The sequence below is a fragment of the Lithobates pipiens genome, unplaced genomic scaffold (genome assembly GCF_037356315.1).
Source record: "Lithobates pipiens isolate NorthernLeopardFrog02 unplaced genomic scaffold, aLitPip1_a1.2 Scaffold_8, whole genome shotgun sequence".
Lineage (NCBI taxonomy): Eukaryota > Metazoa > Chordata > Amphibia > Anura > Ranidae > Lithobates > Lithobates pipiens.
The window spans coordinates 450,127,673-450,271,851 of record NW_027507903.1 but is presented as its reverse complement, the minus strand read 5'-3'; the positions used below and the strand labels follow the sequence as shown (position 1 = coordinate 450,271,851).

Genomic DNA, 144,179 nt, shown 5'->3' with positions numbered 1-144,179 from the left:
GAGTCTCTCCCCTTTTCTGTCCCTGCACCGTGCTGATCTACTCACTGTCTCTCCTTGCTCCTGCTGCCTCTCCGGAAAGCCTCCTCCAACTTCTTCTGTGGTAGAATCCTTCCAGGCCAGCCACCTGAGCCCCTACCGACCCGAGGTAGCGCACCTCCCCGGCAGGGGTCCTCATAAGGCCACTGATAGACTCCCTCAGCACTGCATCTCCATCTTCCACCCGACTCCCCTGCTGGTATGACTCATGTCTATTTAAGGGCTCCTGTCAGGTACTCACCAAAGCCGAAGTGCTGAGAGCGGCTTCCCTTGCAGCTGGGTGCACAGTACCCCTGAAGGTGGAACAGTGGGTACAGGGCACGGAGAGGCACGGGTTGCCAGCAGGTGACTTGTATGCAGCAGGTCTTCTGAAGGAAGAGATGCCCGTGCAGAAGATCTTGGAACTGGTAGAAGTAAACGCCTGCCAGGGGTTCCAACACCTGGAGTGAAGGCCAAGGGTCAAACACAGGTACAGTCCGAGAGACAGAGGATATTCCGGAGACAGGCCGATGGTCAAACACAGGTACAGTCCGTGAGATAAAGGATATTCCAGAGGCAGGCCGAGGGTCAAGCACAGGTATCAGTCCGTGAGCCAGCAAGGCTAAGTGCAGAAAGTCCATTTAAACAAGCCAGGGGTCAGATCAGGAGAGAATCAGAGTGGTCTTCAAACAAGCCGGGTCACAACAGGAAGTGGTCAACAGGAACAGGAAACAGGCAACAGGAACCAGGAACACAGGTGAGCTGAGGAGACAAACCAGCAAATACACAGAGCACATTGATGCCTTTTATAGGACTGTCAGGCCAATCAGGTAAGGTCCATAGCCGTGTGCATAGGTTTGCACATGCGTGTACGACATTGTATCGTATGCGTCGTTGTGCAGCTCTTCCCCACAGGCGTACAGGGAAGTGCCGATGTTGAAGTCTGGTGATTCTCTGACAGTGCCCCCCCCCCCAAGGGGCAGCCTCCGGATGCCCAATCTGGCTGGTAGCTTGGGGTGTCTCCGGTAGAAATCCCGTATCAGGCGAGGAGCGTGGATGTTACTGGAGGGTTCCCAAGAACTGTCTTCAGGGGGATACCCTTTCCATTTTACTAGGTATTGGGTCTTTCTTCCCCTTCTTCGACAGTCCATTATGGCTTCCACCTCGAATTCTTCCTCACCTTCGACTTTGACGGGTGGAGGTGGTGCCACTTGTCTTCCGGTGAAGGAGCTTGGAATCACTGGTTTTAATAGGGATGCATGGAACACCGGGTGAATTTTGTATGAACTAGGTAGCGCCAGTTCAAAAGCTACTGGGTTTACCACCCTTTTGATTTCAAAGGGGCCAATGAACTTGGGACCGAGCTTCCGAGACGGGTATGGCAATCTCAGGTTGGCAGAAGATAACCAAACCTTATCCCCGATCTTGAAACTTGGGCAACTCCTTCTTCCTCTATTATAGTACACCTCATAGTCTCTTTGAGCCTTCTTCATGGCCTCCTGAATCTGTAGGAAATTGTCCTGAATTGACTTTACCCGTTCTTGGACTGCAGGAGCGGAGACTTCAGGGACGGAATCTGGCAAGAAAGAAGGGTGGTAGCCATAGTTCGCACAAAATGGAGTTTGGTTGGTAGCGGAATGTACAGAGTTATTATAGGCAAATTCCGCGCAGGGCAGGAGAGAAGACCAATCGTCTTGGGAGCAGGAGCAAAAGCAACGGAGGTATTTTGATTCGTCCTTTCTGTTTGCCCGTTGCTTTGCGGATGGTATGCGGAAGATAGAGAGGTCTTGATCTCCAGTGCCTTGCAGAGATTCTTCCAAAATTTGGAGGTGAACTGAATTCCCCTATCAGACACGATATTGGAGGGGACACCATGTAGCCTCACAACTTCCTTGATGAAAATATTTGCTGTAGCCGCAGCAGAGGGAGTGCCACACATGGGTAGGAAGTGTGCCATCTTCGAGAGGCGATCTACTACTACTAGGATCGTGGTAAACTTGTCTGAAGATGGCAGATCCACAATAAAATCCATAGAGATCTCTCTCCAGGGACGTTCGGGAACAGGTAAGGATCTCAAAAGTCCCCATGCTTTGGTGTTAGCCCCCTTATTTCGTTGGCAGGTAATACAAGACTGGACATAGTCCCTGCAATCCTTCCTCTAACCCGGCCACCAGAAAGAACGATAGATCAGATCAGCAGTCTTCTGAACCCCAAAATGTCCTGCCATCTTATGATCGTGAAAGGTCTGCAAAATCCGGAGCCTTACAGAGGGAGGAATGAATATCTTGTTGTGTGCCCATAGTAAACCATGTTTCTTTTCTAGGGAGGATGCTGTGGTTTCGGAAATTTGACCGGTGGCTTGTTTAACCACTTTCAGACCGGACCATTTTGCTGGTAAATGACCAGAGGTCTTTTTACACTTTGGCACTGCGCTGCTTTAACTGGTAATTGCGCGGTCATGCAATGTTGTACCCAAACAAAATTTGCGTCCTTTTCTTCCCACAAATAGAGCTTTCTTTTGATGGTATTTGATTGCCTCTGCGATTTTTATTTTTTGCGATATAAACGTAAAAAGACCGCAAATTTTGAAAAAAAATGATATTTTCTACTTTTTGTTATTAGAAAAATCCAATAAACTCAATTTTAGTCATACATTTAGGCCAAAATGTATTCAGCCACATGTCTTTGGTAAAAAAAAAGTCAATAATTGTATATTTATTGGTTTGCGCAAAAGTTGTCACATCTACAAACTAAGGTACGTTTTCTGGAATTTACGCAGCTTTTAGTTTACGACTGCCTATCTCATTTCTTGAGGTGCTAAAATGGCAGGGCAGTACAAAACCCCCCCAAATGACCCCATTTTGGAAAGTAGACCCCCTAAGGAAATTGATAAGAGGCATGTTGAGCCCATTGAATATTTTATTTTTTTGCCTCAAGCGATTGAATAATGACAAAAAAAAAATTTTTTTTTTTTTTTACACAAAGTTGTCACTAAATGATATATTGCTCACACATGCTATGGGCGTATGTGAAATGACACCCCAAAATAAATTCTGCTGCTTCTCCTGAGTATGGGGATACCACATATGTGGGACTTTTTGGGAGCCTAGCCGCGTACGGGGCCCCGAAAACCAAGCACCGCCTTCAGGCTTTCTAAGGGCGTAAATTTTTGAGTTCACGTCTCACTACCTATTACAGTTTTGAAGGCCATAAAATGCCAAGATGGCACAAAACCCCCACAAATGACCCCATTTTAGAAAGTAGACACCCCAAGCTATTTGCTGAGAGGCATGTTGAGTCCATGGAATATTTTATATTTTGCCACAAGTTGCGGGAAAATTACAAACTTTTTTTTTTTTTTTTTTTTTTTTTCACAAAGTTGTCACTAAATGATATATTGCTCACGCATGCCATGGGCATATGTGAAATGACACCCCAAAATAAATTCTGCTGCTTCTCCTGAGTATGGGGATACCACATATGTGGGACTTTTTGGGAGCCTAGCCGCGTACGGGGCCCCGAAAACCAAGCACCGCCTTCAGGCTTTCTAAGGGCGTAAATTTTTGAGTTCACGTCTCACTACCTATTACAGTTTTGAAGGCCATAAAATGCCAAGATGGCACAAAACCCCCACAAATGACCCCATTTTAGAAAGTAGACACCCCAAGCTATTTGCTGAGAGGCATGTTGAGTCCATGGAATATTTTATATTTTGCCACAAGTTGCGGGAAAATTACAAACTTTTTTTTTTTTTTTTCACAAAGTTGTCACTAAATGATATATTGCTCACGCATGCCATGGGCATATGTGAAATGACACCCCAAAATAAATTCTGCTGCTTCTCCTGAGTATGGGGATACCACATATGTGGGACTTTTTGGGAGCCTAGCCGCGTACGGGGCCCCGAAAACCAAGCACCGCCTTCAGGCTTTCTAAGGGCGTTACAGTTTGAAGGCCATAAAATGCCAAGATGGCACAAACCCCCCCCAAATGACCCCATTTTGGAAAGTAGACACCCCTAAATTTAGGGGTACACTAGTGAGACTAGGTAATAAATGGCGGGTTCCCTGAAACTATAAAAAAATAACTAACCAACCAGCGTCACCTGTAACAGTTATATGGTGATCACTGGTGAAAGGGTTAACTAGGGGGCAATTAGGGGGCTTTATGCGGTAGTATATGGGGGTCCCTGGCGCTATAAAAAGCTGCAGCGAACCTAAATACCTACCTGCCTAACTAGCGTCACCTGTGACACTAATACAGCGATCAGAAAAACGATCGCTTATTAGGCTGGGTTCACACTGGAGCGATGCGGGAACGCCACGAATGCGCGGCGGGTTCCCGCATCGCATGCCTCCCGGCGGCAGTTCACACTGCCCTATGCGAACTGCTCGGAGTGTCAGTGAAATGTTACTGACACCCCCAGATCAGTTCGCATATCGCAGTGCGATCTGCAAACTCGGATCGCATGGTGTGAACACCCATGCGATCCGATTCTGCTGCGGGCCAAAAAAAGGGTCCCGTGCAAATTTGCGGCGGGTGCGGCGGGTGCGGCGAATGGCTGAACTCGAATCGCACAGAGATCGGATGTGATTTGCACTGCAGTGCGGTGCGAATCACATCCGTTCTCATAAACCGCTGCAATGTGAACCCAGCCTTAGTGACACTGGCGACGGGGGGTGATCACGGGGTTAAACCTTTATTGGGGGGGTTAGGGGGGTACCTTAGAACTAAAGGGGGCTAACCCTAACTGCCCTAACAGTTATTAGTCACAAATGACACCCGCCGGGTGATCAGGGGGTTAAACCTTTATTAGGTAATAAATGGCGGGTGCCCTGAAACTATAAAAAAATAACTAACCAACCAGCGTCACCTGTAACAGTTATATGGTGATCACTGGTGAAAGGGTTAACTAGGGGGCAATCAGGGGGCTTTATGCGGTAGTATATGGGGGTCCCTGGCGCTATAAAAAGCTGCGGCGAACCTAAATACCTACCTGCCTAACTAGCGTCACCTGTGACACTAATACGGCGATCAGAAAAATGATCGCTTATTAGGCTGGGTTCACACTGGAGCGATGCGGAAACGCCGCGAATCCGCGGCGGGTTCCCGCATCGCATGCCTCCCGGCGGCAGTTCACACTGCCCTATGCGAACTGCTGGGAGTGTCAGTGAAATGTTACTGACACCCACAGATCAGTTCGCATATCGCAGTGCGATCTGCAAACTCGGATCGCATGGTGTGAACACCCATGCGATCCGATTCTGCTGCGGGCCAAAAAAAGGGTCCCGTGCGAATTTGCGGCGGGTGCGGCGGGTGTGGCGGGTGCGGCGAATGGCTGAACTCGAATCGCACAGAGATCGGATGTGATTTGCACTGCAGTGCGGTGCGAATCACATTCGTTCTCATAAACCGCTGCAATGTGAACCCAGCCTTAGTGACACTGGCGACGGGGGGTGATCACGGGGTTAAATCTTTATTGGGGGGGTTAGGGGGGTACATTAGAACTAAAGGGGGCTAACTCTAACTGCCCTAACAGTTATTACAGTCACAAATGACACCAATGCAAAAAAAAAAAAAAAAAAAAAAAAAATGACATTGGTGTCACTGTGACTGGGGGGCAGGGGTAATTGGGGGGGGTGATCGGGGGGTAAAGGGGGGGTGTGAGTGTGCCTGGCATGTTCTACTGTGTGTGTAGAGTGTTGGTGCAACTTACTGATCCGCTCTCCTCCGTGTCGGAACGAAAAATACCGACACGGAGGAGAGAATACATCACTTCCTCTCCTGTGTTTACATTACAGGAGAGGAAGTGATGTCACCGGGGATTTCTATTCGTCGGGAGCGATCGCGAGGGGGTGGCCATGAATGAATGGCCGTCCCCTCGTCCGGGATCGCTCCCGAACGAATACCGACCGCCGCAGGCACCGGGCGGGGGCCCGATCGGGCCCCCGACCCGCGGGAGGCAAGGGACGTACATGTATGTCCTTATGCCTGCCCGTGCCATTGCACCGACGTACATCGGCGTGCGGCGGTCGGCAACTGGTTAATGGCTGATTCCAGGTCTGGCTGAATGATTTGGAGGAAGTTGTGTGGAGACAGAATAGTTGCAGGTTCAGATGGCTCTTCTGCTTCTAGAAACATTCGGGAGAGTGCGTCCGCTTTTCCATTTTTGGAACCGGGGCGGTAGGTGATGTGGAAATTAAACCTGGAGAAAAAGAGGGCCCAGCGTGCTTGTCGGGGTCTGAGGCGTTTGGCAGCTCTAAGGTACTCCAGGTTCCTGTGGTCTGTGAAGATCATGATGGGTTGAGACGCACCCTCCAATAGATACCTCCACTCTTCCAGGGCGAATTTTATAGCAAGAAGTTCTCGGTCCCCGACATCGTAATTCCTCTCTGGAGGACTGAGTTTCCGGGAGGCGAAGGCGACTGGGTGAAGGAGAGCCTTCGGGCCACTCCTTTGGGAAAGAATCGCCCCTGCTGCGGATTCGGAGGCGTCTACCTCCAATACATAAGAAAGATTTGGGTCGGGATGCTGGAGGATAGGTGCTGATGTGAAAAGTCTCTTTAGTTCATCAAAAGCTTCCTGAGCTTGCTGAGACCACTGGAATTTAACTTGCTGACGGGTTAGTTAAGTAATAGGGGAAATGATCGTGGAGAATCCCTGAATAAACCTGCGATAAAAGTTGGCGAAGCCAACAAATCGCTGAACAGATCTCTTGTCTGTGGGTGCTGGCCATTCTTGAATAGCTTTGACCTTTTGTGGGTCCATTGATATTCCCCCTGTGGTGATGATGAACCCGAGGAATTGGATAGTGTCTCTTTCAAACTCACATTTCTCTCCTTTTAGGTAGAGCCCGTGCTCTCTGAGGATGAGGAGGACCTTCCTGACGTGTGTTCGGTGTGTTTCTAGTGAGTTGGAGAAAATCAAAATATCGTCAAGATACACAATTACAAAGTTGTCTAGATACTCACGGAATATATCGTTGACGAGGTGCTGGAATGTGGCCGGGGCATTGCAGAGCCCGAAGGGCATCACTAGGTATTCAAAGTGTCCGAATCTAGACCTGAAAGCCGTTTTCCACTCATCTCCATCGCGGATTCGGACTAAATTATATGCTCCCCGCAGGTCTAGTTTAGTGAATACCTTAGCAGTTCTTAGGCGTTGGAAGAGTTCAGGGATGAGGGGAAGCGGATACCGATTCTTAATAGAAATTTTATTAAGTTCCCTGTAGTCCACACAGGGCCTGAGTGAACCATCCTTTTTCTCAACAAAAAAGATGCCTGCGCCAGCTGGAGAAGAGGATGGTCGGATAAATCCTTTTTCTAGGTTTTCATCAATGTAAGAGCGCAGAGTTTCCAATTCGGTTTCCGATAATGGGAAGATCCGCCCGATTGGTATTTCGGAACCGGGTAGCAGATCAATCGGGCAGTCATAGGGCCGATGGGGCGGCAGAGTATCGGCTTTCTTTTTGTCAAAAATGTCCAAAAAGTCATGATAAGCTGAGGGGACATGCGGGAGATTATCAGGACTAGTCTGTATTGTCAAGCAAGAGGTGGACTTGTGGGAGGTTGGCAGGAGACAGTGCTGTGAACAGTAGGGAGAAGAAAAGCGTACTTCCTTCTTATTCCATTTAATCAGTGGGTCGTGGGCTTGTAACCAAGGAAACCCGAGGATGATCGGAAACATCGGAGAATGGATAATGTCGAAGCAAAGAAATTTGCAATGGCCAGAATCAGTGGATGTCAAGATTGGTACCGTTTCTTGGGTCACGGGACCAGAGCAGGGTAGGGAGCCGTCAGCCAGGTGGATTTGAAGATGTTGTTTCTTAGTGCAGAGAGGGATGTGCAGTTTCCGAGCTAAAGTTAAGTCCATGAAACAACTGCAGGCTCCTGAGTCAATGATGGCTCCCAGCCGAACCTCCTCTTCCGCCACCTGTAATGAAATCGGGAGGACAAGATGAGATTGGGTGAAACCTGAAATTTGAGAATTCACCGCAGCATGAGGTCGGCGCTTACTGGGCCTTACAGGACAGCTGCGCAGGAAATGACCCGATTCACCACAGTACAGACAAAGTTTGGCTTGACGCTGACGAAGTCTCTCATCAGGGGTGAGTGCAGCCCGGACTAGGCCCAGCTGCATGGGTTCACTGTCAGCAGAGGAGGAAGGGACTGGAGCAGGCAAAGGCAAGGGGGGTACCCAGGGTAGCATCCACGTGCGTTTAGATGATTGAAAGCGCTCAGAGCGACGCTCTCGTAAACGTCGGTCAAGCTTGGTAGCCAACTGGACCAGGTCTTCTAAAGATGCAGGGGCATCTACCCGGGCCAGTTCGTCCTTTAGGGTCTCAGAGAGGCCTAGGCGAAATTGATATTTAAGGGCAGCCTCGTTCCAGTCAGTGTCCCCAGAGCATTTGCGAAACTCTACAATATAGTCCTCTACTGGTCTTTTTCCCTGGGTTAGGGAGTGCAGGATGGCTTCGGCCGTAGCGGTGCGTTGAGGGTCATCATACAATTGTGACATGGCTACAAAAAAGGTCTCTACGGAATCGAGAAGGGAGCTCTTCTGCTCCAGGAGGTTATGGGCCCAGGACTGTGGTTCATCGGAAAGCAGGGAGATGATGAACCCCACCTTCACTGATTCAGAGTGGAAAGTCCGGGGCTGCAGGGCCAGGTACAGGAGGCATGCGTTTTTGAACGCTCTAAACTTCTTTCGGTTGCCCGAAAAACGCTCAGGAGTAGGGACCCTGGGTTCCGGAAGGGTCATGACTACTGCAGGTGTAGCACTGCCTTGAATCTGCGAAGCGGAAGAGCTGCTGGCTGTAGAAGGTGAAGGATCCGATGGATTGGGAGAGATCGCCAGGTGCTGTAGCCGGCCTTCAATCTGAAAGTAGCCATCTTGGAGTCGCTGCACTGCCTGAGTGAGGGCTGCAACCTGCTGGCAGAGAGCCTCAAGAGGTGAGCCAGCTCTGTCGGCTTCTGACATGGCTGGTTTGTACTGTCAGGTACTCACCAAAGCCGAAGTGCTGAGAGCGGCTTCCCTTGCAGCTGGGTGCACAGTACCCCTGAAGGTGGAACAGTGGGTACAGGGCACAGAGAGGCACGGGTTGCCAGCAGGTGACTTGTATGCAGCAGGTCTTCTGAAGGAAGAGATGCCCGTGCAGAAGATCTTGGAACTGGTAGAAGTAAACGCCTGCCAGGGGTTCCAACACCTGGAGTGAAGGCCAAGGGTCAAACACAGGTACAGTCCGAGAGACAGAGGATATTCCGGAGACAGGCAGATGGTCAAACACAGGTACAGTCCGTGAGATAAAGGATATTCCAGAGGCAGGCCGAGGGTCAAGCACAGGTATCAGTCCGTGAGCCAGCAAGGCTAAGTGCAGAAAGTCAGTTTAAACAAGCCAGGGGTCAGATCAGGAGAGAATCAGAGTGGTCTTCAAACAAGCCGGGTCACAACAGGAAGTGGTCAACAGGAACAGGAAACAGGAACACAGGTGAGCTGAGGAGACAAACCAGCAAATACACAGAGCACATTGATGCCTTTTATAGGACTGTCAGGCCAATCAGGTAAGGTCCATAGCCGTGTGCATAGGTTTGCACATGCGTGTACGACATTGTATCGTACGACGCATATGCATGCGTCGTTGTGCAGCTCTTCCCCGCAGGCGTACAGGGAAGTGCCGACGTTGAAGTCTGGTGATTCTCTGACAGCTCCTTAGTTCCGTGCTAGACCCACTTCCTAAGGAATGGCTAAGGGCCCCTAAATATGCAAGAGAACTCTCCTAGCTTCCGTCCACTCATTTCCAGAACATTGTCCAATATTCCAAAACCAGAGGGAGGCACCAGAGATTTGCCTGGATGAGTTATCCAGCCCAGAACTCAGAGCCCTGGCCCAGATTCCATTGCTCAGGCGTAGCCCTGAGCCAGACTATAATTTATCTGCACTACTCACTGTCTCTCCTTGCTCCTGCTGCCTCTCCGGAACGCCTCCTCCAACTTCTTCTGTGGTAGAATCCTTCCAGGCCAGCCACCTGAGCCCCTACCGACCCGAGGTAGCGCACCTCCCCGGCAGGGGTCCTCATAAGGCCACTGATAGACTCCCTCAGCACTGCATCTCCATCTTCCACCCGACTCCCCTGCTGGTATGACTCATGTCTATTTAAGGGCTCCTTAGTTCCGTGCTAGACCCACTTCCTAAGGAATGGCTAAGGGCCCCTAAATATGCAAGAGAACTCTCCTAGCTTCCGTCCACTCATTTCCAGAACATTGTCCAATATTCCAAAACCAGAGGGAGGCACCAGAGATTTGCCTGGATGAGTTATCCAGCCCAGAACTCAGAGCCCTGGCCCAGATTCCATTGCTCAGGCGTAGCCCTGAGCCAGACTATAATTTATCTGCACTACCACTAGTAGCACACTAGAGGGTGCTACACTTTTTTATTTTTTTTTACTTTTATCTATTTCTCTTCTTTTACCTGACCTTTCTTATTCAAATTATGTTTTACTTTGTAACACGCTCATTGTAGAGATGGATATAATGTCTGCGTAACTGCTGGCTCACAGGGTGAAGTCTTTGAACACCTATAGTATTTTTGTCCTTGTTATGCCTTTATGGCTGATTTTCTCTCTGTGTGTACTTATTGCTAGTTTATTAACCTTTGGACACTGTTATGAATTTAATCCGCCTGCACAGTATGTTTATTTACTGTATTTTGTAGAATGTTCCATGTTATTTAAAAATGTAATAAAGAATTAATTATAAAAAAAAAAGTATGCTTCAGCACATACTGCCACAATGTACACGTGTTAATGGGCCCTTAGCCATCACCCATAACCCAGTAAAACAATCCCACAGTCTAATTAAAATATTTTACAACATTCTTAATATAGAAAAACATTTCTGCCCAGCTAGTCAGCCAATCGCATTATACTCCAAATGCATAGAAATACTGTATATTGCATATAACATGACTTCTATGCTTCTTATGTAAAGTCAATCGCTAAAATATTTCATGCAAGCTTTAACATGTTAATGTAATTTCAAAAATAGTTTTTAATCTTGTTTTAAATCTACAGCTTTCATTAAAATATAAGTGGTGATCCTGCCATGAATGCCCCTTGTGCTTTCTTTGGTGAAGTGACAACTTGTGCACCAGTGGTGTCCCCCCAGGCACATGTGCCCTTTGTGAAGACTACAGTATATGTGGCCGTCCCAACACATAAGTTCAGGTATTGTCCAGTCTTATCATTATCAGGAAGCCGGTCCAGAGCAGTGATTTTGTAGCTGATGCTGCAGGGAGTAAAGATAATGGGGAAAAAAAAGTGAAACAGGTAAATGTTTTTAATGCACAATGTCATAAACTTAGGGTTTTTATCTACTATAAACTACAGAAACACTTTAAATGCAAAGCATACATGGCTGCCCTAAATGCACCTTTATCTGATAGTCCCATTTCACTATCTTTTATGTGCACAGTTTATTGTGCTGTTGTTTAACACGCATAAATTAATAATCACAGCTGAAGGATGACTAGCTTGTTATCTCACTGTATAAATGAATTGGTGAAACTGAGTACAGTACGTTATCATTGGCAGATAGCTGATCTTGCAGAGAACATACTTTGTTATCTCCTATTGTACAGTGCATGTGAAATATTAGCTGACCTTGTTTTACAGCGATTTAGAAAATATTTTCCATGTATCCACGTTGGACTTTTCTCAAGGACACTGATCACTGTTGGCTCATACCTCTGACTCCCTTGCTAACATTTCAGTTTTTAACTCTGAGTGCCATTAAAAACATTGTAATAGTTAAAGCAATATTACTGTATGTATTTGGTTTAGTTTTAAACTGCAAGTCTGTTAAAAAATAAAATGATATGCATTGAATATCTGCAATACATGCACTTTTTCCTATGGTTTGTGTCTTTAACCCCTTCTCGCTGCCAGGAGTAGGCCCTTTATTTTTTCCTAATGCTGCAGGTTTTCTGGTCATGTAATCACTGTGATTGGATGTTGCAGTGGTCACATGATTGCGAGCCCATCCTACTGGCTCCCGATCATAAACAGTGACTGTGAACTATCAGTGACGGCGCAGTCACAGGGTGTGGGGTGCCCAATTGAGTACACTCCCACCACAGAACAGAGATGCCTGTTCTGTCAAAAACTGTCCGGCCATCGGATAGTGTCCGCCCCCATACTGCGTAGGTGCAGCGATTGCGCAGTACGGAGGAGAAGGAGACTCCAAAAGTGTCAGAAGAAGAACGCCACCTGCACACTGAGTCCAGGTGCAAGCCCCACCATCCAAGTGGACATACGCTAGCACATAGTAACACGGCTCCTCGCAGGCTCGCTTCGCTCGCCGTTCTTCAGCCACTGTATCGCTTGGATGGTGGGGCTTAAACCTGGACTCACAGCGCAGGCGCCGTTCATCTTCGGAGACCTTTGGCATCTCCTTGTCCTCCGTACTGCGCAAGCGCTGTACAGGGCGGACACTATCCGAAGGGGGACAGTATTCGACACATCACCGGCTCTATGCATATATGTGTCAGCACAGCGTTTAAGCATTCCTAGTGACAACTGAGACTAATAATGATGTCTGGCTGCCGAGTATAATATGGACCTAGGACTGAAGGTTTTATCCTATTCAAAGCTCTACAAAGCCTCCAAGCTCAAGGACCTAGAGCTGAACTTATCAAGATTTTCAAAAAACAAAACAAAAAAAAAACATGTCTGTTACATAACAGACAAAAATACTGGTGCCCCTCAACATGTGTAGGTTAGAAACTTAGGATGAATGAACAGTGCATTTCAGGTACTTAAAGGTGGAGAGGTAAATAAGTCATCCTCCTCACCTTTCCCCCCAGTCCCCAATGTACTCTCTGTGGGTGATGAGCTGTCAGAAAGGCTCCCTGATTTTCTGCCAGCTCCATCTCCTTTATGTTCAAAAATGGATTAACGTACACATAAACCTCTATAGGGAGAAACTCTGCCATCTTAGCCATTCACATTCTCCTGGCCTGAGGGCCATCTCCAATAATAAAGGAATGTCCACATGAGCAGCCTTTTAACAATTTTACTGTTGTAGCAACATATTACGGATCTTTACAGCACACTGTTTAGCTCCATAACTGCATGTGTAGTAATACAGTTCACCACAGGGTAGAAATACATGAGCACACAGAATGTCCGACCAACTCTCCCAGACTTCTCAATGTAGGTCCTCCACAAGTGGGTTCTCTTCCATAGTCTATTCAGGCCTACTCCAAAGGGTTCTCTTTCTCAGGCTGCATTACTTCTCTGCCCAAGAATCCTCCCACATCAGATTATATAGAGTTACAGTACTCCACCCACAAGTTCTACCCAAAGGAGGAACCTCACTAAAAGGGGTACTAACACCCCTGCTTACAGTGTAATAGACCAAGGATTTGAAATCCCACTCTTCTTCCCTGTCTTTCTCATGGGGCTCCTGGGATGGATCAGAGCAATTCTGATTGGTAAGTGACAGCACAGAGAATTGCTCTGATCCATCCTAGGAATCCCTGTGGAAATAAGAGACAGAAAAGCTGGGGATTTCATATCCCCAGACCGCTACACTGGTTGCATGGCAATGACAGCTCATCACCCATGGACGTATTGAGGGATCGACCACTTAGTTTGTCAGTCAGGGATGCATGGAGGCAGGATGATTTTAGGGAGTAAGGTACGAGGCAAAACTAGAACAGGATAGTCCAGCACCCAAGGCAAGGACCCCCTCTCCCACAGCTTAGGCAAGACATAGAATGATGTACCTCCCCATATCCATTCTCTGCCCCCTTGTTCTAGCTGTCCATGGTAGGCACGGAGTGTTTACTGCACATGCACACGTGACCAATGGCATTCTGAATAACAGCTAGAAGGTGGTTATGGATGTGTGATGTGTTTTTCAAGATGGCTGTGGGAGGCTGGGGTGGAGAGTGGGCTTGTTGGAGCATGGTATGACAGCAGTAACTGTGGGAGCTGACATGAATCTGTGGCCCTTGGTGTCTTTAAAGCAGAACTCTGGAAAAAAATGTTTTTCCATGTTCTTCTTGCTGATCTCCTACCTTCACCAACTATGCTATCCATGTTCTCCTGAGCTCTGTAGTTCCTCTGTAGTTACCTGCTGATCAGCCCCTGGTCTATGCTGCCCATGGAGGAGGTGTCCTCCTTCTCCTCTCTCCTCCTCTGCTTCCTGCCAGTCACCGCCACTACTCCACCCCCCGCCACTGCCGCTTGCCATCTTTGTGCAGAGCTGAATCGTTATCAGAAATCATCCGGATGACAGATCGGGGATCTTGGGCTGTGACAGGTATTGTATGTGAAATACCAATCGCAGTAACGTCCCGCCGACCACATTGTGATTGACAGCGCACTGTTCCAATGCCGGCGGGAGGCGGGACATTACAGCGATCAGTATTTCACATAGCACATTGAACAGCACAAAACAATGTCATATCAGAAGTAAAGACACAGAATAAAATAAAAGACATTAATCATACTGTGAGAGTGTGATACCCCACCAGAGTGATAATGCAGAATTCTCAACCTGGCAGGTTGAGGAGCTCCAGGGGATTTGCGTATTTGAGAGGAAACTGGCTTTTCAGTTTCCTCATTTCTTAGAAAAGTCCACTTTGGGACCTGGAGCCTGGGTATTTCTTATGAATACTAATACTAATTGGTCAGGTGTGTGCTGGGCTTTTAGTAACAACCTGACCATGGTTCTGAGCTCCACCCCGGTAGACAGGAAGTCTGGCCCAGGAGGGCTCCACGTGGGAGCCAGTACAGCAACAAACTGCTAGCTGTGTGCACCAAGTTGGTCGGTGAACAGACAAGGGCATGGAGCGTAAAGCCAGAGCAGTAGTGCTGCAAGTGAGAGCCAAAAGGGCTGAATGTCGTTTATGTTGAAGGAGAAGGAATGCTGAAAATTCTTGCGAGGGAAACCTGTGTTTGAACTTTCTTTTAATAAAAAATGGGCAAAGAAAGCCCTTAAAAGAAGAAACAGTGGCATTAAAGTCATTAAAGTTCTACACTTGGAGTGAACCCCTTACAATACCTAATACCCCTATTGCTTCACGTATCCCTGGCCATAGGACATATGAAGCTTGACATAACTTCTCGAGGATAAGATCGGATACAGCCGGGGAATAAATTGCTAAACAGGATGAATCTATGGAACCTGCCTAGATCATTTTCCAATTTTCCAATTTTCCAGTACCAGAAAATTTAGAGTGAAAAGTGGAGGAGAAGGGGGGATGGGAGAAATGGTAAGGACAGGGATAAGGGGACTGGGAGGAAATGAAGGGGAGATGGAGGGATGAACTCACACAACGCAGATGTAACATATGAATCACATAGTCAGTACCACTGGATTACATATGCCACCCACAGGTGTGTCAAAATAAATTTACTCTATGGTGTCGCTTACAAAGAGGGCCTGTCCCTCATCATGTACCATAATGTTCATGTTTTGGAGTAGCGCTCATGTTGGTGACGTGCCGAGAGACCAATGGTCGGAGGCTGTGTAGATTTCCACTGGAGGGGAATGCATGCTTTGGTAGCATCAAGAAGATAGCGAATGGCCAATTTTTATTTTTTTATTTTTTTGTTGATTTTCCCTGGAATATTGGAGGCGTGAAGAAGAAAGCTGGGTCATCAGAGATTGGACGCTCTGTAAACTTCTGGGCAATGAGGCAAACTTCTTTCCACAATTGTTCAAGTTGGGGCAATTCTAAAAGATATGGAGAAGTGTTCCCTGTTCCTCCTGGCATCTCCAATAACGATCTGAGGTCGAGGAAAAAACTCTTTGCAAACTTGCAGGTGTGTTGTACCAACTGGTTAGAATTTTAAAATTTGTTTCTTGTATTCCTGTGCAGATGGAGGATTTGTATGTAAATCCTAAAGCATATGTTGTTTGTAATGCAAGCTGAATGTGCGGCTTAGGTCTTGTTGCCATCTACTGAAGCACTGTGGTTGATGAATCTTTGTGGGTATAATCAACAGTTGGTAAATGGTCGATAGTGCAGCATAGTGCCCTCATCCAAACAATATTCCTCCAAAGTGGTAAGAGGTTGACAAAAATTGAAAAGTGACTAAATTGAAGAGCACTCAAAAAGTATAGCAGTAAGTGTAAAGGCTTACCTAGGTTGGAGTCCATGATGCAGAGATGGATGCTCACCCTTGCAAATACACGCAGCCCACAGTAACGGGGTAATAAGCTACCTGGGCTGTGAATCTGTGCGCGGGGGCTTGACAGGAATTTGTCAAAGGATAGTCGAGGTAAAGCCGTAGTCAGGGATTACAGAAGTCAGAATAAACAATAAGCAGAGCCAGGGTCAGAAGCCGGAGTCAGTCTTGGAAAGCTGTAATTAGAACACAGGAACACAGGCATACTGGAACACAGGAATACTGGAACCTTTGGCAAAACAGGAAACAATGAACTGACAAAGCCCTCAGAGTGACAGGTACAGGAACTTCAAGCGGGGACACAGGCACCGGAACTACAATTGGGGACACAGGCACAAGAACTTCAAGTGGGGACACAGGCACCGGAACTTCAGGTGGGAACACTGGCACTGGAACTTCAGGTGGGGACACCGGCACGGAACTTCAAGCTGAAAAGCAGGCAGAGATTCAGGGGTAGCTGGAAAGATCCTAATAGTACCCACTTGAAGTACCTTTGACTGAGGTGGGCAGAGAGTTGGGCAGAGAGAGATAATGTGCCCTCTTTCTCTACAGTAGAAACAAAGACCATAATCTCTCCTCCGCTCTCTTTGACCTTTAGATAGCTTGGACCAGATGGCCCCTGATCTCCATTGGTTCCACATCTTCCAGGGTAGATGTGTGTATATCCTCAGGAGTGTCTAGTCTTTGTGGGGTTAGAGCTTCATAGCTTGGCACATACTGGGATGGCTTGGAGTCGGAACTGTATAGGGTATTCCTGTCCCTGGAAAAACCCGTAGGCCACCTGAACGGAGAGCAGACTTGGGAACCCTGGTTTTCTTAGAAAAAGGAATGTGAGAGTTCAGAGCAAACATGAATGCTTCCCAGCTGTCCAAGACTGAACTCCTTCCCTGTAAAAGCTGATGAGCCCATGTTTTGATTTGCGCAGTAAGCAGGTTGATGGAAGCGTGAATCTTTATATAGCTGGTGGCATAGATCCTAGGCTTAAGGTAAAACAACAGCTTACAATCCAACTTCAAGTCCAAGAAAGATGCACGGCTACTGTTAAACCTCTTTGGCATCACCACAAATGGCTCAGCATATGATGGTTCCGGGGATGGGTGTACTGTACCTTTAAATAACTGAACTTCTTGCAGCAGCTCTGAAATGGTCTGGCCCAGGCTGGAGACTTGTAGAGCAAGGGATGTGAGCATCTTGTACATCTCTGCGGACTCCATGTTGGTCAGATCATTATGTAAGGGCTTACCTAGGTTGGAGTCCATGATGCAGAGATTTATGCTCACCCTTGCAAATACACACAGCTCACGGTAACGGGGTAATAAACTGCCCAGGCTGTGAATCTGTGCACGGGGGGCTTGACAGGAATTTGCCAAAGCATAGTCAAGGTAAAGCCGTAGTCAGGGATTCCAGAAGTCAGAATAAATGATAAGCAGAGCCAGGGTCAGAAGCGGGAGTCAGTCTTGGAACGCTGTAACTAGAACACAGGAACACAGGAATACTGGAACACAGGAATACTGAAACCCTTGGAACCCCTGTTAAAGGGGGCTTCCAGATTCTGATAAGCCCCCCGCCCGCAGACCCCCACAACCACCGGCCAGGGTTGTGGAGATGAGGCCCTTGTCCCCATCAACTTGGGGACATGGTGCTTTGAGGGGTCACAGACCCCCAAAGCATCCTCCCAATGTTGAGGGCATGTGGCCTGGTACGGTTCAGGAGGGGGGGTGCTCTCTTGTCCCCCCTCTTTTCCTGTGTTCTGGCAGGTTGGGTGCTCGGATAAAGGGTCTGGCATGGATTTTTAGGGGGAACTCCATGCCATTTTTTTTTTAAATTTGGCGTGGAGTTCCCATTAAAATCCATACCAGACCTGAAGGGCCTGGTAATTCAATTTGGGGGCAACCCCACGCTTTTTTTTTATCAATGACTGTTCTCTGTATTATGGGGAGCTGACAATTCATTATAGCCGCGAGTGCTTTTGAATGACTTTTTTTCCTGCAGAAATGACACTTTGTGCAGGGACAGTTCTAAGCATGGGAAACATGCGCCCCTTTACAGGCATACTATAGACACCCCTCAGGTACGAAATTTAAAGGAATATTATACTTTTATTGTTTCACTTTAAGCATTATTAAAATCACTGCTCCCGAAAAAACTGCCCTTTTTAAACCTTTTTTTTGCATTGACACATGTCCCCTGGGGCAGGACCCAGGTCCCCAAACACTTTTTATGATAATAACTTGCATATAAGCCTTTAAAATTAGCACTTTAGATTTCTCACATAGACTTTTACAGGGTGTTCCGCGGCTTTTTGAATTTGCCACGAACACCCGAAATTGTTCGCTGCTCGGCGAACAGGCGAACAAGTGAACAGGCAATGTTCAAGTCGAACATGAGTTTGACTTGAACTCGAAGCTCATCCCTACCCAAGACCTTTGTGAATAATTTAACATCGATATTGAGTAAGGATATTGGTCTATAACTCCCACAAGATGTGGGATCTTTGCCCTCTTTAGGGATCACTGAGATGTGGGCTTGGGTTTGACCATAAATTGACCAAGAGAGAGCAGTAGGGTCTTGTAATATTGTATGGTAAGACCATCCAGACCTGGTGCTTTCCCTGGTTTAGTTGCCCCTAAGGCTCCTTGAAGTTCAGCAAGCGTGATGGGGTCTTCCATCGCCTCACCAACGGCGGTAGGTAATTGAGGCATGTGGGAGGGGGTCCTGCTTCATAAACTATACAGGGATTCGTAGAATCCCTTAAATTTGTGTGTGATGTGTTTGGGTAGAGTGATCTTTTGTACGGTCAGTGATATGATGGGCGGTATATTGGTCATCATTTCTGTTCCCTAAGGGACCTGGCCAGCATTTTACCACATTTATTTCCAGATTCGTAGGAGATTTTCTGACATATCTGCATTGCTGCCTTAGCCTTGAACTGTAACAAATCCATAATCTGTTTATGTAGTGTTAGAAGTTCCTTCTCTAAAGAAGGTGACGGAGTATGTTTGTGACGAGACTCTAATGCCTGCAAGTCGTGGAAAAGAGAAGTCAACTGTATGGTACGTTGTTTTTTGATTTTCGACCCATGTTTAATAAGCACTCCATGGCAGTGGCGTAACTAGAACCTTCAGGGCCCCGATGCAAGAAACCATGAAGGGCCCCCCTGACCCCAGCCAGGGCCCTTCCCTCTGAGGCTGGCGGTGGAACTCCAGGGCGTGGCCACAGGTATGACCTTTGTGAGCCCTGTAGTTCCACCACTGGCATCAGTAGTTTTTTATTAATTTTTTTTTTTAAATCTGGCTGGGGAGAACAGACATCGGACTGAGTGGCAATGCATGGAGCAGGAGAGGGGTACTCTGAGGAGCCGGCCAAGGACACAGGTCATGCGGGGAATGCAGAACTAAAGAGCAGCCAGTGCCATAGTCGAGCCTGGAGCTCTGCTAGCCACCCTCCACCTTCAGCCACCCGTGTGCATGGTGCACTGGTACCCCTAGCTGCCTATGCTGCTGCCGGCCATATGTAGAGGGGGCTGCATGGGCCCCCTGCAGCACAGGGCCCGGTTGCGGTCGCGACTGCTGCACCCCCTATAGTTACGCCCCTGCTCCATGGATAACCGTTTTGTGCACTTCCCATATATTACTGGGGGGGGGGGGAGATAAAACTCTAGTTTTCCAGTGACATTGGTCAGCACCTCCTTATCTCCAACTCCTAGTTTTGGATATAAGGGCGTCTACAAGTGCGTAGGACAAAAGCACCGTGGCATGGTTTGACAAAGTAATGGAACCTATAGAGGAATCTCGAACTGCATGCAATTGATTGTAAGGGATTAGATAATAGTCTATTCGTGAGTATAATTTGTGAGGCAGAGAGTAGAAAGTATAGTCTTTCTCAGCGGGATGTAAAAGGCACAAAACATCCACCAATTCGGCCTTGTGCAAGGATTGTGCGATACGTTTGCGGGAGCCAGGAGAAACCGAGGAAAACCTAAAGGAGATTCCCTCAGAGGGGATCAAGGGGACGTTAAAGTCTCCACCTAGAATCAGGTGACTATCCGTAAACTCGAGGAGTTAGAAACAAAAAACATCCTTCAGGATCAGTCACAGTATCTAGACACATCCATGGCACGTTACTTGATATAAGAACAGACACACCCCGTGACATAGCTGTCAAATTGGTAGAATGATATGCCATCGGGAAGAACCTGTTCTTGAGTATGGGCAATTTGTCATCACTGAAATGGGTCTCTTGCACAAAAGTGAGATTCGTTTTATGACTATGTAAGTCCTGTAAGAGCATTCGTCTTTTTTCAGGGAAATTAAGTCCTTTAGCGTTAAGCGAGAGCACTCTGATAGCCTCCATAATCAGGGAATGGGTAGAAAAAGGAGATGGAAAAGACCAGAAAGAAAAAGTAGTAGGAATAAGATAGAAAAGAGCAGAGACACAATAGGTAGGTATCAGAAAGTAGGGAAGCACAGCGTGAGGTTGCCATCTCTCTTTCTTTCATCTCAGAAGGTTGCAGTTATGTTCAGGTCTGTGTCTATTATCATATTATCAACTGTCATCATAGAGAGGTTGGAGGAGGGAATGGAGAGGAGCATAGAATAGATCATGCAATTTCTGATCAACTCAGTTTGGGTTTCATTCAGCAACACAATGTGATGGATGATGATGCAATAGGTATACAATGTAGTACTTAAACTTGTTTTTAAGTGTAATTCATATACTGTAAATTAATTAATACGTCTTTATAACATGCTGTATGGATCTGCTGCTCTCTGTTAGCTGCTTATATAACAGTGTTATGTATAATTATGTATTAGCACTTCCTGTCTCTGGGGGGGAATGGCTCAAAAAAAACAGAAGGAGGAAGTAGAGAGAGGGGAGCTGACACCACATGTTCACACACAGGAGCTGCATTACAGCAATATTGTATATTATCCAGACCAGAAGCAGAGACTATTAGGTAATTGTTCCTGTGTTTTGGCTGTTTAACTGTAGCTGCCCATAACATCTTGATCTGAATCCTAGTGAGAGACAAGTCTGTGTCCTATTGTTGTTATCTCTTATGCACAATGCCAGATAGCTAGGTCTGTGCTACTGTATGTATGTGGCCACCTTCCAGTATATTAGTAGTTGAACCTGTTTATTGCAATAGAGTTTATATGCAGCTCCTGTTATTTTAGTTATATTCAGCTCCTGTTATTTTAGTTAACTGTGTCTCTTCTGGTCTGGGATTCTATAGCTAGTTTTAGCTTACGGCTCGGTAACCTGCATAGCAAGAGCCAGGTTAGGCATCTGAAAGCCAATTCTGTTTTTTAGAGGTCCATTGCATGTCAGATTAGAAACTACTAGGGAGGGACTAAAGCACAGAATAGATAGGCTGACTAAATTCCAGTGCCACACCACAGTTTCTGTTCCAGGCTGGTTAGACAACAGCTGGAGGATCTCTCTATCACTGCTGATCTTGTCTTCAGGTCTCCGACACAAAAGATGACTGCCGTATAGTGATCATCCTCAGGGGCCCCTGCAACTTTTCTGCAACATTCATCTGGAGGTATCTTTATTAATACCTATATATACTCGGGTATATATTCACAATTCCACCAGGAATCTTGAGGGGTCCCTTGCTGATAATACCTGTTTCTGCATTGGATGCATGCATGTAGTATTAATCTCTTCTTATATAAAGCTCATATTATTTCCATACTGGTGTGCATCTATAGTATATACTTATGGTTAACCACTTGCCGCCCGCCATATAGCAAAATGACGGTGGTTTCAATACTCTGACCAGACGTCATATGACGTGATCAGGATATTAAGCCACTGCGCGCCCCCGGTGGCGCGCATCGTGGCGATCGTTGTTGCGGGGTGTCAGTCTGACACCCCGCAACTATGATCTCTGTAAAGAGTCTCAGACGGAGACTTTTTACCATGTGATCAGCCGTGTCCAATCACGGCTGAGCACAGTGTAAATAGGAAGAGCCGTTGATTGGCTTTTCCTCACTCACCTCTGTCAGACGCGAGTAGAGGAGAGCCAATCGGCTGCTACTCTGATGGGGGGGTTTGTGCTGATCGATTACCGAGGATGCCCACACTTTACCACCAGGGATGCCACTAGACCACCAGGGATGCCCAGCACCGGGTATGCCACTCTAGACCACCAGGGATGCCAGTCAGTGCCCACAATGGATGCCAATCAGTGCCCACAATGGGCATCACTGATTGACATGCATTATTGTTTGGCACTGATTGGCGTCCATCAGTACAATATAATACAATACAATGCCACCTATCAGTGCCCATCCGTGCCACCTATCAGTGCCCATCCATGTCGCCTATCAGTGCCAATCCATGCCGTCTATCAGTGCCCATCCATGCTCATCCGTGCCACCTATCCATGCCCATCTGTGCCACCTATCCATGCCCATCCATGCCACCTATCCATGCCAGTTATCAGTGCTAGTTTGTGCCACCTATCAGTGCCCATCCGTGTCGCCTATCAGTGCCACCTATCAGTGCCCATCAGTGCTGCCTATTAGTGCCACATATCAGTGCCCATCAATGCCACCTCATCAGTGCCATTTAATTAGTACCACCTCATCGGTGCCCATCAGTGCCAGTCAGTGCAGCCCCATCAGTGTCCATCAGTGAAGAAGAAAACGTACTTATTTACAAAGTTTTGAAACTGAAAGAAAAATAAAACATTTTTTTTTTCAAAATTTTCGGTCTTTTTTTATTTGTTTCGCAAAAAATAAAAACCGTAGAGGTGATTAAATACCAACAAAAGAAAGCTCTATTTGTGGGAAAAAAATGATAAAAATTTAATTTGGGTACAGTGTAGCATGACCGTGCAATTGTCATTCAAAGTGCGACAGCGCTGAAAGCTCAAAATTGGTCTAGGCAGGAAGGTGTTTAAGTGCCTGGTATTGAAGTGGTTAAAGTTATATCCTGGTTGCAATAATTCCTATGCACCCAATTACTTTTGTAGTGCCGACTCCTGAAGAGCATGCTCTATGTGTTTTTTCTATTTAACCACTTCCCGACCAGCGACCGACGATGTACGTCGACAGAATGGCACGGGCAGGCATATTGGCGTACAGGTACGTCCAATATTCAATGCCGCCCTGCCATCGGGAGCGCGCCGCCGCCGCGCTCCCGCGCTGGTCGGGACCCCCGTGAGTCCGGTCGCATCCCCGCGATCGTCTCACGGAGCGGCCGAATGGAGGAAATGCCGAGTAAACAGCATTTCTCCATTCTGCCTAGCAACTAGTGACGCTGATCTCTGCTCCATGTGATTGGAGCAGAGATCAGTGTTCACTAAATGAAAGCCCAACCCCCCCACAGTTAGTAACACACCCCTAGGAACACTTAACCCCTACACTGCCACCCACTTGTTAACCCCTTCACTGCCAGTGTCATTTACACAGGAATCACTGCATTTATATAGCAGTGATTACTGTATAAATGACAATGGTCCCAAAAATGTGTCAAAAATGTCCGATGGGTCCCCCACAGTGTCGCAGTCACAATAAAAATCGCTGATCGCCGCCATTACTAGTAAAAAAAAATAGTTAAAAATTATTAATAAAAATGCTATAAAACTATCCCTATTTTGTAAAACGCTATAACTTTTGCGCAAACCAATCAATAATCGCTCATTGCGATTTTTTTACCAAAAATATGTAGAAGAATACGTATTGGCCTAAACTGAGGGAAAAAAATGTTTTTTTATATATTTTTGGGGGATATTTATTATAACAAAAAGTAAAAAATAATGTGTTTTTTTCAAAATTGTCGCTCTATTTTTGTTTATAGCGCAAAAAATAAAAACCGCAGGGGTGATCAAATACCACCAAAAGAAAGCTCTATTTGTGGGAAAAAAAGGACGTCAATTTTGTTTGGGAGCCACGTCGCATGACCGCGCAATTGTCAGTTAAAGCGACGCAGTGCCGAATCGCAAAAAGTGGTCTAGTCTTTGACCAGCAAATTGGTCCGGTCTGAAAGTGGTTAATATTCCTAAAATCACGGTTGGGTTTTAGGGTTAATTATGCCAAATTGTGATTTCAGTACCAGTCTAGCTGGATTGCACTGGGTTCACCTTGACCACAGGCGTCATTGTCACCACTGGCAAGTGTGAGAAAGCAGTCTTGCTAGGCATATTGAGTGTCATTCTTTCTTGGAACCAACCCAGTGGGTGTGTCATCCTGCTGTGCATTCTGGGAATAGGGTATTTAAGGTACTGACATGACGTGCTTCTGGATTCCGGTCCAGAAGATCTTTCTGTCTGTTTGGTCCTGGTCCTCCTGACCAGCCCCCATGGCCCTCATAGCCTGGGGTGCGGATCCATCCAACTTCGAGTCTCTGGGCTGGCTAGCCCGAGGTAAAGTAACTGAGAGAAGGATTCAAAGGTGGTCTGATGCCGTCTCATCTGTGGAGAGGCCCAGCAACTGGAGAAGCACCCAGGGGAGGACTCTTCAGGAGAAGGCCATGCATAAGGCTGGCTTCTCAGAAGGAGCCTGGAGGCTCAGTTGAAGGACACTAAGTGGATCTACACTCATATGGTATCACCGGACCAGCTGCGAGATACTGGTACTGTATGAGAGCTCTCTAAATTTACCTACGTCTCTCAGTTACATTCAAGTCTGTGGCAGAGACTTTGTTCAAGTGTTCTACATTCAAGTCTGTGGCAGAGACTTTGCTTTATCTAAACACTCTATCGGCTGATAGGCCTAGTGAGAGCAGGTCTATCCGGTAGCTGTGAGAATCCAGTTACGATACGGTAATTCTCTTGATTTCTATAGTGAGAGACTTCCTATCTTTTCTAGTTCCAAAAGTACCTGAACTTCCAACCTAACCCTCTACTCTTCATTGAGAGATTGTTTTTGTCTACCTTTTCAAATAAATATCCCAAAAAGTGGATCCAGTGTCAGTTTCTACAATCCTTTGCGCCATCTACCTCGGGAAACCCCTAGACGCGCACAAGGTCAAGAAGGTAACGGTAAGCCCAACAAAACCAGCAGCTCCTTCGGGAGTTAGTGCTACACTTTGATTAGATTACTGGTAATTTCCTAGGAAGAGAATCCCCTCTGGTCATAGAGGCACTATCCTGGGTGAAGGCACTGCCAACATCATTATCAAACCCACTCTTCCACTTAGAGAAGGTTATGGTTCTCTTATTTTCCTATAGGTTTATTACAATTTCCTGTTTGTATCCCTCATCTCCAAAAGAGGGCTACAAGTCTATAAACCCCTGTACAGTAGACTGGAAGAGGAAGGGTGAGCGCTCTGTTGCACGGCCCTTGTGCTGAAAGGGAACATACGAACAGGTAGAGAGAGAAAAGTGAGCATAGAGATGCTACTGCTCCTTTATCTATTTACAGGTTGAGGGCAGGGAGATGACCATAGTACTTTGCTTAAAGTAGTTGTAAACCTCAGACATTAAATATGAACAAAGTATATCCCTCTATAGTGTTTACTTTTTGAATTTTATGTTTGTGTTTATGTTTATTATTATATACTTTTTTTTATTATACCAATTATCTAAATCTCAAATACAGCAGTTCTATACAATCTATAGCGTATGTATTTTGTACAATGTTCCTCTAAATTTCACGTTTCTCAATGGAAGCTGCCTCATATGTCATGTGAAGGGAAGGCCCCCTGTAAAGGCCATTTTTTTTAAATCTTTTTGTGTCGTTTGTACAGCAATAAACAAACAAAAAAAACTGTAAACCTTTTTCAACAAAATTGAAATCTGAATGGAAGTAACATTTCTGTGATTCTGCTGCTGATAAGGTTTCATCACTAACACAGTCAGTCACCTGTGTGACAGATTGCAGTTCAAGCTTGCTTTCTCACCAGGAGGACCATATGAATGGAGTTTTGATGTCCTTCCTGTGTTTGTGTGAGTTTCCTCCAGGCCCCATCAGAACTTCTGACACTATTCTGTGCATACCAAGGTTATGAAACAAATAATTCTATCAGGGTTACAGTAGTGTGTTAAGTCAGGTACTCGGTATTAGATTTTCATGTGGGCTCCAATGTCAGGTTGTTTTGTTCTTTCACACAAAGCAACTAATTCCTAAGTTACACATCTAACTTTCTGACCTTTTCCCTACATTTCTTGTGTTCTAGGGGTTTCTTACAATGTTTGAAAGGATTTTATGATGTGAATTTGGCAGCTGGAACTACCAATGCCCTAGCAAGGCATTGCACAAAAGACTGAAAGGTTCTAGTTATATGCCCACGCAGAAATAGTTTCATGGCTCAATAAAGGGCGGCACTCATACACTCATATTGACAAGCATTTGTGCAATTCTTAGCTTCATTAAAGAGGAAGTAAACCCTGGTGGATTTTATTTCCTCTTTATTTCCCTGCAAAGGTAAAGCATAATGGGCTACTATGCATCACATAGTAGCCCATTATGTGTCACTTACCTGAAACCAAAGCCGCGATGTCACCGTTGTCCCCACTAGCAGGGAGCGTCCATCTTCGCCCATCTTCCTTCCGGGGCCGCAAACTCCGGCTCTGTGACTGGCCGGAGTCGTGTGACGTCACTCCAGTGCATGCGTGCGGGAGACGCCAGTCACAGCATGACCCCTATTAGAAACGACACGATGTGCCCTTTCTAAAGTACGCATATACATAGTCATCGGTGCTCGGGTTTTTCGTAAATATCTCCTAAACCATGGAGGTTTAGGAGATATTTCAAGCACCTACAGCTAAGTCTTAATATAGGCTTACCTCTAGGTAAAAGTGGTTGTACAGGGTGTACAACCACTTTAAAACCTGTTCTAAAAAACAAAAATATATTATTTATAGTTGTAATAATCCCAATGCGTGCTACAGTTGTACAAAGATTGTTCAATCAGGTTGTAATGTTTATGATGAACATTATTAGTTACTAATAATGTTGTCAAGTGGGCTGGTTCTCTGCTGGAAAAATGAAACTACTGTTGAAATTGTTTATCAATCTTCACAGTCTACATTGTCATTAAAGTGGGGTACCCCCTAAAAAAAAAAAAAATTAAAAGTCAGCAGCTACAAATACTGCAGCTGCTGACTTATAATAATCGGACACTTACCTGTCCCAGGGTCCAGCGATGCGGGGGAACGAAGCTCCCCCTCGTTCCCCGCTCCGCTTGCGGCGCCGTCATGCATACTGTGGGCACAGTGCGCCCACTGTGCATGCGCGAGCCGCGCAGGGCACCGTGATACGCCGTACAGTCACCTGGGACACGTGACAGGTCCCAGGTGAATGTGCGGTGCGAGGGGAAGTGATGTCACCAGCCTGGGCAAGGAAGAAGGCAGACTACGAGGGACCCCCTAGCAACAGGTATTTAGAGGTGAGTAAAAAAAAAAATTTTTTTGCCAATTGTTATTTTTTTTTTTTTTTAAGAATTTTAAGCAACTTTTTATTTTTTGGTGGCATCACCACTTTAAGGGCCGGTTCACACAGCGATGCGCGGCGAGGCGTCTCCGACTTGCCTCGCCGCGACCTGCACGGACCTCAGCGGCGACTTGCAGAGGACTTCTGCATAGAAGTCAATGCAAGTCGCCCCCGAAGTCGCCCCGAAGTAGTACAGGAACCTTTTTTCTGAGTCGGAGCGACTCGAGTCGCTCCTCTCAGAACGGTTCCATAGCACTGAATGGGGGCGACTTGCGGGAGCGAGGCGAGGCGAGCCGTGTCGCCTCGCCTCGCGTCGCAGTGTGAACCGGCCCTAAGGACTGTGGCAGCTTTGAACCTTTGACTAAAAATGTTTTTCTGTCAACAAAGTCACCAGAACAGAATCTCCATTAGGTAAACATGGGTAACATACAGGTACCTCCTGTATTATACAGGCACCACTCTGGATGAATGAGCACAGGGGACAGATTTGGACAACAGCTTTGTCAGTCTGGGTGGAATTCAGTGTTAGAAATAGTAGAAGAATTAAATGCAGTAGCAAATTGAAGCTGAACTCCAGCCAATACGTTACAGCAAACAGTTTTTTTCTCCTTTTTGGATAAAGGTTTTACATAAAGACATAAAAGCTGTTCATTTTAAGTGTTAAAGTGACTGTCTCATCCTTGTAACTGCAGACTTACTGGTTGGATCACCCGATGAAAATAGAAGAAAGGCTAAAAAAGAAAACAAATGCAGCTATTACATCTAAGAATTAGTTCAGGGTTTGACAAATTTGCTTTGAATCCTGGAGCCAGCTAACCACTTCAGCTCTGGAAGGTTTTACCCCCTTCCTGACCAGGCCATTTTTTGCGATACGGCACTGCGTTTAACCACTTCCCATGGTTCTGTTATCCTGACGGGGCGTCATATGACATCCAGCAGGATAACATGCAGGGGCATGCAGTTCAGCGACCGCTGGTGCGACATGTCAGTGTGACACACCGCATCTCCGATCGTGGTAAGGAGCCTCTGATAGAGGCTTCTTACCACATGATCAGCTGTGACCATCAACTCTCCCTGTCGGGGGGGGGGGGGGGGGAGGGGGGTTGTGCTGATAATCAGCACATTGATTATCAGCACAGCCCATCAGCTGTCAATCAGTGCCCAACAGCTGCCAGTCAGTGCCCCCTCAATAAAGTCTCTCAGTGCCAATCAGAGCACAGCACAGTGCCAATCAGAGCCCACCACAGTGCCTATCACAGCAGTAACACCTGTCAGTACCTCATCAGTGCTGCCCATCAGTGACAGTGACATCTATTAGTGTCCATCAGTGCCATCTGTCAGTGCCAATCAGTACCGCCGGTTAGTGCCCATAAGTGCCATCTGTCAGTGCCAATCAGTGCCGCCTGTCAATGCCCATCAGTGCTGCCTGTCAGTGCCCATCAGTGCTGCATATCAGTGCCGCCTATCGGTGCCCATCAGTGCTGCATATTAGTGCTGCCTATCAGTGCCCATCAATTCTATATATCAGTGCCCATCAGTGCCGCCTCATCAGTGTCCGTCAGTGAAGGAGAAAACAAAATTTTATGACAGAAACTAAGAAAACCTTTGGTCTTTTTTAGTTTGTTTAGCAAAAAAATAAAAACCTCAGAGGTGATTAAATCTCACCAAAAGAAAGCTCTATTTGTGGGAAGAAAATTATAAAAATTGAGTTTGGGTACAGTGTTGCATGACCACACGATTGTCATTCAAAGTGTGACAGCGCTGAAAGCTGAAAATTGTCCTGGGCAGGAAGGGGGCGAAAGTACCTGGTATTGAAGTGGTTAACTGACAATTGTGAGGTCATGCGATGCTATACCCAAATAAAATATAATTTTTTTTCCCAAAAACAGAGTTTTTTTGGATGGTATTTGATCACCTCTGCGGTTTTAATTTTTTGCACTATAAACATAAAAAGACCAACCATTTTGATTAAAAAAATGTTTTACTTTCTGCTATAAAACATACCCAATAAAATAAAAAATATATAAAATCTAAATTTAGGCCAATATGTAGTCTGGTACATATTTTTGGGAAAAAAAATCCCAAGTGTATATTGATTGGTTTGTGCAAAAGTTATAGCGTCTATAAACTATGATATAGTTTTGATATGATATTTTTATGAACTTAAATTTTTTATTGTTTTTACTAGTAATAATAAATCAGCGATTTTTTTTTTAGCGGGACTGTGACATTGTGTTGGACAAATCTCACACCAATTGACACTTTTTGGGACCAGTGACACCAATACAGTGATCAGTGCTAAAAAACAATGCACTGTCATTGTATAAATGACACTGGCAGGGAAGGGGTTAACACTGGGGGCGATCAAGGGATCAAGTGTGCTCCTAGGTTATGCTTTTTAACTGTGGGGGGAGGGGATGCACTGGATGAAAAGAGAGATGTTTACGTAGGCAGACCGCCGCTCTGCCTTTCCTCCGAGCGACCAGCGGTTCCTGGTCGACATCTCTGCTGCCTGATCCGCTGATTGGCTCCTACTGTGTCCAGTCACAGTGGGAGGGGTGCTCCGGCAGCCGGTGCGTGCGCCCCAGATTGCGTGCACAAAATCACGTACAAGTACATGATGTTGCGCAACCAGGCTGTCCTGCCCAGTATATATGTGGTGGATGGTCCGGAAGCGGCCAAAAAAGTTAGTTCAATGACAAAAATAACAGATCTTAAATTTACACATAAAGATGACTGGAACCAAACATCATGGGCATTTAACTTGTACTGGCCATACACTATACGAAAAATCGTCTGAACCCATTTTCAGAAAAACGAACATTCGGCCCTGAGAACAAACGATAGTGCCATCATGTAATGACCGATAAATCATTCAGTGGACATAAATGAATCAGTTTTTTGTTAGGTTTTTTTTTTTACGTATACCTAGTGCAAACAGTTCAGATTGGAAGCACATTAACCTTTCAATTTATCATTCGTTCAGCAGAAAATTCCCAAACTTGTCCTTCGTTTTTTCGGCTCAAAAACATCCCAACGATTTTCGAGTTTGTTCCCATTAACTGGCCAAAAAACAAATGAACTGGCTGAGTGACCGAATTTCGGTCGATTTTTTGTATAATGTATGGCCAGCATTATCCAGATAATGAATATATTCTGATGTAAAACACCAGATGTTTTATGCAATGTGTCAGTTTTTATTCAGAGTCAATTTTCTATTCAGAGTATAAAATGGCAGAATAAAATGAAAACTATAATTTACTTATACTTACCCTGCCGGTTATTAGGCGGGCAATTTTAAGTAATTTATGGCTTTTATTTTATTTAATAAGACAGACAGCTGTCTCATTCAGTTACAATGCTACTGAATGACAGCTTTCTCACTAGGTAATTTTAAGGGATGCATGTCCCTTTTAAAACTCTCAAAGTGTAAAGATTACTTGATGTTGTTGGAACTCAAATTTTAAATGTATGTGTGTGTGTCATAGTCATGTGTAACATTCTATGTGAGCTAAACTCTGCTCATCTCCCTGCTTGTCTCCAGCACCGCGCACTAAACGAGAGGTGAACCACGATGCCCACGTATTGGCTAATTCCAAAGCAAAGGGGCGTGTGGGGAAAACTATTCCACACAGCAACAGATCTGAGGGGGGATCTAAAGGGGAAGGGGCAGAATACAGGGAGGTGCCGGAGTTTCAGCAGATCCCGTGTCTGATCAGATAGTGTCCCCCATCACATAGTGTCCGCCCTGTACTGCGCTTGCTCAGTATGGGGGACAAGCAGAAGCCGAACATCTCCGAAGATAAACTCTGCCTGCGCAGTGAGTCCAGGTTCAAGCCCCACCATCCAAGTGGACATAGAGTTAGAATATGAAATAGCAGAGCGAAGCGAGGTTGTGCCCGAAGCGTGGCGAGCGAAGCGAGCCCCCGAAGGGCCCTGTTACTATGAGCAACCCTATGTCCACTTGGATGGTGGGGCTTCAACCTGGACTCAGTGTGCAGGTGCCGCTTATCTTCGGAGATTTTCACTGCCTGCGCAGTATGGCCCGGATACTATTCGATAGGCGGACACTTTGTGTCAGAACACCGGCGACCCATTAGATTTAGTAACGTGACGTATCTGTCGTCGCCATCTTGCTACACCCCACACTCCTCCATAGTAAGGATACAGAAGGCGGCAAGTGGACATCTTGTTACACCCACCGGAGTCTTGCATTTTACACACATTTTTAATAGTAAACAGAGCTTATACAGTGAAATTCAGTATTTTGAAATCCGTCTGACTGTTTTGATGTTGAATTTTCAAAGCAGTGATGTTCTGTCAAATTACCAAACCTGTGAAATCAGCAGGCTTGCCGCTGCTTTTAGAATTCAACATCTAAATTGTCAGATGGATTTAAAAATACTGGATTTCACTATATAAAGCTCAGTTTACTGTTAAAAATAACTGAAATGCAAGACAACGGTGGGCGTAACAAGATGTCCGCTTGCCGCCTTCTTGCTGTATCCTTACTGGGGATGAGTGTGGAGCAACATGGCGGCGACGGAAAGTCACTTCCATTACAAAATCTGACGGATCACCTAATCTGACAAAACACCGGTATCTGAACAAAAAAAAACTTTTTTTTGTTTTTAGATGTTAAATCTAAATCAGCTGCTTGGTGCCCGGAACTGCATATCTGGGGCATGTGGCAATAGGAATTTCTCATGCCTGGTACAACAGTGAATGGGCTGACAAAAGCCCAGGCGCCAGAATGCAATTTCTAGTCGCAAATGTGACCTGGGATTAGTTGAGCCCTGGGTTAGCTGCAATATAATGTTTTCTTTTGGGTTTAATACAGCTTTAAGGTATAACTTCACTTTTGCTGAAAGAAATCCCTACCCAGGTCAGTTGTGGACAAGAATTGTAGCAAACTTGTTACTCTACTTCCTTATACCTCCCAACTCTAGAACTTAAAAAAAAGTGCAGCCTTTAGTTGCTAGTTACTAGTGATGGGCTCTGCATCTGGCTCCACCCTCAGGACAGTAAATATATTATAAAAGAAAAGGTTAAGGACTCCCCAATCATTCTCTATAATACAGAATACAGAGGGAGGGTGCGTATACTGCCATGGATATACACCAGGAAAGGAAAATTACAGTAAGCATGAAACAATTTTATGTTTTCCTGGTGCATCCATTCTACTCTATAGTGCCTCATTAATGTGTGCTGCGAGGACTGTATTGGTGCTTTGCAGATTGTATCCACCGAAACATTTGCCCTTGCGGCCCATGATGATGCGACTGCTCTGGTTAAGTGTGCCCTGACCAAGGAGGGAGGGTCCAGTCCTTTGGACCTGTACACTTTCTGGATTAATCTTACTATTGTTCTGGCTGAGGCTTTCTTGCCCTTGTTATTGCCTCCTGGAAGTACAAATAGGTTTATAGATTTTCTGAAAGAGGCTGTGAGGTTGAGATAACACTTGAGAACATAAGCAATATCTAACTCATGTAGAGAGCTCAAGGTAGAATCTGGGAAAAGCAGTAAAGCCCAAGGATCATCCAGGGAAGCAGGAGTAGATATTTTAGGAACAAAAACGTGTATTGTATGTAACTCCACCCTGTCTGGGTAGAAGACGATATGCTCTTCTTCTGCTTCTAGGGCTTGTAACAGAGATCCATACATCAGCGCTGCCAAATCTTAGAGAACGATTGTTGTCTAGCACTGACTTGGAACTCCCGGGATGGCCCGAGTCAAAAAGACTTATGCCGCGTACACACGACCAGACTTAGGTCCGACAGACTTTCGACGGAGTTCTGACGGAGTTCTGACAGAGTTCTGATGGCCTTTCCGAATGAACGGACTTGGCCACACACAATCACACCAAAGTCCGACGGATTCAAACGTGATGACGTACGACTGGACTAGAATAAGGAAGTTCATAGCCAGTAGCCAATAGCTGCCCTCGCATCGGTTTTTGTCCGTCGGACTAGCACACACACGAGCGGATTTCTCAGTAGGAACTGGGTCCGGTGGAGTTCTGTCGGAAAAATTTGAAACGTTCCATTTCTAAAGTCTGTCAAACTTTTGCAAATCAGAAGTCCGCTGCAGCCCACACACGATCGAATAGTCTGCCGGAATTGTTCCGTCGGACCTTTGATGTTGAAAAGTCTGCTCGTGTGTACGCGGCATAAGAGGCATCCTGAGGGTTAGGGATGAGCCTTTTTTGACTTCAGGAAGGTTGCCTGCGTGCTCCTCCAATCTATTTTTGGATCCTTATCCTGTCTGAACTGTCTAAAGCCTCTGCTTCCTAATGGTTAGGTTTTAGACATAAAGTTTCTTGATCTCCTCATTCTTCTGTTGTGTGGTAGAAGCCCTGTCTTCCCGCATGTCACTTGTAATATGGCTTTCTCAAGCTTTTCACCAAAGAGAGCTTTTCCCTCAAAAGGGATTCTAAACCAATTTTGCTTGGATGCAGCGTCAGCTGCCCAAGGCTTTGGCCAAAGTGCACTTTTTGCCATGACGGTATGGAGCATAGCTCTGGCCAAGCATCTTATGATGTTGATAGATGCCTCCCCGACTAAATCTGCGGAAAGCTTGAACTCTTCTAGCGCCTTCACTATGTCCTCCATGGGAACCTCTTGTTGGATTGCCACCTCCAGATTGTCTGTCCACACCCTGATGGCATTGGACACTGATGTAAGAGCATTCGCTGGCCTACATGCTCCCCCTGCCATCTGTTTTTTCAGATCGGTATCAAGGTGTCTATCCAGTGGATCCTTGAAAGAGGTAGAATCGTCCATGAGTAAAGTTACATTTTTAGCCAGGCATACTAACACTGCGTTTACAACAGGCAGGTGATCAATTAACCCTGAATTCTCTTCCGGCAAGGGGTACAATTTATTAAGACGGTTGAAAGCGAATCTCTTTTCTGTCTTCTTTCACTCTTCTTCAATGAGCCACTTAACCTCATCCATGCTTTTCTTAAAAACGGGAAGTACGTCCTGGCCTTTTTAGGTGGTTCCTCTGTCTCCTCCCAGCCAATAACCTGTTTAAAGCCAGCACGTGGGCTGTACCAAGGCAAAACTCATCAGAGGAATCCTCTGAGAGATCCTGATCCACTGGCGCTTTTTAGGATCGTTCCATTGTACGTGGAGTAGATTCACCCGTAGCTGGCCCTTGAAGCATAGACTCCCCCTCTTTTTTATTATGCTGGGAAAGCTACTGGGAGGGTAGAGAGGCCATTAATTGGGAAAATAAATTCTTGATAACCTTTTTTAGCAGATCGGACACCTGTTGGCCTTTCGCCTCCCTGTCTTGCGGCATTACCTCTAAAAAAAATTTTGCAAGACAAATTGTTAGCCATCGGGGTTGTTCTGCATGCCCAGCACTTAGTGGATCCCTCTTGGCTTGCGGCATTGGATGAGCGATGGGTTTTTGAGGACCTATGATCACTACTTGAACGTAGTCTAGACGAACGACCATGATGGTCCAGGCTGATTCATCTTGTCTTACGCCTGGAAGTCTCCTTGGATGTTCCTGGGTGTACAGATACTCCTCTTCCTCTTCTCCTTACTGGGGGATGGCGTTTTGCCATTACTCAAGATGGCCACCATAGCCTCGTCCAGTATCGCGCACATGAGGAGAAGCCTTGCCTAGTCCTAGCCACCTGCCACATGCTGCAATATCCGTGGAATGCCAGCACATGCGTGGTGCGGCCAAAATGGATGCTGCCTACAAGAGCCGATGTCAGGCGCGTGCCAGCTCCTAAGGATACACAAGTCAGCTATCCTGGAGAAGAGAGAGAGAGAAGGTAACCCCAGCCTCCTAACTGACCCCAGGGAAGTATTATCCCCAGACCTCACCCTATCAGCGCTTTTAGCGGCCCAGGACTGAGGACTGCATCTGGGAGAGACTGAACCCAGATGGAAACTGCATGAAGCAGAGGTAAGGACTACGCAATTATGCCACTGAGGTCCTTAACCTTTTCTTTTGTAATATTCATTGTCCTGAGGGCGAAGCCTATCTATCACAAGTATGCTGCCATGGATGCACCAGGAAAAAGTTTTGCCTATAGTCCTACTTTAAGTAGGGGTACAAAACAAAAGGAGTGCAGGGGTCAGGGATGTGTAGCGCGCAGTGTAGGGATCAGGAGTGTGCAAAATTCCCCAGCCAGCAATACTATCCCCAATTTACCCTTTCAGCAAAAGTCAACACTCCCCCATCCAAAAAATCCAGCACTAATCTGCAGGCTCTCCTCAATTTCCCCTCCCAACAGAAATCCTTCACCCACAAATCCTTCCTTCTCCCAACACAAATCCTGTCCCACAAATCTTCCCTCCCAGTAAAAAATCCCACCCCCCTAAATCCCCCTACCTAGTATAAATCCTCCCTCCAATGCCCCCTCCCAGCAAAACCTGCCCTAGTACAAATGCTTCCACTGCCAAATCCTCTCTTTCAGCGTAAATTCTCCCTCCCAGCACAAATTTCAGCACAAACTCCCACCCCAGATTATCTTGCCCTTCTAGCACATCTCTGTGATGCCCCCAATCCCCCCTTCCAACACAAATCCTCTTTGCTTTTCTCCACAAATCCTCTGTGCCCCCCTTTCCCCCCCAGTCAATCATTCCTCGATATAAGAGATAGGAGATATAAATATCCTGCACCAGTGGTCTGTGAAGGAAAAAGGCCAGTGTGAGTTGTTGCTATACACCATATGTGATATCCAACCCCAGTGGAGCACTAGCTCCAGACTCTCACACAGAACTACAGACCAAGTACATGTTTCAGTGTGACTCTTCTCAGCAAAGTCTTCTCAGATTTAATTTATGGAAATGCTTTCTGTACAAGTGGTTGGCCGAATTTGGCATTTTGAGGGTCACCAGGTCTTACTGCCCTTTGATCGATACAGGCTCTTTTAAAAAGCCCCACCTAGTGTATAAAGCCACTTGAAGAACTCTTCCCATCTCAGGATAGTACCCTGTTGACACTGCCCTCTTTCCCCTGCATGGGGTCACCACAGTCCCTATTCACTGGAATCTCATCTGTAAGTAGCCTTCTCACAATGACCCTCTCACCCTTAGCATTCAGTGACAACAAGTCACTGTGTCTGACATGGCTGCCTACCTGCTGCACAGCCACTAAGGATAATCAATGATTGAACTGCATCTACAAAATTACATCATGTAGACAGAGTTTGAAAGGCAACTCCTGTTGCTCACAGGACCCGCACTTTCCCTCACATTGGAGGGCAGCCAAGGGAGCTGACATGTTCCCTCGGCGTGTCTTCCGGGTATCCGAGTGGCCGGAGCTGCGATATCGTCACTCCCGCACATGCGCACGGGAGATTTCTTTCCAGCAGGGTCTGGCGTCTGCTTGACTTTCAGCCAAGAATCCCCTGTGCGCATGCGCCACTGCAGTCAGTGGCGCATTGCGAGGGGAATATCTCCTAAACCGTAAAGGTTTAGGAGATTTTTTTTTACCTACAGGTAAGCCTTATTATAGGCTTACCTGTAGGTAAAAGTTGTAAAATAGACTATACAACCACTTTAAGATATGAAGATAAATAAAAGAATGCGGTGCACTTACAGTATTTGACACCCAGGACTAGGCTATAAGACAAAATTATTTACAGTAATAATAATGAAATGAAACAACTAATAATAGACAGAAAAGAGAGGCCCTCAAATTGTTAGTCAGTAGAGAAATACCCCATTACATTAATGGCCAGTAGAAAAGTGCCCCCTTACATTGGGGATTAGTGAAATGCTCCCCAACATTGATAGTCAGTGCTATAGACCCCTATATTTGGTTGTCATTTCGAGAAGGGCCCCGTTACACTCGTGGTCAGTGGAAAAAGGGCCAGTTACAATGGTGGTCAGTGGGAAAAGGGTCCATTACACTGTTGGTCATGTCTTTCTACATCAGTGTTCAGTGGAAGGAAAGCCTCCTCCCCCCTCCCTTACAGATATTTTAAAAAGATCACTGATATCAATAGTTACTTATTTGTGAGTCAGACATTTTTCATAGCTCAAGGAACCTCTAGCAACTTCTGGAGGTGCCCTAGTTGAAGAAAACTGGATCAGACCATTGGGAAAACGAGATAGCCAATCACATGTGCAGGAAGAGCCATATATATATATATATATATATATATATATATATATATATATATATATATATATATATATATATATATATATATATACCAACTATGTATAAAATTCCCACATACATAGAAGTTATGTTTGAATTTTTTCCCCATTTTTATAAAATCACAGCCAACTGAAGAGTATATTAGAAAGGTTGTTTTTTTTGATAACATCAAGTTACAAAAAAGAAAAAGATAGTAATTTATATTGTGCTATTTCACATTTTTAAATAAAAGTAGAGTTACTCTTTAAGATAATTTTATTTAGTGGCACTCCTTATCTTCAAAAGAAGAGATTTTATACTTTGTTCTGAATGTTGATCTCTGCAGAGAAAAGCCTCTTCTGGATATGTCAGATACTGTATCTATGTCCACCTGTCATACGCTGTGGTTCGAACCACAGGCCACTACGTTAGTACTGTGTTCTGCAGTGTCAGAGGACAGAGGCATCCAATGCACTTGTGTGTGTCAGCTTTCAAGATTCTGATAGCGGCCTCGCTCTCCAAGTGAGCAAAGATTCCTCAAACAAGTAAGACAGGTGAGTGTGAAGTTTTTACTTTTTCAGAGTATTTTTGTTTTTAATTTGTATAATGCCAGAGTTGCTTTAAGATAGAAGAGGAACAATGGGAAATATGATTCACAAAATGATTCTAGATCAAAAGAGAAAAAAAAATTCCCAGAGCTTTTTTCTGTATTAAGAAATATCTTGAGTCTGCCCAGCTGAACATAATATAACACAGAGTAAAACTCTGAGCTATTTGGTTTCTTTGGTAACAAAAATATTTCTGAGTAAATCCGCTGAGCTTGTCAGCAAAATCTATCAGTTTTAATTCCTCCTCTCCAAGAGTCAATAAACCTTTTCTCTGCTTCAGAGCTAACTTTAGAAAAGGTAAATCTGAATCTAGTAATGTACCTGCAACCCAGCATCGATGAGGACCTGTCATTTAGCATGGGATCATCTCTAAATCACACTTCAGCCTGATAGAAAAAATGAGTTACAGTGAATAGAAACTACAAGCTTATCATCTATGCGTAAACAGTTATGGCTAGTGCTGTTGCATAAAATTCGCTGTGACCAATCACAGACATTCACGTTTATATATTGCACCTAATTCCCTGTACACACAGGCAGAATTTCCGTCTGAAAAATCTTGGATGGTTTTTCCGACGGAATTCCGCTAAAGCTTGGCTTGCATACACACGGTCACACAAAAGTTCGCTGAACTTTCAACCACCAAGAACGCGGTGACGTACAACATTACGACGAGCCGATAAAATTAAGTTCAGTGCTTCCAAGCATGCATCAAATTGTTTCTGAGCATGCGTAAGAATTTTGCGCGTCGGAATTGGTACAGACAATCGGAACTTATTCCGACCGAAAAATTGAGAACATGCTCTCAATCTTTTGCTGGCGGGAATTCGGCCAGCAAAAGTCCGACGGAGCATACACACGGTCACATTTTCCGACCAAAAACTCTCATCAGTCTTTTGCTGGCTGAATTTCTGATCGTGTGTACGGGGCTTAAGAGATTTTTTTGAAAAGCATAGTGTAGACACTTATTGGCAAGGAGATGATTCACCTTTTTAATATAATCATGAACATTTACCCTAATAGTTATACATATTTGAGAAGGCTAGTATTAAAGAGGAGTTACACCCAAAACTAGAACTTACGCTTTAAGGTATCCTGACCCCCTGACATGCCACATGTGGCATATCATTTTTTTGGGAGGGGAGTGGGTACCTAGTTTTGACAGGTACCCAGCTCCCACTTCCGCTGTGCTGTGTAGGCAACTCCTCCTCTCCCCTCTCTCCCTGCAATCTTCTGGAAAACGTCACAGGTCCCAGGATATTGCTCGTGCATGCTTAGTGCGCAACCCGGCTGTGCCCACACTTGCAATGCCAGTGCTGTAGACAGGCGGAGGAGAGAACGGAGGCTTTGGGTGGCCGTATCGCTGGACTGTGGGACAGGTGAGTGTGTGTTTTATTAAAAGTCAGCAGGTACACTTTTTGTAGCCACTGACTTTTAATAAACATGGGTCCAGCTGGAACTCTGCTTTAAGTACTATATCACTATAATAAATAGAAAACGCATTTTATTACATGTTAGGTGTAGGTTTAAAGTGAACCATTACCACTTTCGTAAAGCCTGAATGACCATTCAGGTTACATCCATATAAGTTTTATATAATTTTCTGACACCTTGCATTCAGAATGAGCAGGGCTTGCCCCTGGATAGGATTACAGTCTCTGGACAGTCATCCTGTACTGAGCTGTCAAAAGACTGAAGTGAGTATGGATCACAAAAGTAAAAACTTTATCATATTAATAAAGATATGTGAATTGAGCGAGTTGGTACTGTGGCATGCACATTAAAAGAAAAAGGCAGCTATATTTTTTCAGTCTGCCCATAATAGCTGAGTCAAGAGCACCAGGTTATTAGCAAGCATAGGATTCTGCATAAAGAGCAGGGCCGGATTAAGAACATCATGGGCCTGGTGCTGAGGATTATGGTGGGGCTTTTTATTAAAAATGCAAACAATTTTTTGTTATAACAAATTAAATTAAATAGAGAGAGAGAGGATGAGAGAGGGGTGAGGGGTAAGGTTGCCACAACATAATTCTAATCTAGGACACACATTAATTACACAGGTTCTGTGGCTGCCCTAGTGAGGGGTAAGGGAGGGAGGATGAGAGATAGAGGGATTAGAGAGAGAGAGAGAGAGAGGATGCGAATGAGCATGTGTGGAAGTGACAGAAACACAGCCCGGCCAAGGCAAGTGACCGAAGGCACAGAACCCGGATGGAAGACAGAGCAAAAATGTAACAAAAGTGTGGCCATTTTTGTGTGTAAGAGGCATGGGGAGGAGTATGGATGGTATAAAACTGGGAAGTATGTGCAGGTGAGGCAGAGGGATGTGGAGGGTATAACAGTGGGCACTGTGTACAGGAGAGGAGTGTAAAGGGTATGCCAGTGGGCAGTATGTACAGGAGAGGAGTGTGGAGGGTATGATGGGGGCAGTATGTACAGGAGAGGAGTGCGGAGGGCTTGATAGGGGCAGTATGTATAGAAGAGGAGTGTGGAAGGTATTATGAGGGTGGTATGTACATGAGAGGAGTGTAGAGGGTATGGCAGTTGGCAGTGTGTACAGGAGAGGAGTGTGGAGGGTATCACAGTGGGCAGAATGTACAGAAGAGGAATGTGGAGGGTATGACGGTGGGCAGTATGTACAGGAGAGGAGTGTGGAGGGTATGACCGTGGGCAGTATGTACAGGAGAGGAGTGTGGAGGGTATGACAGTGAGCAGTATGTACAGGAGAGGAGTGTGGAGAGTATGACAGTGAGCAGTATGTACAGAAGAGGAGTGTGGAGGGTATGACAGTGGGCACGATGTATAGGAGAAGAGTGTGAATGGTATGACAGTGGGCACTGTGTACAGGTGAGGAAGATGTAGGAATCTGGGAAGGAAAAATGTAAAGGTTTGTGGAAGAATATTTAGGGACTGCATAGTGGTTAAGCAGGTCATACACAAATTTAAATTAAGCCAATTAAGCAGAGACCAGCTTTAGTCAACCTATGTATGGGCTAGCTGGTTGTACACAAGTCAATCTATTAATCGACTTGAGTACAACCAGCCTGTCAGGTTTTCCCCAAAACAGTCAGTGCTGTCAGCTATAGTTAGCAACACTGATCATTGTATTCTGTGGATAGGGAAGGCTCCCCACTGGCAGAACACAATAACGCTGCAGGATGTATTTCCCTATCCACAGATCAGCAGGTGAGAAGGTGTGTGGAAACAGGCTGGAGAGAAAGGTCTATCAGCAGGCATCAATCAGCGGGTGGGGGGAGTAACTGGGAGTGATATCTTTTGGAGTAGGGTCTGTCATCTGCAGGTTGGGAAATGGTCACCTGTGATATAAGTTGAAGGGAGGCGGCTAACATGGAAAGTGGCTGGGGAGTGACCTGGTTGGTGTGCGAGTGTGAAATGGATGATGTGTTTCAAGTTTCTTTCACATATGCAGTAATGCTTACTGCCCTCTGAAAAGTCATATGTGGTGTATTGCTTTTCAACGAGTGGTATAGCAGCAGCTGACAGGAGTTCATGAAGTGCTACGGCCACCTCCTTTTTATTACATTGCTGAATGGCAGTTTTACATTGTTGGACTATGCTGCTACTGTAAGCGGGTTTGACTGGTTGTGCAGCCTGTCAAACTCTGTAGGCTCCAAGCTGTCCATTGAGCTCAGTGCCTCCTACAAGAAGCGAGGAGAGGCTCTGTGAGCTCATCCTCTCAGTCTGCTGCAAACAGACTACGCTAGCTTGTATTTAAAGTGGCCGCTCCGTATGTAGCTTCTGACAGGCTGCGCAAGGCGCCCCGTATCTCCAGGACCATAGGTGATAGGAGCCCAGTAGTGGGGTAGACCTTCAGCTATCTACCCCCTAAATTTGGGTTCTATGTGACCCCTGGTCACCAAGCCATGACCCTTTTTTTTTAAATGGGCCTGTCTTAAGGTAAGGGGCCTGGAGCTGCAGCTCCAATAGCCCCTATGTTAATCCGACCCTGATAAAGAGGCATTAGCTTGGTATGCGGATTTTCATGCAACATTTTTATGTTTGCCTGGGGGGAATATTTGTTTATTGTTTGGCATTATGGGCATGCTTAAGGAGACCCTATCACCTTTCTAATCAGGAAAAAGCAACAAGATCTGTTTAATGTGCACCCCCTGATCACCTTCTACTTATCTTCATAGTGCTCCCCTGTGGCTCTTTCCTCTGATGTTGCAAAATATCTGGTGTCAGTTGGTGCCTAATCCTAAAGGGAGCAGTGATATCACCCCTAGTGACTGGCCACTAGGCTTCAGCACTATATCATGGGAGGGATTTCATATGTTCCCCCATATCTGACAGTGGGGGAGAACTTTAAACATGGATATATGGTGCTGGGGGTGGGCTTTTAACAGACCTTGTCACTTTACTCTGAATGGGCAAGATGACAGGGTCTCTTTACAGTTGCCTGTGTCTGGAACCAATTACCTTAAAATCAGAGAACTGGCACAAGCATTGTGCACATGACTGGTCCACTGTTTACTTCTCCTTAAGATGTAAAATAATCGCACGGACAACAAAATTATTTTTTGGTTGGCTTGATACTTTTATTACTTAGGTATCGGCCACAGCTTGCCAACTGTAAATTAACCATCAAACCAGTAAACATATAGCCAACACCAGATCCCTTTAGCAGTGCTGAGTTGCAAATCTCAAGCCATCCAGGTTAGGCTCAGGGGCTTACTAAGGGCTTCCTGCTCCCCATTCAACTGACTCCATCAGCCACCTGCCACCTCAGCCCGCAAAAGGGATAACTGCCAGCTGTGACAATAAAATTGGTTTGCAGCAAACAGAAATTACGTAAACCAATAGTAAACATTGCAACCAGGATTTAACTAAATCTGTATAGAACATTAGATGGTAAATAAAGGAATAATGTACTTTGTAGGCATGTACAGTATAAAAAATATATATAACAATTTTAATCACATAAAATGCATACATATACAACAAAAAAACAACACAAAATATATAGGTGTTAAAACAATATGTGACACAGTGGTTTTATCCTAGAGGTAACACTTGGTTAATGCTTCCCGTGTGGCAATATTGAAAAAATGTCCACACTGAGATGTAGTGTCCCTCTTGGTAGTTTCCACAGTCCTCATAGAATAAAAAGAATTGCTCGCTCATGTTTTGCAACCGAAAATGGTGCTTCTTCAGGAGTCCATCATTACTTTTTTTTTAGCATCTATAGATTACATAGGATGTCGCACACTTATATTTAGGTGTCTGATTGCCACCTGAGGGCAATGCAATCAATCCAATCTCACAGTATAGAAGATTAACACAACAGACACAACACAAAGCCCAAGTCAATTTTTTATTTTATTTTTATTATTGATTTTATTTAGTTCCCCTTTGTTGTTATGTTTTACAAAAATAAAAAATAAAAAAAAATACAGCAAAAAAGGGAGGGAGGGTGGGGACTTGTTCCCTCGTGAGAATTGTACAGACTGAGGGATCATTAATTCACGTGATGCAGAAGTCTCCTCCTTTTTATTTTTTCACACCAATAACCTGCTACCAAGTTTATACCACCCCTTGGCTATTGCTTAACCCTTTTTACGCCAATGTGCTGATCCGAAGCAACTGTCTGTAGTCATGATGCCTACTGTGTTTATAACACAGGGCATTGCTTAAACATAGCTCCCAACTGCTCCTGATTTCAAAGGGCTGTCCCTGACTTTTGAACAAAGTATCTCTGGCCCTCCTTCCTCTTCATTTGTACCTCATTCTGGTATGATCTATACAGTTGTATATAAAATGCACTTTTTATTTTTCAAGAAGTGTTTCCCAGTGCTAAACCTTTCATCCAATTTCTAAATTGCTGCATTTGTAAATTTCAAAAGAATGGCTACGTCATTTTTGTTAATAGGTTTCCTTAGTTCCCATCTCAAAAAGTTGTGAAGTATGTTTAATGCCACGTTCACACGATCAGACTATCCGGCGGACCGCCGGACAATCCTCCCGTGTGTGGGCTCCGGCGGACTTTTTTTCCCCAAGTAGTTTTGACTCAAAAATTACTCAAAGACTGTGAGTCCGGCGGACAATCCGCAGTGCTGCCAACCTATCATATTGATATTTATTGACACGACACCCAAAATTTACTAACATAGCTACTTTTTTACTGGCATTTCCAAAAGTAAAATAATTTCGGTTTTAAGTGCAAATTTCAGTATTTGTGCTACACAAAAGTACAATATGCAATTAGCAATATGACTTAAGGTAGATAATAAGGCAAAAAACATATTTCTTATTTTATTTTCGATATAGTAAGTAAGTAGCTCAGGGACAGGACTCAGGAGGGTAAGAAATTAGATTGGATCAGGCGCACACATGAAACTGACTCTCACAGTGACAATGACAGCAGTGTGCAGCGGCACAGACCACTGATACGACACAACCCCTCCTGAGTCACAGTGACAGTCTTTCTCCAAGCTAGATGGCCCCTCCAGTCCACCCCAGTCCAAACAGCGCTCAGTCCCGCTCATGGCCTGCCTTGCTCCTGACCTGAACACGAGTCTCTGGCTGCTCTGCTTGGCTCCCTTGCACTATGAGATCACACAATATGCTCAGGCACCACCTCTGCCAGAGTCGCGCGAATACACTGTAGCAGGCACTCGGAAGGTCTCGGCCGGCACCAGAACGAGCCATATTTTTTACTGGCAACCTTTTCCTTTTACTGGCATTTACTGACAGGAGAAAATTGCCTGTTTTTTACTGGCTGCCAGTAAAAATACTGACGGTTGGCAACACTGACAATCGGGCCGTCTGTGTGCTAGTCGAGAGAGAGCGTCGAGTTAACAATTCAAGGGAGAAGAAGAGAAGGCGGCGGCGACGACGACAGCGGCGGCGACAGAAGACTGGGCCACCGCTAGTAAAATAGCTGGAAGAAGGAGCGGAGGCCCGGCAAGAAGAACCAAAGAGGGGGACAAGACCCCCGAAGTCGGAAGAAGAGGCAGCGGCGACAGAAGACCGGGCCACCGCTTGTAAAAGAACTAAAGGAAAAAAGCGGAGGCCCGGCAAGAAGAACCGAAGAGGGGGACAAGACCCCCGAAGAGGGGGACAAGACCCCTGAAGTCAGAAGAAGACCCCCGGGCGGCGTCCGCTAGTAAAAGAGCTAGCAGAAGATAGCAGAGGAGTCCGGCGAGAAGACCCCCCCAAGACGGAAGAAGACCCCCGGAGCTGTGCAATAAATTATTTTAAACCCTTGTGTGGTGTTTTTTTTTGACATTTTTTTCACCAGGTAAATGGGTAGGGGTACATTGTACCCCATACTCATTCACATAGGGTGGGGGGCTGGTATCTGGGGGCCCCTTATTAAAGGGGGCTCCCGGATTCTGATAAGCCCCCCGCCCGCAACCACGACAACCAACGGCCAGGGTTGTCGGGAAGAGGCCCTTGTCCTCATCAACATGGGGACAGGGTGCTTTGGGGAGGGGGGCCGCAGGGCCCCCCTTCCCCAAAGCACCCCCCCCCATGTTGAGGGCAAGTGGCCTGTTACGGCTCAGGAGGGGGGAAGCTTGCTTGTCCACACCCCCTTTCCTGACCGGCCGGGTTGCGTGCTCCGATAAGGGTCTTATATGGACCTTGGGGGGGACCCCCATGCCGTTTTTCCGGCGTAGGGCTTCCCCTTTAAGTCCATACCAGGTGACGGGGACAGCGACGTGTCAATCTCGCCGCCGAAGGTGTGCGGGGAAAGTCCGGCAGAAAAGTCTGGTTGTGTGTGGGCAGGTCCGCTCATTAGGAAAGTCCGGTGGACCTCCGCTTCAAAGTCCGGCGGTTTGTCCACCGGGCTAAGTCCGCCGGACAGTCGGATCGTGTGTACGTGGCATAAGTGTCAGAAAAGTATTACAATTTCTTATCTCTATACTAGTTTTGGGTCAGTGGTTCAGGAAGTATGGGAGCCATTAAATCAACATGAGAGGCATCTCCTCTCATAAGAAGAGGTCGTCAATGGCAGCCCACATGACTACATGAGAGTTTTACTTTAAAGTGGATTTGAGGCGTTGGATGGGGGGTTGGTTGGTTCAGGGCCGGATTAACATAGGGGCTATTGGAGCTGCAGCTCCAGGCCCCTTTCTCAAGATAGGCCCATTTGCCCCCAAAAAAAAAAAGGTTGACTTCGAGGATTGTAGCTCGGCGATCAGGAGTCACAGAGACCCCTGATAGCACACAAAAGGACAAGGAAAAAGCAAGGACACTGCAGGAACAGGTCATTCACTGAAAACTGCAATGTAGCATGGGAGGAGCAATGCTTTCTGGGTAATGTCATCAAAGCCACAGAAACTGCTCTAAACGTATCGAAACAGATGTAAATGGGTAAATTAACAGATGTTAACGGAATGGAAGACGGATGAAGCAACGGATAAGAACTGATACATTTTTAATATGGCTAAACTGACGGTGCCCATGTGAATGAGGCCTTAGTCATACCAAATGGCTATATGATGTTTAAGCCCACTTACGTCCATGGTTCAGAGAAGTAGGATCTTCCATTCTATGGGCATGCGTAGGACCCACTGATAATCGGGTACTTTGAGGCTGGGTTGACACATGTGCGGTGCGAATTCCAGCTCTGTTTTCTCTGCGATGAGAAAAAACAGCTGTTCAGTGGTTCCTCTCCTTTGTAGCAGCGGATCAGTGAGCAGGGAGAGGGGGGAGAGGGCGAGGTGTAGTGAGGAGAAGGAGTGAATTTGTGTTCAGAACGGAATGCATCTGCGTATCAGATGCGTTCCTATAGAAGATAATGTGCTTATAATTCGCACCGTAATGCCCAGAAAACGCACACGTTTTGTTGAGCAATGCACAGTGTGAATGCAACGCACATATGTGAACCAGATGCATTCAAATTAATGTATTTTAAAATGTTCTGCAAATTGGATGCGGTGTAAGCCACATCTAATTCGCATAGGTGTGAACGGGGTGTTATAGCCATATGGTGTGACTAAATCCCCATATTTTTTGAAAATGTTCAGTTTGTTTTAAATAGCCTTGCAGGAGTTAAATGTAATTTTTGCATGTGTGCGCTGTAATATTTTGTTCCGTTTGTATGATTTTATGGCTGCACCATCTTTGATGCATCTTTTTGGGTGTGCCCCCCAAATCTTTGTTTGTCCATTCAGACATGGAGCCGCAGCCTGGCCCTGCCCTTTCTCTCCTCCTTGGCTCACTGACTGGGGCTCAGGTAAGTATTAGGAGGGCTGGGGGGAGCTGCTGCACACAGAAGTTTTTTTTTTATCTTAATGCATAGAATGCATTAAGATAAAAATCCTTATGCCTTTAGAACCAGTTTAAAGTGGCATTAAAGGCTTAGATTTTTTTTTTTTTTTTTTAAATAACAAACATGTTATATTTACCTGCTCTGGGCAGTGCTTTTGCACAGAGCAGCTCATATCCTCCTCTTCTCGGGTCCCTCGCTGGTGCTCCTGGCTCCTCCCCCTTGACCAATGCCTCCAATAGCAAGCCACTTGCTATGGGGGCACTGGTGCAAGCTCCCTCCATAAGTCATTTAGAGCTGTCACTCGTGCCCCGCCCTCACTCTCTCCTAATTGGCTCACTGGCTGTGATTGACAGCAGTGGGAGCCAATGGCGCCCACTGCTCTCTCAGCCAATGAGAGGAAGTCCCAGGACATGAGAGGAGGCTCAGGTAAGTATTAGGGGGATGTGGGGGAAGCAGTGTTGGAAAAGCAACAGTAATCTGCTTACATACTGTGTATATGCATTATAGCTTTCTATTCCAGCAGGTGGCGCTGTAGTATTATAGTTTATAGTGCATGTATTCTCTGATATAACAGGATGTATTGTCTATCTCTGCACTGTATACTTGTTTGTGTTTATGTTCCTGTTTCCTGTTCCATGCTGTAAGACATGTTCTGATATTCCTTCATGAAAGTAAAGTATTCTCTGCATACAACAATCTTCCAGAGCATGATCCAATAACCTGCTAATAAGCAGCACATAGAATTCATGAAGGTAAAAAACTTTCAGCCTTTACAACCACTTTAATTTGTACCCCTCCAAAGATAACAGGTCTACGCTCCCAATTGCTGATACTGGATTCTTCTCCACGGCTTCTTCTTTCAGCTCCTTTTTCCAGCTATTGATGATGTAACTCTCACGCATGCGCACTAGAGTCACATTATCCCAGCACTTTACTACAAGCAGTGTATGCAGAAAAACTGCTAGGAGAAAGGAAAGGAGATTTGTGGCAGAAGAGATGTGCATAGTCCATTAAAAAAAAAAAAAAGTCTGAGCTATTTGTTTTTAGATTTCAGTTCCACTTTAAATTTTGTAAACCAATACAGTATTGTTGGTGCTTGTTGAGTTAAGAAGGCTCTTCCCCTTTAAGAGGTGTTGCAGGGTTTCGTTCCAGCTCTGTGCTCTATGGCCCAGCATCAGAAGCAGGCGTGGACTGACACAAGAAATGGGAAGCAGTGTAAAGATATAACAATAAAGATCTGCACATAGGCTGAACTGGCTGTCCCAGAGAAAACTGAGCTTCCAGGAAGACAAGAGGGAAGAAGCAGGGGTAAGGAATACAAACGTATGCTATGGAAATCAAAATCTGTCACTTTCATAGGCTAGAAAAGTCCTTGGATTAAGGCTTAATTCCTTTATTGTCAGAAGGCTCCACACTTCTTATTAAGGCAGCGTTACATTCAAGCATTGTGGTGTAACTAGAACATGTACGTAGCCTGTATTGTGTTTTACAGGCTTTCAATGGGCTTGTATTCGAAAATTAATTTACCTATTTATTTATTTTAACAATCCAGCTGCATCCCACAAAGAAACGATGACTGAGAGTCTGAAAACATACAGCACTTGTTAGGCACAATGAGATTCTTTGCTTACTGTGTAGCCAGCTGAACAGACACCATTGCTACCAATGCCTCCGTGTTGGTGATGCGAAATCCTGCAGAGGTTACATTTTCCAAACCTCGACTACACATCACAGCTGGAGTTTGTAAACATAGGCCTTCTTTAAAGGGTCTTCCATCCTAAACTGATATTTTTGAATCCGGATCAATCACCCCCCCCCCCTGTTGTCTTGTACATCAAGAAGTCAAACCTCAAGTCTCTGCAAAGGCGTTTCCATGCACACCAATTGGCCTTGACTGCTAAAAAGGATCCTACACAACAAGCTTAATTGACCCTTTTTTTTGCAACAAGCAAAATCTTTTTTATAGATTTTATAAATCTTTGAAAGTGACTTTCAACCAGTATTCACTGGTGGTGTATGACTCATTTAAAACACATGCATTAGGAAAATGAACCTGCATTGCTAGTTAAAGGTCAGAGGCAGGGGGTGTTCCAAGTGTGCATACCTTAAACACTGCGTATAGTGCCAATTTTCCCCCTGTGTTGTACCCCCCTACAGTACTGCTGACTTCCTTCCTCTCCTCTCCTTCTGGCTACTGAAGGGGATGTTTCAGAATGGAGAGTGGGGGAAGGTTCGTGTAGTGTGTGTGTGTGTGTGTTTACTGACCCCTTCCTTCTCTAAATAAACACAGTGAACACACTCACTCACTGTGTTCACTCATAACTGAAGCATAGTAAACTGTGTTTATGATGCTTCAGTTTGTGAATGAACAGGAAGATGCTCAGCGCAGAGCACTTCCTCTTCATTCACTGTCCACTGCAGCTTAGGCTGCAGAGAAAGGCATGTTTGTTTGGAGCTTTGGGGTGCACACCCTAATGTAATAGGCTGCTCATAACTATGCCCCTAAGTAGAATGTAGCAGTAGGGTTGAGACTTATTTAGCTGCAGCAAGAGAATTGAGACTACAGCATTCTGGTGGTGGGTGACTGAGAATGAACAAAAAAGAAATCTCACCGGGGGCTGTCCCCCTCCTGTCCAATGCATCCGGACCCTTTCAGGATGCATGGATTCCAATGGGGGATGGTGTTTTTTTTGAAGCACCTGATTAGAGCCAGAGGCTCTAATAGGCTCTAATAGGCTTCAAAATAGGGTTGGCTTGGGGCACAGAGAATGCGCTCCGAGCCCACCCAGGTGTGTTTAATAGCGAATGAACATTCGCTATTGTAACACTGATCTCCCCCCCCCCCCAGCCTATCAGGAAGTGAGTAGTGAGACCCATCACCTGCTTGGCTTAAAGGACAGGCAATCCTATTGGACAGCAGAAACAAGGAGGAGAGGACACAGGAGCCGCTGCTCCATGCCCGCCACGTAGATGGGGTAAGTGCCGGACTGACTGGCAGACAGCGTGGGGGGGGGGGGGGCATTGAGGTGGCGGAGGGTTTCTATATAGTGAGTGTTTCAGGTCACTATAGCTTAATTAAACTTCTGGGGCAGACTGGCCCTTTAAAGAGAATCTCTGAGTGAAAAACCTGTGTGAAAAGCCTTTGATGGATGCTATTGCTGACTAACGCACAAGCTGCGTGCTGTTCAAGGGAAGTCGGTGATGGAGAGGTGCTTTTCTACCCTGGAACTATTATGCAGATTGGGAGCCGGACATTAATGGCCTCCACAAAAAATGTTTTTCTTGGTAGCAGATTCACTGTTACTATTAATTTGACAGTAATATAGACAAATGCAATGAGTAGTTGCATGTAAAACATCCAAATTGTGTGTACTGAGTATATGTAAGGGTTTACAACCACTTTAAAGTCACATTAAACAAATATCTTTATTTCCCAAGTATAATCCTTACACATCTACTACCTAATGGCCCTGTAAACTATTTTTCCTAAAAATCGTACTTGCATCTTACTATGTTTATCAGCCTCCTTTTTAAGATCCTCCATGAGCTCCTGAATCTCTCCTTTGCCCTGTTGGCTTCCATTGTTTGGAATAAGTGCATATAGGTTCATTTCCACTGCTCTATACACTCCATAGTCCATAGTACATTGTGGGAGCTATAAAAAAAATACATTAGGACATTTGGAAGCGGTTGAGAGCAATGAAATATACAGTATATTTGAATAGATTTCCTTTAAAACCAGAGTTTAGTGTCACGTTAAGACTCCCGTTGAGTTTCCCTAAGACATAACAGGAAGTAAGAGGAAATGTATCCAAAGTGAAGGAAATCCTCTCCTAAACAGTTGTAACTGGAACAGCTGTCACCTTTGGAATATTCACCCTTACCTCATATCCCATGTTCCTGTGACAACTCAAAATTTTGGATTTTTACTCACTTTCTCTCCTGGTGTCAATGGTGACCAGGACAAATAGAGAGGTTAAATTGCCCCAGTGGGGGGGCGACAATAAAAATAAAACGGGGGCTGAACTCTATACAAAACCAGAAAGAAAGTTTTTTTGCTCTAGATCAGCCATTCTCAACTAGGGTTCTGTGGAACCCTGGGGTTCCTCTAGAGGTTGCTAGGGGTTCCTTGAGCTGTGGCTGATGAACCACCTATTTGATGATGCCTACGGAGTTCAAGGTTCAGTGCCACTTGGCAAAGCCAGCAGCATGACACCAAATATGTTTTTAGCTGTCTTTAACCACTTAAGGACCGCCGCATGGCAATGTACGTCAACAGAATGGCATGTACAGGCACAAGCACGTACATGTACATGCTTGCCTTCCAGCGGGTGGGGGGTCCGAACCCCCCTCCCCCCCCCGCTGGATGCAGCTGTCCTCCTTCAGGAGCGATCCGGGATGAGGGGATGGCCGTTGGTTTCTGGCCATCCCCTCTCGATCGCTCCTGGCGAATGAGAAGCTTCCCCCGCTGTGTATAGTAAACACAGGCAGGGAGGAAGTGATGTCATTCTCCTCGGGGGCCATCTTTTTGACCGGACTGTGAGGAGAAGAGAGAAAGTAAGTGTGCACCAACACTACACTGACATGTAGGTACACATAGGCACACAAACCCCCCCCAGTCACAGTGTCACTGATTGCAGTGATCATTTATTTTCTGATCACTGCATTTAGTGTCAGTTGTAAAAGTAAAAACTGTCAGGGCAGTTAGTGTTAGGTCCAGGGTAGCCCCCTACCACCCCCCAATAAAGTTTTAACCCCCTGATTGCCCCTAGAGTTAACCCTTTCACCCCCTTTTGCCAATGTCACTAAGCGATCGTTTTTCTGATTGCTGCATTAGTGTCACTGGTGCCGCTAAGTAGCTAGTTATTTTTTTAGGATCACCGCCAGGTTTTTATAACGCTAGGTACCCCCATATACTACCCAATAATGGTTTTAACTCCCCGATTGCCCCTAGTTAACCCTTTCACCAGCGATCACTGTATAAGTGCCGCTGGTTAGCCAGTTAGTTATTTAGGTTCCCTGTCAGGTTTTTATATAGCGCCAGGGACCCCCATATACTATCTAATAAAGATTTTAATCCCCTGATTGCCCCTAGTTAACCCTTTCACCATTTATTACCCAATAAAGGTTTAACCCCCTGATCACCCGGCGGGTGATATCAATTAGGTTTTAGGGTCAGGGTCTGCGTCGCCCCAGGCAGTGCTAGGTTAGTGCCAGTACCGCTAACACCCACGCGCAAAGCATACACCTCCCGTAGTGGTATAGAATCTGAACAGATCAATATCTGATCTGATCAGATCTATACTAGCGTCCCCAGCAGTTTAGGGTTCCAAAAAAATGCATTGTTAGCGGGATCAGCCCAGATACCTGCTAGCACCTGCGTTTTGCCCCTCTGCCCAGCCCACCCAAGTGCAGTATCGATCGATCACTGTCACTTACAAAACACTAAACACATAACTACAGCGATCGCAGAGTCGGGTCTGATCCCTGCGATCGCTAACGTTTTTTTTTTTGGTAGCTTTTTATATTTAAATCCTGAAGGCGGTACTTGGATTTCGGGGTCCCGTATGTGGCTAGACTCCCAAAAAGTCCCCCACATGTGGTATCTCCGTACTCGGGAGAAGCAGCAGAATTTATTTTGGGGTGCAATTTTACTTATGCCCATAGCATGTGTGAGCAATATATAATTTAGTGACAACGTTGTGCAAAAAAAAAAAAAAAAATTGTAATATTAGTGCAACTTGTGGCAAAATATAAAATATTTCATGGACTCAACATGCCTCTCGGTAAATAGTTTGGGGTGTCTACTTTCCAAAATGGGGTCATTTGGGGGAGTTTTGTACTATTTTGGCATTTTATGGCCTTCGAAACTGTGATAGGTATTGAGGAGTGAAATCAAAAATTTGCACCCTTATGCCGCGTACACACGATCAAACAATCCGGTGGAAAAGTCCGGCAAACTCAAGTCCGCCAAACAATCCCCCCGTGTGTAGCCTCCGGCATACTTTTTTGACCCGAAAGTACGGCGGACTTAGAATGCCGTGTTGCACACCAATCTGCCCGCCGTACTCGCATTTCGGCGGACAATCCAGCCGTGTGTATGCCAGTCCGCCGTACTTTTGAAATGAGCGAACTTTTCCCGCCCGGAGAAAAGTCCGCTCATTTCGAGCGGGTCTCCAGGTAGGCGGGGCCCGCGAAGGAGGCGTCGCTGGCCCCGCCGCCTGGTATGGACTTAAAGGGGAACCCCAATGCCGAAAAAAATCGGCGTGGGGGTCCTCCCCAAGTCCACAACAGACCCTTGTCCAAGCACGCTACCCGGCCGGCCAGGAAAGGGGGGCGAGCGCCCCCCCCTCCTGAGCTGTACCAGGCCGCGTGCCCTCAACATGGGGGGGTGCCTTGGGAAAGGGGGGCCGCGCGGCCCCCCCCCACCCCAAAGCACCTTGTCCCCATGTTGATGAGGACAAGGGCCTCTTCCCGACAACCCTGGCCGTTGGTTGTCGGGGTCTGCGGGCGGGGTGCTTATCGGAATCCGGGAGCCCCCTTTAATAAGGGGGCCCCCGGATACCGGCCCCCCACCCTATGTGAATGTGTATGGGGTACAATGTACCCCTACCCATTCACCTGTAAAATAAAAGTACAAAAAAAACACAACACACGAGATAAAATACTTTATTGCACAGCTCCGGGGGTCTTCTGTCTTCGGGGGTCTTCTCGCCGGACTCCTCCGCTATCTTCTTGTAGCTCTTTTGCTAGCGGAGGAGTCCGGCTTTCTTCCTCGCCGTCGGCCTCTTCTCCCGACTTCGGGGGTCTTCTTCTTCTCCTTCTCCTTCTCCTTCTCCCTCCTCCTCCTCCTTCCTCCTTCCTCCTTCCTCCTCCTCCTCCTCCTCCTCCGGGGGCAAAAGAGCTACAAGAAGATAGCGGAGGAGTCCGGCGAGAAGACCCCCGAAGACGGAACACCCCCGGAGCTGTGCAATAAAGTATTTTATCTCGTGTGTTGTGTTTATTTTTTTTTTTTGTACTTTTATTTTACAGGTGAATGGGTAGGGGTACATTGTACCCCATACTCATTCACATAGGGTGGGGGGCCGGTATCCGGGGGCCCCCTTATTAAAGGGGGCTCCCAGATTCCGATAAGCCCCCCGCCCGCAGACCCCGACAACCAACGGCCAGGGTTGTCGGGAAGAGGCCCTTGTCCTCATCAACATGGGGACAAGGTGCTTTGGGGTGGGGGGGGCCGCGTGGCCCCCCCTTCCCCAAGGCACCCCCCATGTTGAGGGCATGCGGCCTGCCCCCCTTTCCTGGCCGGCCGGGTAGCGTGCTCGGACAAGGGTCTGTTGTGGACTTGGGGGGGACCCCCACGCCGTTTTTTTTCGGCGTTGGGGTTCCCCTTTAAGTCCATACCAGGCGGCGGGGCCAGCGACGTCTCCTTCGCGGGCCCCGCCTACCTGGAGATGCGCTCGAAATGAGCGGACTTTCCTCCGCGTGTGTGAGCGAGTCCGTTCATTTCAAAAGTACGGCGGACTTAGTACGCCGTATTAGTCCGCTGAAAAAGTGCCGTGTGTGGGCAAGTAGCCCGTTCGGAAATTCCGACGGACAGTCTGGCGGACGTCCGCCAGACTAAGTACGTCGGACAGACGGCTATGTGTGTACGCGGCTTTAGAAATACTGAAGGCAGTGATTGGTTTTCGGGGTGCCGTACGCGGCTAGACTCCCAAAAAGTCCCACATATGTGGTATCCCCGTACTCAGGAGAAGCAGCAGAATATATTTTAGGGTGCAATTCCACATATAACTATGGCATGTGTGAGCAATATATCATTTAGTGACAACTTTTTGTAAACTTCTTTTTTTTTTTTTTTTTTTTTTGTGTCATTATTCAATCACTTGGGACAAAAAATAAAAAATAAAATATTCAATGGGCTCAACATGCCCCTCAGCAATTTCCTTGGGGTGTCTACTTTCCAAAATGGGGTCATTTGGGGGGGGGGGGGGTTTGTACTGCCCTGCCATTTTAGCACCTCAAGAAATGAGATGGGCAGTCATAAATTAAAAGCTGTGTAAATTCCAGAAAATGTACTCTAGTTTGTAGATGCTATAACTTTTGTGCAAGCCAATAAATATACGCTTATTGACATATTATTTTTTTTTTTTTTTTTTTTTTTTTACTAAAGACATGTGGCTGAATAAATTTTGCCCTAAATGTATGACTGACTAAAATTGAGTTTATTCGATTTTTCTTATAACAAAAAGTAGAAAATATCTTTTTTTTTTTTTTTTTTTTTTTTTTTTTATTGCAAAAAGTAAAAATCGCAGAGGCAATCAAATACCATCAAAAGAAAGCTCTATTTGTGGGAAGAAAAGGACGCAAATTTCGTTTGGATACAACATTGCGCAATTACCAGTTAAAGCAGTGCAGTGCGAAATTGTAAAAAGACCTCTGGTCCTTAGGCTGACAATTGGTCCGGGGGTGAAGTGGTTAAGGGTGGCATTCTAAACACCACTTTAACATTTATAGTTCCTATTGACCACTAATATAACGAGCATTGCTCCTATTAAGTCCTGATGATTTGGCTTTAGTAAGGGTTCCTCGAGATATGAAAATTATTTTTGGGGTTCCTCTAGGGTTAAAAGGTTGAGAGCCTGCATTAGTAAAGTTACACCAGTGCTGTTATAATACATCAAACGGGAAAACTTATAAAATATTTTGTTGTCAAGTTCACCCAAAATATTCTGTGCGTGTATATTTAGGCTGTCTGCCTAGGAAGATTCAATGATGAGTATGCTGATGACTGTTTATAACATACCTGTTGGTTGTTAGCGCTGCACAAATATTTATTGGGGAATGAATGTAGTTATGCTAATACTCACATGAGAGCCTTTACAGCATATAAGGCAGTGTTTTTCAGCTGCAATCTACAGTGCATTTTTTTTTTTTTTTTTTGTACAGTGTAGCATGACCGCGCAATTGTCATTCAAAGTGCGACAGCGCTGAAAGCTCAAAATTGGTCTAGGCAGAAAGGTGTTTAAGTGCCCAGTATTGAAGTAGTTAAGCTCAAGCTTGTCTTGCATACACACGATCACACCAAATTCCGACCGTCAAGAACGCGGTGATGTACAACATGTACGACGGGACTAGAAAATGGAAGTTTAATAGCCAGTAGCCAATAGCTTTCGTCTCGTACTTGCTTCAGAGCATGCGTAGTTTTTGGTCCGTCGGAACAGCATACAGATGAGCGGTTTTCCCGATCGGAATTGGTTCCGTTGGAAATATTTAGAACATGTTCCACTTCTAGGTCTGTCAGAATTCTCGACGTAAAAAGCCCAATGGGGCATACACAAGATCAGAATATATGATGAAAAGCTCCTGTCTGACTTTTTCTGTCGGACATTCTGCTCGTGTCTACGCGCACGCCATTACGGTTTGTATTCCTCTTAGGGGGATTTCCCCTCACATCATGATCCCTATTGGGACAAGAAGAGAGTGGAAATGAAATCGTGAAAGCTTAAAAACCTTGCACCAAAATTTAATTCTTATAAATAGCACCCACCTAGGAACAGAAGAGGGGAAGGGATCACTGCTCCAGGTGGATATATGAAAAAAAGACTCTTCAGAATTGGAACACCAGGTGCAGGCTAACCATTTAGCAAATGAGGTAAGGAAAAGTTCTGGACAGCCGTACTCTAGAATATAGCCTTTATTGTAAAATATCAAAAATACAAGCAACAGCAAAAAATGGGACAAATGAACTGACGCATTTCACACTTAACAGTGCTTATTCATAGCTGATGAAGGCTACATTCTGGTGTGCGGCTGTCCAGAACCTTTCCTTTCCTCATGGGCCACCCACCTACTTTGTAAAATCGCCATAGTACAACTTTTAAAAAAAAAGTGGGGAAAATATGTTAAAGACATGCACTGCCGAAAAATTTGTAACTTCAGATGCATTCGTATTCATTACGTTTCATTCATTTCGATGTGGCATTCGTTATTTCGGATAATCTGTACGTTCGGATAAATTCGTATTCGTTGCGTTCACTAACAGTAAATTTCAAAGGAACTTCCAATACCTATAATTTATAACTATTATTATTCATTATTCTTAAAAAAAAAAAAAACTATAATAATGGTTAATAATGTAATTTAGAATAGAAAATCCGAAAAACTAAATTATATTTATTTTTTTCTTTCGAATCTTCAGGTTTTCGTTCCTATTTTCTGATTTTCGTATTTCCGTTCTTCTTTTCTGATTTTCGGATATTTATTCTTATTTTTGGATTTCCATCAAATAGTCTTTCGTTCATTGTGATGCTTCTGAATGAACAAATATGCAAAATTTTGACAAAACATGAATTCCAAACCAAATGAATTGCACATGTCTATATTTATCTAACAATTGGCTTGTGCCTGCAATGCAGTATGACATCACAGTCCTTCCAGTGGGATCCTGGAAATGCTAAGGATTCCATTAATGAGAAGTACCTGCACTGTGCTGGAGAGCCTCCTATGAAATTTGGGATCCAATATATTACTGAAACAAACGTGATGTCACCCTCGCTTGAGCGCAAGACAGGTGTAAATAAAGAAACCCCCGCCAGCAAAAGGAAAAAAAAAACTAAGTAAACAGCTTGTTCTTGACCCTGCAGTAACCAGTCATTCCTCTCTCTGTTGATTGCCAATGATAAAAACAAAGTTGAAAACTAGCATTGCAGAGATTTCTTAATCAGCCTATTTTTAAAAAAATCGTATTTGTTTAGCAATAGCTACAGACTGTCACTTCTAATCTGCTATTACTAAAGTGGTTTACCTATCAGTTCTAAATTGTAATAGAAAAGTGAATACATAGATGTTAACTGGATTTATTTTTTCCAAGAATATTTGTTTCTCTTCATCAGTAATGGCAGAGCCGGATTATTCACATTGCACATTCACAAGTTTAGGGCGCAATGGATGCATAATCCTGCAATAAACCAGGGGGGCAGTACACTAGGTCAAAGGTATGCACCTGCCTTTTACTTCACAAGGGAGAATGTACTTGTTGGCAGTTGGTCTCTTGATGGGGGTCACGTCAGTATAGACCAATGGTCTCCAAACTGCTACCCGGTGGCCGGATGCGGCCCTTACAGCACTATTCCTCCCACTAACATTAACAATGATGCATTATTCCTCCCACTGACACCAATGATGGGACACTATTCCTCCCACTGACACCAATGATGGGACACTATTCCTTCCACTGACACCAATGATGGGACACTATTCCTCCCACCGACGCCAATGATGGGACACTATTCCTGTCATGGAGGAGTCACTGAAATAGCAGCTCAAACAATATATTTTTTTTTTAAACAGGACAACTAAGAATAAACGGGTAAGCAAGAGATCCACCTGTAAGCTGGAAATATTATAATGCGAAGGTTCATATTTACCTGACTAAAAAATTAAAAAACTTTAACATTTTTGTCTGAATAAAGACATGTATACAAAACTCTGAACCTGTGTAATCTGTAGGTTCTTAGGTCTTGATGTCTGTGGAGATGTTACATGAAAGTCCCACTCTCTCTGTTAGGGGCTTTACCTTTTACTCATTTTTTTTTATATTGTGGAGAATACAGCATATAGCAGGAGGAGTGATAACTCCCTAATGTAGACAAGAAGAAAAGCAGAACGATTTTATAAAGATCTGCCCACTGATATGTAAAAGTCTTACTGAATTATCTCTTTTGAGTAAACTAGTCCTTTAAAGAGAATCGGTCATATCTATGCCTGCCTGTGAAGACACATGACTGGTGCTTCATGTAAACTTGCAAATCCCGATCTGCCTTCCTTTTAATAGGGGGCATGTAAAGTCCCAACTGCATGTATGCAAATTAGGCCATCTTCCAGAAAAGTGTCAATGCGCTTTTTCCAGGATGCTGGAGCTAAATGCATTCATCTCCATCACTAGTAATGTAACTGCAGTAAAAGGCTATAATAACTGTGGTGGGTACCATGCAGGCTAATAATTATTAAAAGCCAGCAAAGAACCTCTCATAAAATGCTATCTATCTCTACTTACTGCATGCAGAGAGGCCAAGGATGCCGGTGTTCTATCGAGAAATGCCCCCATCGAAAAATGCCTCCGATGGGTATGCGCATGCACAGCAACCAACATCACTGCAGCTGATATGTTGATCAGCTGGTGTGACATCAACACATCGCATACGCAGATTGTCAGAGGCAGTATTCGATGATCTAAGCACAGAGGGAGAATTGCATTTTCAGATTCTGCCTCGCTATTGCGGGGCGGGTTGTGGGTGTGTGTTTTAACCCGCGTTACACACACACACAGCCAAAACACGGCATTTATCACATGCAACAGACAGAAAACACGCCCTTAAAGCGGTAGTAAACCCACACATTTTTTTAAATTTTTTTTAAACCTGCAAAGCAAAAGGCATAATGAGCTAGTATGCACCGCATACTAGCTCATTATGAAATACTTACCTTAGAACGAGGCCCCGACATCTGGCCCGCTCCATGTCAGCTCCCTCGGCGTTTCTTCCGGGTATCGCGGCTCCGGCGCTGTGAGTGGCCGGAGCCGCGATATCGTCACTCCCGCGCATGCGCGCGGGAGATTTCAGTCCGGCCGCTCGGCTGCTGCCGGATTTCGACGGCGAGAAACCCCTTGTGCGCATGCGCCGCTGCAGTCAGCGGCGCATATCGAGGGGAATATCTCCTGTACGGTTTAGGAGTTATTTTTTTTTTTTTTACCTACAGGTAAGCCTTATTATAGGCTTTCCTGTAGGTAAAAGTTAAAAATGTGGGTATACAACCACTTTAAATACAGGCAAAACCTACCCTGCAACAGTGAGGCAGAATCGTCAGATACTGCGTCCGACGTGTTGACGTCAAGCCAGCTGATCAACATATCAGCTGGAGTGACGTTTGTTACTGCGCATGCGCAGACACATCAGAGGCATTTTTAGACGGGGGCATTTCACTGGTGTTCTAGCAAGAAATGCCCTCCATCGAAAAATGCTTCAGATGGGTCTGCGCATGCACAGTATGCAACATCACTCCAGCTGATATGTTGATCAGCTGGCTTGACGTCAACACGTAGGAAGCAGTATCTGACGATCTGCTAAGCACCGAGAGATTATGAAATTGTCAGATTCTGCCTCACTGTTGCGCGGCGGGTTTTGGCTGTGTCTAAGGGCTGGTTATAACACACATACAAAACCCGCCCTTCAACACACCCATAACCCGTTCCGCAATAGCGAGGCGGAATCTGACAATTACATTCTCCCTCGCCGCATAGCTCATCGGATACTGCTTCCGATCTGCACATGCGCTGTATTGACGCCACACCAGCTGATAAGCATATCAGCTGGAGTGATGTTGCGTACTGCTCATGTGCTGACCTATTGGAGGCATTTTTCAATGGAGGGAATTTCTCGATAGAACACTGGTGCATTACAGGAGTAGTGCAAATTTGATGTGAGCAGCTCAGCAGTACTCTTTGTTTAAAGTTTTTCAATGCCAACCAGGGGAGGACTGGGCAGGAGGGTAGGGTGCATTTGTCCACTGAGCCAGTATAAATAGGACACTTAGGGTTGGTGATCCTGCGTTAAGATAATTAATCATTCAGACATCAAGTGGAGCAGGACCCCCAGTCAGTGATAGATACCAGTTTCCTGTTCAGACCTGTAAGCCTGGCATCTGGAGAGGGAAATTTTACAGCAAAGTTTTCTTTGAGTTGTCATCTAATTGAATGCCGAGGGCTGCTATGGAAACTTCTGCATTTGTAAATGTATGTCACAATAAGCCATGTCTATTAAAGCAGCTGTAAACCTTAACTGGGTGATAGTTAGCATTGCTAAAGCATTGTGTATCATAAAGGGCTAGGATCAACCTAAAGGACACACACACCTTTCATCATGATCACTAATCACTGCTGAACGATGGTAAACTAGCCCATATTAAATGAACAGTTGGTTATAATTTCTCCCCAGGCCAAAACTTCCCAAGTCCCTGCTGGACTGACCTATGACTCTTGTAAGGAAGGGAAGAGTGGCTTTAGACAAAAACTACAATGATCCTTCACACCCTGCAGCTCAGATTCCCCCTGCTGATATTTCACCAAAGCCTTCCTAAAAAACAATAATAAATAATAAAATAAAATTGTACAAAAATAAAATAAAAAAACTCTGCCCTACTGATATGTCCACGGCTCTACTGACACTATCCACTGCTCTACTAACTCGTCCAAGTTTTAATACATTCTAAAATGTTTTTTTTACATTTATTTATAAGCGTGTGTGTGTGTGTGTGTGTGTGTGTGTGATAATAAAAAAATAAATAAAAGAATTATATGTTTGTAGAGGGGGTTAATTGAAGAAGGCAGGTACTTCCCTTTCAGACCTGCTTATGGTCAGGTGTGCTGAAAGTGTCAGTGTGGAGTTGTTGAGTAGGAGAGACAGTAGCACGCTGTGTGGAAACGTCCATTGCTGGATGGTGTACCTGCTGGGTGAGCTTAAACCACAAAAAGACTGTAGCTCTATTTGGAGCCATGAACTGTTACCTCTAAGCCTGTTGGCTGATGAACTGTGAGCTGTACCTGTGTGATAAGCCAAGTCTGTCTGGTCTTATGTTTTGTTTTGCTGAATAAAAGCCAATTTTATTTTACTGGACCAGGGGCGTACCTAGCGCATTCGGCACCCGGGGCGACTCCTATATCTGGCACCCCCCCTCACTTTAAAATGTAAAAACACTGCACTGTGTTCCCTGCATACCTCTGCATCCCCCAATATCTCTTTGTCACTACTTTGTACCCCCCTCTCCACAACTGGACTCCTTTACATTGCACAGCCCCACGCAGCTCTGGATCCCTTTACATTACACACCTCTGGACCCCTTTACATTACAAAACTGGTGAACCTCTAGACCCCTTTACGTTACACAACCCCCTGTACCTCTAGACCTCTTTACATTGCATAACCCCCTGAACCTCAGGGCCCCTTTACTTTACACAGCATCCTGCACCTCTGGACCCCTTTACATTACATAGCACCCTGCACCTCAGGACACCTTTACATTACAAAACCCTCTGCACCTTTGGACCCCTTTCAATTACACAGCACCCTGCACCTCTGGACCCATTTACATTACACAACCCCCTGAACCTCAGGGCCCCTTTACATTACATAGCACCCTGCACCTCAGGGCCCCTTTACATTAAAAAACCCTCTGCACCTCTGGACCCCTTTACATTACACAACCCCCTGCACCTCTGGACCCCTTTACATTGCACAGCACTGTGCACCTCAGGACACCTTTACATTACACAACCCCCTGAAGCCTTTAGGTTCACACTGGTGTCTTGGAGTTTGTCGCAGTGCTGGGCTATATGCAGTTTTTCTGCATTAGGGATGAGCTTCGAGTTCGAGTCGAACTCATGTTCTACTCGAACATTGCCTGTTCGCCTGTTCAGCGAACAGTGAACAATTTGGGCTGTTCGCAGCAAATTCGAAAAGCCGGAACACCCTATACAAGTCTATGGGAGAAATCTAAAGTGCTCATTTTAAAGGGTAATATGCAGATTACTGTCCTAAAAAGTGTTTGGGGACCCGGGTCCTGCCCCAGGGGACATGGATCAATGCAAAAAAAAGTTTTAAAAACGGCCGTTTTTTCAGGAGCAGTGATTTTAATAATGATTAAAGTGAAACAATAAAAGTGTAATATTCCTTTAAATTTCGTAGCTGGGGGGTATCTATAGTATGCCTGTGAAGGGGCGCATGTTTCTGGTGCTTAGAACTGTCGCTGCACAAAGTGTCATTTGTGCAGGAAAAAAAGTCCTTTAAAATCACTTGCGGCTAAATTGTCGGGTCTCCGTAATACAGAGAACACTCAATGAGTGTTCTCTGTATTAGCCGACAATTCATTCATTCATTGATTAAAAAAAAAAAAAAAAAAAAAAGCGTGGGGGTCCCCCCAAATATCCATACCAGACCCTTCAGGTCTGATATGGATATTAAGGGGAACCCCGCATCAAATTTAAAAAAAAAATTGACGTGGGGGTCCCCCTAAAAATCCATATCAGACCCTTTATCCGAGCACGCAACCTGGCAGGCCGCAGGAAAAGAGGGGGGGACGAGAGAGCAGCCCCCCCTCCCTCCTGAACCGTACCAGGCCACATACCCTCAACATTGGGAGGATGCTTTGGGGGTCTGTGACCCCTCAAAGCACCTTGTCCCCATGTTGATAAGGACAAGGGCCCTTATCCTCACAACCCTGGCCGTTGGTTGTGAGGGTCTGCGGGCGGGGGGCTTATCAGAATCTGGAAGCCCCCTTTAACAAGGGGACCCCCAGATCCCGCCCCCCCCTGTTTGAAATGGTAAGGGGGTACAAAAGTACCCCTACCATTTCACAAAGAAAGTGTCAAAATGGTTAAATAAGACAAACACACTTTTGAAAAATTCCTTTATTAAAAATGAAAAAAAAAAAAAAAAGATTCCAGCGGTGCTAATCCACTCTTGCTATCCAGCGACGGATCTCCGGGGTCCAGCGATGGATGATCATATCCAGCGACGGGGGAATCTCTCAGTCCAGCGCTGTCCATACACATTCTTCTTCTGTCTCCTCTCCGGAGACACTGCAGAGAGCACAGCGCTGACGTTTCTTATATTGGGAGGGCGGGGCCACCCGTCACCTGACCCCGCCCCTCTGACGCTGCAGAGGGAAGCCAGGGGTTCCCCAGTGACGTGTGGGTGACCCCGCCCCCTCTGATGTAACGGAAACCTGCGTTACATCAGAGGGGGCGGGGTCACCCACACGTCACTGGGGAACCCCTGGCTTCCCTCTGCAGCGTCAGAGGGGCGGGGTCAGGTGACGGGTGGCCCCCGCCCTCCCAATATAAGAAACGTCAGCGCTGTGCTCTCTGCAGTGTCTCCGGAGAGGAGACAGAAGAAGAATGTGTATGGACAGTGCTGGACTGAGAGATTCCCCCGTCGCTGGATATGATCATCCATCGCTGGACCCCGGAGATCCGTCGCTGGATAGCAAGAGTGGATTAGCACCGCTGGAATCCTTTTTTTTTTTTTTTTTTTTTTTTTTCTTTTTTAATCAATGAATGAATTGTCGGCTAATACAGAGAACACTCATTGAGTGTTCTCTGTATTACGGAGACCCGACAATTTAGCCGCAAGTGATTTTAAAAGACTTTTTTTCCTGCACAAATGACACTTTGTGCAGCGACAGTTCTAAGCACCAGAAACATGCGCCCCTTCCCAGGCATACTATAGATACCCCCCAGCTACGAAATTTAAAGGAATATTACACTTTTATTGTTTCACTTTAATCATTATTAAAATCACTGCTCCTGAAAAAACGGCCGTTTTTTAAAACTTTTTTTTTGCATTGATCCATGTCCCCTGGGGCAGGACCCGGGTCCCCAAACACTTTTTAGGACAGTAACTTGCATATTACCCTTTAAAATGAGCACTTTAGATTGTGAACGTTCGAGTCCCATAGACTTTAATAGGGTTCTAAAGTTCACACGAAGTTTAGGTCTGTTCGCAGGTTCTGGTGCGAACCGAACAGGGGGGTGTTCGGCTCATCCCTATTCTGCATATAATCCTAATTTTTAGCTGCAGTCCCACAGACGTCTATTAGCTTGTGTAATTTTACTGTGTTTTCTGAAAGATTCAGTATAGAGGACATTTGGTGCGCTTTCAGAAAATGGTGCAAAAATGTGTAACCTAATAGAAGTCTGTGGGACTGTAGTAAAAATTGAGGCAACTGAACCACAGTACATCAGTGTGAACCCACCTGAGTCCTGGTTCACATATATGCGATGCGATGCAGGAATCGGTGAGATTCCAGTGCAGATTCCTGCATTGCATGTTGCTTGTTGGCTGTTCACACTGCCCTTTGCAAGCTGCCACGGGTGTCAATGTAAAATTGACATCCCCAGATCGGTTTGCAAATCGCAGTGAGAACTGTGAAATGGTGCAAGAATCGGATTGCATAGGTGTAAACACCCATCCAATCCCAGTGCAGACCAAAAAAAGGGTCCCTCACCATTTTGGTGCAAATGTGATTTCAGCAATACAGTTTGTATGGCTGAATTTGCATCACACAGACATTGCATGTGATTTGCACAGCAATTCAGTGTGAATCACATGCAATGTCTATGAACACAGTAGTGTAAACCCTGGTAAAGGAACATGATGGGGACATGATGGAAAGATACTGGAGGACAACAGAGGAAAGAGAGGGAGTGAATGAGATTTGGGAGAGAGAGGGCAGAGTCTGGACACAGGGACAGTGCTGATAACTTACTTGGATGTTCTTCCTCACACTGTTTAAATGTCCCCGCCCCCACATTCCTTTCAGAGCAGCTCAGCACACGGGCTGCACGGAGCATGGATGGGACACGCAGGGGAGAGAGGGGGCAGAGCTAAGGCAGACTCTTCCATCTCTGTGGAGGGGAGGGGGGGAATTGTACTCACTCACTGGGCTGTTATAATTATGACAATGGGTCAGTCTGCCTGAGGTCTCCCTGCTCAGCATGTCACATTGGCTGCACTATAAAGCCTGTCCCACTCTCACTGTTTCATACAGGGGAGCTGCCTGACACGCCCCTAATGTGTGGCACCTGGGGCGGTCCGCACCCCCCGCCCCCTAGTTAGTACGCCACTGTACTGGACTGCCTCTGAGCCAGCTCTTCACCCCTCTGATCTCCTAATAAATATAATATTATATACACACAGTCGCGCTCATAAGTTTACATACCCTGGCAGAATTTATGATTTCTTGCCCATTTTTCAGAGAATATGATTGATAACACAAAAACTCTTCTTTCACTCATGTTTGGTTGAAGCCATTTATTATTCAAACAACTGTTTACTCTTTTTTTAAATCATAATCACAACAGAAACTACCCAAATTACCCTGACCAAAAGTTTACACACCCTAGTTCTTAATACTGTGTATTGCCCCCTTTAACATCAATGACAGCTTGAAGTCTTTTTTGGTATTTGTGGATGAGGCTCTTTATCTTCTCAGATGGTAAAGCTGCCCATTCCTCTTTGGGGGAAAAAAGCCTCCAGTTCCTGTAAATTCTTGGTCTGACTTGCATGAACTGTACATTTGAGATCTCCCCAGAGTGGCTCAATGATATTGAGGTCAGGAGACCGAGATTGCCACTCCAGAACCTTCACTTTATTCTGCTGTTGCCAATGACAGGTCGACTTGGCCTTGTGTTTTGGATCACTGTCATGTTGGAATGTCCAAGTACGTTCCATGCACAGTTTCCTGGCTGATCAATGCAAATGTTCCTCCAGTATTTTTTGATAACATACTGCATTCATCTTGCCATCCATTTTGACCAAATTTTCCTGTGCCTTTTGTAGCTCACACATCCCCAAAACATCAGTGATCTACCTCCGTGTTTCACAGTAGGAATGGTGTACCTTTCATCATAGGCCTTGTTGATTCCTTTCCAAATTAAATATTTATGGTTGTTGCCAAAAAGCTACATTTTGGTCTCATTACTCCAAATGACTTTGTGCCAGAAGGTTTGATTCTTGTCCTTGTGCTGTTTGGCGTATTTTAAGCGGGATACTGTGTAGCATTTGTGTAGTAATGGCTTTCTTCAAGTGCCTCCTTTTATTGTGCATCTTGGAACAGCCACACAACATGTTTTCAGAGAGTCCTGTATTTCATTTGAAATTATTTGTGGGTTTTTCTTTGCATCCCGAACAATTTTCCTGGCAGTTGTGGCTGAAATTTTAGTTGGTCTACCTGAACATGGTTTGATTTTGAAGGACGTTCAGTGCTCTACATACTATCATTAACTTGTCTCTTCCCATAGTTATCTAGTTTATAAAACCCTACTAGGCACACTGATATAAAGTTACTTATGAAAACACACACATTGCTGCTAGTAAAACACTTATTTATTTCCCAAGAAATTAGGAAAGCTAACATAAAGTATTAAAAAAGACATTACAATATCACAAAGCTTCCAATCAGAACATATAATACAAGAATATGAAAGATACTTATCACACGTTCCTCCGTGAGGCTTTGCTGCATCGGCTAGGCTCAGACCAGGAGAGGGCCTTCACCATGAGGTTTAGGCCGGAGCCATCACTCAGAGTAGGCCGAATCATCAGGTCAGCAGAAAACGCATGGCAGGCTCTTGCAGCAAAAACAGAGAGCCTTGTCTGTGTGAGAGCCTTTTCATTCAAACATACACGCCCACTCGTAGCCACCCCCATTTGCCTTCCATCCAATAGATTTCGCCAAGAGGTATTCCTTCACATGTATGCCCATTCTTCAGCAAGCATGCTGTATTGTCCACTATGATCAGTGCCTCTATTACGATGAGCCGTCTAGCTAGATCTTATTCCCTTTGAAGCCTGCAATCACACCTATCCCAGCAGGTGGGTCTGAGCCAAGCTATTCTTCTGATTACAAAGCTTACATGTGCTTCATTCAACTGAGGCTAAGTGACTATCTCAATCATGAACAAATACCAGTATTATATGAATTCAATCCAACAGATTTCAACAGAACCTCTCATTTTCCACTTGTTAAAAAGAGTTTGAACAACACTGGCTGGCTTTCTCAATTCCTTGGATATCTTTTTTATATCCCTTTTCCTGTTTTATACAGTTCAACTACCTTTTCCCGCAGATCCTTTGACAATTCTTTTGCTTTCCCCATGACTCAGAATCCAGAAACGTCAGTGCAGCACTGGATGAAGGATGCAAGGGTCTGTCAGGAGCTCAGAAACGTATTAACCTTTTTATATACACAGACTAATTAAACGCAAACAGATCACAGGTGAGGATGGTTACTTTTAATAGCCATTCGAACCGCGTTGTGTCAACTTGTGTGCATGTTATCAGGCCAAAATCACCAGGGTATGTAAGCTTTTGATCAGAGTCATTTGGGTAGTTTCTGTTGTGATTATGATTTAAAAAGAGTAAGCACAGATGATTGGTAATAAAGGGCTTCAGCCAAACCCAACCATGAGTGAAAGAAAAGTTGTGTTATTATTCGTATTCTCTGAAAAATGGCCATCATCATAAATCATAAATTCGCCCAGGGTATGTAAACTTATGAGCCCAACTGTAAACATACAGTATCTCCCAAAAGTGAGTACACCCCTCACATTTTTGTAAATATTTTGTTATATCTTTTAATGTGACAACACCGAAGAAATTACTTTGCTACAATGTAAAGTAGTGAGTGTACAGCTTGTATAACAGTGTAAATTTGCTGTCCCCTCGAAATAACTCAACACAGCCATTCATGTCCAAAACTGCTGGCAACAAAGTAAGTACAGTGAAAATGTCCAAAGTGTCAATATTTTGTGTGGCCACCATTGTTTTACAGCACTGTCCTAACTCTTTTGGGCATGAAGTTTACCAGAGCTTCAAAGGTTGCCACTCCTCCATGACGACATCAGGGAGTTGGGGGATATTAGAGACCTTGCTCTCCTCCACCTTCCCCAGATACTCAATAGGGTTTAGGTCTGGAGACATGCTTGGTCAGTCCATCACTTTTACCCTCAGCTTCTTTAGCAAGGCAGTGGTCATCTTTGAGGTGTGTTTAGGGTTGTTATGTTGGAATACTGCCCTGCTGCCCAGTCTCCGAAGGGGAGGGGATCATGCTCTGCTTTAGGTTCCCTCAATAAACTGTAGCTCCCCAGTTCCAGCAGTACTCATGCAGTCAGGGCCGCTGATAGAAATCATGGGGCCCCGTACAGCCTACCTGATGGGGCCCCCTTCAGCTCCACCCTGGCCCTGCCCCTCCCCAGACCCCGCCTTGAAACAATTGGCGGGGTAAGTATTGCAGAGTATTGGCGGGGTAAGTATTGCAGAGTATTGGCGGGGTAAGTATTGCAGAGTATTGGCGGGGTAAGTATTGCAGAGTATTGTCGGGGTATGTATTGCAGAGTATTGGGTATTGGCAGGGTATCTATTGCATTTGCAGATGTTGAACTTCAAGCCCCCCAAGCAAGCATACACCTCACCTTGTCACCTGTAATTGTCCACAAGATTTTGACTCGATCGATTTGCCCGGCCCCTGCTCTCTGCTCGCCTGAGTCGCCTCTCACTCTGCTACTGTTAGGTACCTGGGAGGTGAGCCTGACTTGGTGGAGAAGACTTCTCTTACGACTCTGGTTCAGGGTCAACTGGAGTGAGACAGTGGACCCGTGAGCGCAGCAGGGTAAGAGTGTCTGAGCCGGAAGCAGCAGTTGATGCAGGCAGTGGGTATAGTCCTATAGCATTATGGCGATCACTGATCGGTGGAGGAGGAACTTTTTTTTTTATATACATAGAATTTTGCAGTTCAGGTTGCCTGGGCCCCCCTGCTGGTCAGGCCCGGTACAGCAGGGCCAGTTGTACTGGCCTATCGGCGGCCCTGCATGCAGTCCCAGACAATGACACTCCCACCACCATGCTTGACTGTAGGCAAGACACACTTGTCTTTGCACTGCTCGCCTTGGTTGCTGCCACACATGCTTGACACCATCTGAACCAAATAAGTTTATCTTGGTCTCATCACACCACAGGGCATGGTTCCAGTAATCCATGTCTTTAGTCTGCTTGTCTTCAGCAAACTGTTTGTGGACTTTCTTGTGCATCATCTTTAGAAGAGGCTTCCTTCTGGGATGACCATTTGATTTGATGCAGTGTGCGACATATGGTCTGAGCACTGACAGGCTGACCCCCCACCTCTTCAACCTCTGCAGCAATGCTGGCAGCACTCCATCTATTTCCTAAAGACAACCTCTGGATATGACGCTGAGCACTTGCACTCAACTTCTTTGGTCGACCATGGCGAGGCCTGTTCTGAGTGGAACCTGTCCTGTTAAACCACTATATGGTCTTGGCCACTGTGCTGTAGCTCAGTTTCAGGGTCTTGGCAATCTTCTTATAGCCTAGGTCATCTTTATGTAGAGCAACAATTCTTTTTTTCAGAGTTCTTTGCCACGAGGTGCCATGTTGAACTTCCAGTGACCAGTATGAGAGGGTGAGAGCAATACCGCCAAATTTAACACGCCTGCTCCCCATTCACACCTGAGACAGTAACAAGTCACATGAAACCAGGAGGGAAAATGGCTAATTGGGCCCAATTTGGATATTTTCACTTAGAGGTTTACTCGCTTTTGTTGCCAGCGGTTTAGAAATTAATGGCTGTGTTGAGTTATTTTGAGGGCAAAACTGTACTGATTAAACGAAAATCGTACGGTCTGGTATCGTACAAGAAAATTGTTTGTGCTTGTCCTATTGGATAATTTCACACAACCTGTCCTGATCGACTCTCGAAAGCTGTGTACTAATGATCAGATTTTAATATGATCACTTCAAAAGCAGTATTTTTTTTTTTTTGTATGATTCTCTGATCGTGTGTACTAGGCTTTAGAGGTCCCTTAAAGCTGGATACACAGGGTTAATTTTTATTTTATTTTTTTCCCCTTTAAAGCGGAGGTCCACCCTAAAGTGGACCTTCCGCTCATCGGAACCCTCCCCCCCTCCGGTGCCACAATCGGCACCTTTCAGGGGGGAGGGGGGTGGGGGGTGCAGTTACCTGGATAATCCAGGTAACTGCACCCACTTCCGGGATAGCTCTCTGCGGAAAGGGGCGTAACTTACGCCCCTTTCCGCAAGTGCCCGCCCCTTCCCGCAAGTGCCCCGCTGCCTGCTGGGAAACGCACAGATCCCAGAGGCAGCGGGGAGCGTCCTTATTGCGCAGCGCGATTTGCGCATGTGCAGTAGGGAACCGGGAAATGAAGCCGAAAGGCTCCATTTCCTGATTCCCGTACCCAAGACAGGACCCGACAGGCGACCTAGAGATCGGCTTCGGGTGCCGACATCGCGGGCGCGCTGGACAGGTAAGTGTCACTATTTTAAAAGTCAGCAGCTGCAGTATTTGTAGCTGCTGGCTTTAAAAAAAATAAAATAAAAATGCGGAGTCCCGGTGGACTCCCGCTTTAAGCAAATTCCTGCATTCACACAAGCGAGGTAGATGCAGGAACCCGACAAATCAGGACATTGTATTCTGATAGTGGGGACTCTCTGCTGTCAGAATACACTGATCATCATGGCAGACGCTGATCGAAGATCGTTCAATCAGCTTCTATCAAACCGGGATGGCTATACATAGACCAAAATTCGTCAGGTCCCGGCTGAATTTTGGTCCGTATGTACCCAGCTTAATTCTCACACCTAGCTCTGGGTTACAATCAGTGGTTTGCCTATTTATAGTAAAAGATGGGAACTCAGAATTGGGTTACCATTTATCTTGATGCGGAAGGATACAAACTTCTATCTTGCTCCAGGGCTTCCCTTTGGAGAAGACAGAGTGACACGGTTGAGCAGGTATACAGCTTATTCACTGATCCCAGCAGACAGTAGCCCATGTAAGGAAGGCAAAAATATTCTATACACTGGCTTCTAGTGGTTAAATGATTTGGTTTCTTTATTTCACACTAAATTACCTTTGCTGTGCTGCCCATCCCTTTTTTTCTCTTTTTTTTTATTTATTTATTTATTTATTTATATTTTCTTATTTTGCTGAGAGAAATATTAAATGTAGCGCAGGTACATTTTAAGAGCACTGTTGGGAGAACAAATGCGGAAGCATTGATTTGTTAAAAAGAGAAGTATGTTTGTTTTTTTTTGTTTTTTTTTTGTTTTGATTCATACTTACCTTGGTAGATGGAGCATCAGGCCGATGCTGCAGCTGTCCCCTGCCATCTCTGCACTGTGAACCAAGCCACTGAACATCGATGATGGTCGAAAGCTGCTGACTGCCAGTCAACATCTCTCCTCTCTGATCCTCCACACTCACTGGAGCACTGAGCTGTGAAGGGGTGGGGAGAGGCTGGCTTGCTGAGACTGCCATCATTTAAGGCAGCTGGCAGATCCAGACTTGGAAGTCGGGACGATGCACTGCCATGGCTGATGGCAGTGACATCAGTGGAATTCAGACCGATTTCCACTGAAAACGGGTCAGACTGGACTTCTCCTTTAAGGAGGGATGTAATAGCAGTGGTCTCATGTAATGTGCCTCCAGTCTATGATGTCTATTGTACTGAGGTCTCCAACAACCTCTATAGCATGTTCGCACTCTCCTGTAGCATGTCTGCAGGCTCTGAAGCTCTCTTGTTGCATACCTGCAGCCTCTGACCATCTTAAAATGCTAATACATGTCTTCAATCTCTGGCATCTTTCTGTAGCGTTATATTCACCAAATATTATGTGCGACCCTTTAGTGATAGCAGAAGCCACACTTGAGGCCCCTCTGTATCAATAAAGTTGACCACCACTAATTGGGAATTATGATGCTGCCTAATTACTAAGTACATTTGGCATTAAAAAATACAGTTTCCAACTTGGGCTTTGAAAAATTGTCATACTTTAGCTAGAATGAGGCTTGGTGTACTGCTTCTGTAAGCCTTGACCTATAAACAGGTGCAGTCAGGTGGTTATTAAGTATGTGGGGCATATTGAATGTCATCCCGTGCCTGTTGCAGTGAATGTAAACATGCTCTCTGTTGACTCCTTCACCTATTATCAGTGACATGACCGCTTTTATAGGGGTTCTGCCTCTGGGTGACCATTCACAGTAAACAGTGCAGTAATTCATTAGGCACTGATGTACTGTATGCCATATGTGGGTGTGCTAATAATGAAAAGTAACAAAATTAGTCCATTAAGAGGATTTTCCTTCATTTCCTATGTGGTCACAGGACAGGAAGTGATGGATCTGTCCAATGGGGTTCTAGACAATATGGTATATTTTCTGCTGCAGAATGAAAAAGGTCTAGAATCCCTCCCCCCCTTCTTTTTTTTTTTTTTTTTCTTTTTTTTTTTTTTTTTCTTTTTTTTTTTTTTTTTTTTTCTCTTCTTTATGTTATTGTGTCACTTGGTTTTAATCATTTCCTGTGAGCACATCAATGCTGTTTGTGTCTACAATGGAGACACAGATGGCAACAAAAAACCTAGGGAAGGAATTGCATATATAAGGTTTTAAGCCAAGGCCTCTGTGCATTTAGATACAATTATTTCAAATGTTATTAGTATCAAATAATTAACATCCATATGATATGCCATTTTGTGCATACCACCAAATGGTTTTAAATACACAGAAGCCTTGTCCTAAAGCCTTATATATTTAATAATTTGTCTAGCTTTACTGAGTAGAGTCAGTCCTGACAGTACTTTGTACTTTTGTTATTAATCTTTTAGGTATGAATAGGCTGCCTCCAGGCCTATCTGCCTTTTAGTTTATCTATTGCTATACTGCGCTTTTATGGAGGAATGAGCTGCCTCCAGACATAACTACCCTCAACTTATCCATTGCTAAATATGTACCAACAAGTGGACTAGATAGAGTAGAATTAGCCTTGCATTTTACAGCGGGGCCTTGACCAGGCATTGTGGTTTACATATATGTTTGCAACTAAAACCCCTGTTTTTGACACAAATATTTTAAACATTGTGATTTGTGGTCGGGTTTTTTTTTTTTTTTTGATGTTGAATTCCCCTATTTCTATTGGAACATAGGGGAATTCCAACCCCATACTCTGCCACCCGCCTATTCTAACAGTCTTGGAGGCCCGATTGGCCTTATCCTGATCGGGCAGTTTTTCTTTTCAACATGGCTTAGTAACTACCAGCCTTTAACAAAAAGTTTAAGAGTACTCACGGCAGCTTAGGTTCAAAGTGCCAGCCGTCTCCCTCATCAGAACCAGAGCTGTTCCCCAAGCTCTGCGATGACTCCCTTGCGGGCCGTCAGTTTCCGATAGCAACACCCGGAAATTTCCTGTGCCTGTCCGCGGGTATCCTCTTCCATATGTTCTGCCTGGGACGGTGTATAGATGATCCAGCTTTAGGGCCACAAGGAGCGCTGGGCTGCTTCACTCCCTTACCGTCGAGTTTCTCTGCAGCAATACTCGCGGTAGGGGTCATGTTCACAATCCCGAGGCAGTTCCCCGGATTGTAGAGGGTGCAGCATCCTCTTGCGCAATGCAGCCGATGCTACTGGGCTGTAGACAATCGCCTACTCAGTTGCCACACCCGTGATCCAGTCCATGAGGTAGGCCCGAGGTAACTCAGTGGGCTGCTCGACCTTGAATGTGTATTCCCCACACTTTTTTTTTGTACCTGGAGAATGGCCGAGGGTTAGCGACTAGGCAGTCGCAATTTCCACACAGCATACCCAGGCCCTCAATGTCTCCTGTGGTATACAAAATGAAACTGCGGTAGCAGGCGGATGCCCGTGTCTGTCAGTACAGTACAAGGCAGCTGTATTTCTTGTGGGACCCCTTCCGAGAGGCATCCTGGGACACTTTGCATTTTTCCAGAAAACTTTTTCTCTAAACGCAGAGGAAAAAAAAAATGTCAACTGCTCTTTCCTCCTTCCGCAACACACTCTCACGCGGTGCCCAAACCAAACTGTAGTTTGGGTAAAGTAAAATTTTGAAAACTCATAGCTCATGCTCTTCAGGAGCCCGCTGCTACAGATCATTGGAGAAATAAAATGGTTTAAACATATAGCACATCCATAGAGGCCCAGGCAATGCTGCTTGAACCCCTTCAGTCACTATGGAGGGTGACTGCACTGTTACAAAGATAACCCCTATGGGTTCCCAGCTTTCATTCAAAACTAGTTTTGTTTAATGTTAGAGATTACCACTAAAACCGATCCTCAGACTTTTCACTGATCCATTACCTTGTACATTGATGTTCATCTGGTGTTGCTGATGTCCTCACTTGTCATATTTCCTGCTGCTTTCTGCTTGTTTCCCCATTGGTCAAAACTGTGCTGTAGTTCGGGAGCTAGAATGGGATGTCACCTGACATAATGGCAGCTGCCTGCAGATCCCAAACAGCAACAGATAGCAGGGAAACGAGCAGTGGGGACACAGGCATAGGATTGGACCAGTGTGCTATCAATCACAAAGCCGGTCTAAGAGGCAGGACGTTACGGCGATCGGTATTTCATATACAAGGTACAAGATCTGTCACAGCCCGAGATCCCACGCTCTGTCACCTGGCTGGTGTCTCGTAATGATCCCCGCCCTTCACTGAGAGATGGCAGGCGGATTTAGTCCGGAAGTGGTGTTGCATACACACGGTCAGACAAAGTTGTCGGAATTTCCGGTCGACAAGAACGCGGTGACGTAAGCCGCGTACAACGGGACTAGAAAAGGGAAGTTCAGCACCACGTGCGGCACCCTTTGGCCTCCTTCTGCTGATCTTCTGTTTATCGCGTGTTAGAAGTTTGGTAAGAGACGATTCGCGCTTTTCAGATTTGTGCTTCAGATCGTTACTGCTCTTCAGTTTGTGCTTGTCGGATCTGATTATCAGTGCGTGTAGTCAGTTCGCATTTGTTGGTCATTGCCGACTGTATCTTGGTATATAGTATACATTGATTTACAGTGCTTATTGTCCGCTCGTTTCTGGTTTTCAGTTCGTTCTTTCAGGCCTTGCTGTTTATCGGTGCCTTCTGTTGTCCATTCTGACCAGCCGACCGTTTTAAGCCATGTTTCGTGTACGTAATAGTCATAGTGTTCGTGCTGTGCAGGGGCTTGGTGTTGGGCTTTTAGCTTTGACACAAGCCCAGTCTATGAACAGGGCAAGGAGGAGTTCGTGGACCAAGAATTGGTTGCTCCAGCGTGACCAGTTCTCGCACATGCCTTTGCTTCGTGAGATCCGGGAGAATAATCCTGATGATTTCAGGAGTCATCTCCGGATTACGGACCCCGTTTTTCACCGTCTGCTGGTATTGCTGTCCCCTTATATCAGCAGGCAGGATACCTGCATGCGGCAAGCCATCACTCCGGAGCAGAGGCTCGTCGCCACGTTGTGCTACTTGGCGACAAGGAGAAGTCTTCAGGACCTCAAGTTCTCGACGGGCATCTCCCCCCAGGCTCTGGGAATCGTTGTTCCAGAGACCTGTCCTGCAGAAGGACTATATTAAGGTAAGTTTTCTCCTTTAACATCATTCTATGTATTTATTGTTTGCTAATGTATTGGTTTTCATTCCTCATTCCTTAGTTACCATGATTGCAATATGCTCTAATTGATATGCTGTTACCCTTTGTCCTCCTGCATGCTGGAAGCTTTTCACGTTCCTTTTTTGTCCTTCGTGCATATTTGCCTTCACTTACTTCCCCAGCATGCTCTTCTGGGTCCATAAACCTATAGCCTAGTCACTTGGCAATGTATTTTGTCAGCTCCATAGTATTGCTTTCCCCTAAATACCCCCTAAAATTAGTACAAATGTTGTATGTGCTTAAATTCATGCAGTGCCAGAGGTGTGTTTGCTTTTTTTTATTTTATTTTTTTTTTTGTGCCAAACTCATTAGGAACCCCCCTCCCCCCCCCCAACTGCCAGGTCAGCTGATAGCAATCCTCTATCTGCTGACTTTGCCAAACCCAATACACACTATACCTACTTTTTATTTATTTATTTATTTATTTATTTATTTTGGTCAGATTCATGGATGAATTCACCTAAGCATGTAGTGCAAGGGCCTGCCTCAATACTTTCAGTTTAAAGTTTTTTTTTTTTTGTTTGTTTTTTTTCTCCTATTATTATCTCGATAGGTAATAGCAGAATGTCAAAATGTGCTTCCATTTGTTCCCCCTTTTTTTTTTTTTTTTTTTTTTGGTATTATGACACTTCTTACCTGTCCGGTGGGCTGCCAATAGTGTAAGTAAGGAGGGGCTGGCCAAAGTATCGCACATTATTTCTGCATTCAGCTCTCAATGAAGTGGAGAGGGTTTCCTGTCCAAAACATCCTCCCCCCCCCCCCCCTAATTTTTTGCAATGGGCCATCAGATGAGGGGGTGACGAATCTGATAAGGGGACCTTACACTTTTGGCTTTAAATACTCCTTTCCAAAAATTTTATACTGATCTTGGCCAAAAATGTTTGTCTAATCTGCTTGCAATGTAGATGTGCAAAATTACAATTTTTTTTTTTTTCTTGTTTCCTTCAACGCCACAGGAATGGCAGACTGCGGCCTCCCACTTTGCCAGCCTTTGGGACTTTAAGGGGTATAATAGTATTGTGATGTTGGCGGTGGTGCCAGCGACATATGACTTCCTGTATGTGGACATGGGGAAAAATGGCCGTATGTTGGATGGTGGAGTGTTTGTGCGGACGCAGTTCTACTGGTGTCTCCAGAGTGGCAGTCTGGCCTTGCCAATGGGGAAGGACTCCCCTTCATTTTCGTCACGGATGAGGCGTTTGCTCTGGCAAACCATCTGATGCGGCCTTTCCCGATGAGGACCCTCACCCCGGATCAGAGGATCTTTAATTTGCGGATGGCCAGAGCCAAAAGAGGAGTGGAGAACACTTTTGGGATAATGGCCAGCCGGTTCCGCCTATTTTTGACTCCAATCCACATGGCGGAATATAAACTAAATCATATTGTGCTTTTGTGCTGCATTCTGCACAATTTTTTGAAAAAACGCTCAGCAAACTATGTGGCCTCAGTTGGGCCTGATGCAGACTTCACGGAAAATGTCAACCTCCCAGGCCTTGAAGCTGGTCGTCCTGGCTTGCGCCCGCGAGGTCAGATCAAGATATGTGGAGTACTTTGTGGGTAGGGGGGCCATTGATATGCCAGACAGTGTCTGAGAGGCATTTTTTTTAATACATTTTTCTTTCAAACTCCAATAATCTTTGTTTTCATTTTACTGCATGGCTTTGTTTTAGGTGTCTCCTAGGTTTTATTTGGGGGTTTTTTTTGGGCCTTTTTCTACAACAGTGCAAAACCAATTTCGGAGCGAGATGAGGTGACAGTCTCTTCTTCAGATAATCTTATGTTGTGGGTCTGCTACAAGCGCACACACACCTTGTTTTTGTTGATAATGTATGTAGTGCATTACTGACAAAAATATTGCTCATTTCAGCACCATGGCAGAAATATGTGGGGTCATGAAAATGGCGTGATTGGGGAAATTTAAACATCACTGTGGGTGTTATTTACTAGAGGCAAATCCACTACGCACTACAAGTTCACTGCAAAAGTGCACCTGAAACTGCACTTGGAGTGCAAAGTGGATTTGCCTTTAGTAAATACCACCCATTGCCACAGAAAACTACAACTTTACTACAAATACTGCTTTTGCGCATTGAAAAAAGAAGCCACACATTGTTGATAATTTTACTTTTTACTCAAAGCACATTCACATGTGCGTTTTAGAAAAGGGTTTTACAAAAAACCAACATATTTGGTGTATATAAAACATTATTTTGGGTAACATTTTTCTAACTTGCCGTTTTTGTGTAAACAAGCATGTATGAAATCATAACATACAGAACACAGGAACTTACAAAGTTCAACTTGAGTATGTACAAACTGATATTGCCTTCATCAGATGGAGTGTCACCCCTGGAAAAGCCAAATTTGGAAGATGCACACAAATTGAGAATCCAAAAAGATGCCAGTTTCCTCCTGTTCCCATGCCTAATGTCAACATGTGCTATCTCCCATCATGGGGTATCAATGTACGTGTTTTGGGGGTGCAATCCCTTCATCTCAGCCACTTTTGTAGCAAGGAAGGGGTTGCACCCACAAAACGCGTACATTGATCCCCCGTGATGGGAGATGGTACATGTTGACACACTGTGTGCATCTTCCAAATTTGGCTTTTCTAAAAATAAAATATAAAAGTGTTTTTGAAAAATCAAAATGGATGCTAGCTAGTTTTGGGTGTTTCAGACTCTCCCTAAAACATCAATGATGTTCTTCATTTTTTGCTAAACATCATTGATGGTTTTTCTGGATATTCTCTAAATCGCGATTGCGCCCCATTATCTCCCCAATGAGGATCTGGGCACTTTCACTGGTAAAATGCGATTCTTCTGGAACATCCACATCAACTAAAAAGAAACCAAAAAAAACACACCATGTATTATAAACATGCAGGCATACATTTATTGGCTTACCTGAAGCTGTGGTCTCCGACACTCACCTGTTGTGACAATTTTGACAATCTCTCCTTCCTCCTCCTCCTCCTCTGCTTCTGGTGTTGGTCTTTCCCCTTCTTTGGGAGGTGTGGGGTCCCTGGTGTCCTCAGAGGTCCCGAGTCTTCTCTCCCCTATGAGAATGTAAAAAAGGAATACTTAGCACACAGATATTTGAGGGCAGAAATAGGAATATGAAACATTGCTTGGAAGTGTCGTACATTTGTGTTTTTTGGCAGAGTTCAAAGGTGAAAACATTATTTTTGACACTTTCTAATGCTGGAATACATACCTGTTGTGTGAACAAATGTAGTCAAGTGCAACTTGGCAAAAAATCGTTTTTGGAGTGGGCTAATGAACAATGTTTATTACAAACGATTGAAACCATGAACATGGAAGTGGCCATTTTAAACTGTACAACATTAAATCAAAGCACATGGAGCAGTATGCAAGCAATAATAATAACACATGACGACTACTTTACTTTTTTGAAGAGCTTGCTTGATCCTTCTGTACTGATCGTGCTCCCTCAGTTTCAGGTCTGACCAGTGTTTTCTCAGTTGATCCTTGGATCGTCGTACCCCAAAATTCTTCTGAGGACTCTTCACAACTTTAGTCACGATCTTGGCCTTTCTGCCATTTGGGTTTGGGTAAGGGCCATACTTCCCATCATAGTCGCTCCTCTTCAATAAGTCCACCGTCTCCAACATCTCTCCAAAAGACATATTTGATGCCTTAAATCTTCTCCTCTGGGATCGGGACGCTTCTGGCTCTGGACTTTCCTCGTCCTCCTCCTCGTTAGTGGAATTATCATGCCCCTGCTGTGTCTCCGCCATGTGCTCTCCCCACTGCGCCGAAAGAGAAGGGCCGGGGAATAGACTAGAAAGAAAGTCGGGGGCGGGCAGAGTTTCACGCATGCGCACTGTATATAAAACGCAACACGTGTGTGTCGTACGTGCGATCTGTGAGCAGAGGGAGAAGCTGACGCACCGATCGTTCAAACGAAGGTACAATTTTAACTTGGTACATCACTAGCCTATACTGCTTCTAGATTGAGGCCTATACTGGGACAAGATTAGGAGAGTTTAGACTGACATTAGGGTTTGTCTTGTGTTGTGTCTTGCAGATAATATGGATGGGTTTAACGACCACAGGTTTCTCCCACTGTTCATTGACAAGTACAGGGAGCTGCCCTGTCTGTGGCAAGCTACACATCCCCACTACAGTAACAAGACTCAGCCAGGAGGTGGCTGTGGAACGTGGCAGCCAGGAGGAGGCAGGGGTAAGTGGCAGCAAAGAGGTGGGCAGCCTAGGCACCTGACTCAATCACAGGTCCCTCCCCTCTGCCTTCCACCCAAAAGGGCCAGAAAAGGGGGAATGTGCAGGAGTCGGCTCTGAGGCTAATTGGGGAGGCTTCAGCGGCTCTCAAAGCCACCCCCACATATCAAGAGGCCTTTGCCGCCTTGGCTGCCTGCAAACTCCAGCAAATGGAGGAGGGGCAACACCTCAGGTTGTTGGGCCAAATCACACAAACAACACACTTGTGTGATTTGGACCATGCTCCTCCTCCTGCCACAGCCACAGCCTGGAAGGAAGCGTGGAAGGAAGACCAGAGAGTGATGGCCTGGGTTCAGTCTGGTCTGACAGAAGATGCAGCCTCTTGTAGGACCACAGCCTGGGGACATAGATGTCATCTGCTGCTGTTCCGGGTTTCTTGGACTTAAGCACCAGACTGTTCTCCCTCAGATATGTACTCCTCAGGCCACCAATTTTTGTATTTAAAAAGTTGATGTGTGCCCTGGGAGACAAAGGCTTCGCTAATCTCCCCAGTTTCTCCAGCGCTGCCTCCCTCTTTATTTGTTGCTGACTCCTAAATAAATAAAGTTTTTTTTTTTTTTTTTTTTTTTTTTTTTTTTTTTTTTTTTGGTTCAAGAAATGCTTGCCTATGTGTTTTACTTCAAAAAGGACAGTTTATTTGTAAGTAGGCAGGTACATTTAAAAAATACAAAGACAAATTAATAACAAGGGGCACCAACACCAAACAACCTCCTGGAGGTTAAAAAAGAAAACAATAAAATAAAAAGATAATAATGGTGTTGTGGTAAGTTGACACACAAAACACACCAAAAAATTTCCGAAGATTTCCGCAAATTGTCAAAGGAGATCTTGATTAAAAAAAAAACACAAAAAATTTAATAAAAAAAAATGATTGGGGAGATGTGACAAACTAAAATATTGTATTCCTGAAATGAGGAAAAAGAATAAAGAAATAAGTTTTGGAGAAGTGTGTGTGAATATGCGCAGCAAAACAACTTCATTCTTGTAGCATTATAAAGAAAAAGAAAATGCACTGCATTAAAGCATTTTTAACATTGCAGTGTGACGAATGTGCTATATCAATTATGAACGGTAGTTTTACCTGACCGAGCGCTTCCGTCTCAGAATTTATTCTGAGCATGCGTAGCACCCTGTCTGTCGGACTAGGTTACACAAGATCGGAACTGACGCGCATCGGATCATGTTGTCGGAAAATTTTATTGCCAGCTCTCAAACTTTGTCAGTCGGATATTCCGATGGCAACAGTCCGATGGAGCCTACACACGGTCCGATTATCTGACAACACGGTCTGATCAGACATTTTCCGTCGGAAAATCTGACCGTGTGTACAAGGGCTAATAATTGCATTTGATATTTGAATAGCCAGTTGTAAAGAAAAAAATAACGATGAAACCATAGCATTTGTTGGTGGGGGATGTGTCCTTTGTCTACATACTCTGTGTTATAATATGTCCCTCTTTCCTCTCTTAGAAAATTGGGATGCATGGATGACACAGTGGCATTTTTAGGAAAAGGCAAGTTCAGAGGGAGTATTGTGATCCAGTGCACACAAGACTTATACTTACACATTACTTAGCATGTACAGTTGTGTGAAAAAGTATTTGCCCCTGATTTTTTTATTCTTTTGCATATTTCTCACACTTTCAGATCATCAAATTTTTTTTAATATTACACAAAGATAACCTGAGTAAATCCAAGATGCAGTTTTTAAATTATTATTTCATTTTATTAAGGGAAAAAAGCTGTTTAAACCTGCCTGGCATTATGTGAAAAAGTAATTGTCCCCTCCCATGCTGAATCATGAATGAACTGTGATTACCACAATTTTTTTTTTTTGGAAAGCTGAGTTAAATTTGACTTGCCACACCCAGGCCCGATTACTGCCAGACCTGTTGAATCAAGAAATCACATAAATAGAAGTTGTCAGACAAAGTGAAGCACCCTAACAGATCACAAAAAGCCACACATTATGCCATAATCTAAAAAAATGAAAGAACAGATTAGAAACCAGTAATGCACATGTATCAGTCTAGGAAGGGTTTCAAAGCCATTTCTAAGGCTTTGAAACTCCGGTAAACCACGGGGAGAGCCATTCTCCACCAATGGAGTTAACTTGAAACAGTGGTGAACCTTCCCAGGAGTGGCCATCCTACAAAAAAATGACTCAAAGAGCATGATGAGGACTCATCCAGAATGTCATAAAAGAACCCAGAACAACATATAAAGAACTGCAGGCCTCATTTGCCTTGGGTAAGATCAGTGTTCGTGATTCAACAATAAGAAAGAGACTGGGCAAAAATGGCATCCATGGGAGACTTTCAAGGCCAAAGCCACTGCTGACCATAAAGAACACAAAGAAAGGCTCATCTCACATTTACCAAAAAAACATCTTGGTTATCCCCAAGACTTTTAGCAAATATTCTGTGGACTGATGAGACAAAAATTTAACCTTTTGGAAGGTGTGCATCCCGTTTACTTCTGGCATAAAACAATTACAGCATTTGATAACAAGAACATCATACCAACAGTCAGACATGGTGGTGGTAACATAATGGTCTGGGGCTGCTTTGCAGCTTTAGGACCTGGACGACTTGCCATAATTGATGGAACCATGAATTCTGAGCTCTACCAGAAAATCCTAAAGGAGAATGTCCAGCCATCAGTAAGTCCACCTCCAAATGGTTCAAACTAAGCAAAATGTAGGTTTTGGAGTGGCCTAGTCAGAACCAGGATTTAAATCCAATTGAGATGCTGTATCATGACCTTACACAGACCATTCATGCTGGAAAAACCCTACAATGTGTCTTAATAAAAACAATTCTGCAAAGAAGAGTGGGCCAAAATTGCTCCACAGCAATGTGAAAGACTCATTGCCAGTTATCACAAATGCTTGATTGCAGTTGTTGCCACCAAGGGTGGCACAACCAGTTATTAGGTTTAGGGGGCAATTGCCTTTTCACATAAAGCAGGCTTTGACAGCTTTTTTTCCTTAATAAATGAAACCATCATTTTAAAAACTGCATTTTGTATTTAATCAGATTATCTTTGTGTAATAATAAAATTTGTTTGTTTGATCTGAGTCATTTAAGTGTAACATATATACAAAAAATAAAATCAGAAAGGGGCAAATACGTTTTCACACAACTGTATGTACTCAATATGAAGGAATATATCTGATGTAAGAACTGCTTTAAAGGAGCACTTATTCTTATAGTTTCCCCTTTCATTGTTATGTCTGAAGTTGCCCCTGTATACAGTCTGTGTTTTCCCTAAAATGTTGTGCTGATGTGTATATTTTTGACATTTTGTAACTAATTTGCTGTTTGGGTTTGTTTGCAGTTCCTCTTTTTCCATCACTCCCTTTATAATTTAAACAGAAAAAACAGCAAGCAAGATTAAATAAAAAAAAAAAAACTTTTCTTTCAATTGAATCTAAACTCTAGCTTACAAAACATGGCTTGCAGGAACATTTTTATTGTAGAAGAGACTCTTTGGGGGTTGATTTACAAAAGGCAAATAGACTGTGCACTTCGCAAATTGCAGTTGCCCCAGAGGTTAGTAAATGAGCAAAAGCTCTGCTGACTTCCATCCTCCAATTATTATGTACAAGCAAAAATGCTATTTTTTTTTTTTTTTTTTCTTTCACGAGATTGGGTACTCTTTGCAAAGTGAAGGTTTACCTAATTTACTAAGCCCTGGAGCAATTGCACTTGTAGAGTGCTACTGCCCTTTGCAAAGTGCACATTCTATTTGCCTTTAGTAAATCAACTCCCAAAGAGTCTCTTCTACAATAAAAATGTTCCTGCAAGCCATGTTTTGTCTCGTCTCCAAAAAAGTCATACCTTAGCTACGTGCAGCAATGACACCGCCTCTGAGAACCAGATTAGAGCAGCAATAGGCATTGCAAAGCTGTTGGAAGTCCAAGGTTCCTTCTGACATGGCCAAGCAGAGACCTTGGAGGAATTTCCCAGGTTTGCATTTGAGATCTGAGAATACATTTCAGGAGGGGAGGAAGGTAAGACTTTTTGCTGTGGGTGATTTTAGCTTTGGGGTTTGTACCAGAAGGGGATAGCTTCCCCAGATACCTGACTTCTGTATTATGCATCGCATACTACTGCCCCTCGCACTTAATGGTACATGGAACTTCACGTTAAAAGGGAATATCTTCTTTCTGTCTGTTCTCTATACTGCAGAAGGTCTCTAATAAGTTTTAGGGAGACATCAATCAGATTTTTCTATTTGGAATCTGAGATGATCACAATTGTGGGATTATCTTAATTGCTAAATGGCATAACCGTCAGAATTGTATTGTACTAATTCTATAATTTGTAATTTGAAAGTTACTTTATCTCCTGGTTTCATTGTATTGCAATATTATGTCAGTAACGACCTCTCGATAACCATTTTGATTATATTGTTAATGTTTTTTGTATGGGAGAGGATCAGTGGCATAGTATCTGTCTTTCACTACCATGGAATTTTAATTGTAGTTCTTTCCTGTCTTTAAAAAACCTTAATAAACATCATTGATAAAGAAAAGGGAAGTTCTGCTTTATGTCCGCAGGTACCTAGTTTTTTCTAAAGTTCTCTCACTCCCACCCCTATTTTAAAGGGTAACTCCACTTTTATGGGGGGGAAAAAAAAACGAATACATTTTTTATATAGCACACACAGTTGCGACACAAGTCATGTTGTAATTGAATGTTATTAAAAATGACCTTTCCTTTTTCAATCTGCAGCACTGTAATTTTCTGTAAAATGTAATAAGTTAATGTATGTGTTCCTAACTTAAACTTTGACGGACAATTGTGCGGACGTGCAATATTGTACCCAAACAAAATTGACATACTTTTTTTTCCCCACAAATAGAGCTTTGTTTTGGTGGTATTTAATGACCTCCTGCAGTTTTTTATTTTTTGCGCTATAAACAAAAAGACCGACAATTTAGAAAAAAAATTTTTTTTTTTGCTTTAATACATATCTGAAAAAAGTATTCATCAGTTTAGGTCAATATATATTTTTCAATAATTTTTGTAAAATAAATTGCAATAGGCATATATTGACTGGTTTGTGCAAAAGTTATCGTGTCTACAAACTATGGGATAGATTTAGTGACTCTTAATTTATTTTTACTGATACTAGCGGTGATCTGTGATTTTTAGCGGTACTGCGACAATGTGGCGGACAAATCTGACCCCAAATCACACTTTTTGGGGACCAGTGACATTATTACATTGATCAGTGCTATAAAAATGCACTGATCAATATATAAATGACACTGGCAGGGAAGGGGTTAATACTAGGGGTCGATCAAGGGGTTAAGTGTGTTCCCTAGATGTGTTCTAACTGTAGGGGGAGTGGGCTACCAGGGACATGACAGAGACTACTGTTCCCAATCACTGGGAACAGAAGATCTCTCACATGTCATCTAGCAGAATGGGGAATCACCTTGTTTAGATCCCCGTTCTGCCTCTGTATACCATGATTGTGGGTTGTTAGTGGACACCAAGTCAGCTGGACCCACGGGTACGCTCCCATGGCACACGGCGGGCACGCACAGTCGCTATCTCCTGTGCAAAGACCAACGTACACTTATGGCGGTTTGTGAAGGAGAGCCGACCTTTGTGTGAACTTTTGAGAATAGATTCCTCATATCTAGCTCTAAGAAAAAATAAAGCTCTTCTGAAAAACTTTAAAAGGTGTATATTTTAGGTTTTCAGGGTAGCTCAGGCTAAAAGCATAAATGAGTCCCATAATCATTCTTTCTGATACAAAATGAGAGTGCTATATGAAAAAAATACACTATACCAATATGCTTGTGTTTCCTTTCAATGCAGCATAAATATGGTATATTTTGTTATTTAAATGTAATAACATAGTTCAAAATGAACAGGGCTTTCGGTTACATAATCTGAAGTTGAATGTCCAAGATCTCAAAAACTGAACAAACAGAAATGTTGTTTTCGTGGTAGAAATCCGCACAAATAAATTGTATAATTGTTTTTAAAATGTAATGTGGTGCAAAGTGGGAGAGGTTTCATCAACTATAATGCACAATATCTCTGAAACCAAACGTTCCTTTTTGCAGCACAAATCGGCACAGATGCAGTGCAAAATAATACTATCTTTGTTTTTTAATTTTAATAACATTGGGTGCAAAGTGGGCGGGGCTTGATGTTACATAATCTAAATTCCAATATCTCAAAAACCGAACTAGCTGAAACATTACATTTTGTGGCACAAAATAGTTTTTAAGCTTAACAGCTGGCTGTCCCTCATCCTGCATCTTGGTTGCGTTCTGCCACATGCAGTAAGCGCAAACCTTGCTTGCGCAACAAGTGAGTTGTCTCAGTGGGTGTACACAATGAGCACAACAGACGTATGCCCATTTATTATAAATATATTAATCTGCAAACAAAATAAACATTTTGGATGGTATGTTAAGCAACATTTAAAGCATGTGAATAATTTGTTCAATGTTCACTCTTACCTTTCAATGGCTTTGTAGTGACTTGGAAAAATTCTTGTCACTGGTGGCGCTCTTTTGTCCTGATGGGCCTCAAACATATGGCAACTGCCTTGTGCAGGCTTTTAAAGTTCCAAAATGTCAAAATCTCTAAAATATACAGCATCAAAACTCATGCGGTTGCACGTTTGGCAAACATATGCGTCCCGCAATTTCAGTCAAATGAAAAGATTGTTTTTTTTTTTAAAGTACTGTAAATGTAACTCAATTAGAATATGGAAATGCACATGCCTTACATGTTTTGTCTATATTACTTAATATTATACATTATGCTTGTAAATGTAAAAGTTGTGTTTTTAAGAACTAATGAAAATTAAGTAAGGTACTTAAAGTATCAAAGTAAATTGAATTAACATTTATTTTTATATTGAAAATTATAAAAATGTTATGTTAACATTACAAGGCAACAGAATCATTTTTATCAGTGTACATACGACTGATCTCTGAACTCTGCGTTACTATGGACCCCTGAATTATGCAATACTTACTACTGACCCTTGAAATTTTCATACCTTCCTTCTTTACTGGGGCCTTGCTATTTTATCTCCTTAAAAATTATGTGCTGCACCCTGGTGATCTTTGATCTCTTCCATGTTCTTCAGGTCGAACCCTCCTATCCTGGGTTGCCTATTCATGCGTTTTTTTTTGTTTTTTTTTGTAGAGTCCCTTTAAGAAAAACACTGCAATAATGATTATAAATGGGTTTTCACTGAAAACACACTATACTTTACTTTCCCTTTTATTGGTGTCTACTACTGAGAGTGAAGTAGTTTTGCTTGTTATGTTTCAGCGGTGCTGCTGTACTGAAAGGGATATCTGTCAGTGTGGCGGACATTGAGTATGTTATGTACTAATTATTGCACTGTAATCACAAGCTGATAACATAAAGTGCGTGCTGCTCTAGCTATCCTTGCGTTTTGTTGTCACTGATGATTCAGAGGTGTAAGGATAACACAACTGAGGTTATACCAGGTTGTCAAGTACTATATTGCTTTTCTCAAACATAAGGTATACATACATCATCACTTTTCTCACTGATCCAATAAAATGTGTGGTTTATCTCTCACTAAGGGCCCATTTTACACTGTTGCGTCTTAACGCACATATTCTAGTGCACTAAAACACATGTTGTGGTTCCCCATAATAAAGATAGTGGTGGTTATTTACTAGATCTGGAGAATGCATAATCTGGTGCAGCTCTGCATATAAACCAATCAGTTTCCAGGTTTTATTGTCAAAGCTTAACTAAACAAGCTGAAGCTAGAAGCTGATTGGCTACCGTGCACAGCTGCACCAGATTTTGAGTGCTCCAGTTTTAGTAAATAGCAGCCCCCCCCCCATCTGTTACAATTTCATTGCTGCAGTGCAGTGAATTTTGAAAAATATGACATGTCCATTTTTTTTTTTTTTTTTTTTTTTTTTTTTTTTTTTAGTAATTGTAAACGATGGTCTCCTGATACATCCCCATTGACATTCAAGCAAGTTCAAAGATCCCACTAACTAAGCTTGTTTGGCCTTCTTTTTACTTAGAGGTCTCATTCTTCTGGTGAGTGGGACATCTTAACCAAACACATTGGGTGTAATCTGCAGAGACTACTGCCATATGGTGATGGTGTTATGAGTTTGCAAATTTATCACTGAAGAATCTACAGACTTTTTAAGGGCTGACTGTTTCTATTATCATACCTTATACACATTATTATTGAGCACGTTGCACTTTGAAAATGTTCATGAAGTTGAATACTTCTTCTTTTTAGCACATGTTAATTGTGTTATCATTAGTGCCCTATACCATGGTTTACAATTACTCAAGTTAGCAAGTCTACACTTTGAGGGGAACAGCTGTAATTAATCTGTTTATTCACACATATAGTCCATAGCGCAAGGTTTTTATTCACTATTCACCATTTATTTTAGTGCCTTGGGAGGTCCATAAAAGTAAACTGTGGCACATTTAAAACGCATATAATGTGCATTTTGGTGTGTTAGCCAGTGTTAATTTCGTCAACTGACTTTTTCATCAAAGTTTTCGTCGGCTGCATTTTTACAGTGACGAAAACTAAACGAAAAGTGCAGCACATTTTCATCCACTGACAAAAACTATGATGAAAATGTGAGGCAGGGATGTTTACCCTCATTAACTAACTTACGATTTTCATAGAACTCTGCCTGTTTCTGCTCCCAGCAAGCAAGCGTGTTGAATTGACTGTGCGTACCGTCCGTGACAACTGCCAGAGACCAGAACAGAACTGTGCTTTACAGGCAGGCCTCCCGAGTCCCGACGAAACTGTCCCACTCCCACTCCCGCGTCCCGACTCGCGAGACAACTGCCCACATCCAGAGCAGAGAACAGATTGTGAGTGTGTAGTACTAGTGTACATTACAAGTACAGCAGGCCTGTGGCCTCCCCTCAGACTGCCGTCTGTCCAGATCAGGCAGTGGCATCCAGAGCACTGTGCATTACAGGCCATATCTCAGACCTGAGAGCACCATCCAGCACTCTGCAGTATTGCAGGCATACTCGGACCACCGTCCAGAGCACTCTGCCGCATTACAGGCTTCCTCAGACTGGAGACCACCATCCAGCACTCTGCAGCATTACAGGCCTCCTCAGACCACCGTCCAGAGCACTCTGCAGCATTACAAGCCTCCGCGGATCACCGTCCAGAGCACTCTGCAGCATTACAGGCCTCCTCAGACCACCGTCCAGGGCACTCTGCAGCATTACGGGCCTCCTCAGACCACCGTCCAGAGCACTCTGCAGCATTATAGGCCTCCTCAGACCACCGTCCAGAACACTCTGCAGCATTACAGGCCTCCTCAGACCACCGTCCAGAACACTCTGCAGCATTACGGGCCTCCTCAGACCACTGTTCAGAGCACTCTGCAGTATTACAGGCCTCCTCAGACCTGAGACCACCATCCAGCACTCTGCAGCATTGCAGGCCTCCTCGGACCACCATCCCGAGCAGTCTGCAGCATTACAGGCCTCCTTGGATCACCGTCCAGAGCACTCTGTAGCATTACAGGCCTCCTCAGACCACCGTCCAGAGCACTCTGTAGCATTACAGGCCTCCTCAGACCACCGTCCAGAGCACTCTGTAGCATTACAGGCCTCCTCAGATCACCGTCCACAGGACTCTACAGCATTACGGGCCTTCTCAGACTGTCCACAGTGTCTAAATCTGTATCTGTGGGTTTGTTCAAACCTTAATACCATAAATGACATGATATTAGATTTGTTTACTCCAGGAGTATATAATGAGTTTGGAAATTCTAGAGAAATGCTTAAATAATGCATTAAAATTTAACTAAATCCATTTGATTTTAGTTGACTAAAATGATTTTATTTGACTAAAATGTATTGGAGAATTTAGTTGACTAAAATACGATGACTAAAATGTGACTAAAACTAAAATGGCATTTTGGTAAAAGACTACGACTAAAACTAAAACACTTGTAGAAGACTAAAATAGGACTAAAATGCAATTTTCTACGACTAAGATTAAAACGAAATCGAAATTTGCTTAAAATTAACACTGGTGTTGGCAACAGGTATTAACCAAAATTCACCAAGACTCTCTAAAAAATTATCTGTACACATCCACTACTTAAAGGGTAACCCCACTTTCATGGGGGGGAAAAATAAAGAAATAAATAATATAAATAATACTAAATAAAGAAAAATCATAGCTTATATATTTGCGACACAAGTGATATTGTAATTGAATATTATTAAAAATTTACCTTTTCCTTTTCAATCTGCAGCTCTGTAATTTTCTGAAAATGCAATGCAATATGGCTATCTGGAGGTGTTCTGTACACATAGGGGGATATTTACGAACAGCAAATCCCATTTGCACCGCAAGTGCACTAAAAGTGCATTTGGAAGTGCAGTCACTCTAAATCTAAGGGGTAGATCTGAAATGAGGTGAAGCTCTGCTGATTTTATCATCCAATCATGTGCAAGCTAAAATGCTGTTTTTTATTTTCCTTGCATGTCCCCCTTCGGGTGTACAGCGACTTTACTTCCAACTGCACTTTCAAGGGCACTTGCAGTGCAAAGTGGATTTTCTTTTAGTAAAAAACCCCCATAGTGTCTACAGAATGCCGCCGCCCCCCCCCCCCCCCAGAAACATCATTTCCTGCTTGTGTGATTGGCTCACTGATTTTCCCAGAAGTCTGCCCTAAGATACAAGTCAGATTTCAGGTATCCCCTTTATTTCCCTCCCAACCGCTCACCTGAACGAGGGCATGCTGCCACTCAGTTCTACGCATGCCGCGGTCCCAATGTTGTGCTTTGCAGCCACGGCAAATATAGTATATTGCATTTAGCAGCTGTTACTGCCACCAAACGCAGCCTATGCAAGTCTATGGGATTGTGCCGCGCAACCGCATGCAATGCATGATATTGCAGCACGGTGGTGCAAGGGTTACAGGGTTAGTTCCTAAAGCTCTCCTTCTAAAGCCCCCAACTTCTGTTTGTTACCTTGAAACAGAAGGTATTTACAGGACTATCCTCAAAAACTAGAGCAGGTTGAAATGGAAAAACAGTAGCAGTTAGGGGTTCAGACACAAATATCTCAAGAGCAGTGGTGTCCAAACTGCATCCTGGGGGCCAGTTGCAGCTCTTTGCTTGCTTTTATCCTGCCCTTGGGGCACTATTTCATCCATGGATACCAACTATGGGGGATAAATCCCTTCCCACTAACACCAGTGAAAGGGCACAATTCCTCCCAATGAAACCAACAATGGGGCGCAATCCCTCTGACTGACACCAAAGAAGGGACATTGTTTTTTTCTGCTAACGTTGGGACCTTTTCTACTCCCAATGGTCACAGTCCGGCCTCCCTAAAGTCTGAAGAAAAGTAAATTGGCCCCTTGTTTAGAAAGTTTGGAAACGCCTGCTCTAGAGAAAAGGATGTGATGTATTTACTATGTGTGTGTTCAGAAAGTGTTGCTAATTTGAAAGGCAGAATTGCTAACTGGACATCAACCATTGAGGTTGATTTACTAAAACTGGAGAGTGTAAAATCTGGTGCAGCTGTGCATGGTAGCCAGTCAGCTTCTAACTTCAGTTTGTTCAATTAAGCTTTGACAAAAAAAAAAACTGGAAGCTGCTTAGTTTGTAAGCAGAGCACCAGATTTTGAATTCTCCAGTTTTAGTAAGTCAACCCCATCAACAAAACTTCTGCCAGTGGATGGACACATTTTTGGTGCATTCACATACGAGTCTGCCCTGACTGAAGCTGAGGTGTACTTTGTTGGTGTTGATGAATGGAACTCATTTCAATTCAAATAGATGCAATGTAAGGGGTCATGGCCTGTATAACAAAAACTGGATCTAAGTTGCATTGAGATTAATATATATATGTGTGTGTATGTGTGGCCACAATGAAGGCACAGTAGAAATGTAACACTGTTGGGTCTATTGAGCTGACATATATTTTCCTTGTCTGTCTGTTGTGGGAGGAGGTGTAGGGTAACTAATATTATAAATTCTTTCCAATGACATTTGAAGTGAAACTTGGTCAATTTTACTTTACATTTTTAAAAGGTTTTAAACTATTTTTTAATCCTTTTATAACTTAGTATTTACAGTCTTTGTTTTTTAAACAAACCTATATTACAGGTTATACCCCTATCAAAAGATTCCCAGAGCACTAAGGCTTTTCTTACTTGAGAGCCCAGCAGCAGTTGCCTCTATGTGAAACCCTCAGAGGAACCAAACAGTGGGGTTGATTTACTGAGGCAGGAGCTGAGTGCTCTAGTGCAGTTGTGCATGGTAGCCAATCAGCGTCTAACTTCAGCTTGTTGAAATAAGCTTTTGTAAAAATTCCTGGAATATAAATAAAGATACCAGTGCTCTTCTCTAGGTGGTCACAAAGAAAAAATTTGCATCTGAAAATGATATAACAACCTTCAACAAACCATTTTCACATTTTGAAGTGACAGTTCATAAAGCTTAAGTAAAACAGTCTAATAGTTGCCTCCTTTCCCAGTTGATGCCTATTAGGGAGAAACGCGTCAGAGCCACATGTGACCTCATTGCGCACAAGCTGGTGGATGAGGAACATGATTGTGTTTGTACTCGTGTAGAAACCTCTCTGTTTTTACCTTCTAAGTTGTCCCCCCTCTTTCCACCTTTGCATGAGAGTGGTAACCAGTCTATGGGCACATGCCCCTTGATGTACCCATTGACTGCCCACATGTGTGATGTCAATATCATGTGACCTGGCTAGCTCTGATGAACAAGTAAATGCATAAAAGACACAACTGAGCATGTGCAGGTCAGCTACTCTCCCATGCTATGCTGCATATACAGACTGATTTTATGGTTGTGGGTTTAGTAACACTTTAAGTTTTATGAAATGTCACTTCAAATGTGAAATTGGTTTATTGAAGGTTGTTATAACATATTCAGATGGAATTTCTTTTTTGTGACCATCTAGAGAAGCGCACTAGTTTTTCTGACGGAGTTCCGCTTGGAACAGCATACAGACGAACAGATTTCCCGATAGGAAATGATTCTGTCTGAAAGAGTTAAAACATGTTCTATTTCTAGGTCCGTCAAAAATTTTTGTTAAAAAAATAAAAAAAAAAGTCAGCTGAAGTCCACACATGATCGGAATATCCAATGAAATGATTCTGTCTGACTTTTTCTGCTGGAAAGTCCGACCGTGTGTGCATGGCATTAGGTTTCAATAAATAATCCCCACAGAGGGAAGAGGAAAAGTAATGGCTCTGACTTATTCACTTGTGTGTAAGGAAAATAAGAAATGAAAGAAAACACACATATACATTCTGTCTTTAGCCAGAAGCATCCTAATCCATATCATTGTGTATATATAGAAATAGATTATGCCATTCTTTCTTGAAATCTTTTCATTGTAAACTGATTATAATAAAGTGATTTTTTTTTTTTCTGACTTTGCTGAGAGGCTGTGTATACTGTGGTCCTATTAATAATGGGTACGTTTCTGTCTGCTTACAGATGGGCAAAAGTGACACCTCTGTTCTCGTGGAACGCAGAAGCCAGGTAACATGAAGACCTTAGATGTTGGCTATATATACTTTTGACAGCCTAGGGGAATGCATATAGAAAACATTAAATGTAATGAATAAAGAGAAAAATTTTACATCATAAGATTAAGATAATATTATTACAGGAAAGTATATCTCTAGTCGCATATGACGTCATATAATTGTTTAGTTAAGAATTCAATTAAGACAGATCAATGCAGTAAATTGAATAGTTATCTATCTCAAAAAGAATTTGTGTGTGTGTGTATGTATGTATGTATGTATGTATGTATGTATGTATAATATAAATATATATATATATATATATATATAATATATAATTTAGAAATTTTTGTAGAGTCGCTAGTATAATTGATGCTCTTTTCAATAGTGGGACATTATGGTTAATCTACCACTAATTTGGAGCCTAATATCAGCATAATATTATGGTATATCAACCAACTAGTGGAGTTTCATATTTTCACCTTCCTGCCAAGTTGGAACATTTGATTTTTACGCTCGTCAGGAAAGTGAATATGCACCTTTTTATACAACACGATACAATTACATTTATATACCACTTTTCTCTTTTAGTTTATGGGTATATATTTTTCAAGTGGTGGTTGTGATGCACAATTTCTGTGATCGGTGCCACACACCCACCCATGAATGCTTGCCAAACGCTGCTGTACGGGTGAGTCCATACAGCAGCTGCGTCTGCATTCACTTGCGTATGCTGTCTGCATGCTCATGTTAATGATGACTTATAATGAGCAAGAGGCTCCTCTCCTTGTAGTGCCTGAAACTTCTCCTAACATTCTCCTTATATCTGAAGAGATTTAAAAAGACATATATTGATATGTATGGGACTTACTGTATGTATGAAAAGTGTGCTAACAAGAACAGTTCAAATCATCAGATTTTTAGCTGTCATTTCTGTAGAGCAGAGCTGAAAATGAAATGTGGATTCTGATTGCTTCTTATAGGCAATGAGAAATTTTATTTTGATACATAAGCACCATACATTTCTGTATTGGCTAAATTATGTCACTACTACTTTTGCTGGATAACTTGGTTTATATATAAGGTAAATATAAATATAAATAAAAGTCTCTAAAATAAAAAAAGTGAAATTTATATACCGAATACTATTATTACAAGTATTGAAAACATAGTTATTTTTCACAATAATGGTCTTTTACCAACATATAATTTGAACATGCCATTTTATGTAACACCACCATTTTTACAACATTGCTATTTACCATTGTTATATCCTGTTAAGTTGCTGGGTTCATATGTTTTTCTAGGATGGGCAAGTTTGGGACTCTGTGAAGAAAACAGCCTTTGTGTTAGGCACTGGTCTTCTTACGTTTGCTGCCTTCAGAAACACAGTCACATGGTAAGATTATATGCAGGACTGTTCTGTAACAGTGTGCTATGTTCCAGTGAATGTGTCTAAAATGTATCAGCTGTATCCATGTTGTATTTTGCTGTAGTTGTTAGGGCATGGTTGATCTGGTTCTTTTTCCACATGGTAACAAAGGAGTTGATTTAATAAAGGCAGATCCTACTGTGCACAGAAATTGTTCCAGAGCTTCGTAAATGAGGGAAAGCTCTGCTGACTTCCATCAGCCATTCATGTGCAAAAAAAATAAAAAGTCCTTTTTTTTTTTATTTTACTGGCATGTGATTCTTTGGAAAGTGAAGCTTCATCTAATTTACTTGTTCTGGAGAAAATTCCCTTGCAGAGTTCAACTGCACTTGCAAAGCGTATTCTCTATTTGCCTTTAGTAAATGAACCTCATAGTCTTCTTGATTGTTAGTGAGCAGGCAAGCACTAGGTTAGGTGCAAGGATCACATCCGAAAGGTGGGTACACATGGATCGAAATTTGGACAGCAGAATACAATGGCACAGCGGAGCGGATTTTTCCACTTGCCTCACTTGTGTGGATGGGGAAATCTCTCATTTTTATTTCAGCCCACAGATATGACCTTTTCTCTTGCCAGTTCCAACTCACCGCTTTGGGTTGCTGCAACAACACTTTCAAGAAAGCTAATTAAAACGCAGGTGAGAGCTTTTATTAACCCCCCTGGCGGTGTTCCCGAGTCTGGCTCGGGGTGGAAGTTTTGTACCAAAAGCGGTAACCCCGAGCCAGACTCGGGACCGCATCGCAGAATGCAGGAGGAGATTACCTACCTTCTCCCCTGGATCCAGCGATGTCCCCCTGCTGTACGAGCGGCTCGTCCTCTGCCGGATCTATCACGGAGCCAATCTCAATTCCCTGCGAGCGTTGCGACGCACGGGGACGGAGATCGGCGCCAAATTCAAAAAGTAAAACACACAGTATACATACAGTATAAAGTAATCTTACAGATTACATTTGCTGTATGTAATTATTTCACATCCCCTTTGTCCCTAGTGTTCTGCCCAGTGCCCTGCATGCAGTTTTATAATATAAAAACTGTTCTTTATGCCAGGAAACTGGAGATTGTCCATAGCAACCAAAACTGTCCCTTTACATCAAAAATGATTTTAGCCAACCTAGAAAACAGCGATAATAAATTAAAATCACTCGCAGAATTGAGGGATAGCGATTTGTGGGGAGATCTGTCATCAAATATTGAAAAATAATGACAGTGACAATTCTGCAACTGAGCAAATTTCAGTGTTTTTTGACTTGATTACATTATTGAATCATTTTTATTATTGTTATATTATTATTATTTGGTATAATTACTTATAGTTATTTATTATATTATAATTTATGATTTCATTTTTCAAACTTTATCATACCCGGGATGTCTGCTAGACTCTGGTTTGAACAGATTTAAGAGAGTTATTCCTAAGAATTGCAGGACTACACTATAAAACGCCAAATTTTCATGCAAAATAATTGTACCGCTTTTAGCACCTAAAATCCGAAATGATCATACCGCCAGGGAGGTTAAAATAGTTTCACCATAAACACCCAAATATAAATATGTTCACATGTTTTTGGAATCAAAAATATGAGTATCAAAAAGGTAATTATTGTTGATACTAATAGAAGAGAGAGGCCCTAAAGGTATTTTTGGGAGGCATGCAACCAGTGCGCTCCTTGCAGTAGGTGGTTGGACACATATGCCAGTCAGAATCTGCTTTCTGTCTGTAGAGGGCCTCAACACAGTACAGGTATGGGCCTTATGTCGTGTACACACGATCGGAAATTACACCAGCAAAAGTCCGATGTGAGCTTTTGGTCGGAAAATTCGACCGTGTGTATGCTCCATCTGACTTTTGCTGGCGGCAAAAGATTGAGAGCAGATTCTCAATTTTACAGTCGGAAAAAGTTCCGATCATCTGTAGCAATTCCAACGTGCAAAATTCCTACACATGCTTGGAAACAATTCGGCACATGCTCGGAAGCATTGAACTTCATTTTCTTGGCTCGTCGTAGTGTTGTACGTCATGCACACTTGACGGTCGAAAGTTCTGTAAACTTTTGTGTGACCGTGTGTATCCATGCCAAGCTTGAGCAAATTCCATTGCAAAAACCATCCAAGATTTTTCCGACAGAAAATCCGCTCGTGTATACGTGGCATAAGACATCTTCCCAACCTGGCATTCCACCAAAACAAATGTTCAGGAGGAAGGGTTGAGTCTATCATCGAACTGCACCAGTGGCCCCAGTGTTAGCTGATCTCCTTAAACTATGGTGGCCGTGTACAAAGAAGCCTGCGATTCAGATACTTGAGAGTGCATACGGTTATTGTTTTTATGTTTAGTAAACTGTTTTACCAAGCAAGATCCGTGCACTTCTCTCTTTTTGATTCTACTTGTTAACAATTAAAACTAGACAGAAGCATTAACTCGTACAATAAATAGCAGCTAGACTCAAAATCAGTTTACTGAATCAGATCAGGCAGCTATTGCGATTGGTTGCCAGAGGTTACAGTGTATCATTACCGCTCACTGACTGGTTGCTAGAGGTTACAGCACACATTACGGTTTACTGATTAGTAGCTAGTGGTTACAGCACATGATTTCTGCTTGTTGGTAGGTTGCTAGAGATTACTGTGGATATGACCTCGGGGGGGCATGATATACATTTCAATGCCGTCGGTCGCCACTATTTACATATGAATGCTGTCGCTATTTACATATGAATGCCATTAATTGGCATGTAAACACAGGGTCTGCAGGTGAGTCATCTGTACACAACAATAGGGCAGAGCTGGGCAGCATTAGTAGCAGCACTTCACACTGAGATATTGGAACACAGCACAGGACTAAAACCTCAAGGGATGTGGGAATTTAAACCAGGATAGTTGGCAAGTATGAGGCAGCTGCTTTGGGCCCCACAACAATGACAGGGCCCAGGGCAGCTGCCCCTTTTGCCCTGCCTTAAAAACGGCCCTGACTGTACCTGCCCACAAGAGGAAGGAATGAAAATCCATACTTTTCTCAGGGTACTATTAACCTGTTCCCGAAGGCACTTGTGCATAGCAGTGTCAAGTGACATATTCACAAATATATAGAATAGACATGATTTAAATAATATGATTGCTTTTAAGCCATACTTGAAAGATTTATTTGAATCGTTCTCCTTTTTATCTAGACGCTACTACTTTTATGCAATATGTTCACGAACATCTCATATCTGTAGTAAACAAAGAAGGCTGTGGCTTTATATAATCACAATGAATAATGTGGCTTCCTGTTATCTGGTGACTGAGTCTTGTGACTGTAGTTCAGCACAGCCTTTCATCTATGTTATCACAGGTCAATGATCCATTCACCCTGAGTAGCTGAGCATGAATAAAGCTGAACTCTGGTAATCGGCTAACTACATAGGTCACATACATTTTGTAAATAGGAATGGTTTTACTGTTTGGATTTTAATGTTGCTCAACGAGTCCATGGAATTGTACTACCCAGATGAGTGACCTCACTTTTCTCTGTTGATGATCTCAGTCTGTGATTGGGCAATGAAAGGAATCTCTCTCTTCATGTGTCAGCATGTTCTTGTCATCAGAACCTGACTGGCCTTTCGTGCAATCCATTTTTGGGACTCGGCTCTAGAGTAGCACCTTAGTCCAGCCAGAGGAGGAGTGTGTTTCAGGGCTTTTTGGCTACTTTTACTCAAAAGTAAACTCAAACAAAAGGCTACCCTTGCAGAAGTTTTTAGCATCACAGCGACAAATAGAAATGTTCCAGCCTCCTGGCTATCCAGACTACATAGTTTCGGAGCCTGTCTCTGCACATACTCCTCACATTATCTCATTCAGCCTTGTCAAGACAAATGGCCCAACTGGTGACTCCGCAGGCCCCTACCTAATAATTATACACAGTAGAGGTCGACCGATATGGGTTTTTCTCTGGCCGATGCCGATATTTAGAAATCATGGCGGCCGATAGCCGATATATGATGCCGATTTTTTTTTTTTTTTTTTTTTTTTTTTTTTTTTTGGGCCGATTATGTTAGGCCGATTTTATTTTATTTATTTATATTTTTCCTTTTTTTTTTTTTTTTTAATCCTCCTTGATCTAACACACCTTTCCCACTGGGGCGTTTTTCAGGCGCTTTTGGGCTAAAAATAGCGCCTGTAAAGTGCCTGCAAAATGGCTCCCCTGCAGTCTGTGTGAAAGACAGAGTGCTTTCACACTGAGGCGATGCGCTGGCAGGATCTTAAAAAAAAAAAGTCCTGCAAGCAGCATCTTTGGAGTGGTGTATACCGCTCCTCCACCACTCCTGCCCATTGATATGAATGGGCACCACTGCCGAAGCGCATGCAATGCGATTTGGCAGCAGTGCTTCATGGGCGCATTTAACCTCTTCCTTGGCCGCTAGCTGGGTTATATGTGCCCTACTAGCAGCCAAATAGCACCGCTAAAATGATGGTAAAGAGCCGCTAAAACTTGCGTTTTACCATCAACGCCTGCCCGCTCCAGTGTGAAAGCAGTCTTCATAAGTGATACAGAAAATTTCTTACATTTAAACATTTATTAAACAAAACAAACCTCCAATCAGTTTACTTGTATGATTTAGATAAAAAAAAACTATATATTAAATAAAAACAGGTAGTCAAAACTTTTGGACGAAAAAAAAAATGGGCTAACTTTACTGTTTTTATTTTATTTTTATTTTTTAAATAGTGTATTTTTTTCCCCAAAAAAATGCATTTGAAAGACCTCTGTGCAAATGCCGTGTGACATAAAATATTGCAACAACCGCTATTTTATTCCCTAGGATCTCTGCTAAAAAAATATATATATAATTTTTGGGGGGCGTCTAAGTGATTTTCTGGCAGAAAATACAGGATTTTTACTTGTAAGCAACAAGTGTCAGAAAAGATTTAGTCTTTAAATGGTTAAACTGAGAACTTCTACACACAGAGATGACTTCATTCATTCAAGTGTAAACATTGTATCTTTCTGTTCTTTTCTTGGCAGCCTGCCCAGAGAGGAGGAAGACGTTTCTATGACGACTCAGGCAACTTGCACTGACTTCTATTACAGAAGTCCTTTCAAAGTCCCTGTAGTTCTAAATCGGCTTTTTATCAGCACAATCGGCAGATGCCGATTATTTAAAAAAACGGCAAATATCGGCCGATATATCGGTCGACCTCTAATACACAGTCTCTTAAAGTGCTAGCAAACCACCAGCTTTTTATATTTTTTTTAAACCTGCAAGGTAAAGTTATAATGTGCTAGTATGCATCACATACTAGCACATTATGTGAAAACTTACCTTAACTTACCTCAAACAAAGCTCTCCATTGGCACGCTGTCAGAGATGAGGGGGCTTCCAACTTCACCCGGTCATCCTTCCGGATTGGTGGATCCGATCCTTTGATTGGACGAGCCCCAATGTCACATGCGTGGGAGCCACTGTTCACAGCACAGGACTCTGAAGGAATGGCACAGGTATGTGGCTTCATAAGTAAATATCTTCTAAACTGTGCACATTTAGGAGATATTTACTGTACCTATTGGTAAAAATCAACCAAGGGAGTTTACTCCCACTTTAATACCATTCTCAAGTGATGGCTTTGTCAGATCGCCTTTCTTTGATGCCAGAAGGCACTATGTTCTCACACACACACACACACTGCTTGTACAGCTGCTTGTCTCCACAGAAAGAGCCATAAACCATGGACGGCCTCTATATTTAAAAGGCAGTGTGCACCTGCACAATCGGGATGCTGGTTTTCAGTAAAATGAAAACACAGGGTTAGAGACGTCATCCCTTCCATGTCTCTACAAGGCCCCTGGTCTCCAGAACCCAATCCGGGAGAAAATATCCTGGAGAAAACCGTAAAACATGTTTCCTCCTCTCAGAGCAGATATCCCAGTGTCTCAGCCTGCATAAATGAGAACCCTGGGCAGGGCCGTCTTTAATATTTATTGGGCCCTGGGCGAACATTTTCTTGGGGCCGCCCCCCCATGCAATTTCGCTCTCCACCTGCTCTGAGACATACAATAGCAGCTATACTCAAAATCAGTTAAGTGTATCTGATCAGGCAGCGATTGTGATTTGTTGCCAGAGGTTACAGCATATCATTACCACTTACTGACTGGTTGCTAGAGGTTACAGCTCACATTACGGCTCACTGATTAGTTGCTTGTTGATTGGTTGCTAGAGATTACTGTACAGTAATACTGCTCACTGGTTTCTAGAGGTTACAGCACATCATCTCCTCACTGCCTGCACAGCACGGACCGAGGAGGTGAGCGGACCCATCAATTAACAGAAAACTCTTAGGAATCCTAGAACTCCTGGGATCAGTGGCAGTGCTGGGGGGATTTTTTTTTTACCAACTACCAATATAAAAAGGCGTTTCAACACTGGCCACCAATGTAATGGAGGTTTACACTGGCCATTAGGGATGAGCCGCACACCCCCCGTTTCGGTTCGCACCAGAACTTTCGAACGGACCGAAAATTTGTGTGAAATTTAGAACTCCATTGTGAGTCTATGGGACTCGAACGTTCGAAATAAAAAGTGTTAATTTTAATAGTTAATATGCAAGATATTGTCCTAAAAAGGGTTTGAGGACCCAGCTCCTGCCACAGGGGACATGGGTCAATGGCAAAAATTTTTTTTTAAAACGGATGTTTTTTTTTGGGGAGCACTGATTTTAACCACTTTAGCCCCGGACCATTTTGCTGGTAAAAGACCAGACCACTTTTTGCGATTCGGCACTGCGTTGCTTTAACTGACAATTGCGCGGTCATGCGATGTGGCTCCCAAACAAAATTGACGTCCTTTTTTTACCACAAATAGAGCTTTCTTTTGGTGGTATTTGATCACCCCTGCGGTTTTTATTTTTTTGCGCTATAAACAAAAATAGAGCGACAATTTTGAAAAAAATGCATTATTTTTTACTTTTTGTTATAATAAATATCCCCCAAAAATATATAAAAAAACATTTTTTTCCCTCAGCTTAGGCCGATACGTATTCTTCTACATATTTTTGGTAAAAAGAATCGCAATAAGCTTTTATTGATTGGTTTGCGCAAAAGTTATAGCATTTACAAAATGGATAGTTTTATGGCATTTTTATTAACTTTTTTTTTTACTAGTAATGGCGGCGAACAGTGATTTTTTATTGTGACTGCGACATTATGGCAGACACATCGGACATTTTTGACACATTTTTGGGACCATTGTCATTTATACAGCAATCACTGCTATATAAATGCAGTGATTCCTGTGTAAATTACACTGGCAGTGAAGGGGTTAACCAGTGGGTGGCAGTGTAAGGGGCTAAGTGTTCCTAGGGGTGTGTTACTAACTGTGGGGAGCTGGGCTTTAATTTAGTGAACACTGATCTCTGCTCCACTCACATGGAGCAGAGATCAGTGTCACTAGTTGCTAGGCAGAACGGGGAAATGCTGTTTACAACGGCATTTCCTCGTTCAGCCGCCCCGTGAGACGATCGCGGGTATGCCTGCGGTGATCGAGTCCACGGGACCCGCAACCGGACTCACGGGGGTCCCGACCAGCTGGCAGAGCGGCATTAAAGATTGGACGTACCTGTACGCCAATATGCCTGCCTGTGCCATTCTGCCGACGTACATCGACGTGCGCTGGTCGGGAACCGGTTAATGACGATTAAAGTGAAATATTCCTTTAAATATCGTGCCCGGGGGGTGTCTGTAGTATGCCTGTGAAGTGTCACGTGTTTCCCGTGTTTAGAACAGTCCCTGCAAAAAATTTAAATTTAACGGAAAAAAAGTAAATTAAAACTGCTTGCCGTTTTAATGTAATATCTGGTTTCGCCAATACGGATGAAAATCATTGAGAAAAATGGCATGGGTAGCCCCCCCCCCCCTGCCCATTACCAGCCCCTTTGGGTCTTGTATGGATATTAAGGGGAACCCCGTACACAAATTAAAAAAGGAAAGGCGCGGGGCCCCCAGGCCCTATATACTCAGAACAGCAGTATACAGGCGGTGCAAACAAGACAGGGACTGTGTAGGTTTGTTGTGTTAAGTAGAATCTGTTTGCAATTTTAAACTGGTACATTTTTAAAGTGTAGCACCAGTCAAAAAATCAATTTTTAAGCTTTTTGGAAAACGTAGGGTTATCACCCCTGTATAAAAAAAATGTTGCGGTCCGTCTTTTTTTTCATCTCACTTCTTGTTGTCTCCTTCCGTTTGCAAGTAGGGGATGTTTGTAAGTTGGATGTTTGAAAGTAGGGGCCTGCCCTATATGCTCTGCAGAAATGGGGGCCTAAGGTGTTGGTGTTGCCACAACACTGTAAGCCCTCAAAGTGACTCTTGGTGGGCGCTGGAGCGCCCTGCTGTGAGCGATTATATCATGAATTGTAATTACATGCCATTGTTAACAGAGGTAGAAAAATTGGGCCTTCTGGTGGTTGTGGTGGTGGTGCTGATGCCACAACACTGTAAGTCCTCACAGTTACTCTCGGTGGGCGCAGGAACAGGCCCTGCTGTGAAATATTATATCAAGAATTGTAATTGCATGCCCCTGTTAAACAGGGGCTGAAAAATTGGGCCTTAGGCACTGCTTGCTGGTGCTATGACACTGCAACCTCTTCCATATACTCTAGTTGGAGGGCAGGAATGAGCCCTACTGCAAAGCATTGCATCCAAAATTGTAATTGCCCGCCCCCCTTAAACAGGGGCTGAAAAAGTGGGCTGGTGGCATAACCCAGAGCCAAAAATGTTCTTCCAAGCTATCAGCAGGATCATTGAGGAGGAAGAGGGTAGTCAGTCAACATAACAAGACAGTCACTCGGCATCAGCATAGGCAGTCTTGAAGGGATGTGACATTTAAAAAAAAAAAATTATTCGGTTATATCGGCTTCAGGTGCTTGGTAGCTGGTGGTGATCCAAGTCTGATTCATCTTTAGGAAGGTCAGTCGATCAACCGAGTCGGTGGACAGGCGCACCCTGTGATCGGTTACAAAGCCTCCAGCAGCACTGAAGGTGCGTTCCGAAAGAACGCTGGATGCAGGACATGCCAATAGCTCAATTGCATAATGTGCAAGCTCTGGCCAGTGATCCATCCTCAAGACCCAGTAAGCCAGAGGATTTTCAGTGGGAAAGGTGTCCAAGTCTGACCTTGCCCCTAGGTATTCCTGCACCATGTAAATCGGACGCTGGCGATGGTTGCTGGAACCGATCATACCTTGGGGCTGCGGACTAAAAAATTGTCTGAACGCATCGGTCAGACGGCCACCTTCTCCACCACTCCTGTGACTGACCGAAGCCTCAGCAACACGTCCAGGACCAGGAGTTTGTAACCTCCCAGTCTCTGGGAACGCGTTGCACAGACTTTTCTGCAAGGCCTCCTGGAGCTGTCTCATCCTCTGCTCCCTCTGCGACGGCAAGATAAGGTCCGCAACCTTACCCTTGTACCATGGATCAAGGAGAGTGGCCAGCCAGTAATGGTCCCTCTAATTGATCCGAAGAATACGAGGAGCCTTCCGCAGGCTTTGCAGGATCAGGGAGACCATGCAGCGTAAGTTAGCTGAGGCATTCGGTCCGGAGTCCTCTGGGTCACTAAGGACAGCATGATCCGCAGCCACCTCCTCCCAGCCACGTACAAGTCCACGTGTTTCTTGGGACTGTAAATCATCCCTAAAAGACTGCTGATGCTGAGTGCCAGGCTCCACCTTCATGCTGACACAGGCCTCCTCCTCCTCCGATAAAGGGGGCCTTGAGAAGCAAGGAAGTCCTCCTCCTCCTCCGAAGATAAAGGGGGCCTTGAGAGGCAAGGAAGTCCTCCTCCGACGACGATAAAGGGGGCCTTGAGAGGCAAGGAAGTCCTCCTCCTCCTCCTCCTCCTCCGATAAAGGGGGCCTTGAGAGGCAAGGAAGTCCTCCTCCGATAAAGGGGGCCTTGAGAGGCAAGGAAGTCCTCCTCCTCCTCCTCCGATAAAGGGGGCCTTGAGAGGCAAGGAAGTCCTCCTCCTCCTCCTCCTCCTCCTCCGATAAAGGGGGCCTTGAGAGGCAAGGAAGTCCTCCTCCTCCTCCTCCTCCTCCTCCTCCGATAAAGGGGGCCTTGAGAGGCAAGGAAGTCCTCCTCCTCCTCTTCCTCCTCCGATAAAGGGGGCCTTGAGAGGCAAGGAAGTCCTCCTCCTCCTCCTCCGATAAAGGGGGCCTTGAGAGGCAAGGAAGTCCTCCTCCTCCTCCTCCTCCGATAAAGGGGGCCTTGAGAGGCAAGGAAGTACTCCTCCTCCTCCTCCTCCGATAAAGGGGGCCTTGAGAGGCAAGGAAGTCCTCCTCCTCCTCCGATAAAGGGGGCCTTGAGAGGCAAGGAAGTCCTCCTCCTCCTCCGATAAAGGGGGCCTTGAGAGGCAAGGAAGTCTTCCTCCTCCTCCTCCTCCGATAAAGGGGGCCTTGAGAGGCAAGGAAGTCTTCCTCCTCCTCCTCCTCCGATAAAGGGGGCCTTGAGAGGCAAGGAAGTCCTCCTCCTCCTCCTCCTCCTCCTCCGATAAAGGGGGCCTTGAGAGGCAAGGAAGTCGTCCTCCTCCTCCGATAAAGGGGGCCTTGAGAGGCAAGGAAGTCCTCCTCCTCCTCCTCCAATAAAGGGGGCCTTGAGAGGCAAGGAAGTCGTCCTCCTCCTCCTCCTCCAATAAAGGGGGCCTTGAGAGGCAAGGAAGTCCTCCTCCTCCTCCTCCGATAAAGGGGGCCTTGAGAGGCAAGGAAGTCGTCCTCCTCCTCCGATAAAGGGGGCCTTGAGAGGCAAGGAAGTCCTCCTCCTCCTCCTCCTCCGATAAAGGGGGCCTTGAGAGGCAAGGAAGTCCTCCTCCTCCTCCGATATAAAGGGGGCCTTGAGAGGCAAGGAAGTCCTCCTCCTCCTCCTCCTCCGACGATAAAGGGGGCCTTGAGAGGCAAGGACGTCCTCCTCCTCCTCCTCCTCCTCCTCCTCCTCCGATAAAGGGGGCCTTGAGATGCAAGGAAGTCCTCCTCCTCCTCTTCCTCCTCCTCCGATAAAGGGGGCCTTGAGAGGCAAGGAAGTCCTCCTCCTCCTCCTCTGATAAAGGGGGCCTTGAGAGGCAAGGAAGTCCTCCTCCTCCTCCTCCTCCTCTGATAAAGGGGGCCTTGAGAGGCAAGGAAGTCCTCCTCCTCCGATAAAGGGGGCCTTGAGAGGCAAGGAAGTCCTCCTCCTCCTCCGATGACAATAAAGGGGGCCTTGAGAGGCAAAGAAGTCCTCCTCCTCCTCCTCCTCCTCCTCCGATAAAGGGGGCCTTGAGAGGCAAGGAAGTCCTCCTCCTCCTCCTCCTCCTCCTCCTCCGATAAAGGGGGCCTTGAGAGGCAAGGAAGTCCTCCTCCTCCTCCTTCTCTGATAAAGGGGGCCTTGAGAGGCAAGGAAGTCCTCCTCCTCCTCCTCCTCTGATAAAGGGGGCCTTGAGAGGCAAGGAAGTCCTCCTCCTCCTCCTCCTCCGATAAAGGGGGCCTTGAGAGGCAAGGAAGTCCTCCTCCTCCGATAAAGGGGGCCTTGAGAGGCAAGGAAGTCCTCCTCCTCCGACGACAATAAAGGGGGCCTTGAGAGGTAAAGAAGTCCTTCTCCTCCTCCTCCTCCTCCTCCTCCTCCTCCTCCTCCTCCGATAAAGGGGGCCTTGAGAGGCAAGGAAGTCCTCCTCCTCCTCCTCCGATAAAGGGGGCCTTGAGAGGCAAGGAAGTCCTCCTCCTCCTCCTCCGATAAAGGGGGCCTTGAGAGGCAAGGAAGTCCTCCTCCTCCTCCTCCTCCTCCTCTTCCTCCTCCTCCTCCGATAAAGGGGGCCTTGAGAGGCAAGGAAGTCCTCCTCCTCCTCCTCCTCCTCCTCCTCTTCCTCCTCCTCCTCCTCCTCCTCCTCCTCTTCCTCCTCCTCCTCCGATAAAGGGGGCCTTGAGAGGCAAGGAAGTCCTCCTCTTCCTGCCTCTGTTCTGCCTCCAGTGCCCTGTCCATTATTGCACGCAGCGTATGCTCCAAGAGGTGGACAAGAGGTACAGTGTCACTGATGCATGCACTGTCACTGCTCACCATCCTTGTGGCCTCCTCAAATGGTGACAGAACAGTGCATGCATCCCTGATAATGCTCCACTGGCACGGTGAAAAAAAAAAACGAGCTCCCCTGACCCTGTCCTGGTGCCTTAGTCGCACAGGTACTCATTGATGGCCCTCTGCTGCGTGTGCAGCCATTGCAGCATGGCCTACATTGCGTTCCACCTGGTGGGCATGTCACATATAAGGCAGTTCTTGGGCAGGTTTAACTCCTTTTCAAGCTCAGCCAGCCGAGCACTGGCATTAAATGATCGGCGGAAATGCACACAGACTTTCCTGGCCTGCCTCAGGACATCCTGTAAGCCCGAGTACCTGCCCAAGAACCGCTGCACCACCAGGTTAAAGATGTGAGCCACACAGGGCACATGGGTCAGTTGTCCCTGTCGGAGGGCAGAGAGGAGGTTGGTGCCATTGTCGCAAAGCCACCATTCCTGGCTTAAGCTGGCATGGCGTCAACCACCTCTCGGCCTGCCCCTGCAGAGCTGACAAAATATTTGCCCCAGTGTGGCTCCTGTCCCCCAAACAAACTAGCGCAAGCATGGCATGGCATAATTTTGCCTGCGTACTTGCGTAGCCCCTTGAACGCCTACGGAGCACCGCTGGTTCCGAAGACAGAGCACTGGAAGAGGCCATGGAGGAAGAAGAGGAGGGGGTAGAGGAGAGAGGTGTGTCACAACCAGTAGTAGCATTTTGGAGGCCCGGTGGTGGAACAACCTCCAACACTACTGCGCCTTATCCTGCATCTTTCCCAGCTGCCAGAAGAGTGACCCTATGGGCCGTGAAAAATAGGTAAGATCCCTGTCCATGCCTGCTGGACCATGAATCAGCGATAATATGCACCTTACCACTGACCACCCTGTCCAGCGAGGCATGGACATTGCCTTGCACGTGTCGGTAGAGAGCCAGAATTGCCTTCCATGAGAAAAAGTGGCGTTCGGGGACCTGCCACTGAGGAACTGCACATTGCACAAACTCGCGGAACGGGGGCCGAGTCTACCAACTGAAAAGACAGCAGTTGAAGTGCTAGCAATTTAGCCAAGCTAGCATTCAACTGCTGGGCATGTGGATGGCTGGGAGTGAACTTCTTTTGACGGTCCAGCAGCTGGGGCAGGGAAATTTGCCTGCTACAATCGGACGAGGGTGTACTGCTAGCAGAGTGCCCGCAAGTACTTGGCTGTGACGCACCTAATTCTACACCTTCATTCATCTCAGTGCAGGTTTCAGAGAGCACTGAAGGTCTAGTGAGGTTGGAGATCCCAGCTGATGAGGAGTAAGGAGAGGTCCGATTTGTTCTTTGGTGCAGGTCTTTGAGGTACGCTTGCAAACGAGCTGCATGGCAGGTCAACATATGTCTGGTCAAGCATGTGATGCCCAAGCGGCTGATGTTTTGGCCACACGAGATACGCTTGAGACATATGTTGCAAATGGCAGCGGTGCGATCTGATGCACTCGTCTCAAAAAAGGCACACACCAAAGAACTTTTGGAATAACTCGCAGAAACAGCGTCCTGCACAGGTGGAGCTCTGCGGTGTGATTCAGTCAGTGTGCTGCCCCTAAGCTGGCCCCCGGAGGGCATCCTGCCTCGTCGGAGATGTACCTCCTCCTCCTCCTGCTCTCTCCTATCAGGCACCCACGTGGAATCAGTGACCTCATCATCCCCTCCCTCTTCATCACTGAAGCAAACCTGGCAGTATGCTGCAGCTGGTGAAACGTGACTGCCAGATTGCTGTCCTTCTTGAGCATCCCCTCTCTCTCTGCGCTCACGCTACTGCCTTCCTCTAGCTGGGTATCATCATCAGAGCCTTCAAAACGCTGGGCATCCTCCACCCAACACTGTGCTCAAACAGTTCGGGAGACTCCTCAGGAGGACATGGTGGGTCTAGGGAAGGAGTGACTGATGACATTAAGACAAGGGAAGAGGACGCGTTGGCAGCTGCTTTGCTAGTACCCTGAGCCTGGGTGAGAGAGGATGAGGGCTTGGTCATCCACTCTACCAAGTCTTCAGCATGATGTGGCTCAACACTTCCAGCTGCCGAAAATAAGGACAAGCGTGCCCCATGGCCACGCGCTGATGACGATGCACCGCGTCTATGACCAGCACTGTTGTCTCTTGACACAGAGCCTGCTTGCCCTCTTTTATTGGCTCGTGACTGTCTGCCTCTCCTTGTTGGCCTTCCAGGCATAGTAATGGCCTGCAGGGAAAACCAGCAATTGGGTAGTGTACATTGTGCTGAAGGCACACAACACCCACTGTAAATGCTGCAGATACCTGTATTGGAGAACACCAGCAATAAAGGGTATATACAGGTGTATACTGCAGATGCCTGAGAAAAGAACACACTGTCCCTGCCTATCTTGCTCTTTCTATGCACGCCGGAACACACTACACAAGGCCACCGCGCTGGCAGCCTTATATAGTGTGGGGCATGTACTGAACCCCCTGAGCTATAATTGGCCACAGGCAATTATGGCTCTCCTCGCTGCCGGCGCTGTGATTGGCCAATCATGAACCAGCAATGCACTGCGATGGCTCAGTGCATTGTGGGTCGTGAGCGCCACACGAATTTGGCGCGAACGGCCCATAACATTCGGTATTCGCTGAACGGGCGAACAGCATGTTCGACTCGAACACCAAGCACATTACTACTGGCCATCAATGTAATAGGGGTTTACACTGACCACCGATATAATAGGAGTTTACACTGACCACTAGTGTAATAGAGGAATTCACAGTAACAACCAATGTAAGGAGGGATTTACACTGACCACCAATGTAAGGGGAACATTCACACTGCCCACTAGTGTGGTGCTTGGTGTAGAATCCTTTCATTCACACTAGTGGCCAGTGTGATATATATATATATTTTTTTTTTACCCTTACATTGGTGGTCAGTGTAAATCCCTCCTTACATTGGTGGTTACCGTGAATGCTTCTATTACATTGGTGGTCAGTGTAAATCTTCTCATTACATTGGTGCTTGGTGTAGAATCCTTTCATACAATGTAATGAGAAGATTTACACTGTCCACCAATGTAATGGAAACATTCACAGTAACCACCAATGTAAGGAGGAATTACTCTGAGCACCAATGTATGGGGACCTCCACACTGGCCACTAGTGTGAATGAAAGGTTTGTGCACCAAGCCCCAATGTAATCAGAAGATTTATACTGACCACCAATGTAACTGAGACATTTAGCCCGTGTTCACATTTGTGTGTTTCAGGAATGCATGCAAAATCACCTTTCTGACACCACAGAAACATGCTGCCCTTTAGCAGATACACAGCAATGCCATCAATTGTTAATGACACCCTTACACATCTGCTGACATGTGCCTTGGAACCGTGTGATTTTGAAAAAGGGTTAGGGACTTTCTTCTGCATTTCTAGTGCATAAAGCAGCCCATTGAAATTAATGGGCTGCCCTACACATGACCTACATCTTTATCCACCCTGTCGGTACACCTTTGCATCCTAAAACCCCTGCTAACCTCTGCACCCCAAACCTCCCCCATCCTCTCCACTCCAACCCTCCACCCCTTTAACTCTATCTGTCTCCTCTGCTCATCTTTGGACCCGCCTTCCTTGCCTCCATACATCCCCTCCTTGATCACCTGTGCACCTCAAACTGTAATTCCCTCTCTGCCTACCCCCCCCCCCCCACCAATTTGCTTGCCTTTGCAGAACAGGCAGATGTTGAGCTTAATGACCACAGTTGTAGGCAGGACTTTCGAGCATACCCCTTTACCTCCTCAGTGAGCAGTATTCAGTATAGGTGATGGTGGATTTGACCTTGAGGGGCATGATATACATATGAATGCTGCCACTATTTACATATTAATGCCGGTTATTTACATGTAAACACAGGGTCTGCCGGTGAGTCATCCATACACAACAATAGGGCAGAGCAGGCAGCATTAGTAGCTGCAATTCACACTGACATATTGGGACATAGCACAGGACTAACACTTCAAGGAACAAGGGAATTTAAACCAGGATAGTTGGCAAGTATGAGGCAGCTGCTTTGGGCCCCACAACAATGACAGGGCCCAGGGCAGCTGCCCCTTTTGCTTTAAAAACTGCCCTAACTCTGGGTGACATCTAAGCCTTCTGACACAATGACAAGGTGCAGCACTGTCACACCATCTTTCTCCAAATGTGAGTGCCACTTTAGAAGATATTATGAGAGGCTAATATCAGGAGAGGTTCAGAAATGTGCATTTAGATTATATATTGTATATGCAAATTATATCGGTGGCGGCCTGTCCATAAGGGGGCCAGGGGACTAATCCATGTGCCCAGCCCCTAATCTACGTGCAGGGTTCCAGATGCATGGATTTCAATGGGGTTTTCAATGGAGTTTGACTGATCACCGGGCGGTTTGTTTGTGTGTATATGTATTATGTATGTGTGTGTGTGTATGTATGTATGTATGTGTGTGTATATATATATATATATATATATATATATATATATATATATATATATATATATATATATATATATATATATATATATATATATATATATATATATATTAATGTGTGTGTATTTTATTAGTTTTAAAAAATACATGGCTGTGTTACATTGTATTTTTAATATCCACTGGAATTTTAGCTTTAATGTTTTTATGGTACTTATTTACTTAGCCTCAACTCATTGTTTTCACAGATTTTATTCAGAGGCAATGCATGTCTCACCAACACATAAACATCATAAGCCTAGGCTGGTATCACATTTTACATTTGTTGTCTTGACTTTATCCTTATTTCAGGCACCTGCAGCGTTTCTGGGGAGCATCAGGTGACTTCTGGCAGGCCCAATGGGGGAAGCTTCACAGCTACTATGGTGGAAATGAATTAGCCTTATACTGTTTAGGTGAGTAATCGTACAAACTTTATTATGCAGTAGTATATCTTGATTTTACTTGTATGCAGCTGGAGCTTAAATCCAGGGCAGATTGAAAACATAATTTAATGTACTTATGTAATAATTTAAAATATTAATGTATTGTTGAATGCAGGTATTTTTAAATGCAACTAATACATTATTGAATTTGTCTTCATGATACACTTTGAACAAATAGAATTCAGCAGCATGCCAAGAAGCTGACAAAGAACATAAAGGTGAATTTATCAAAGGCAAATAAATTGTGTGATTTGCAAGTGCATTTTCACTCAGAGCTTAGTAAATGTGATAAAGCTCTGCTGATTTCCTTTATCCAATCATGTGCAAACAAAAATGCTGTTTTTTGTTACATTTTCCTTGCACCTTATTGGATATCCTTTACAAAGTGACGTTTCAGCATATTTTCTAAGGAAAATGAGCACAACAGCACTTGCGAAGTGCACAGTCTATTTGTCTTTAGTAAATCAACCCTATAGTAATAAAAGGAGAGAGAGGGAAGGGCGACCTTATCAGTCCACTACTTCTCCCTCACTGTCCATTTCCAAGTACTAGGCAAAGAGGTGACCAGCTGTATTGCTTTACTCTAGTGGAGAAATATGATACCTCCAGCCTGGCTGTGCTGTTTGACAGGGCTGCCTGAAACTCAGGACACCCTGGACAACATTACAAATGTGCACAAGTATATTAAGGAAGAAGTAAAACGGTTACTCCTATTAAGGGCAAGAGTGAGAACAACTCTTACCATAATTTTCCTTTCCAGGTGCCTCACCATGTCAGCAATGGTGAGTTAGCCTCTGCCCATGAGACCCCAGGACAGACCTCTTTTCATAGCTTAAAATATCTCCTCAGTGTTATTATAACAAAGTCCTAAAAAAAATAGACACAAAAAGGTAAATTGTGCTGACATGATGAGGCACCTGGAAAGTAAAATCACTGTAAGAGCTTTTCATTGAATTTTCTGTATGCCAGGCACCCCTTCCACTGTATAGCCAAACTCAACTTGAAGATCAGAAAGCAAATCCAGCTTGTAGTGATTAACAAATATATCATTGAGACCGACCAGTTGCATTGCAGATGACCACTGGTGAGATGCAAGTCTGCGAATGTCCAAGAAGCAGGAGGCAATACATAGAGCAGGGGAAACTTCCATGACTGTTTCCAAAGCACTGGAATCCAGAGTCCTTGAGAAATACAAGGCAGTCTGGCATTGTGGCATGAGGCCATACTATCGACATATGGAGACGTTTTTCTGAACATGGCAAATGTTCAATGACTACTTCACGGGGTCAGCAAAGTTGTGACAATGGTGAAACTTTTGGATAGAGATTACCTCCCTGATATATATACCACTGCCATTTAAACTTTTCAACCTCACTTTTTGATGCTGAAGTAGCAATTTAAAGAAAAGGAGAGCCTGGAATACTACCTTGATTTTCAAGATACCTAAGGATAATCCCAGAGGAAGAGACCATTTCCTTTGAAATGCCTAGGCCTGAGAATGTGCACCCCCCCCTTCCCCCAGCCCTGGAGACTGTCAACTGAAGTAACAATAATCCAGTCCCCAGGGTTAAGGAGCCTGCCTTGTGATGGACCACCAACACATGCCTAGGTTGACTGCTTGGGAGATCCAGATTCAAGGGTAAAGATTCCTCCTGACCTATTGGTTTAAGGAGCACCAATTGAAAAACCCAACTGTGCCTTTGGGTCCAAGGCATTGGTATTGTTTAAAAAACACCAGATTGTTTAAGACAATACATCTAGGACCCCAAGACACTGGCCAGCAGACAGGACTAAAGGTCTCCTCACAAAGGTCACTCTCTACTAAAGGAGGACTATTTTGGAGTCTGGCAAAAACCCTTTTCCCTTGCTCGTATCAAACAGCATTCGTAAGTACTGAATTGATTGAGAAGGCTGAAGTTGACATTTCCTTTCATTCACCAGTCAGCCAAACTTTCTCAGATAGTTCCAAACTAGCTGTCTGCTGGGCAGTGCTTCCCAATGAGATTTGTTACTACTAGAAGGTCTTCAAGATAATGGTAGAGTAGTACCCCCTTGTTCCAGATACATGCTCCGTTTGTTAGGAAGGAAGTGGAGAACTGTAGATGTGGCTCCTAGTAATGAGTACTACAGAAACCTCTGATGTGGCTTGAATACCGGGATGCTCAAATTGAGGGATAGCAGCCACTAGTCCTTCCTTGTACCCTTTATTATGGTTTCCACATATTCTGTTTGAAAAGGCTACACCCAGAGGTTTATTACTTGTTAAAAAAAGGTAACAGTTTAGGACCTTTAGGTCTAATTCTGGCCTGAATCAACCTGAATATTTTGGAACCAAGAACAGTGTTGAGTAGAATCCTGCTCTGATTTCTGCAGTTGGAACTGGCACCCCTGCTCATTAGGAAATCTATTTGGATGAGCAAAATACCCCTCTTCTTGTGTGCCACTGGGTTTCCTTGAAAAGATATTTTTGGGGAAGATTGCTGAACTTTAGTACGGAACCTTTCTAAACCACAGCTTGGACCCAATAATCTGGGATATGATTCACTCAGACTATCCTGAAAAGCAGCAAACATCCCCCCCCCCCCCCCACCATAGTCAACTGGGTGGACCCTATCTCAGAAAGACTTCTCTAAGGCTTTTTGACTGGACTGAGCTTTTGATCTGAGAGTTTAAAGAAATGAACCCTGAGTGCATCTTCACACATAGATAGGATGAGATGTGAATAGGGCAGACTGGAGAAGAGGTGGAGGTGAAGTTAGACAAGCTTCACACTGCAGAAAGAGAGAGTTAAATAGACTGCCTCCCACTCCACCTGGAAACAGCTCTGTGTTACTTCTGGCACAACCCAGAAGGGGGTGCATTTATGGAAGGTCTGCTGGAAGTAACACCGATACCTTCACCCACACTGTAGCACTATATTTTGGGGCGTAAGAAATTAGACAAGCCAGGACTGAAAGTGACATCAGATTCCATATTGAGCATTGGAGAAAGGAGTAGGCTGGTAGGGGAGCCTAGTTAGTGCTGCAGAAAGCAATACAAAGCACAATTATGTTGTAAAGTCTCACCCTGACACCGAGCGTGTGCTGGATAACACCTGTTTAGGGATAACTCTTCACTACTTGTGGAAGGTATAGCCTAGGTGGAAAGGGAGCTTCTTCTGTAGGGTTCTTGCTGTCCCTAGGTCTTGGGAAAGAAAAAAAGAATACCACGTAGGGAGAGTAAAACCTTTTAAGCTATGAAGAGGGCTGGTCCTGGGGTCTTGTGAGTCACTTTATCCATCAATGCTGACAAGAGGAAGCGCCTGGAAATAAAATTAGTATAGTATAGTATTAGTATAAAATATATATATATTATATATGTATGTGTGTATAATATTTGCTTCATAAAATACTGACATTGGTCGTGATGTGACACTTTGCCTGACCTGCAGGAGCAATGGCGATCCCCAGCTTGTCATTCTGGATGTACAATGCTGTACTAATGATGATTGACCTGACTGGAAAACCAAGCATCTTTACCCGCTACAGAATCCAGCCAGGAAAGAATGATCCGGTAGGTTTTACTGGATGTGTGTACGGTTTTGCATGAACAGAGCACAGGCCACAGCCTGAGGTGGAAATGTTTTTGTTAATGTGGCAATTGTTAATGTATTGCAGTAAAACAATAGTTTGCACCCTAAAAACGAGTCAGCAGCAGTAGCTCCCGTATTTGTTGCTGACAGGTTACCTTTAAAGTAAACATGTCTTGGCCCACTTCCTTGGCTTTATGTTTAGCAATGCTTCAAATGGATCCTTAGAGAAGCATGTCCGCTCTACCTCCCCCGCCACGCACCTCTCCACAGCCCCATAGCCTGAACCGCACGCTCATGCTCCCGAGACGCTACACTGATTCGGGTTGATCCTCCGGTCTTGGCGGCCCCAGGGAACGAGAGACGGATCTGCCAAAACCCAGCTACAGACTCAGCTGCAGCCCACGCTACTGGAACGGCTGCCCAGGAGCACAGCGGCGGAGCATCGTAAGACGCCGATATATGACGGGACGGGTCCTGGACGGTTTACCCTGAAGGGAGGAGTGGATCCCTGCTAGACTATATCGGAGCACAGGGAGAGGCTGTCACAAGTTCCCACAGACACGCGGCAGAGCGGTAAGACAAGCAGTGGGACGGGGATGCGGGAGAGTTTCTGTTGGAGTTTCTGCTGGACTGGTGAGAGGCAAGGATATAGACACTATACTAGATAAGGGGATATACCCCTAGGTAAACTGGAGCCTACCCCATTGCCTCTCTTTCTCTGTCTAAGGAAAAAAAAAATTTGCTCTGACAGAATTTCACATGGAATGATTGTTTGAACTGGCTCTTAATTGTATTGCTACCTGGGGAGAGAAAAGGAAAAGGTATCGATATCCAAAGAGGGTTTTCTCTGTTAACCCCTCCCCCCCTGGCTTAAAGGGACAGTTGCGTATGTATACAACCAGCAATATAAAATCTACAGGGGGAAAGCCGGTATGCTAGGAACAACAGCTGCTGGAGGAATTTAAATGCAGCTTTAATAGGCCCTGCTGTTGACAAGAGGATTCATACCCCCCTGAGTTCTTTTTTGGAGGTTGTCTGGGAAACATATTTTATGGTCTCGAGAATGCATGATATGGACATATCCAATAGTCCCTGCTAATTAATAGCGGCTGCCCAATACAGAAAAGTGGAAGTGGAAGTAGCGGAACAGTTAAAAAATCTTGTTTTCCAAACGGCCGCCTTGTAAGAAAGAAAAGAAAAAACCTTTTTTTTGGTGGTCATTTGGAACTGAACAAACGCCTGAGACATCAGGATAGAGGGCTTATCGGTTATCGAGCGATAGGCCCCCCTCCTCCCTGTGTTCTTTCCTTTTTTTTTTTTTTTTTGTGGACATTTTGGTGGAGGAGACCTAATTGGTATTGATCACCAGTCAAACGAATGTAATAACACAGTGGTTGATGCTTTTGGGTTAGGGGGGTCTTTTGAAGGAGAGCTATATAAAGCGGTTGTAAAGATTTATATTGATATCTTGATATAGGGGGAAGGGAGTGAAGCTTTGATAGCTCTGCTAGGATGAGAGGGAAAGCAGGCAAGACAAATAAACAAACAACCCCTGCCGCAAGCCCAGTCGGAATCCAAAAATATATGGCCGCCAACACCAGTATAAGGGCAGGTGAAGAGGCTGGTAGCCCCAGGATGGAAAAACTGCTCCGCTCGGGCCCAAGTAGACAGAAGGGAGAAGATAGCAGAGGGACAAAAACCCCGGGTATTAAGCCAACTGAAAAAAAAAATAGTGCAAACTCACAAAGCGGCGATATTAGCCAGAATGAAGTTCAAGGAAGTGAGGGGTCAGAACATCTGAGGGCAGGAGAAAGGAGTCTGGACAGTCACGGAGAAACCTCCCAGTCCCCACAGATTAGGGAGATGCTCTCAGAGATGTTCATGAGGATGGAGATCTCTTTAAGGGCAGACATCGCAACTATAAGAGAGGATATAGGCCTGGTCTTGGGGAGAGTAGAGGAGGTGGAAAACAAAATAGAGGCCCAGGAACATAGAATAGATGGAATCCTAGAACAGGTAACAGCCCTCCGTAGGGGAAATAGAATAATTAGATATAAATTAGAAGATCAGGAGAATAGAAGCAGAAGAAAGAACCTACGAATAAAAGGTCTCCCTGAGACAAATAGCGCATCTACCCTTGGAGAGATAGCTCAACAGATCTTTAACCCCCTATTAGACAGAGAAGTCACAGCCCCATTAAAGTTAGATAGAATACACAGGATGACACGACCTTTTGGAATTAGATCAGAAACCCCCCGAGATGTCATAGCAAGATTTCATCACGTAGCAGAAAAAATGCAGGTAATGAGGAAAATTAGAACACAGCCAGGGGTGACCTACGGGGACGTGGAACTGCAGATCTATTCCGACTTAGCAGGAGAGACGCTTGGAAGAAGGAGAAGACTGAAACCACTAACGGAACTACTGAGAGCAGCCGATATCCCATATCAATGGGGATTTCCGGCATGTCTCATAGGGAAAAAAGACGGACGATCTGCGGTTCTACGTTTCCCGGAGGATCTCCGAGAATTCTGCGAACAGTTAGGAATACACCCTACCCCACAGATAGAATGGGATAGTGAAGAGGATCTAGAAGGAGCAGGGAGTATGACTCAAAGAAATAAGAGACAGGACAGACCGAGTGATTGGAGACGAAAGAATCCAATTATTTGAAGCTGAGACGAGTTAGGAAGTGGGGCCAATAGGAGAGGAGGGGGGGAGGAGAGGGAGGGGGTTAGGGGGTCTCGGACGGACATGGGGGTGAACCCCAGGGATACTATGGGGGAGAGGAGACCACTGTTATTGGCCTTCCAGCCCCATAGGTTTAACAAGAAAAGGGGAGTCCTACCCAGTCCTACGGGACGTTTTGTTATAGGACAGGGGGGGGGTGGGGGGTGGGAGGGAGGTTTTGGCTATGTGGGGTTTTTTTATGGGCTCTCACTCGGTCCCCCTATAGGGGCAGCAGGTACGGTCTCCAACGGGTTCACTAGACGCTCCAACAAAAGAGGGGAAACCCTCACTAGAAGAGAGGTATGGGGATAGTTAATGTTATTACTTATAATGTAAGGGGCTTAAACACAAAAAGGAAAAGATACAGAATAAACGATGAGTTGCAGCACATGGAAGCAAATATAGTATGTCTCCAGGAGACGCATATAACCTGCACCTCTGGGGTCAGAATGAATTCGAATGAGTTCCCGTTATGGATTTATGGGGATTCCCCATCCTCATACTCCAGAGGGGTTGCAATAGGTTTTAGTAAAACAATGAGGTTTAATCTAGAGGAGCGACTGGTGGACCCGGAGGGACGATACCTGTGCTTAAAGGGAATGCTGTTTAACCTTAAATGCACAATCGTAAATATTTATGCCCCAAATGAGAATGTGGAAGTTTTTCTAAGGAAAACATTGAACAAAATAGAGGATTTCAAAGAGGGGAAATTAATCCTTGCTGGAGATTTTAACTGGTGTATAAACCCAAAAATTGATACCTCAACGGGAGGTCCCAGGACATCGGTACATAAGCAGAAAAAGTTTTTAAGGGCTTTGGCTCTATATCAGCTACAGGATACCTGGAGAATACTTCACCCAAAGGATAGGGACTACACATGCTTCTCCTCGGTCCATGGTTCCTTCTCTCGAATAGATTATATTTTCCTGGAACACCCATTCCTGAAAGCACTAAAGAAGGCGGAAATAAAAATCAGAACTGTGTCAGACCATGCGCCAGTTATGATTAAGTTGGAGATAGGGGAAGATCATGGACCGAGGGGAATTTGGAGATTGAATGAATCTCTGTTACAGGATAAGGACTCTGTAAGTAGGGTGGAGAGGGAGATGGAACAATTTTTTAGATTAAATGATACACCTGGTATCTCCAGCCCCATATTGTGGGAAACGCACAAAGTGGTAATGAGAGGGGTTTTTATAGGGATCGGAGTGGGGAAAAAGAGAGAGAGAGAAAGGAGGAAAACCCTACTGTATGAAGAAATCCAGAGACTGGAGATGGGTAGTAGACCAAGGGGACTCTATGACACTCAGGACTTAGTAATAAAAAAAAGAGAACTAGAAGACTACTTAGAGCAGGACAGGATGGCCGCTTATTATATTTTGGGAACAGAGAGGTATCAATGGGGAAACAAAGCCGGTAAATGGCTGGCCAGGAGAGTGAAGGATAAGAAAAGTAGAACTTTTATCCCGAGGGTAAGAAATGAGGTAGGGGACATACAAAATATGCCGGAGGATATTGAAAATACGTTTTTTACATACTATAGGGCCCTATACAATATCCAACAGGATAGCTCAGAGAACAGAGGCCGAGATGCAATAAAGGACTATTTGAAAGGGATAGAGATCCCCAGGGCTAAACAAATAGAAATGGAAGCATTAGAAGCCCCGATATCAAAGCTGGAAGTTGAATGGGCTATCAAAAATACAGCTAAGGGAGGATGCCCCGGGCCAGATGGTTTCCCGATCTCATACTACAAGGAATTCCAAAAACAGCTAGTTCCAAAATTATGCGAGTATTTCAACGCAGTGGGGAGAGATGAAAAATTTCGAGAAGAGACATTACTGGCACATGTGGTCTTGATCTTGAAAGAGGCAAAGGACCCACTTGCAGTGGAAAGCTACAGACCAATTTCCTTGCTAAACTCAGATATTAAACTTTTTGCAAAAATTATCTCTGAACGATTAAGACCTTACGTGCCAGAGTGGGTACAGCAGGATCAGGTTGGATTTATCCAAGGGAGAGAAGGGCGGGATAACGCATTAAAGACTATCATGCTAAGCCAGGAATCCATAAGACAGAAGACCCCCACGATACTCATGTCTATAGATGCTGAAAAGGCATTTGACAGGGTTAGCTGGGGGTTCTTATTCGAAGTGCTGGAGCGATATGGATTAGGAGTGAGGATGAGAGGGTGGATTGAAGCTTTGTATACCAAGCCTAAAGCTAAAATAAGAATAAACGGGGCCCTGTCCTGCCCCCTTGAACTGTGCAACGGGACAAGACAGGGTTGCCCGCTCTCCCCAATATTATTTGTTCTGGCTCTAGAACCTCTCCTGACGGCTATTAGAAAGAACCAAAACATCCACGGAATATGGGCCGAAGGGAGGGAGTATCGGGTTGCTGCTTTTGCAGATGATCTTTTGCTCTATGTCTCTAGCCCGGGGACCTCTATACCGGCGATTATGGAAGAAATAAAAAAAATACGGAAAAGTCTCCAACTTTAGGGTTAATGCAACTAAATCTGAAATTCTAAACTTAAATATACCAGTAGAAGAGCAAAGAACCCTGCAAATCAAATACCCCTTTAGATGGTGTGGGAGGGAGTTGACCTATTTGGGTATAAAGCTTACGGCAGGGAGAGAAGACTTGTTTGAGGCTAACTATATCCCCCTACTTAACAAAATCAAACAGTATTTAGATAAGACCCAATATAAAGCTTTATCTTGGATAGGGAGAATAAACACAGTAAAAATGTTCATTCTACCAATGTTTACTTACATTTGTCAAATGGTCCCCATTCTATTACCACAGGGATATTTAAATAAATTAAATATGATGATCAAAAGATTTATATGGAAAAAAAAAATGGCGAGGGTGGCCCTTAATACTTTGACAAGAACTAAAGACAGAGGAGGATTAGCAATGCCCGATTTTAAAAGGTATCACGAGGCTATAGTAATTTCACGAATCACAGACTGGACACACAACAAAAAAGGGAAGGATTGGGTGGAATTAGAAATTAAGTTAAGTAGAAGGGAGCTAGGGGAGATAATATGGATACCTGCAAAACATAGAGAATTAGGGATTAACACAAGTTTATTGACAAAAGGGGTACTACGAAAATGGGATATAATAAATAAGAGAAATAAGTGGGAGCACAATTCACCATTTAGGCCACTATTAGACACTAAAACTTTTCCACCAGGTCAAGAGGAATATATATACTATAGTAGATGGGCTAAGAAAGATAAAATTAAATTACAAGAGGTTATGGAAGGGAATAGGGTATGCACATATGAGGAAATTATAGGAAAGTGGGGCCACAAGCCCTTAGATAGGTGGAGATACTTACAACTATATCATTTTACTCAGTCTTTACCACAACCACTACGAGGACAGGAGCAACTTAGACCTCTGGAGAAGTGGATAGGGAATCCCCAATGCTTGGTAAAAAGGATCTCAAAAATATATGAAATCTTAGGGGAAGTAGAAGAACAAAAATTCCCCCCCTATATAGAAAAATGGGAAAGTGAATTGGGACCGCTGGATAACGACCTGCATAGAAACAGGATAATTAGACGAACGTACTCGGTTGCCAAAGACCTTCAAACTAGAGAGATGTCATATAAACTTTTAACAAGATGGTATATAACCCCACAGCAAGGAAATAAAATCTGCAGAGAGACCTCCCCATTATGCTGGAGAGGCTGTTCAGTAGTGGGCTCCTTCGCCCACATATGGTGGGAGTGCCCTAAGATACAGTTATTTTGGGAGAAGATTATAAAAGCTATCCTTGAAATAACTGGGGAAGAGATTAGAAGAGACCCATGGGTTTGCTTATTCCATGACTCTGAAAAAAGTGAGAGAGAGTATGGGCAATCCCTGGTCCCGGGCTTATTGAATTCTGCTAAGGCACTGATCCCGCGAAGCTGGAGGAAATACGACCCCCCCTCGATGAAGGAGTGGGTAGAAAGATTAGAAAGGATACGAAACATTGAGGAGACAATGTATAAACTGGATAACTCAGAAGGGAGATATCAGTATAAATGGCGACTTTGGATACAATTCGGAAAAACTGAAGGTTATCTAAAGCTGTTTGAGTGCTAGCAAAGGGGGGGACCGAGTGAGGGGGGAGGGGAGGGAGGGATAAGGTAGATTATCTTTAAAGAAATGGTGTTGTATTTATTATTATGTGGAATGGTCTATGCCTGTACATTTGGAAAAACCTGAAAATAAAGAATAAAAAAAAAAAAAAAAAAAAGAGAAGCATGTGCCAGTGACAATGTAAGTGGCCTTTTATATCATAGTTCACAAGAAATGTATCCTTACTTGATTGATGTGTGAGCATAGGAGAAAGCACAAGGTGTTAAAATATAACGGAATGCAGGTGTATGCTTCTAAAGACACTCCTAAGGGGTTTCATAGCTAGGCCTAAAATGATTCTAATCAAAGAAGGGTGCTTGGGTTGCAGGCTGGGGCTGAGAGTTGCACTCTGGTGGGATGGTGCATACGTTTTGGATAGAATAGTAAGGATTGGAATCCCAATCAGGTTTTTATTGGTATTTGTGTTCCTGCTGAGGAGATACACCCTTTTGTTTTTGTCTTTGAGACTGTTGTCGCTAGTACACAAAGTAATACGAAATGCAACATTTCTGAGTTTTAAGAAAAACAGAAGTTGAAGGGAAATCTTCCAATTGGCTTTACATACACTTTACCTTGACCTGGGCAGAAGTCAAAGTGAACTGTACAGCCTGGGCCTAGGATCCAAACCAGTTTCACAGAGTTTTATTTGATCATAGCTACCTGTAGGCTCCACAAGGTGCTAGCACGTTGTTAATAAGCTTGCCGTAAGCCCCTTTCACATAGGTGGTACAAGCAGGTCGGCCTGTTAGTTTTCTGTACCTGAACAAGATGAATTGGCATTAGGCTGATGTAAATGGACGCAAGTCTGTTTTCATCAGAATGTCCATATATCCAACATTTGTCCATAAAGTTCAGGTTTGTAAATGCACAAGAAAAAAACTGAATGGGTACGGATATCACAAACATGACATCTATCCCATTCTGCTCTAAGTCAGCTGGAGATCCCATCTGTGTGTAGGGTGCCTTAGAAAGATTTTAGAACTTGTTCACTTTCGGGATACTTCAATACTTGCATCCCTGTGGAGCTGGTTTGGCTCTTATGGGGCATCAACTTCTGAGAATTGTTGATTTTCACCCCTTTCCTGATGTTCAGTACTGTTCTTACCTTAGCTTAGACTCATTTAAGGTCAGGTCAAGTATACTGTAAATCAAACCCATCTGGAAGTAAAATGGCAAAATTCACTTCTGACTGGCTGCAAAACTGCAAACGGAGGTCCTGTCCTTGTGATTGTGTCATTGTATAGTGCATTATTGTTTAGTGATGTTTAAAAAAAAAAAAAGGGGAGAATTTGGTATGATTAGTGATGAGCAAATGCTGTTGGTTTTGTTCTTGGTGTGGTGTAACTGTGTTTTGTACTTCCTGTCCCTAGGTGGAACCTGGAAAGCTAATGCATGCAGTGAAAGTTGTGTTCTTCAACCAAGTCTTCCTTTCATGCCCCATGGTCCTTCTCATGTACCCATTCATGCAGTGGCGGGGAAATCCATGTGGCACAGAACTGCCAACATTCCATTGGGTTCTCCTAGAGCTCTCAGTCTTTGCACTTGTCGAAGAAATCCTTTTCTACTATTCACACAGGTAGGTAAGAAAAACGCAGTCTGCAGTATTAACAGAGTGAAATAAAGTTAGAACCTGAGTAGTTTTTTGCATTCCTGTCTTTTTGATGTAACAGAAATTCAAGAAATCTCCCCAATAGGGGATACAATTAGCAACAAAAACTTGTAAACAGGTCTAACGTTTTGTACAAATGGTGAAATGATTTGTGAGAGAGGCACCCTGAAGAGTTGGTAATGGTTAATCCAACCTTGTACCTAGAGGTTATCACCCTAGTGAAATATATTCAGAAGCAAATTGGTAGAAAAATGGATGTTCAAGGATAACCTCTCAGTACATCTATTCCAAACAAGAAAACATACTGTATAAAAAAAAAAAAAAGAAAATCTTTATTCCAAAACATATATTAAAGGTATACAGACAATGGGGAGTACACTCCAATCATAATTACATGAAATCATACAGACAATAGTTAGATGTATAGGAGAGTAGCTAACATATTTCGCAGCCACAGCTGCTTCCTCAGGGCTTTAAGGTCTGTTCATCTGACACAATGCCAAAATAAATTATCATGTCCGTATAGACTATGGGGACTCAAAAATGGGAATAACAAAGATGACACTCAGCATGAATGGAGTAACCCATAGGGGAGGCTGGAGACAGCTGCCACCATCCTCCGCCAAGCACACCAAACCAGAAGGTCCCTTAGCCTCCTGAAGACCACACTCACCTTGTGTGCTAAGGTACCATCGAGCTTGGTGTGCTTAGCGGCCCCCTAGGAAAAGTCTTAATGAAAGGATGATATGGCTGTGTCATGCTGGCTATTTTTGATGTTGTTTTGCCTGGAATTACCTGTCTGTACCGCCATATACATTGAGTGACACTTGCCTCTTGTGACTGTCTTTTTGCTCAGAGGGAATTGTATGTGGATGGTGGCAGCTGTCTCCATCTCCCCTCTGGGTTACCCCATTTGTGCTGAGCATCATCTTTGCTGTTATTTCCATGTTTTCCTCCCCATAGTCTATACATGCATGATGATTTATTTTGGCATTGGGTCAGATGAAGAGACCTTGAAGCCATGAGGAGGCGGCTATGGCCATGAAACGTGTTGGATACTCTTCTATCCATCTGACTATTGGCTGTATGATTTGATATAATGTATGATGGGAGTGTACTCCTCATCATTGGTATACTTTTAATACATGTTTTGTAATAAAGATGATTTTTTTATATACATTACATATGTGTGTTTGGTTGGAATAGATGTACTAAGAGGTTATCCTTGAACACCCTTTTTTTTTTTTTTGCCAATTTGCTTCTCAGTTCTAACATTTTCCCTCTCTGCTGTGATTCTATTGCTGTATGTTTCCCTGCTTCCCATTAATGACTTGGTTTTTAATCTGCAAGCGCCAGGGCTGCTATCCTGATCCCGGCTTTACTCTTTCTCAGACACTAACATGGAACAAGCATGCATCCAGTTAGGCCCGAAGAGTCAAAACTCCTGTTATGTTTAGGGACTGCTTACATTGTGAAGCCAAGATCAGGATGACAGCCCTGAAACCTGCAAAACATGTAAGCAATATATTTTGGATACACTTGGTAGGAACAAATATTTGATTAAGTTTTTATTGCTGTCTGTCAGAGAAATGTCTCCTCATTTCTAGTCCTAGGACTGCAAGATAAGAAATGAGGGCTGCCTGCCATTGTCACTGGGACAGAAAATACAGACAGTAACAAACTGAAATTGGTACTATCCCTTGCGCCTTTTACTGGAAAAAAGTGTGTTGTTGCAGTCCTCAGTGTTTTCATTGTCTTCTCAATGGAGAAAGTGCACATTGCTTCCTGTCCTGACAAGAAGTTAGAGGATATACCCTCAATGAGGATGCAAAAAAAAAAGCCAGAGAGCGATTCTGTTTCTTTCCCACTCTGTTCAAAGCTTGATATTCATGTGCGCAATCTCTAAATATTAGAGAACACATTTTAAAAAATATTTGTGCATTATATTGTGATACATTTTTGTCTTGTGCAGGCTGTTCCATCACCCAAGCATATACAAGCATGTTCATAAACAGCACCACGAGTGGACAGCCCCCGTAGGAGTGGTGTCACTCTATGCTCATCCTCTGGAACACATTGTAAGTAGAAGACTATAACCGAAAAAAGTGACAGTTTAATAACTACAATCAAAAACAATAAAGTAGGTGTGCATAGCCACTCATTAGAGTGCACCTCAAAGCTGAAGCACACATGCGCGTGTGTGTGTGTATATGTATATGTGTGTGTGTATATATATGTATATGTGTGTGTGTGTGTGTGTGTGTGTATATGTATGTATGTATATATATATATATATATATATATATATATATATATATATATATATATATATATATATATATATATATATATATATACACACACACATTATATTTAAAAAAATATATACTGTTTCCCCGAAAATAAGTTATACTGTATTACAGCCCCTATACAATGTAAAGTGTGCACCATACCTTCCTACATAACCTTCCTCGATGCTTCCGTGACCCACCTAATCGGTCTTCCATGCTCTGAGCACTACAGAGGGAGGGGGTCCTGAGATCCCCTGCTGGCAGACAGAGAGCAGCGTGGAATCAGCTGAGCGCCGCTCGGCGCTTCCATGTACTACCTGAATGGTCTTTTCCTACTCCGAGCACTACAGAGGGAGGGGGGCCAAGATCCCCCGCTGACAGAACAGGAGGAGAGCAGCAAGGATCAGCTGAGCAGCACCGCAACCAAGGTATTCACCACAGAAACATACACAGTGTAGACCACACAACACAACCCTTCCAAACTGGGGCTTATTTTCGGGGTAGGGCATATATTGAAGCCTTCTCTGAAAATGACAGTAGGGCTTACTTTCAGGGTAGGTCTTATTTTTCGGGGGAAACGTGGCATATACACATATACACACACAGTATCTCACAAAAGTGAGTACACTCCTCAAATTTTTGAAAATATCATATCTTTTCATGTGACAACACTGAACACAATGGCCGTGTGTTGATTTATTTTGAGCAAAGTGTAATTTCTTCAGTGTTGTCACATGAAAAGATATAATAAAATATTTTCAAAAATGTAAGGGGTGAACTCGCTTTTGTGAGATACTGTGTTTGTGTGTGTGTCTAATTAATAAATATATTATACACACAGTAGCTTCACAGGTTGCCACTGGCGTCCTCTTCCGCACCTCGATGAGGACATCACATAGCTGGTGGATGTTAGAGACCTTGCGCTCCTCCACCTTCCATTTGTTGAGCATGCCTCACAGATGCTCAATAGGGTTTAGGTCTGGAGACGTGCCTCCTGAACCCTGTGCGCACGCTTTGTAATTAAATGTCACTGTAAAGTAAAGTGACCCTTCATTCCTAAGTAATTAAAGTGAAACCCTGAGGCTAAATCAGCCTCTGCCTTTTTAAATGTACCTGACTGTTCCTGTCCATTTGTTATGCCCTGTACACACGACCAGACTTTCCAGCAGACTAGGTCCGACGGACTTCCCGTCGGAATTCTGGTGGAGTTCCGACGGACTTTCCGAACTTACGGAGTTCCGGTGGACTTCCAAATGAACGGACTTGCTCACACACAGACTAAGGCTGGATTCACACCTATGTAGTTTTAGTGCTTTTTGTATTTTGCCGATTTGCACTACAGAACATGTTCCATAGAAAACCATGTTAAATGGACTGTAGTGCAAATCTGCAAAATGCAAAAAGCACTAAAACTGCATAGGTGTGAATCCAGCCTAAAGTCCATTCATTTTGAACGTGATGAGTTACGACGGGACTAGAAAAGGAAGTAAATTTTTCTGCTTTTATTGGTGAGATTGACACCTTGCGAGCCTGGTATGGATTTTAAAGGGAACCCCCTATGCGGAAAAAATGTTGTGGAGGTTCCCCCAAGGTCCATACCAGACCCTTATCCGAGCACGCAGCCCGGAAAGCACCTTGTCCCCATGTTGATGAGGACAAGGACCTCTTCCCGACAACCCTGGCCTTTGGTTGTCATGGTCTGTGGGCGGGGGGCTTATCGAAATCCGGGAGCTCCCTTTAATAAGAATGCCCCCAGATCCTGGCCCCCCACCCTATGTGAATAAGTATGGAGTACATCGTACCCCTACCCATTCACCTGGGGGAAAGAAAGTAAATAAAAAAACACACTAGACAGGTTTTTAAAGTTGTTTATTAGGCAGCTCTGGGGGTCTCTTCTGACTTCTCCACACTTTCCGGTTCTTCTCCCTCTCTCCAACCGCTTCTCCGCTATCCTCTGCTGTTTTGCAGCTCTTTTGCTAGCGGTGGCCTGGTTTTCTCCTTCTTCTTCGTCTTCATCTTCTTCTTCCGATGTTGACACGACACTCTCTCCCACTGTAATGCTGTGGACACGGTGTGCAACAACTTATATAGGCACAAGGGACCCCACCATCTTTCCTGACCGGCCAGGCTGCGTGCTCGGATAAGGGTCTGGCATGGATTTCGGGGGGACCCCCACGCCGTTTTTTCGGCATAGGGGCTTCCCCTTAAAATCCATACCAGACACCTAAAAGGGACATTGTTGTCTCTCTCTTGCACTCGCTGCAGTAGGAAAATGTGTTTTTCCTATTGCAGCGAGTGCAAGATGTACAGTACCCTGCAGCAGATAGGATCACGCTGGAAACATTCTCGCGGGCAGGTGCTGTAGCTGCCCTTATGTCGTATTTGGTCCGTCGGACCAGCATACAGACGAACAGGTTTCCCGCTAGGAACTGGGTTCTATTTCTAAAGTCCATCAGATTTTTGGCAAGCAAAGATCTGATGGAGCCCACACACGATCAAATTGTCCGACGGATTTGTTCCGTCTGACCTTTGCTGTCAAAAAGCCTGGTCATGTGTACGTGGCATTAGGAGCTTGCTCCGTTGAATTGTCTAAACTACCATACAGTTCGACCTAGTGAGCTTATAGTTGTGTTTTACTAAGAATTTTAACACAGAATTAAACTATTACTCCAGACCCTTCCTGCAAAAAATCTAAGCCCTGATGAAGACGGATTCTTGTCTAACCTCCAAAACACATTTGCTGTCAATTAATTAATTTTTTATTGTGCTAAATAAAAACAGTATTTGGAACAATTGCCATAGCTGCCTTCCTCATCCTTTCACTTCACGTAAACAATAAATACTCCAAAGAAAGTCTAATTATTCCATACTCTGTCCAAACCTGAAAAAAAATGAAAAAATAAATAAACATACAAGAGAGTATTAAAGCCATTGGCAGCCAGGCAACTAACATTTTCAGAAGGAGATTAGCAATGTAGGCCTACTAATTTCCCCTATTGCAGATTTTATCTAATAGCTGGTTGCCTAATGATGCAGAATGAAGCATTTGAGCTTATGTATTATGTATTGATACAGAAGATTAGAGTGGACTTGTAGGCTGAATTGGTGTTCGTTTCTAGCGCTATTGGAGAAAGTAAATACTTCCCCTATGTTCGTAACTCAGTAATTGGCAGAGACAACCCAAAAAGCAGATGTGTACCATGTATACTTTTTTAGACATTTAATCTTCATATGCTCTTCTTATTGCAGCTTTCCAACATGTTGCCTTCCATGGTTGGACCGATGCTGATGGGCTCCCATGTAGCAACAATTATGTTGTGGTTCTGTCTTGCGCTGATAACCACTACTATCTCTCACTGCGGCTACCACCTCCCCTTCCTGCCATCTCCAGAATTCCATGACTTCCATCACCTCAAGTATGTTAAGCAGACAGAGTTTTCATTCTTGTGTGTAAATTGAACCTAAACCGCACCCCACCAGCTGCATTTATGTACGCTCATTATGAGCTAACAGCAACTCTGCCAGCTGGTAGAGAGTGTTCCACCACCCAGCTGACACTCTGCTTTCTGACTAGTGCCCAATAGCTAGCAGGCCACATGTAGAGGGCCTATGGCAGGGCTTTGTTTCTCAGAAGATAGGTGCAGGAATTCAACCATGTCCGCCACACACAAATACCTGCCAGAGGGCATCAAATAGTAGCTCTTTTCTTTGCATACAACCCCCTCCCTTCACTGCCCTCATCTTCTCCCCCCTTCTTAAAAGCTCCACCATCTGTCGCATGTCTTACCTTTGTTGCAATATTAAGCTGAAACACCTATCCGACTGTAGTACCTCCCAGCATACTATACTATAGTCACTTGCAAGGGAGATCATGCAGTAGAATCATCAACAACTGGTCACCAGGGAAAAAATGGAGACCACAGAGGGTGCAGCCTACCAGGCACCCTCTCCTGCCCATGACTGCACTGAACCTGTATTATCACTTGTAAACGCAGAAGCTGGACTTCAGTGTTACCAAGTCATAGTGGTGAGCAGGGAGCAGAAGACCTGAGCAAGAGTTGGTGGAACTGAGTTCCCCCTATTTCCTGCTGAAAAAAAGCCCTGGCCTGTGGTCGGCATACTGCCTGCAGGTTGCTTGTTGGGCACCGGGCTTCCAGGTGCTGTAGGACCTGCTAGAACCTGACCTCGATGGGAGAATGGGCTCAGACAGAAAAGGTGGGACTCGATCCCAGAGGGAAGAACAGGGTATGTACAGGGTAGGGTACCTGCAGGGTATGAATTGACATACTGTAAGCAGGATCATGCAGAAGGAAGTACAAAATGAAGAATGAGTAGGGAACTCAAGATGGGGTTCTCTATTTGACTACTAGGTGGAATTATCCAAAGATTACAGAGCAGGGGGAAAATTAACCTGCCTGAATGATAATGTCAGGGGGGTAAGTTCACAATTCATCCATATTTCCCAGGGGAAGGGCCTGTGGTGAGAAGTCTGTCTCCAGGAAAACAGACGTCCCAGGATTTAGAAATACATTTGGTCCTTGAGTGTAAAGTTTGTAGTGCGCAGCCTCCGGCAACTCAAATGGCTTTGCTATGATGCCCTGCAAGTGCACAATAAGTCATGCTGCCACACCCGCACAGACAGCCCCACTGTGCCATTTCCAACTGCAGCTGCAAGCACCAATCTGGATTGGGGCCTGCAGTACAAGTTGAAGCCTGCGTACTGGAAATTTACACTACCCGGCGGCTTCCGTGCTGATGCTCCAAACTGCAGCTGGCTGCCCTGATCTCTGAACTGTTAAGCCTGATCTCTGAAAAAGTGTGTTATTTAATCCTGACCCCTGAACTGTGCATGTTACTTGATGAATACTTATGCACGTAATTCAGGGATCGTGATTAAAGTATATGTGAGTCCTTGGCTAGGAGTCTGCTTGCTCAGTGAGGGATCTGTCCGCTGATCCCCCACTGAGCAGGCAGATGGCTGGTCCGTGTACGGTCCACTTATGCAGAGTGAACACAGACACAGCCCGCTCTCCTATATGGGCAGTCCATTTACACCTCACTGCCATCTGATCTTATCTGCTATTTGGAAGGGGTGCAGATCCCTATCCGTCTGTTTTAGTGGATCAGATTGGATGTTGGTGAGTATAAACGGACACATTTTGGTTTACACTCGCTGCTCCCCAGAAGAAAATGGAGGATCAGCACTGTACAAACTGTATATAGCTAATGCTACAGTGCTGTGTTCCAGCCACCGTACAAGGACTTCCCCCTTCCCGCAACAAAATTAAGTTGGGCTTAGCGCTGCTCAGTCATTCACTAAAAGGTTTGGATTTTAATGCACGAATACAAAGTTTCCCCTTGAGTGGATGATATCTTGATCTCTACCTATCTCTCCACCTCAGCCAGAGGAAGTCATGCATTCATTCATAAAAATACCAAGGCTTCCTGTGAACTCGATTTTGTTCCAGGAACAGGATGGTAAGTCCCCATGCTGCTGTCAGAACACAGGGCTGTATATTGTAGGTAGCTAATGCTACCTACAGTTTATACAGTGCTGACAGCTGCTGTATTTCTTATTGAAGGAAATAGTTTGCTTGGGCCAGCTTGGTCCAAACAAACTATTTAAAGTGACAGCAAAGCTGAAAATAGGCTTTAAGGGAGCAGCCGTTTCAGGAACCTGATGCAATAGGGGGAAAACATGCGTGCTTGAGCCTCGTTTTCATTGCCCGCCAACCGCCCCCCTCCCTTAAGCTGCAATAGGCAAAGGACAGGGGTGTTGACATGCCACAGCTGAGCAATGGCATCTTCAGCTTTCATATATAGTGGGGCATATGCGGGGACAGGGACGAAAGGAGGGGGGCCAACTATGAAACGCAATATATATATATTTCACTTTATAGATCTTGACAATGGGTATTAAATGCATAGAAATATACAATATTAAGCCCTGTGTTCAAACTCCCACTACTCTTGGGGGGCAATTATGCCCCAATACATAAAATAAAAAACAAAGTAAAAAGTTACCTGCGCACTATCCCAAATCCCTCTGCCTAACTAAAAACACCCAGTTATTCCAGTGGCTATTAAAGTGTAAGCTCACCTGCCGTGTCAAGTGAGTTAGTGTAGTGATACTAGAAAACCTCCAGTTATTTAAACGTGCATAGGGATTTGCGATAGTGTGCAAGTAATTTTTTTACTTTAGTTTTTTATCAAATATATCTATATATGGAACACTGCACTAACCCTAACTAAAAGCTGCAGCTAGAAAATGAGATAAACACCAAAAACAATAAGAACAATAAAGCTGTGCTTAAATAACATAAATACCTAATACAATGATAACGGGAAATATTGTGAAAATATCGTGAATATAATAACCAAATGAATGTGATGAAAAATAAACAGTATACTGTGAAAAAAGTCTGTGATATCAGATAAACAGACTAGTGACATCCTAGTAAAAGGTCAATCCACAACTTTACCAAGAGGCACCAATGGACTAGTGTACCTCCACTGTATAAAATACAAGCTTACTAGATAGCAAGCTTAAGGAAGCCTGTGGCTATAACTTAGCCAGGGTCCTTGATCCAAGGCAGCAATGACAGCACTTGCAGGTATAGCAGATGGACAAACTACAGCAAGCTTCCAGGTAGCTACCTAGCTACCTACCTGATCATGATTCACGACATCTTGTGTTTCACCAGAGCAAAGTTGATTACAGGTTATTTCCATGTGCATGCAATAGTTATTTTAGCCGCTAAAAGAATGAAGAATACGAGAGTTTACAGATTTCTGGAGATCTCCTCCAGTAGATCACTAAACAACCCCGTTTTGGCCCCTCTAGGTAGATCAGGTTGAACATCTTGATCCAGAAACGTCGGACCTTCGGGCAACACCCCCAGACATGGTACATATCTCCTTCCTGTCCACATCCCTGAAAGCATAGGGATGACGTACCAGGGTATAATTTCGCTAGCCGTGTAGGAAGAAGGTACAAGCGCAATAGCACTTTGTAATTTGCCTCCACCAATGAGGTTTTGAGTATGCCTTTGTGCACCATGGTCGACCATTTCGTCCACACCTCCTCCTCCACTATCTCCCCTAGGTCCACTTCCCATGTTGTTTGGTAGGAAGGCTTGTTCCCCCGATTGTTGAACATGGTATGTAACTCTGTAATTGCATCCCCTGGTTTTGGCCCTTTTACACATCTGTTCTCAAACAGGGTCCTAGTGATTATATCTACCTCATCTCTCATTAAGATTCGTAGGAAGTGGCATAAACGATATGTCTCCATAGGGGGCATTCCTAAAGATTCCTTAAAGTAGCTGAGCTGTCTTATCCCCTTATGATCAATAAAGTGAGCAATTTTGTAAAGCCCTTTGTTGACCCACCAGGTGAATTGGGTACTCTGTTGGCCTGGGGAGAAATGGCAATTGTTGAAAAGTGGGGTCACTGGCAAATGGAAAGATTTTAAGGGGTACAGTTTGCATGCTGTGTAGAAAGAAGGGATCAGCACTGCCCGACGCTCCATTGCAGGAAGGCATATAAGGAGATCTAAGAGAATGATCGGGCTTGCCGGCGCCTCCATGTGAACCCAATCAGGTCTATATCTTTGATCAAAAATTTGGTATAACTGGACCAACTGTGCCGCTCTATAGTATTGCAAGAAATGCAGAACGCAGTTTAAAGTCAGTTTAACCCCAAGATACGGGAGCACCTGCGCACACCATTTAAAGGAAAAGAATGACGGTATAGAATCTAAGTCTGTGTGTGGGACAATTATTTATTTAGAGCCTCCAAATTGAGTTGATTTACCTTCAATCCAAAAATTGTTCTGAAATCAGTCTTCTTCCTAAATTTTAAGCTACACATGCCACGTGATCCAGCACCAACATTAGGCTAATCTTCTCTTGTGCAGGGATTGCTGTGAATGAGCCACTGTCTTTAGAGTGCTACAGAAATTACTTTTTCTTTGCTTCTGACAATTCCTGGTCACATTCAGTGTAGTGTAGGAAGCATTTTATTAACAATATGAAACTATGTATCACAATAACCATACACTGCAGTCCAAATTTTATGGTTGCCTATTTAGTAATATTGATGTAATATGTTTATTATCCAGGTTCAACCAGTGTTATGGCGTATTGGGAGTACTTGACCGGCTACATGGCACAGACCTAGTTTTCAAGCAAACCAAGGCCTATGACAGACATATCTTACTGCTGAATTTCACCCCTCTGACTCAGAGCATTCCTGAGCCTACCAAGAAATCAGAATAAACAATTAGGAAGATGGTCCACCATCAGGACAAGAAAAGTGTTTTTCTGGCTCTCATTTCAATTCAGGCTTTAGGTGCTTTTTTTTGGAAATTACTCAATTCACAAATTGTAGCATTAAGCAAACTAGTCAAAAGGAAAGATTTAAACTGCTAATACATACCACCAAAATCCTGGCCACTGTAACCATGGTTATCTTCCTTGGTTTTTAATACACTGACTGTGAAAAAGTATGAAGACATTAAAGTCAGAAGATCTTAATCTGTAGTTAAAGCATTTGCAGAGTTTTCAGGAAGCTTCAAATAGCTTTGTTAAAGGCTTTAAAATTGCACTTCTTGATGGCCCTCCTTCCTAGTTTCATATTCACTTGCCCCCAAACCAGTTCCTCGCTAGACCACACAGCTGCTTGTCAAAACCATTTCAGTGGGGCCTCTGCACACCCACTCATTGTCATGGATGTCTTCTTGAGACTAAATCCTCTGGCTCGGTTCATATAGGTGTGATGTGGGAATGCTGCAAATCCACTGCAGGTTCCCACATTGCACCTGACTCGCAAGGCAGTTCACACTGCTTTATGCAAACCGTTGGGAGTGCCAATACAAAGTTAATGACACCCCCAGGTCACAGTGCGAACTGTAAATTTGGACATGCATCTGGTGCAGTCAAAAAAAAGGGTCCTGCACAACTTTGGTCCAAATGCGATGAAAATTCAGCCATAATTTCTGTAGTGCAAGTTCAGCAATACTTTCTGTAGTGCGGGGCGAATCACAGGCGAGTTCGCACAGTGCACCTATGTGAACCGAGCCTCCCAGCAGATTGTTTAAAGTGACAATCAGGGCTCCTGTGAAGATCTGTTGAATCTTCCTAAACTGCAGCTGAAGGGTGCTTTTAAAGCAGTGGTCATTAGGCCTGTCATCAGGGCCCACTAACAGGCCAGGTTTGTAAGATAACTGAACTATATCACAAGTGATATAATTTGCTGCTCAGTGATTGCAATATTCTAGTCTGCATCTCCCCAAGGTAATACATAAAACCTGGCCTGTTAGTGGCCCCTGAGGACAGGGTTGATGACCACTGCTTTAAAGGTTTCAACAAATCTGCTTGAAGCTGGCTGAAAGTTTTGCAAATGCGTTGTAAAAGTTTTTTTTGTACATACTGCTCAAGAAAGCCCATGTACAAGGACATATGATAGGTTTTCAAAACATTGGCATTTCAAATCCTTTCATTTTATTAAATGTATTCCGGTTCCAGCTATAACAAACTGCAATTCTGTTCATCTTCCATCATATTGAACTCAATTTAATATAACGCAAGTTCAGTAACAAGGAATCAGATCATTATAACTTCATCAATATGTAATAAAGGACTACAGTTTCTGAAGTGACCACCCCTGCCTTTTGCTAAACATTTTGAAACTGATGTAAGTTGTCCTATTGGCTATTCCCCTGTTGAGAAACTGTAAGGAGCATAATGTCCAACTTTGACTATATAAAGACTGAGCAGGCGGCCATATGATTGCAATGCAATGCTTAGTTATTCCATCTGATCAGCTACAATATACAGTTAGAAAACCGCAATGAAGAATGGAGGTCTGTCAATGGCATCATTATTTTCAAAAGGACAAATTACATCTTTTTTTAAGATACAATTTAGCTGGAACCAACAAAACAACTCCTAAGCCAAGTGGAAGAATGTTTTTTACACTAATATTGTCTTGATATAGTTAGCACACTAACAGTTCATGTGTGAGCTACTTGATTTTGTATGGATAATCTGCTAACAGTAGAGTTTCTTGTAATATAATTTTAATATATGGAATATGACTAATTATAATGTAAGGGTGAACTTTATTTCATCAAAATAAATGTTTAGATATTTTCTACTGTCATTTAATGAATGATGCTATCGCCTATCTGCATAACTGTAAGAGCCTTTTTACAATAATGCATGATCCCAGTACATTGCGCTGCAGTACTATGAATTTTATATGCAAGGCCAATGCACATGTATTGCAGTGCACCACAAAGCACACATGAACTGTACTTTTGGGTTAAGGATGTGTTCAATTGCTAATTGTTTTAGGTGTGCTGCCAATTATTTAAAAATGAATGTGCTTAGATCATGTGTTGACATCTGGGGCCTCTAACCAACTTGGGCGCTCATAAATTAGCAGCCTATGCCGCTGATTTGATTATGTTTGTAACTTCGCCGCTATCATCCCACCCTAACTTATTAGATGAATTCAACTGCTTTGGGTCTCTGTCCAATTTTAAGATAAATTACTCTAGGTCTGCAGCTATGGCAATTAAAATGGAAGCAGACATGCGCAACCGAAACGGTGCACACTAGCCACTTAAGTGGTCCCCCTCACACATTTGTTAGCTTGGAACTAACATTCCTAAAGCCCTCAGATGAGTTTCTGAATTGAATTTTGGCCCCTTGGCTAAATCAAACAAGATTTACAAAGGTGGGACAAGAAAGTGTTCACTTGGTTTGGCCAAAATAACATTCTTAAAATGAATGTTCTCCCTCAGCTGTTCTATTTGCTGCAGGCTCTACTCATTTAGTTACCACAGTTTTTTTTTTTTTTTTTAACATGTTTGAGAACCAAGTTCCTCCATTTCGTATGGGGAGGCAAGCCTGCACACATTTAAACACTTGCCTACTGGGCACTTATACCCCCTCTCCTGCCCAGGCCAATTGCGCACTAATGCAACACTGTATCCAACAAAATGTATTTATTTATTTTACACAAATAGAGCTTTCTTTTGGTGGTATTTAATCACCACTGAGTTTTGCTAAATAAACAAATATTTTGAAGAAAAAAGACAAAACTTTTTTTATAGTTTGTTATAAAATTTTGCAAACAGGTAATTTTTCTCCTTCGCTGATGAAGCAGCACTGATGGGCACATATTGGCAGCACTGTTGATGCACTGTTGATGACACTGTTGATAATCCATGTAGAAGCCAGTTATCAGCTCTCTTCTGCTTTCCTCATGCTGTCATCGTGATCAAAGGAGTGCCAAAACCCAGCTTCTGTTTTGATCCATGAATGGACACAGCTAATCATGTGGTAAAGAGGTGCTGATTTGCCCTTTACCTCAATCTGTGATCAGCAGTGTCCTCCGGACACTGCAATCACAGGGTATGCCATCTACACCCTGCAGCGGGCGCATGGCAGGCATGATCACAGCACGCCATCTTAAGACTGTGTCCCAGAACTAGCCGGCCACACTGTAGCTGTCACTCAGCTATAGCGCTGTCAACAAGTGGTTAAGAGCTCAATCTTGAGCCTACCAAAAAGGGGAGGGCATGGGTTTTCTGGACCTGGTCAGGTAGCATAAAGCAACACACTTAACAAGACTGCTCGAGTGGTGTACACATTCTGACAATAACCAGGGTTTAAACTGGAACAATCCCTGATTGATACCCCATTAGCAGATCTTCTGTGGCTTTCCGAACCCTCACACCGAACAACTGCTAACAACATCCACTAATTACTGCAGCACTCTAAACCTTTAGTGCAATATTTTGCTCTGTATCATTATCACCCTTACCTAGTCCTATACTCCCAATTTATTATTTAGACATACAAGCACCAAACCACAATTCAGTCACACAGTTCAGCTTTTTTTTCCTTTTTCATTTCTATGCATTCAATTTACCCTTGACCAGAAGGGAGTTTGAAACTAAATTCACGCCCGATTTTTACTTTTTATGCCTGGCCTGACTGAGCAGTTTGTTACATGACCTTCCCGAGTCTCATAAGGAGTACTCCCACTCACTTCGAACAACTGTGCTTTCACAAAACTTCCATACTCTTTTTACTCTTTCCTGACTTAGAGATGAAAAGTGAACCACAGTTCCTAAAACACTGGGAGGGTAACCTAGGAATTGTGTTCTCCCAAGATTAAAAAGACTGTATAATCCTTTTTTATGCACAAAGCCATTTGTGGTAAATATCAAGACAGTATCTACAAATGACTAACCAAATGGTACAGGACATCCAGTGTTGTCCATTGGATGTTCCCACAAGTGTCCGACCATTGTTGGAGATGCCTAGAGGCAGGGAAAACCCTTCTACATATCTTTTGGTAATCTCCCAAATTCTGTAGAACAGAGGCGTCCAACCTGTGGTCCAAGGGCTGCATGCAGCCCAAGACCGCTATGAATGAAGCCCAACACAAAACTTTTTGTGTTTACACTTTGCGAACATGTGTGGCCAAAGAAAAAAAAAAATGACAGCGACTCTCTATTGGACTTTTATAAGTTTTATGTTCCCAAAGAAACATATCCCACATTTCACAATTGCGCTTTAGTCATGTCACCAGTTTTCGGCAGCACCTATATTTGTGAGCTACTATTTTCAAGGATGAAGCACACAAAGGGCAATGATGTGTTAGTTTATCAAACACCGTGTCAAGCATCGCACTCATTTTATGTTTTTTACTTTTATAATAAATGATGACCTTTTATTACACAGATAGGTACATTATCTAGATCAGTGATTGTTAACATGTGATTTGCCTGACTTTTTCTGCTCATCGGCTATCCTTGTTGTTAGTGTATTGTATATGTGGCCAAAAATGACCTCTTCTTCCAATATGGCCCAAAAAGTTTGCACACCCCAGCCCTAGAACATGTAATTCGCCAAGTTCTAGAATGTCTCCAATCTCCATTCACATGCATAGAATCTTATGGGTAAAAGCTTGGACAGCTGAAGGTGCCTGTAATGCCCCGTACACACGAGCGGACTTTTCGACATCCAAACTCCGACGGACTGAGTCCGGCGGACTATCCGATCGTGTGTGGGCTGCAACGGACTTTAGCGAAGCTAAAGTCTGACGGACTTTAGAAATGAAGCATGCTTTAAATTTTCCCGACGGAACTCCGCCGGACCCGGTCCCCTTTGAAAAATCCGCTCGTGTGTGTGCTACTCCGACGGACTAAAACCGACGCTAGGGCAGCTATTGGCTACTGTCTAGGAACTTCCTATGTCGAATCCAGTCGTACGTCATCACGTTCGACTCCGTCGGAGTTTGGTGTGATGGTGTGTGGTCAAGTCCGTTCGGTCGAAAAGTCCGCCAGAACTCCGTCGGAACTCCGGCGGAACTCCTTTGGAGGTCTGTCAGACTTAATCCCTCTCGTGTGTACGGGGCATTAAAAGCACTTCCTCACTCCGCACTTGACCAATTAATCAAATAATTCACAGGTGAGAAGGTTTTACTTTCACAGCGAAAAGGCCCCAAACCATTCTCTCCAGAAGCCCCTAGCTCCTCCTTTCACTACTCAGGCCATTATCTCAGTTTTTTCCTCATTTTTTTTATTTTTCACTTAGGCTTCATGTACACTGAATTCTGGTAAATGGATGTTTAGGAGCGGTTGGGCATTTTTTTCAGCTGCCCCTGAACTCTCCTCTGTTATCTTATGAGTACATGTACACAGGGTTGTTTATATTCATTTCTAGGCAGTTGAGTTTAGAAGCATTTTTTGGGAAAGCAAAAAAAAAAATGCGTTCAGGATGGATGTTCAGAGGCATCTGAAATGCTAAATATCTGTAACAGCTTATAAAAGCGTGCAAACACGGTAACTCTCCTTTAGCCACGTTTCCTTTGCAAAACATTTTTGACTGTTTGAAAAAAAAATCCTCCAACACAAACGCAGGATGTAAACATTTTTAAATGTCGTTTACTATCTGACAAGTTAGATCGTTCAGGAGAGGTTTCAAAACGTCCCATGTACATTAAGCCTTACAGTTTTCAGAGTTTGTAAAAGACCACCCCTCCCCCCAGCCATGCATTTTCTGAAATCACAGGACCTGTAAAATAAAAAAAAAGTGCTACTGATTTTTTACTTTACACAATAGTTGCGCAAATGTCAAAACATAATTTTTGCCTTAAAATAAAAAAATAGCATTAGCCAGTATTGCAGGGTGGCGTGTTTCGAGGGAGAACCCTCTACCTCAGATTCAAAGCGATTTTCTATATTAGTAATTATTAACTTGTTACCTGAACAAACCATTTTTCTTTTTTTTTTTTTAAAGATTTTTATTCGCCAAATATTCATACAGAGTATTATCATAGTGCAATAAACAAGGTTAGAAACAGATCAAATATATCCAGATCAATAACATTTGCATATACAATAAAGATTGTTCTTCACCTGTCATGTTCTTTGTACATTCGGCTTCTTTTTAAGTCAAAACCAAACTAACATGAACCAGAAGTACATTCAAAAAGAGCAAAGAAACTTATTTCTACAGATAAGAAATTTTTTGTGCATATAGTACTTCATAGTCCCAAGAGGGGGAGATGTCTCCCCTCAAACCTTTGTGCTGTGGTCTAACTCCCCAGAAGATCGTTCCATCCCCAACCCGGTCACATAACACAACCTGTGTAATTACACATCTATTTGTAGAGTGTTTTCAGAGTTCAGCAATTTCCCCCACACTTTATAAAATTTTTTGGTTGATCCCCTGGACTCATATGTCATTTTATATATGGTAATGTTTGCGTTTAACTATCCCCTTCCAAAAATGTAGTATTAGATGCTCTCTTCTGATCCGATGAAGTGCAATCCGCTTCCTTACATAATAAAACTAAAGTCTTAGTAGCATTCTCATTATTACTCATAACCTCATCTTCTATAACCCTAACAGTCCAAGAAGCGGACTACATATATTTGGTATGTCCAACGTATCGGCAATGAATTGGGTTACCTGAGACCATAGTGGCCTTATCCTGTCACACTCCCACACCATGTGTATAAAAGAGCCCACCTCTGTCAAACATTTGTGGCAAGTGGGGGTTATCCCTGCGCCCCATTTTATACAACCGTAGAGGGGTATAATACATTTGATGTAAGTACCTAAGTTGTATCAGTTTGTCTCTTGCAGAGATGACCGTAGGTAAGTAGGAGGCAAGAACTCTCTCCCATTGCTCCTCTGAGTTCTGGTATAATCCCACCCATGTTTCTCTCAGTTTCCTTTCCCTAGGGTTCACCCTTTCCAGTAGCACATTATAATACGTGGATATCCTCTTGGTGTGGTCTGGATCAGCAAGCAATTTTTCTAGTTTAGAGTTTTCCAACAACAATATTCCAGTTCCAAACTGAGCGTAAGCAGCATGTTTCAGTCTGGTGAACTGGTATTCCCATGTATCTGGGACATTTAGATCCAAGTTGGAGCTAGAGCATAGATTCCCCAGGGCGTGGAGTCTAAGAGCCAGCAGGTGTTCACCAGAGCCTCTAGTGGTGAGGATGGACTGTGCTGCAGTCTGGCTCCAGGTCGCGGCCCCTAGGGTCTCACAGCTCACGCTCACGGTAGACTACAGGAGAAGGAAACAGCAGGCTGGAACAACAAGGATAGTAAAGGGATAAGGCAGAGGTCAGGGCAACTAGCAGACAGGAACAGCAGAGTACACGCCAAAGGTTCAGGGTCACAGGCAGACAGGGATAGTTGGGGATATGCCAAAAGCTCAGGGTCACGAGCAGACGGGAATAGTCAAGAACATGCCAAGGTCAGTAACAGAGACAAACGTAGAACACACGGCAAGAAGGAAACCGGAAGCCAAACACACAGTGAATACACAATGGTTGATTAGCACTGCTGGCTTGCAGTGCACAGGTTAATATAGGGTTCCCTGATAGGGCCTGGGGTGGAGCCATGCTTAGAGGAGAAGTTTTAAAAACCACCAGGTGGGAGTGGCTGGCCTCTTAGTCTGAACACACAAGAAGAGGTAAGCAGACAGAGGAAGATTACTGCATAACCATGACAGTACCCCCCCCCCCCCTCTTACAAGGCCTCCCCCTCGCCTGGGTCCAGGCTTAAAGGGAAACTCCAGATGGAACCTCCTCCTCTTTCAGTGATCCAAGACCTCTCCTCAGGGCCAAACCCTTTCCAATGTACGAGGTACTGAAGAATGCCTTTTCAGAGCCGGGAATCCAAAACTTGACTAACCTCGTATTTTAGATTATCCTCAGAGACCAGAAACCGAGGTAGGGAGAGCACAAGAGGACTTATTGAGGACTAAAGGCTTTTTAGGAATGGGTAAGGGCATGAGAAGACCATCAGGAGTCTGAGCAGGGTCCCCCAGACCCTTAAAGATGAGTTGGACATCCAGCACTAGACCATCAGACTGGGCAGAGGTAAGTGGATCCCTGAGGTCAGGTTGGTTAGAAGGTGACGTGTCACAAGAGTCAAGCTGGATAGCTGAAAAACAAACATAATGCAGAGAGCCCTGAGAAAAAGATTGAAAGCCCCACCTGGCCGAGTGTCGCAGTCTATCCAAAGGATTGATTGAGCCTCTTAAACGGGTTTGAACGGACGTAGTAGCAGTAGGGTGAGGACAGGTTACAGAAGGTCCTGAACAAGAAGCAGGAAGCTCACTGGGCATGGGCTGGATTGGCATAACTGGTGCAGAGGCTGACTGAATAGTAGCGCCAGGTGTAGTGACTATCTCAATCACATCACAGGGTGTAGCGACTGTGGAACTTGCGGACAAGTTAGCCTGGCTGTGCATCCAAGGGAGTTTGGGGACATGCAAAGGTAAATGGTTATGCAAACTGGAGTGAATGATTGGCTCAGGTTCATAGGTGGGCTCCTCATCCATAATGCCACATTATCTAGAGAATGCATCAGTCTGACTATTGCAGGACACATCCCGGAAATTGCTATATACAGCGGGAAGAGCAGAAGATGGGATGGTGGCAACAGG

At 44.2% G+C, this 144,179-nt stretch overlaps 1 protein-coding gene across 2 annotated transcripts; it reads left to right on the top strand.

Annotated features, from left to right (window-relative positions):
* The first annotated feature begins 48,736 nt into the window (after positions 1 to 48,736).
* On the top strand, positions 48,737 to 137,341 carry FAXDC2 (fatty acid hydroxylase domain containing 2). Of its 2 annotated transcripts, none has more exons than XM_077468380.1 (9): positions 48,737 to 48,864; positions 94,401 to 94,445; positions 95,740 to 95,831; positions 112,710 to 112,813; positions 116,274 to 116,395; positions 124,658 to 124,863; positions 126,869 to 126,974; positions 130,437 to 130,603; positions 135,310 to 137,341. In XM_077468380.1, the coding sequence occupies exons 2-9, from the start codon at positions 94,401 to 94,403 to the stop codon at positions 135,464 to 135,466; spliced, it is 999 nt and encodes a 332-aa protein (XP_077324506.1). In that variant the 5' UTR covers positions 48,737 to 48,864; the 3' UTR covers positions 135,467 to 137,341. The 2 variants fall into 2 exon arrangements, with proteins under 2 accessions (XP_077324506.1, XP_077324505.1); XM_077468379.1 differs by lacking the exon at positions 48,737 to 48,864 and adding an exon at positions 84,791 to 84,895.
* The last annotated feature ends 6,838 nt before the right edge of the window (positions 137,342 to 144,179 follow it).

Excerpts from the sequence above, each read along its gene's own strand:
- FAXDC2 (XM_077468379.1), top strand. The coding sequence starts at position 84,818 with ATGGCCAAGCAGAGACCTTGGAGGAATTTCCCAGGTTTGCATTTGAGA. Across the intron at positions 84,896-94,400 it reads CATTTCAGGAGGGGAGGAAG|ATGGGCAAAAGTGACACCTC; the intron begins GTAAGACTTTTT and ends GTCTGCTTACAG. Across the intron at positions 95,832-112,709 it reads TTCAGAAACACAGTCACATG|GCACCTGCAGCGTTTCTGGG; the intron begins GTAAGATTATAT and ends TCCTTATTTCAG.